The following is a 106,587-nucleotide window of genomic DNA, read 5'->3' as shown; positions in this document are numbered from 1 at the left end:
ATAGTCTCGATCTCCTGACCTCGTGATCCACCCGCCTCGGCCTCCCAAAGTGCTGGGATTACAGGCTTGAGCCACCGCGCCCGGCCAAATCAACTGCTTTCTAGATAACCTATGAGGCCAGTCCATCCAGCCCTGGTCTCCCTGTTTGGCTTCATGTCCTGCCCCTGCTGTCCTGCCCAGTCCACACCTCCTGCACTCTGCTTACACTGTCTTTCCTACAAGATTTCTCTGCTTCCCCCAGGTCTGGCCTGAGTGCCCCTCCTCCTTGTACCCCATCACAGACTGTATCACATTTGTCCATCTCCCTCAGTAGCCTAAGCACCATTCAGGCAAGATTCCTCTTGCTCACCAGTCTGCTCCCAGTGCCCAGAGCAGGGCCTAACCCATAACAGGTGCCCCTTGAATCAATGACGGGATATGCCATTTCCAGGCAGGAAGAGCACACTTCCCTATGCTCTCACAGCCCAGGGCCTCTGCAGAGGGAGTTTCTTCCACCACCCTGTCAGTTCTAGCCTTTTCAATTGTCCAGACCCATGTCAAACATCCACAACAATCAATAGTTCTGTGAAGCATTCTTTCTCAACCTCCATGTCCCCACACTCCACACACAGTAAATCCCTCCTCCTTTTGTTCCATCCTCCCTGCCACCCCATGCCATTTAGGACACTACTGTCCTTGTGGGCAGTGACTTGTATTTTTTATCTGAGTTCCCTGGCACCTACACAGTGAGAGATACTGGTTTAGCTGCCTAGCATTCAGCAGTGAACCTAGCAAAAAAAAAAAATCCCTGTCCTCATGAAGCACACATTGTGATTGTGGGGAGTGGGGAAACAGATTGAAAATAAGTAAAATGTAGAGCATGTTAGTAAGTTACAAGTGTTGGCTATGTGCAGTGGCTCATACCTGTAATCCCAGAACTTCGGGAGGTCGAGGTGGGTGGATCACCTGAGGTCAGGAGTTTGAGACCAGCTTGGCCAACATGGTGAAACCCTGTCTCTACTAAAAATACAAAACATTAGTCGGGCGTGGTGGCAGGCACCTGTAATCACAGCTACTCGGGAGGCTGAGGCAGGAGACTCGCTTGAACCTGGGAGGCGAAGGTTGCAGTCAGCTGCGATCGCACCACTGCACTCCAGCCTGGGTGACAGAATGAGACTCCATCAAAAAAAAAGAAAGGAAGGAAGGAAGGGAGGGAGGGAGGGAGGGACAAGTGTTGGCCAGGCGTGGTGATTCACGCTTGTAATCCCAGCACTTTGGGAGTCCAAGGCAGGTGGATCACTTGAGATCAGGAGTTCAAGACCAGCCTGACCAAATGATGAAACCCCGTCTCTATTAAAAATACAAAAAAGTAGCTGGGTGTGGTGGCGCAGGCCTGTAGTCCTAGCTACTTGAAAGGCTGAGGCCCAAGAATCGCTTGAACCCAGGGGGCAGAGGTTGCAGTGAGCCACTGCCCTCCAGCCTGGGGGACAGAGTAAGGCTTTGTCTCAAAAAAAAAAAAAAAAAGAAAAAAGAAAAAGAAAACAAAACAAAAAAGAAAGTGACAGTTAAAGACAAGAATAGACAGCAGGGAAAGGGGATAGGAAGAGTGCTGGTGGAGTTGTGAGAAAGCGTTTAGGGTATCCAGTATGAGGGAACAGACCTTTAGACTTGCACTGGCCGGACAAAGGTCTTCAGGCTGGAGGGGAGGAGACTGCCTGCGATCAAGTTACAGCAAGGAGGATGGTGTGGCTGGAGAGGTGGTGAGCAGAAGGGGTGGTGTCAAAGGGGAAGTCAGAGAGTAAAACAAGCCTACAGATCAGATAGGCCTTGTGGGTCACAATAAGGACTTTGGCGCTTGCTCTGACATAGGAGCCGCTGGTGGGTTTCTAGCAGAGAAGTGGCATGATCTCATTTTAACAGGATCACTCTGGCTGCTCTATTGAGAAAAACACTCAAGGAAGACAAGGACAGAAAGAGATCAGTGAGGAGTTTACTGCGACAATCCAGGTGAAAGGTGACAGGTCTTGGACTAAGGCCACAGTGAGTAAGTGGAGGGTGAAGGATCTGAACAGGAAGAGTAAGAGATGACTCTACATTTTTAAAAACAGAGATGGGGGTCTCGCTATGCTGGCCAGGTTGGTCTTGAACCCCTGGCCTCAAGCGATCCTCCCACCTCGGCCTCCCAAAGTGCTGGGATTGCAGGCGTAAGCCACCACGCCCAGCCTGTACATTTTTGACCTGGGCAACAGGAAAAGATGGAGCTGCTAGGAACTGAGATGAGGAAGACTGTGGGAGGAGAAAGATGGATAGAAAAGATCAGGATAATTTTGTCTACCAGACAGCTAAAGGAACTGGGGCATAGATGACTGGATACACAAGTCCGGGGTTCAGGAAAGATGGTCTAGGCTGAAAGTATATATTTGGACATCATTAGCATAAAGATGCTCTTTAAAGCCTTGAGGACCAGATGAGATCACCAAGGGAAGCAAGTGTTTCAAGGAAGAGTGAGTGATCCACTAAGTCAAATGCTGCTGATAGGGCAAGTGAAGATGGGGCGTCGCAATGAATGAATAAACGCCAGGCCTGTTAGATATGCAAAGCACCAGAGATTATTCAGGGTTAACTGACAACAGATAGGTGTAGAGACAAGATGGCTCTAAGTCACAGGAACACTTGGAAGGGAAGAACTATGGCATCTTGGAGTTGGAAAGGACCTTAACTAGGTCATGGAAATCTGTACTCTTCCCCACCCTAGCCTGACAATTGAACCCTTGGCTGTAGAACAAGAAATATTTGCGGGATACTGAGGCAAGCAGTTTGGCTAGGTAGGTTAGAGAAACTACCTTTGAAGAATGAGAGAAAGGGTAGTTCAGTAAATACTGGACAGCAGATGCAGGGTGAGGGAGTGGAGATGACCTTCTGAAGTCAGAAAACCAAGGTTCAGGTCCTGCAACTGCTGCTCCCTAGACTCCTGTCCTTGGGCAAGTCACTTCACAGCCTCCAGCCTCAGTTTCCCCATGCGGCGACTTCTGAATATGGTAGTGCTTGAAGGTAGCGTAAAAGTGTCCTGCCTCTGTTGGTTACTGCCAGAGCAAGGGAAGGAGGCCAAGAGAAGCCCTTGGTTTGGGATGGCAGTGGAAATGGGGATGAGGAGGAACTATCATGATCTCCGCGGGTCGGCTTGCGCTGCGTGTGGAGAAGCGAACCAGCATTCAGGCCAGGACCTGTGCTGGAATGGACTGGGCTCGGGTGGCAAGGGGGCCATTCGGACAAAGACCGTGGCCCTGAATCTGCCTCCCCTGAGCCTGGAACGGAGATGGAGGAGACCCCGAGGCAGCAACAGGGAGAAAAAATAGAGACGCCGAGGCAGAGAGACAAGGAGACTCAGAGACAGGGAGACTAAGAGACAGACCCAGCAACAGGCGGCCTCACGGGCATCCGAGGCGACCCGGAGAGGGCGAGGCACCGGGACACAGACCCGGGCCCAGCAGAGCCCCCGCGCGGCGCAGGGCCGTGGCGCCCGGGCGCAGGGTCCCCGGCCGGGCCAGGGCGGCCGCACTCGCCGGGCGCCCCCGCCCGGGCCGCTTGCCCAAGATGGCGATGGAGGGGCGGGCGAGGCGGCAGCGGCCCCGGCCCCCGCGCCGGCCCCAGCTCGGGCCCGGGCCCCCGAGGCCGCGCCCCCGCCCGCGGCGCCGCGCCTCCCCGGGCCACTGACGCCCGGCGCGCCCTCCCCCCGCGGCGGCGGCCGAGGCGCGGGGAGGCGGCGGCGGCGGCGGCCCGAGCCCAGCCCCATGGCGCGGGGGGACGCCGGCCGCGGCCGCGGGCTCCTCGTGCTGACCTTCTGCCTGCTGGCCGCGCGCGGTAAGGGTGGGCGCCCGGAGAGACGGGAGCGGCTGCGGCGTGAGGGTGCGCCCGCGCCCTGGGCTGCATCGAGCTGCGGGGCTGGCGCGAGCCTGGGTCCCGAGCAAGTGCGGGGACTGCGCGTCCCGGTGCCCGCGGTGCCTGCGCGGGGATCTGCGAGCTGCGGCCGGGGGTCGTTTGCGGCGCGTGCTTGTCCGCACTGAGTGTGTGTCTTTGGTTCGCAGAGTCTGGAGTCGTGTGTGTGTGTGTGTGTGTGTGTGTGTGTGTGTGTGTGTGTGTGTGTTGGGAGTGCTCCCGCCGTGTCCGCAGTGCGTGCCACGGTCGCGGCGTGGCATCGGCGGGGCGGGTAGCTGCGGTGTCGGTGGCTTTCGCGGGGCGGGCTCTACCTTGCCTGCGCGTGTCTTGGGTTGAGAGTGTGTGTGAAAGAGGAGGGGACTGGGGTTGTGTCTGCACCTCCATTTGGGTCGGGTGCGTGTGCAATCGTGTTTATGGGGCTGAGCTAATATTTGGCCTTGGCATTTGGGAAGTGTCCTTGCCCGTAGTGGGGGACAGAGCGATGGATGCCGATTGACTGGGGGGGGGGTGATAAAACAACACTCAACTTTGCCCAGTGGGTGTGGTTCCTGGGGTCGGTTAAGGAGGGGTAGGGGGAGGTGTTGCTCCCCAAAACCTGTGGCCCGCAGTGGACTGGGGGAGGGGGCAGGAAACCATTTGCTTTCGTGGACATGTCCAGCGCTCGTTCTCAGGATGGGACGCGTGTCACCCCGGCCCCACCCTCCAGGGGCCGACCCGGGAAGCGTGGACGAGGTCAGCAGGGCCTCATCCAGTCCGCAGCCCAGTGCGGAGTGGGTACGGGGTAAGTCAAGAGTTGTCCAAGCTGGAGAAAGGGCTGGGGAGGGGAGAGCGGAGTTCCCAAGGGTGTGTATCTAGGGTTCCCGCTTCCACCCACAGCTCTGTTGCTTCCTGTCCGGTGTGCGTTTGGGGGTGGCCCATGGAGAGTGTAGGTGGCAGGGCTGGGAGGGGGATGGGCTGGCCGCTTTGTTCGCCTAGTTCTCGCCTTCCCCGCGGAGGGGGGAGCTGAGGATGTGTCCGGGGAGAGTCGGGGAGGGACTTGGAGGTGGGGGTGGGGAGGGGGATTTCTCTCCAGCTGCTGCGGCTTTCCAGAGAGACTCAGCCAGGCCACGTGGGAGGGAGGCGGGGGAAGGAGACTTCGCCTGGCCAGCCCCAGGCCCATCTCCAGGAAAACCAAACAGCGGGTGGGAAAGTGCCGGGAACTGCTCGGACCCCTTCTGTCCCTACAAAGACACGCCCCTTTCCAGTCCCAACCGCGGATTAAGCTGGAGGCCGCTGCGGGGCTGGGTTTCGGCTGCTGGGCCAGGGGAGCCGGGGGCCCTGGCTTGTCAGGTGAAAGGGGCGGAGAAGTGTCAGAGAGGCGTCTGTCCTCCCGGAGCTCAGGGGATTAAGGAATACTTCCCCTGCCCCACCTTCCGCTATTCCGAGGGCTCGTGGAACGAGCTCAGGGTCACACAGCAAAGCCGCATCACGGCTGGGAACCGCACCGGCGCATTATCCAATGCCTTTAGGACCTCCTGCGAGGGACCCAGCTTCCCTGGCCTCTCCCTGCTCCCGAGTGCACAAAGTAGGCGAGGGACCGAGTTGCGACGTCTCTTGGTTGCAGTGTGAGCGGCTACAACAGCTTGCCCTGGTCCTCCAAATCTCAGCAGGCCTGGGGACACTCCAGTCGAGTTATGACTAGCCACCCTGATCTGTACCGAGGTCATTCATTCATTCAACAAATATTTATGGAGCACCTTTTGTAAGCTAGCTTGTGCCTAGTGCCTAGAATATAGTAAATAAGGAGGCAGACCTCGTCCCTGGTGCAAAGCTTTCAGTCCGGTGGAGGGGGAAACTGACAAGTCCCCTGCAGTGCCGGGGAAGAGGCAAGGAGGAGGGGCTCTTACACCGGTCTGGGAAGGTCAGCAAAGGCTTCCTGAAGAAAGTGATGAATAGTAGAGCCCAACATGGAGTTAGCCCCGTAGGAGAATGATGATGGGGACAGTTTTCCAGAGAACAGCATGTGCAAACGTTCAGAGGTGATTTAGTTTAGATCATTGGATTAAACTAAATCTAGCTAGCTGGAGTTTAGGGACAAGGGGTGGGTGTGGGGCAGGTGGGGGAAGCATGGAAGGAGATCAGGGAGTATCAAGACAGGAGGCTGAAGAGGGGAGCTAGATCCAGCTCACAAAGGGCTTTCCAGGGCCCACCAAGGTTTCTGGCCTGAGAGTGCCCGTGAGCCCTTGACAGGATTTAAGATCAGCTTTGCATCATCTCATTGCAGCCAGTGTGGGGATGGATTGGGTGGGGCTGGAGGCAGGAAGCTCCAGCTCCTCAGCTCCTCGGAGGCTGTTGTGGCAATCCAGAAGAGAGGATGGTGGCAACTAGCATAGTGGCAGTTGGGGTTGAGCTGCAGTGGCTGCATTCCAGAGGTTTTCAGGAAATAGAATCAGTAGAACTTGAGGATAGGTTGAATTTGTAGAGGGTGAGAGAGAGGAAAGTAAGAAATAGGCCAGGCGCGGTGGCTCACGCCTGTAATCCCAGCACTTTGGGAGGCTGAGGCAGGCGGATCACATGAAGTCAGAAGTTCAACACCAGCCTGGCCAACATGGTGAAACCTCATATCTACTAACAATACAAAAATTAACCAGGTGTGGTGTGCATGCCTGTAATCTCAGCTACTTGGGAGTCTGAGACATGAGAATCGTTTGAACCTGGGAGGTGGAGGTTGCAGTGAGCTGAGGTCGTGCCACTGCACTCCAGCCTGGGCGACAAAGTGAGACTCTGTCTCAAAAAACAAAACAAAACAAAAACATGAGGCAGAATGAAGGACTGATATTGGGGTTAGGATGATGCCTGTGCCTGCCCATCTCCTCCCAATACTGTTCTTGTGTCAGGGACTGGGACCCGTGTGTGAGCGAGTGGCAAGAAGCCGAGCTCTGTTCTTATCACATGCACAAAGGTGGTGCTCTCGCCTCTCCCTTCTTCTCAAGTCAGAATTCGGAGGGTGGGGAACCTAGAGGTCAGTCATAGGAGGCCTCTAAGAACTTAAGAGCTTTCTCCTCACCTGGGAACTCTCCACCTCCTCTATCCCTTTCTCAGCCCAGAGGCTCAGAGGCCAATCTCAGTTATTTGGGGTGGGTCTCTCTCCCCATCTTGGAGGTTAGGAACCAGGTCAAACAGTGGGAGTTTCTTTTAATAATGAATCTTATCCAGAAGGTATCTCAGCCTCCATTGATCCTCTATGTGCTTTCATTACTCAGTTAAACACACATTTACATGTAAATTAGCATTTCTTTTCTCCTGAAGTTCTCTCTTTCAAGTTAAGCAATTTCACAATTAGCGCATCATTGAATGTCAGCACTGAAAGGAACTTAGAAATAATTTCAGTCCAGGTGCCATGCGTGGCTCATACCTGTATCCCAGCACTTTGTGTGGCTGAGGCAGGAGGATCGCTTGAGCTGAGTTTGAGACCAGTCTGGGAGACATATTGAAACCTCATTTCTACGGGGAAAAAAAAAAAAAAAGCGTGGCAGGCATGGTGGTGTGCACTGTTATCCTTGCTGCTCAGGAGGCCAAAAGTGGGCGGGCTGCTTGAGCCCAGGAGTTCAAGACTGTGGTAAGCTGTGATAGCTCGCACCACTGTACCACTGTTCTCCTCCCTGTGCAACAGAGTGAGACTCTGTCTCAAAAGAAAAAAGAGAAAGAAAAGAAGAAATAATTTTAGCATGAGCCTGTTTTACAGATGAGAAAACTGAGTGACTTCCCAAAGTTACATGATTAGGGACTGAAATGGAACCACCCTTTCTAGGGATACCCAAGTCCACTCTGCACTCCTCTGTACCATATGAGACATTATCAGCTTTAGGCTCTCCCCTCAAGTAGGTCTATCTGGGCTCTGGAATCCACCCTCCTCCACTTACCCCCCACCCACCTCTTTTTTCTCTCCCATGGTACAGCAACCAGACTTGATACAGAATTCCAGATGCAGAACAGATGTCTACCAGGCAGGCTTGGGGGCAGGGGGAGGAGTATGCACGGCTCTGAGGGAGAGGACCCCAGCCTGGTCAGAGTTGGATGACAGGAGCTAGGGGGCCAAGGAAGGAAAACCAGAGAGTATGTTTTGGGGCCCGACATGCAGAGAAATCAAACCCTGTTACCTGTGCCAACTGGGCTGCCAGCTACTACTGCCTCACTGCTGAGGCTGAGGAGGTATCCTCTGGATTTGGGAGCCCATGGGGTCCTTGGGATCAGGGAAGCAAGGACCAGTAAGCTGTCCTTCAGGTGCAGACCCAAGGCTCCTGGATGGTTCTATAAGGGGCTCATTACCTTGTTAGATTGTTTCCAGGACAGAGTTCTGGCCAGTGAGCAGAACATACCGGGAGAGACAGGTGGGCACAAGGGAAATATATTTTTTAACCATATGAGCCATACAGCAAGAGAACAGGCAAGGTAGTGATCTCCCCAGCCTGGTCATGTTTAAATACAGGGTTTCTTTCAGTGTGGACTTGCTGTTCTGTCTCTGCTTTTCAAGCGTATTGTGTCGACTGGTGCCACACAGTGTGCTAGGCAGTTTCCACATGTCTTCCTGACATCTTCTCCCGCCCTGAAGGGAGTTACTATTGTTTTTACAGATAAGGAAACTGATGCTTAGAAAAGCACAGGGGGCTCTGTGTCTTATCTTTTCGAGGATGTTTTCATGGATTCACTCATCCATTCAAGAAATGTTTATTGAGCACCTGCTGTGTGTTAGGCACTGTTCCGGGTACTGAGGATTTAGAAAGCTGACTAAGACATAACCCCAAGACTTTGATGCCTAGTTGAGGAGAAAGGCAAGTCAAAAACCTAGAGTGAAGGCTGGGCGTGATGGCTCACACCTGTAATCTCAGCACTTTGGGAGGCCAAGGTGGGTGGATCACTTGGGGTTAGGAGTTCGAGACCAGCCTGGCCAACATGGTGAAATCCCTTCCTACCAAAAAATACAAAAACTAGGCGGGCGTGGTGGCACACACCTGTAGTCCCAGCTACTTAAGAGGCTGAAGCAGGAGAATCACTTGAACCTGGGTGGCAGAGGTAGCAGTGAGCTGAGATCATGCCACTGCACTCCAACCTGGGTGACAGAGTGAGACTCCCTCTCCCCCACCAAAAAAATATCTGGAGTGACAACTGCGATGATGGGGGTGCCAGCGTTCTACGGGGCAGAAAAAGGAGAGGTGTCTGAAGCAACCAGAGACGTCACAGCTGTTCTAGGGAGTGAGCGCAGCACCAGCAATGCATGGAACAAGATGTGTTTTCAGAGAACTGGCCATGGTTCGCTGTGTGTGGAGGGGCAAAGGGTCTCAGGGGAGCGGGAGGTAGGCAGGTCAAGCTGAGCCTGGCTTTGCTGTCGGACAGGCTGAGGCTAAGCCTCTCCCCTCAGGATTGCAGATGAAGGGAGAGCTGAGGCCTTCCTTGTGTCCCAGGCAACTGTCCCAACTCTCCTTCCAGCTGTTGGGGGGAGGGGCTCAGCATGTGGTAAGGGAGGTGGCCAAGGTGGGGGGCGGGAAGGGAGGTTTCTGGAAGGAACCGACTTGTGTTCCCTGGGAAAGGAGAATGGTGATGGTGTCGTGGGGGAATTTCTCCTGGGCTGAAAACAAGTAGTAAATCTGTTGGGCCCTGAAATTCAGAAGTGAGGAGGCACTGATGTGATGTTTGTGGCAAGTTCCTGGCTTAATGAAGGAGCCATCTTGGCCTCGTTGTTCCCCTCCCCCAGCTACACGCCTCTTCCCTAAGAATTCACTGAAAAATGGAACTCACGCCAGGCCTCCACTAATCCCACGAAACAGCATTGAGCTGGCCCTAGAGCTCAGCAGCGAATCTCCTTTCTGTCTGGGTTCTAATTGGCCTCATAAAATCCAATTTATCCTGTAAGTGGGTAAAATAATCTGTCAGAAAAAGGAGATTGAGAGGTGGCCCTAGGGTTCCCAAATGCAGCAGCTCTGTGTCTCTGGCAGAGTCTCACTGAGGAGATTGAGGAGAAGGGATTATGGGAGGGGCGGCCCCCTCAAGACAGCCGGCGGGCAGCAAGTGTCCACTGGGCACCTGCAATGTGTCCACCCCCGCCCTGAGAGGGAGGGCTAAAAATGTTGGGGGTCAGCCATGACAATGGGTTGGGGTGGCAAGAAAGTGCTGGCCATGAAGCTCCTGGACAAATAGGGTCTCCTCCCCAGAGCATCTTTTGTGAAAAGATTTGGTGGTATGGGAACCACACTTACATTAAAACAAATATTGCTGTGTTATGGAGCAGAGTGCAAAATGTGCTAGAGGTTTAAAAGGCAAAACATTTTAAGCAGGCAGTGAGCCTTGTAAATATGTGTTCCTCTGCTGTTGGGAGAATTTGGATGAAAATGTTTGAGAAGTTTGGAGACTCCTCATTTTAAGATTGGGGAAACTGAGGCCGAAAGGACAAAAGTAGCTCACACGGGGTCATGCAACGAACGACTGGACCTAGAACCCAGGACTCTGAGGCCAGGCTTGTCCCACCACACCCCCTTGTCTGTCTAGGCAAGAGTAAGGGACCTCCAAGTGGCTTCAGTTGGAGACTTAGGAAAAACTTTACCTGGGAAGGCAGGAGCAGCCTCATAGAAGGGCTGGCACCTGAGTCCCTAAGGATACGCTTCCTGGGCACAGAAATCAGGTTGGGCACAGAGACAGAGAGAACGCTCTTATTCAGGAGCAGTTGTCTCCTCAATGCTGGGTTCATCACCAAAAAGTCAAAGAGGGCAGTTTTCCCAGACTGTCTCCCGAGAGATGAGACCCCTCCCCAAGCCTCAGTTTCCCCATCTGTGGAATGAGGCTTCTCAGGCTTTGCAGACGTTTCCACTAAAATGGGCTGTCTTGGGCTGCTGGCACAGCACTGCTGCTCTCTGAGGAGGACCCCCTCTTCTCTCTGTGTCTACGTCCCTGTTGCTTTCCCTGTTCCTGCCTTGCTGAGTTCCTCAGAGGTGGGGAAGCCAGACATCTGCTGATCCATGAATATTCAGGAAGGGAATCGGAGCCTCCTCTGGGCTCCCCAGCCAGCCGCCAGCCCCTCTGGCGGCCGTCCTGCTTGCCAGAGCCCAGGCTGCTGACATACCCAGCAGCTGCTCGGGCCCCAACTGTTCACATTGTTTGTTCATCGCAGCAGGGGATTTTCCAAGCCCGGGACATGCTTTAGGGGGCAGGGAGGCTGCCGGAGGGCTCAGGGATTCGTGTCCTGTGGGAGTTTTCTCCCCTGAAATCCAAACCTACTGCTTAGTGGCTGGAATGGGTATTTGGAAGCCGCTGGGCTGTGAGCCGGGCTTGCCTTCCCCCTACCCTGTAGTTGAATCATGGCATCTAGGGCCTTAGAGATAGAAGGGACTGGATGATAAGAACAGCAAATAGCACTTGTACAGCCCTTTACAGTTACAAAGTGCCTGTAAAGAATAAGCTCCCCACCGGGCATGGTGGCTCATGCCTGTAATTCCAGCACTTTGGGGGGGCCAAGGCAGGCAGATCACTTGAGGTCAGCAGTTCGAGACCAGCCTGGCCAACATGGTGAAACCCTGTCACTACTAAGAATACAAACATTAGTCAGGTGTGGTGGTGCATGCCTGTAATCCCAGCTACATAGGAGGCTGAGGCAGGAGAATCACTTGAACCCGGGAGGTGGAGGTTGCAGTGAGCTCAGATCGTGCCACTGTACTCCAGCCTGGGCAACAGAGCACAACTGTCGAAAGAACAAACAAAGAATGAGCTCCCATTCCTTGAGTGATGTCTATTAGGCTCTGAGCTGTAGCCCTGACATACATTGTCTTGTTTAATTCCTTCACGCTTAGTGGTGTCATCTTCATTTTATGCATGTGGAAACTGAGTCCCAGAAATGTTAAGTGGCTTGTCACAGAGCTGGTAGGTGGAGCAGCAAGGTTGAAACCTTGATCTTCTTCCCCAAGGTCAAAAGCTGTTTCCACCACAGCACGTGGCCCATAGTAGCGTGAATGCCACATTGGTTTCCCCAATTAGAATGGAAACTTGGTGAGGGCAGGGGCCGCTTCTCCCTCCTGAACCCACGAGTACTACTGAGGCCAGTTGTGTAGCCAGAGGTGTCCAGCAGAACCCATCTGATGAATTAAGAAAGGCAGCGGCCCAGGTCAGGTCCTGTCTCTCCGTCCGCCCTTCACACTGCAATCCCGGAGCCCTGGCTTCTGCCCTGGCCTCCTTATTTCACGTAGCCATCACTGCTCTTCTCCCCTCACTCTTGTTCGTCTTTGGAGGTGGTGGGAAGGGAGTCTGGAGACTCACAGGGGTTCTAAATGTTGGCCTGTGTGTCCAGGTGTTGGAGAGTGTGGCAGAGACTGAGGTGCACGTGTTCAGGAGTGCAGAGCTATGTTTACCAATTCGTGTGTGGTCTCAATGGTGTTTTATGTTTGTTCAGAAATAGGTGTGTCCATGTCAGCGAATAATCATAGAATCATAGAATCTCAGAGGTCACCTGCTACATTCCAGTGAGCTGGGGTCCAGAAGGGGAAAAGACTGGGCCAAAACCACATGGCTAGACTGTGATGGAGCTGGACCTAGAACCCAGGGTCTCCTGGTTCCCTCACCATTGTTTTGTGCATGTCCCCATGTGGCTCTGTCAGTCCAGACTTGCCTTGTAATGAATATGGGCCATTGTCCCAACCTCTGTCCCTGGTTCCTCTCAGACATACCATTCTGCCTTGAAGTAAGGAGTCAGACCAGAGCCTAAGAAGGGATCTTGGGCCACTGAGCTTTTATAAGACAAGGAGGCAGCAGGTCAAACTGTTGGGAGACACAACGGGGAGAACCGACCATTTCTCTATGAATAATGGTGGCTGGGTCCTGCTGAATATTGGTTCCAATAATAAACATTGGCCTTTGTGTGTTTTTGCCTTGACCCCGGGATGGCATCCCTTCCTCTACTGTTTCCCTGCTCTCCCCTTTGTGGCAAGGGCAGTGTTGGGGTCTGTAGGCTCTTCTGGGGCCTTGGGAGAAAAAAGAACCCTGGATTGAGTCAGGAGACCTGAATCCTGGCTCTGGCCTCCTGCATGGCCTTGGGTAAATTTTAGCTGCAGGGAGCGTTGAGCTTCTCCAGTCACCAGGACAGACCAGGCTGCAGGCTGCCAGGGCCTGGAATGAGCCATGGGAGCCTCCTCTCATGCTGGCTCTGAATCCGGCTTGAGTCTAGTCCCTACCTGGGGCACTTAATTCCCAGCAGGATCTGCTCACTTAGTTCATTGTCGGGGAAGGGGAAATGTCTGACTTCCCTTCATCCAGGTGGCTCCCCCAACCAGCTGGGACTTATTTTTGTTTTGTTCATTCAAAATATATAGCATACACACACACACACACACACACACACACTTTCTCACACTTATAATACATTTTAAATGTTTCTTGGATACAGTATTTTTCTAGCCTCTGTGTGTGTGTGTATAAAGAGAGACAGAGTGAGAGAGAGATCTACATATGCATATGTATATATTTTAGACAGGATCTCGCTCTGTTACCCAGGCTAGAGTGCAGTGGCACAATCACAGCTCACTTCAGCCTCGACCTTCTGGGCTCAAGGGATCCTCCCACCATGCCTGGCTAATAAAAAAATTTCTTTTTGTAATGATGAAGTCTCCGTATGTTACCCAGACTGGTTTCAAACTCCTGGGTTTAAGCAATCCTCCTGCCTCGGCCCTCAACCTCACAAAGTGTTGGGGTTACAGGAGTGAGCCGCCATGCCTGGCCTCCAGTGGCATATTTTTGATTGGATAATAATGACCAATATCATCTGTTAGGTTCCAGGGTAGGGAATGACATTACTGAACCCCCATTCTGTGTCAGGCACTGTGCTTTTTTTTTTTTTCTTTTTTTGAGACAGAATCTCATTCTGTCACCCAAGCTGGAGTGCAATGGCGCGATCTTGGCTCACTGCAACCTCCACCTCCTGGGTTCAAGTGATTCTCCTGCCTCAGCCTCCTGAGTAGCTGAAAATATAGGTGCGCGCCACCACGCCTGGCTGGTTTTTGTATTTTTAGTAGAGATGGGGTTTCACCATGTTGGTCAGGCTGGTCTCAAACTCCTGACATCGTGATCCACCTGCCTCGGCCTCCCAAAGTGCTGGAATTACAGGCGTGAGCCACCGCGCCCATCCACTATATTCTTTTCTCACACATCATCTCGTTTAATGCTTACAACAGCCCTATGAGAAAGGAATTGCTATGCTTTTTTTTATTTTAGGCAGAGTCTCATTCTGCCACCCAGGCTGGAGTGCAGTGGCGTGATCGTGGCTCACTGTAGCCTTGAACTTCCAGGCTCAGGCGATCCTCCTTGCTTCAGCCTCCTGAGTAGCTGGGACCACAGGTGCATGCCTCCACGTACAGCTAACTTTTTACATTATCTGTACAGATGGGGTCTCTCTGTGTTACCCAGGCTGGTATGCTTTTTCAATTGAGACACAATTTACATACTACAAAATTCACCCTTTATAGTGTTCGACTCAGTGGTTTTTGGTTTATTCATATTCACAACGTTGTGCAACCACAGCCACTATCTAATTCTAGAACATTTTCATCACCCCCAAAAGAAACCCTGTACTCATTAGCAGTGACTCCCTGTCCTTCCTCCCCCAGTCACTGATAATCATTAATCCACTTTCTGTCTTTATGGATTTGCCTTCTCTGGGCATTTCATAGAAATGAGATCATGCAAAATGTGGCATCTTATGACTGGCTTCCTTCACTTAGCGTCAAGTTTTCATGCTACCTTGTAGCATGCATCAGTCCTTCATTCCTTTTGATGGCTGAGTAATCCAGTTATCCATTTATCAGGTGATGGGCTTTTGGGTTGTTTCCACTCTTACTATTATGAATAATGCTGCTATGAGGAAACAGCAGCGGGGAAGACAGGCACAGAGGAGGGCAGCCGTTTGTCCAAAGTCACAGTTAGTAAGGGGAGAACCGGGATCCAGATGCAGGTCTTTCTCCTTGATTTGCCCCCCTGCTCGGGTGACTCAGGAGCAGAGGCTGTGGGAGGTGGGGGGACACACACTGATGGCCCCATGCTCCTCCTCTATGCAGGGGGGCTGCTGTTGCCCCAGGAGACGACTGTGGAGCTGCGCTGTGGAGTGGGGCCGCTACAAGTGATCCTGGGCCCAGAGCAGGCTGCAGTGCTGAACTGTAGCCTGGGGGCTGCTGCCACTGGACCCCCCACCAGGGTGACCTGGAGCAAGGATGGGGACACCCTGCTGGAGCACGACCACCTACACCTGCTGCCCAATGGTTCCCTGTGGCTGTCCCAGCCACTAGCACCCAATGGCAGTGACGAGCCAGTCCCTGAGGCTGTGGGGGTCATTGAAGGCAGCTATTCGTGCCTGGCCCACGGCCCCCTCGGAGTGCTGGCCAGCCAGGCTGCTGTCGTCAAGCTTGCCAGTAAGTGCTTGCATCGGGGGGCTGAGGCTGAAACCTAGACTTGGGGTGTGTGAAGTGGGATCTGCAGTTAGTTACTTGCACAAATGCCTCTCTCTTGAGCCCACTCCCCCTTTCCCTGCCTCCCATCCTGCTCAATAGGTCTCTTCCTGGTATCGTCTATCCTCATTCGTGGGTATTCCATAATCTTCCCACTTCTTCTCCACTCCCCTGTTCCTTCTGCCTTTCTTTCCCTTTGAGTCCTAGAGTCTGGGCTTGTGCTTTCCTCCAGGGAGCCTGCCAGAGTGCCCCCTTTGTGTCAGAGGCACAAAGCTGCCTCCTAAGGGAACTGCACGGCAGGTGGAACATGTGGAGTCAAACCCCACGCTCCAGCCTTACCCCTTAGGGGCCTCTCAGGAGGCACAGATCACCATGAAATAACTTTCAGGCCAGAAGAAATGTGCATCTTACTGTATAGTTTGACCATCACGATGATGTTGGGCAGGGAGGCTTTGGAATTCATTCTGCTGGCAGCATCTGACCACTAATCACCACTTCTTGTTGTTTCTCCCTCGGTCTGAATTGGCTCTGCTTGTGTTTCTATGACTCTGTTTCTGTGTCTCCACGCGGACGTGTTTCACTGTTTGTGCTTGCTCTGGCCTCTCTCTCCTACTCCTCTCCCGTCCCTGCCTGTGTCTCATTGTCCCCAGCACTCGCAGACTTCTCTCTGCACCCGGAGTCTCAGACGGTGGAGGAGAACGGGACAGCTCGCTTTGAGTGCCACATTGAAGGGCTGCCAGCTCCCATCATTTCTTGGGAGAAGGACCAGGTGACATTGCCTGAGGAGCCTCGGTGAGTGCCCTGTAGGGGAGCGGGTCCTGGTAGGCGGGGTAGAGAGGGCTCTGGGGTGCGCTCAGAGCTGAGATTCTTAGAGTCAAGGTAGCTGCATTTACCTAAGCTGACTTGAGTGTCAAGCACCGCCTGACTCCTGGCTCATGTCTGGTCCCAAAGAGAAGTTGGACAAGAAGTTTTTGCTCCCTGGGAGGAAAGCCACCACTGAGCTGTGGAGCCTGGGTGGGTGTCGTAGTAGAGTCCTTCCCAGCACATCTAGTCCAACCACTTGCTTTACTGTGGAGACTGAGGGCCAGAGAGGAGCTGTGGTTTATCCCAAGCCATGCCGTGAGCCATTGGCAGAATGCTGGTTGTCTGTTGAGGGCTCCCGGAGGCTGCTGGGAAGGTTTTCTCTTTTCAGGGTTCCTCCGGAGTTTCCACTCTAGATGCATCACTTCTCTCTCAGTTCCAGCCAGTGGGGTGCAGCCCTCTGAGAAGTGAATTGTAGAGGTCTTTCCTCTTTCCCTCTCCTCTTTCTCTGTAAAGGCAATGGATGGGTAGAGCAATCCCAGGGAAGAGCTTCCAGGGCAGAAGGGAAGCAGAGGCTAGGCCCTGGACTTGGTCCCTCTTGTGGCTTCCTGGGTAGGTCCAGATGTGTATACAGTGTGACCAGAAACCACAAGGCTCATTTGCATCTGTGGTCTCTGAGTTGGTCTCATGACTCAGTCATCACCCGCTAAATTCTTATGTATCTTTGGAAATGTGGCTCCAAGGCCTTTCCCAGTCACCCTGCAGTCCTCCCACTATATCTCCGTAGCCGTAGTTACCAGCTAGATCCTTCTCCCGTCCTGGTGGAAGTGGGGTTCCTCAGGCTCTGAAACACTGCCCTTTCTCCTCTGGAACCAACCTTCTCTTGCCTGTGTCGCATTGTCCCAGCTCCTCTGACTTTTGCCCATGTGTGGATAAAATTGGGGGTTGTAGGAGAAACTTTGGGGTAGAAAAGCCACAAGATAGTTGTGAGGGAGGAAGAGGATGAGCGGTCCATACATAAGAGATCCTGGTTGGGTGTGGTGACTCACGCCTGTCATCCCAACATTTTGGAAGGCAAAGCAGGAGGATCGCTTGAGCCCAGGAGTTCAAGATCAGCCTATGCAAAATATCGAAACCCTGTCTGTATAAAAAATACAAAAATTAACCCAGCATGGCAGTGTGGCGCCTGTGGTCCCTGCTACTTGGGAGGCTGAGAGAGATCACTTGGAGATCGAGGCTACAGTGAGCTGTGATAATGCCACTGCTTTCCAGCCAGCCTGGGTAACACACCGAGACCCTGTCTCAAAAAAAAAAAAAGAGAGAGAGAGATCCTGTTGACTTTGGTGACACTGGTCCTCAGAGAGTCACTTCTCACCCAGCCTATTCTCCTTCCCACCTATGAAATGAAAGGGAAAACAAATGAAAGTTGATTTAGATTGTGGTTTCCCAAAGTGTGGCTTTTATAGAATGTTAGTCCCTTTAAATGTTTCTTGAATGAAGTATTCTATGATCAAATAAGAACAGGAAACTGCCTGTAAAGCTCCCTCCTGGAGTTGGCAAGACCCTGAGAAGGGGTGTAATGAGAATCTGTGGGCCTTGTTTAATCGAGCACTTCCCAGGCTCATTTGCCCAGGAGCCCCTTAACATCCCATGAATGAGCATTCTAGAGAGTGAACCCTGGGAAATGCTGACCCAGCCTTTCTAATGCTGACATTTTCAGTTCTGTGCCTTTCTAAACGTGGAGGCTCTCACCACTGTGTGATGACGGGTGTCTCCTGGGAGTTCCGTGAACCCAGAACAGATGATCTGGGCAAGTGAGAACCAAGCGAGAGCCTACTCCTGATGCCCCCCAGAGAGGGGAGCAGAGGGCAGCAAAATCTCCCCATGTTGAAAGTCACAACATGAACCACTTAATGGGAGTGTACCTTGGGCCAGGCACTGTGCTGTGCCTTTTACATGTTTTCTCACTTAATCCTTCCAATCATCCTTTAACATAGGTATTTCTTATTTTCATATCTTCCTCTATTTACTTTTAATTTATATTTCTAGCAGATGCATTTTTTAAATTCATATCAATGTGGCTGGGCGCAGTGGCTCACGCCTGTACTCCCAACACTTTGGGAGCCAAGACGGGTGGATCGCTTGAGCTCAGGAGTTAGAGACCAACCTGGGCAATATGGTGAAACGTCATCTCTCAAAAAATACAAAACTTAGGCCTGGTGCGGTGGCTCACACCTGTAATCCCAGCACTTTGAGAAGCTGAGGTGGGTTGATCACAAGGTCAGGAGTTTGAGACCAGCCTGACCAACTTGGTGAAACCCTATCTCTACAAAAAAAAAAAAAAAAAAAATTAGCCAGGCGTGGTGTCACATGCCTGTAATCCCAGCTACTCAGGAGACTGAGGCAGGAGAATCACTTGAACCCAGGAGGCAGAAGTCGCAATGACCCAAGATAGCACCACTTCACTCCAGCCTGGGTGACAGAGCGAGACTCTGTCTAAAAAAAAGAAAACAAAGCAAAACATAGGCCTGGTGCAGTGGCTCACGCCTGTAATCCCAGCACTTTGGGAGGCTGAGGCAGGTGGATCATCTGAGGTCAGGAGTTCAAGACCAGCCTGGTCAACATGGTGAAACCCTATCTCTACTAAAATTACCAAAATTAGCTGGGCATGGTGGCCAGCACCTATAAACCCAGCTACTCAGGAGGCTGAGGCAGGAGAATTGCTTAAACCCAGGTGGTAGAGGTTGCAGTGAGCCAAGATGGCGCCATTGCACTCCAGCCTGGGTGATGGAGGAAGACTCCATCTCAAAATAATAATAATAATAATAAATTATATTGTACATACTAAGTTTTTTGTTGAATCATCTTTTCTTTTCAAAAACAAAAATGGGATTATATTGCAACTTTAATTTTTTTTTTTTCTCTTACCACTTCATGAACATTCAGGTCTGTACATATGAATATGGTAGGTATTTTTATCTGGAATTTTTTTTTTTTTTTTTTTTTTTTTGAGATGGAGTCTCGCTCTGTCGCCCAGGCTGGAGTGCAGTGGCACAATCTCGGCTCACTGCAAGCTCCGCCTCCCGGGTTCACGCCATTCTCCTGCCTCAGCCTCCCGAGTAGCTGGGACTACAGGCGCCCGCCACCTCGCCCGGCTAGTTTTTTTGTATTTTTTAGTAGAGACGGGGTTTCACCATGTTAGCCAGGATGGTCTCGATCTCCTGACCTTGTGATCCACCCGTCTCAGCCTCCCAAAGTGCCAGGATTACAGGCTTGAGCCACCGCGCCCGGCCTATCTGGATTGTTAAATGAGGGATTGGAGGATCAGAGACAGAAATAACTTGCCCCAGGTCACACAGCTTAGTACTCAAGAGTGTCAGACTCCAGCACCCTGTGTGGAGGATACACAGGCTTCTGGTAGGTGTCATTTAGTAGTTGGGTGCAGAACCAGAGAGGTCTGAAGGAGTTTGTATCACATTATGACTATAATTTTTTAAAAAATTAAAGTTGGGTTTAGAAATCTGTAGTCCAACTGTGGCTGGGAGCAGATAAGTTACTTCCCCAAAGCTTCTCAGCAAACCAGTGGGTTTCAGACTTCCCCACCATCCCCAACGTCTAGCTCAGGCGTCATCCCCTGAAGCCACAAACCTAACCCAGGAGGCCAGAGCTGCCAGTTTCTGGACTCTGGGAGTGTTTGCCCCCAAGTCCTCTGAAAAGTGATCCTCATCTATAAATAAGCTGGGCTCGCATGTCCCGGCACATTGTGTAGGGGGAATAAAGAAATGTCTAAAACAGCAACTTGATTATGCCCAAGGTATGTATTTTTACACATGCCCAGATATAGTGCATGCACAAATATGCTATTCATAAACTCAGCCCAGTGGTTTGAAGGAGACCATATGCCTTGGTGTAGTGTGTGCACATGTGCAGTTAATAAACACACTGCATCAGGGTGTATGTGCTTCGTTTGGAACTGATGGTAAAGACTAGAGCCCAAGGCAAATCCCTGGTACTTATACTATTTTCTAATAATGGGATAATCTAGGGGATAATTTTTCTTCCATGGGAACCAGTAATCAATGAGAGCAATGTTTCCCAAATCCCAGGCATTCACAAACCACCTTCATAACTGTGACCATACTTATACCATTTACACAATCACTTAATAATTTTCTTTACATCAACTCGCTCTTTTGTAACTTGAACACATTTTAAAAAGGAACATTATCTCACTGCAATAAAATGGAAAACCAGCAACACTTGCCATAAATAGAAGACAGCCATAAAAATAAATAATATAACTTCTAGGATAAAAAGCCGTGTATCTGGATCCACTTGAAATAATTTTATTATCGCCATTCACTCATAAGAAACACGTAACTAAGGGACTTAAATAACATGGGCTCCTGCCCTACCCTCTCCCAGTGGTTGCCATTTCTGTCAATCTCATGTGACTCCCAGCCAGTATCCCCTTGCCCTGGGTGGATCTCAAGGGCTTAGGGTGGGGGCTCCTCGGCCCTTGGGAAATTCAGAGCAGCTTCGTCATTTCTTCCGTGTTCTTTAATCCTAGGGACCCAAGTGGCCTTTTGTGGGTAGGGGCAGCAGACTCAGGTTTGAGGTTGGAAAAAGAATAATCCCTTCCTTTTGATTTGAGATTGTTTTTCATTCTATAAGTAGCTTTTATTTTATATGAAATTTGAATTTCTTTTAAAATGGTAAAGTATACCAACTTTACAGAAAGGGGAAAAAAGTCACCTCCTGACTGAACACAGCTTTCACCAATTTGAGAGTTTCCTTGCAGTCTTTTGAAATATATATATGGGTTACACCATTGTAAACATGTGTTTAGAGCTTGCAATTCATAAATATATATATGTCCATTATCTAATGTGAGCTCAAGACACATTAAGAGGGTCAGAGTTGTGAAGTAGGCAGGACAGGAATTATTTAACCCATTTTTCAAACGAGAAAACTGTGGCCCAGATATGGAATGTCACTTGCTAAAATCACATACATTGAAACTAGTTCTCTCCACCATGTCACAGTGCTTCTGTGTTAGAGCCCAAGTTATAAAGCAAAGTGTACAAGGGCACAGACTATTAGCAATTTACATTTTAAAAATTTATATTTCCTAATGGATACATATTAATTGCAAAAAAAAACCTCTTAACAGCCACAATAAATAAGAATCCCCCGATCCCACTCCTGCAGAAAACCCCCATAAACCACACAAGCTTTGCCACCTTTGACTTTTTCTATGTATATCCTAACATAACTTTTCTCTCTTTTCTAAAAGTAGAATTTCTTCATAAACACTGTTTTTTTACTTTTTCCCCCTACTAACTAATATATCTTGAACATCTTTCCAAGGACAGAGCTTCTAAAAACACATTTTAGCAAAGCAAAAGATTTTTTTGAGTCAGAGACTCACTCTGCCACCCAGGTTGGAGTGCGGTGGTTCACTGCAGCCTCTACCGCCCCGGCTCAAGCGATCTTCCCACTTCAGCCTCCTGAATAGCTGGAACTACAGGTGTGCTCCACCATGCCTTGGCTAATTTTTGTATTTTTTCATAGAGACTGGGTTTCACCATGTTGTTCAGGTTGGTCTCCAACTCCTGGCCTCAAGTAATCCTCCTGCCTCTGCCTCCCAAAAAGCCTGGCCAGAAAAGATTTTAGATGAACACTAAAAGTGGTTCCCCCTTGCTTCTATCGCCTGCAGCAATAGCACCGTATCTGGGGAAAGGAATTCATTCATTCATTCATTTGTTCATTCGTTCATTCACTCAACACACATAATTAAGGGAATGTTATTTTTTCAAAGGAGAGACTAGCTCTTGAGTACTTGAAGCACACTTTTCCCTGGAAAGACCTAGAAACATTGGGGTTAGGAAATGTAGGCAGTTCCCAGCAGCATAGTCAGCTCGCTAGACCGAGGGGAAAAGAGGAGAAAGAAAGATCTTGGAGGAAGAGCACATTAGATGGATGGGGGTGGGGCCTGTTTGCTAGGTGGGTCCTTCTTGTCCTTCCCCAATTCGTCCTTTCCTGTCCGTTCTTCTCTGGCAACAGACTGGGTGCTGGCCCAGGATTTCCCTCTAGCCACATTTGCCTCGCTGTCCCTTTCTCTCGCTCTGCCCCAGCACTTATGTAGACAGCTGTTGGAACTGAGGGTAAGAGGCTGGGGGCAGAGGTGGGTTTGCCTGTGCCATGCAGGAAAGAGCAGGGCACATTTATGGGTTTTTTTCTTTTTTTTTTTTTGAGACAGAGTCTCGCTCTGTCGCCTAGGCTGGAGTGCAGTGGCCGGATCTCAGCTCACTGCAAGCTCCGCCTCCCAGGTTTACGCCATTCTCCTGCCTCAGCCTCCCAAGTAGCTGGGACTACAGGCACCTGCCACCTCGCCCGGCTAGTTTTGTTTTGTTTTGTTTTGTTTTTGTTTTGTTTTGTTTTTTTAGTAGAGACGGGGTTTCACCGTGTTAGCCAGGATGGTCTCGATCTCCTGACCTCATGATCTGCCCGTCTCGGCCTCCCAAAGTGCTGGGATTACAGGCGTGAGCCACCGCGCCCGGCTGTATTTTTTTCTAAGTCCTCTAAGTCTTTGGACCACGGCATGTTTGTAGGGCCCCTATTTAGAACGTTCTTCCTCCCTAGCCTTTGAGCTACTTCTCCTGTCCCATGCTTAGATTTTTTTAGACCCCACTTCCCCAGGAGCTAAGGGATCTCCACCAAGCGCAGAACTGCCCTCTTCCCTCTCTGACCTTGGCCCAGCCTACATCCCAGAGGCCAGTACCGTTTGCTCTGTTGATAAACTAGGACTCTCAACCTGGAGCTGACCCTGTAGGGATCCCAGTTGGAGGATTCTGAGGGACCCATTCACCCCCTCCTTAGTTCACAGCCCACTCTGGTCCCCAATATCCCAACCCCCATGGAGACCTCCCTATCCCAGATTACATCGTTTCTCAAGCAAGGTCTCTGGACCTTTCTATTTCTCTAGCCCAGAGGGCAGGGAACACCCTCATCCATCATGCCCCGTCTAAGTAACATACATGTTGGCTGGTTCTGCTTGGAGACCACGTCCTCTCCAAGGGCATTCTCAGCCATCCAATGACTGCCGAGACAGGCAGGTAGGATGAATATGACATTTGGCACCAGAAGACTTGGGTTTGAGCTTTCACTCTGCTCCACCTATGAGACCTCAGGAAAATACCCTCCTCCCTCCAACCCTATTTTTCACTGGTAAAATGGAGGTCGTGACCCCCTTTACGTCTTGGGCTTGTTTTGAGGGTCACATGAGATAGTGTGAATAAAGAATATTTTATCAAGGGAGGGAGAAGGTAATACGGGCAAGGGGTAAAAAAATTCAAACTGTATAGAAGGATATATAATAAAAAGTCAATCCCTCCCACCCTCAGTCCCCTGGATCCCAGGTCCCCTCTCCAGAGACAACCACCAACACCAGGAACATTCAGTGTATACGCAAGCATAGAAGCCTACATGTCCCCACACACACTGTTTTGTACCAGAACACATTTGGAGATGGCCCTCTATCAGCACACACAGAGCTGCCTCCTTTTTAGCAGCTGCCTAGCATTCCATTGTGCGAATGTACCCAAACCAATTTAGCCAGTTCCCACCCTGCAGATGGACACTTGGGTTGTTTCCAGTCTTTTGCTATCACAGACAATGCTGGAGTTAATATCGTTTAACATGTGCTCTTGTGCACACATCTGAGAATATCTGTGGGATAGAGCCCTAGAAGTTTTGATGTTGAGATATCACCAACTTGCCCTGGAAAGATGGTGTATGGGCAGGGCCACCGTCAAGGCAAGAGTGCCAGCCCCCATTCCCTCATCCACCGTTGAGGCAGGAGTGCCGTCCCCCATTCCCTCATCCACATGGAGTGTTATTAAGCCTTCTGATTTTCACCAATCTAATAGGTGAAAATGGTGTCTTAGAGTTTTTTTTAAGACAGAGTTTCACTCTTGTTGCCCAGACTGGAGCGCGATGGCGCAATCTCAGCTCACCGCAACCCCTACCTCCCAGGTTCAAGCGATTCTCCTGCCTCAGCCTCCCGAGTAGCTGGGATTACAGGCATGAGCCACCACACCTGGCTAATTTTGTATTTTTAGTAGAGACGGGGTTTCTCCACGTTGGTCAGGCTGGTCTTGAACTCTAAACCTCAGGTAATCCACCTACCTCGGCCTCCCAAAGTGCTGGGATTACAGGCATGAGCCACCACGCCCGGCCTGGTATCTTAGAGTTTTAATTTGCATTTATCTTACCATGAGCCACCCTCCCTGTGGCCCCCTGCCCACCTCACAGTTGCCCGCTCCCCTCTTCCCAAGGCTCATCACGCTTCCCAACGGCGTCCTTCAGATCCTGGATGTTCAGGAGAATGATGCAGGCCCCTACCGATGTGTGGCCACCAACTCGGCTAGCCAGCGCTTCAGCCAGGAGGCCCTACTCAGTGTGGCCCACAGAGGTAAGGGGGCTGGCTGGGTGGGGAAACCTGGGGGTTTCTGGAGCCAGCCATCTCAGAGCTGGGAGAGACCTCAAGAGGTCCAGGCGTCGCCTTCAAGTAGGTGATAAATGTTAGTCCCATTGACAGGTGAAGCGATGAAGCCCAGAGGGGGTACTGCCATCCAGCAAACCAGGGAAGAAAGAACTGGGATGGAACACAAGACCCCAGACTCCCAGGGCGGGGCTCCTCTCTTCATGCAGAGCCTCTGTGCCCTCGGGTTGGATGGAGTGTCGAAGGCTGGGGACAGAGGTGGGGAGGCAAGGCATCTGAGGCCATGTCAGCGCCCAGAATCCCTGGTCCCTGCTCCTTTCTCTCCTCCCCTTCTATAGTCACTGAGGAGTTCAGGCACTGGGGGATTCATCCCTCTCTGCTTTCTGTGCCTTGCAAATCTGGCTCCCTGTGGCCTAGTGCTCTTGTCCTTTACTCGTTTCTTTGAAAAGCTCTTGCCCCAGTGTGATGGAGTAGGAAGGGCACAGGCTTTGGGGTTGGAAAGACCTGGTTTGAATCCTGGCTTCTCTGCTCACCATCTGTGTGACCCTGGGCTCCTTATCAAATGTCCAGCTCAGAGAGGCTGGAAGAGTCCTTGAAATAAGAATGGAAAGTGCAGGCCGGGCATGGTGGCTCACGCCTGTAATCCCAGCACTTTGGGAGGCCGAGACGGGCGGATCATGAGGTCAGGAGATCGAGACCATCCTGGCTAACACGGTGAAACCCCATCTCTACTAAAAATATAAAAAAATTAGCCGGGCGTAGTGGCGGGCGCCTGTAGTCCCAGCTACTTGGGAGGCTGAGGCAGGAGAATGGTGTGAACCCGGGAGGCGGAGCTTGCAGTGAGCCGAGATCAAGCCACTGCACTCCAGCCTGGGCGACAGAGCGAGACTCTGTCTCAAAAAAAAAAAAAAAAAAAAAAAAATGGAAAGTGCCTGGCACCTGGCAGGTGCTCAACAGATCTCACTTCAAGCCTCCCTCAGGGGCCCCTCCCCTGCTGCCCTTTGCCATGCATCTCTCCCAGCTCCCACCTCCCACCCACTCTCCACACCCCCACCCTGTCCCCATCCTATTCCTTCTGGGCTTAGCTGGTGCTGGTGGGCTGTTCCCAGGCTGGTGTCTTCTCCGTTCTGTTCTGAGGGTCTCTGCCTCCACCTGCTGGACAATCCAGATATTCACCACTCCACCCAGGGGGCCAGGGTCACAGAGAACTCAGCAGGAAATCAGTGTTTAGGGAGCTGCAGCCCAAGCAGAAACTAAAGTCCACTGTCTGCCTTTTCCACTGGGGAATCCAAGAGCCTTTGGAGAAGGGATTTGCCTAAGGTCACCCAGTGCGTTAATGGCAGTGCTGGAACTAGAAACTATAACTGTTGACTCCAAGTCTGGTGCTTTGCCCATGACCCTGACAGTTCTCTGCCTAGATGGTGGGTTGCATTTGGGAGGGAAGAATGGAGGTAGATGTGGGTCTGTCTAATCATTTCTCTGGTGCTGAGTTGAAGCCCAGGCAATTCTTCTGACTCTAAAAGAAACAGCTCAGGCCGGGCGCGGTGGCTCAAGCCTGTAATCCCAGCACTTTGGGAGGCCGAGACGGGCGGATCACGAGGTCAGGAGATCGAGACCATCCTGGCTAACACGGTGAAAGCCCGTCTCTACTAAAAACACAAAAAACTAGCCGGGCGAGGTGGCGGGCGCCTGTAGTCCCAGCTACTCGGGAGGCTGAGGCAGGAGAATGGCGTGAACCCGGGAGGCAGAGCTTGCAGTGAGCCGAGATCCGGCCACTGCACTACAGCCTGGGCAACAGAACAAGACTCCGTCTCAAAAAAAAAAAAAAAAAAAAAAAAGAAACAGCTCAGAGGTCCCGTCCTAGCCCTGCTGACTTTTCTTGCTACATCTCCCATCTGACAGATGGAATCATTGCTGCTGCCCCCAGTACCACCTCACCAGGTTACTGTGCGACTCAGGTGAGGTATTGAATGGCAAATGCCTAATGGTAAGGCTGCCTTCTGTCTGTCTTCTTGCCAGGGTCCCTGGCGTCCACCAGGGGACAGGACGTGGTCATTGTGGCAGCCCCAGAGAACACCACGGTGGTGTCTGGCCAGAGTGTGGTGATGGAATGTGTGGCCTCAGCTGACCCCACCCCTTTTGTGTCCTGGGTCCGACAAGGTGAGTGGAGGGGGTGGGAGAAGGAGGGCATGGGAAGGGAGGGATGTGGCATCTCACATGCCCCTAAGTCAGGGGGATGTATGGGTGACGACCCAGGGGTCACCAACCTTCTGGTGTGGCAGGAACTCCTCTCCCAGGGCTGGGTGTGGTGGACAAGGTCGGAGCTTCGAGGGGAACTGGACAGACTTCTTCGTCACTCTGTGTAGCATGGGCTTTACAAAAGCACTTCCAGGCTGCCACTTACAGAACAGTTATTGCAGCCCCCCTGAGGCCAGGTGCTGAGCTACATTCTCCACCGTAATTACATATTTCTGTTCCTCACAACAGTGTTACAAGTGAGTACTTGAGAGCTGGGAAGGTGCCACACAGCCAGTGAGTCAGGTGGAACCAGATCCCTCTGCTGGTCTGTGTTTAACTATAAGGCCAGCTCTGGGACCACCCTTTGTGTGACTGGCATCATGCTGGGCACAGTGAACAAAATCCAGAGAGGCAGGGACCCTGCCCTCTGAACTCATCGTCTAGTGAGGAAGAGGAAACACATATCTATGAAGAGAGGTCTGACAGTATCAGGCTACAACTGAGAAGTGCCACTGAGTGACTGGAGATGCCGTCAGGGTAACGCCAGTGCTGGGCCAAATGTCACTGTGCAGTCTCCTGAGCACTTTCACACCTGTTCTCCTGTCAGCCTCCAAGAGCCCTTTGGGGAGAGTAGGGGCCAGAACTATTATTCCCAGTGGGCAGATGAGGAAACTGAGGCTCAGAGAGGCAGGTGGAAGAGCCGGGACCCAAGCTTTTGAGTCTGTTCTCTTTCTGGTACTTTACTTCCTACAGTCCTATAGAAAGAAAGCAAGGGTTATTTTTGTTTCCATTTGCTGTTAAAAAGTGACTTGTAGGCCGGGCGCGGTGGCTCAAGCCTGTAATCCCAGCACTTTGGGAGGCCGAGACGGGCAGATCACGAGGTCAGGAGATCGAGACCATCCTGGCTAACACGGTGAAACCCCGTCTCTATTAAGAAATACAAAAAACTAGCCGGGCGAGGTGGCGGGCGCCTGTAGTCCCAGCTACTCGGGAGGCTGAGGCCGGAGAATGGCGTAAACCCGGGAGGCGGAGCTTGCAGTGAGCTGAGATCCGGCCACTGCACTCCAGCCTGGGTGACAGAGCGAGACTCCGTCTCAAAAAAAAAAAAAAAAAAAAAAGTGACTTGTCCCAAATTGATGGCAGAAGTTTTAAATTCAGTCCTCTTTACCCCGTTCCCCAACTCATTCTATTACTCTATACACTTAAAAAAAAAAAAAACTTTATGTCTCATACTCAAAAGTGTATATCATGAATATATATAGTTTAAAGAAAATAAATTGAACAATTATTAATATGTACCCACCACTGAGCTGATAAAATAGAACAGTGCTGGGATTTTCGCACCTGTCTGACCTGAACTGCCTTGTTGGACCTGTGACACTTGTCTACTTAGGGGGCCAGCAGGACCCTCGTACTACTGGGATAAACTTGTGGTATCACCTAGAAGTTCTAATGTCAATATTTCTTAATTCCTGATTATGCATCAGGGTCACCCAGGGGACTTGTTAAAACTGCAGACTCCTTTCTTCACCCCGGAGAGTCGTGATCCAGGAATCTTTTTTTTTTTTTTTTTTTTTTGCCTGTCACCCAGGCTGGAGTGCAGTGGTACAATCATAGTTCACTGCCGCCTCCACCTTTTGCTGGTTCAGGTGATCTACCTCAGCCTCCTGAGTAGCTGGGACTACAGGCATGTGCCACTATGCTCGTTTTTTTTTTTTTTTTTTGAGAGACAGGGTTTCTAGATGTTGCGCAGGCTGGTCTCAAACTCCTGGGCTCAAGCGACCCGCCCGTTTTGGCCTCCCTAAGTGCTGGGATTACAAGTGTGAGTCACTGCACCCGGTTCTGCACCTGAAAGTGTGCTCTTCAGCTCTACTACCTAGGACTAGTTAGAAATGCAGAGTCTGGGGCCCTGCCTCAGGCCTCTACATCTTTTTTTTTTTTTGAGACGGAGTCTCGCTCTGTCGCCCAGGCTGGAGTGCAGTGGCGTGATCTCGGCTCACTGCAAGCTCCGCCTCCCCATTCAAGCGATTCTCCTGCCTCAGCTTCCCAACTAGCTGGGACTACAGGAGCCTGCCACCATGCCTGGTTAATTTTTTGTATTTTTAGCAGAGACTGGGCTTCACCGTGTTAGCCAGGATGGTCTTGATCTCCTGACCTCGCGATCCGACCTCGTGATCCAGGCATGAGCCACCACACCCGGGCTGTTTCGTTTTCTTTCTTGTTTCTTTTCTTTTCTTTCTTTTTTGATGGAGTTTTGCTCTGTTTCCCAGGCTGGAGTGCAGTAGCATGATCTTGGCTCACTGCAACCTCCGCCTCCTGGGTTCAAGTGATTCTCCTGCCTCAGAGTCCCGAGTAGCTGGGATTACAGTCATACACCACCACATTCGGCTAATTTTTGTGTTTTTAGTAGAGATGGGGTTTTGCCATGTTAGCCAGGCTGGTTTCGAACTCCTTATCTCAAGTGATCCACCTGCCTCGGCCTCCCAAAGTGCTGGGATTACAGGTGTGAGCCACCGCGCCCGGCTGTTTTGTTTTCTGACTGCAAATGTTGTAAATGTTCACCATAGAAAACTAGGAAGAAAAATAGATGCAGAAAACACTCCACCACTCAGATATAAAAATTGTTTATGTACCAGTGTACCTTCTTTCAGTTTTTTCCTATGCATATGTACAGTTTTCTCCCAGAAATTGAGAACATGTGCTGCATTTACAGTTCCGAGTCCTATTTTCATCCAACAGTATATCATAAGCATTTCTCCATCTTTAAAACATTTTCAAAATAATTGTAATGACTATCTAATATTCCGTACTTTGAATATAGCTATGATATAATTCACCAGTTCCTGCTGTTGGATTTTTAAGTCCTTTCCAGTTGTCCACTGTTACAGTTAACACTGCTGTGATCTGCTCTGTTCACAAATACTTGCCTGTAATTCTGATCATCTTCCTAGGACAGGTATGCATAAATGGAATCCTTGGCTTCAAGGCCTAGGTGAAGCTCCTTTATGGCCCTTTCTCCAGCATTGCAATTTAGTATTTTAAAAAATCTTCTCAAGTTGATGGGTGAAAATTAACACCTATGTTTTAGTATCTTTTTTTTTTTTTTTTTTTTTTTCCATAGAGACAGAGTCTCACTAGGTTGCCCAGGGTGGTCTTGAACTCCTGGTCTCAAGTGATCCTCCCACCTCAGCCTCCCAAAGTGCTGAGAGTACAGGCGTGAGCCACCATGCCCAGCCTAACATCTGTTTTGAAGTGCCTTTCTTTGATGACATGAAATTGAACATGTTTGTGTTTCTTGGCTATTTGCATTGCTTCTCTAGATTTTCTGTTCATGTCTACAAGGCAAGGGCTTTTTTTTTTTTTTTTTTTTTTTTTTGAGACGGAGTCTCGCTCTGCCGCCCAGGCTGGAGTGCAGTGGCCGGATCTCAGCTCACTGCAAGCTCCGCCTCCCGAGTTCACGCCATTCTCCTGCCTCAGCCTCCCGAGTAGCTGGGACTACAGGCGCCCGCCACCGCGCCCGGCTAGTTTTTTTTTTTGTATTTTTTAGTAGAGACGGGGTTTCACCGTGTTAGCCAGGATGGTCTCGATCTCCTGACCTCGTGATCCGCCCATCTCGGCCTCCCAAAGTGCTGGGATTACAGGCTTGAGCCACCGCGCCCGGCCGGCAAGGGCTTTTTAAATGGTTTTCATTTCACATTGAGATAAAAATCTGTGCACATTCAAATCGTTGTCTTGGTATGACCTTACCAGCCCTAGCTTCATCATAGTACTGGGCTGGGACCCCAGGGAAGGCGCATGTCCTTCTTGAGAGAAATGAATTTAGTAATGAAAACTGACGAGTGTATGAGCACCTATTATTAATATATGCCTGCACTGTGCCAGGGGTTCTCACATTCTTTCAACCCTCATGGAAACCCTGCCAGTTAAGGGCTAGTTCCCCCTTACAGATGGAGACAGCAGGGCTCAGAGAGTCCCGGCAAGAGGAGGAAATGAGATTCGGACCAGGGACGGTTGTGTTCACTTTACCCGGGTGCAGAGTGTTCCTGAGGTCCGGAGAGTGAATGGAAGGGCAGTCCCTAGCGTCCCCTCCAGCGCGTCTCCCTCTCCTTCCCCAGACGGGAAGCCCATCTCCACAGATGTCATCGTCCTGGGCCGCACCAACCTACTAATTGCCAGCGCGCAGCCCCGGCACTCCGGCGTCTACGTCTGCCGCGCCAACAAGCCCCGCACGCGCGACTTCGCCACTGCCGCCGCAGAGCTCCGCGTGCTGGGTGAGGCGGGCGGAAGGGCGGAGGGAGCGGGTTGTTTGGGGCTGGGGTGAATAAGGCAGGGGGAAGTGGACAGGTGGGTGTGCTGGGGAGACTCAGGCGCACTCCTGGAGGACGAACTCGGGGGAGGAGTCCCTAGTAAGGCAGAGGTGGGGCGAGGGATGGGGACTAGGTAACCGGAGGACGGAGTGCGGGGCGTTGAATCTGGGATGGAAGGAGAAGGGTGATTAGGGCCTGGCGCGAGTAATTAGCGGGGAGGTGGGACTGGGATTGTTGGGGGGATAGTGGAGTGATCTGGGTGGTACTAAGAAAACTGGGGGGCAGAACAGATCTGATAGGTGCGGGAGACATCGGAGGTCAGGGAGGAAGGAGATAGGTAAATTAGGGGTGGGGCTAGATCCGGGAGGAGCGATATTTAGGGGAGGCTGAGGCGGCCTGGGGACAGTTTTGGAAGAGAAAGAGAATGGTCGTTGTGGGGCTGGGGTAAGTGGGGAGAAGAAGGGGTAAGTCTGCGCTGAGCGGAAGTAGTTTGGAAAGAGTGAATCAGGGAGAGGTTAGAGTGATTGGAAGGGGAGCGGGGAAGGGCGGTGGGGGGCAGGGTTGGGGTCCTGGGGGGAGGGGCAGAGACCTTAGTGGCGGGACCCCCGCGCTCAGCGTCGCCCCTCGCGCCCCCAGCGGCTCCCGCCATCACTCAGGCGCCCGAGGCGCTGTCGCGGACGCGGGCGAGCACAGCGCGCTTCGTGTGCCGCGCGTCGGGGGAGCCGCAGCCAGCGCTGCGCTGGCTGCACAACGGGGCGCCGCTGCGGCCAAACGGGCGCGTCAAGGTCCAGGGCGGCGGTGGCAGCCTGGTCATCACACAGATCGGCCTGCAGGACGCGGGCTACTACCAGTGCGTGGCTGAGAACATCGCGGGAATGGCGTGTGCTGCCGCGTCGCTGGCCGTGGTGGTGCGCGAGGGGCTGCCCAGCGCCCCCACAAGGGTCACTGCTACGCCACTGAGCAGCTCCGCTGTGCTGGTGGCCTGGGAGCGGCCCGAGCTGCACAGTGAGCAGATCATCGGCTTCTCTCTCCACTACCAGAAGGCAAGGGGTACGTCGGCCTGGGGCGGGATGCACCAGGGGGCAGGATGCACCTGCGCAGGCCCCGGCGGGGCGCAGCGGGGAGGGTTTCAGGTCGGATGACTGAAGGGTTGCCTGATGGGTACCTCTGCAGCGAGGATGGACTGGGGTAGGAGCCCATATTAGAGACCCGCATAGGTATGGTAGGTATGGATTAGGCAGTTGGCCCTGGAAGGGCCACTGCTTCCCTCAGTCATATTTGTTGAGAGAGGAGGGAGAGGACGTTCCTGGAGCCACCTCCCACCCCAGTTAACTAACTGGAGAGGTAGGTCATTTCCAGAAAGCACTCCCTAACCAGTGGAGGAATTAATAGAGTGAGACAGGAAGCCGAGGGAGTTTATACACTCCTGCTTAGATTATCTGGGATGATTTAGCTATAAATAGACACCAGGACAATATGAAGGATTCCTAGACAAACTGCAGCTAACCAGCACTGGAGTGGCACTATGACAGTCCCCTTGTCCCCTGGGTCACCAGGCATGGATAATGTGGAATACCAGTTTGCAGTGAACAACGACACCACGGAGCTACAGGTTCGGGACCTGGAACCCAACACAGATTATGAGTTCTACGTGGTGGCCTACTCCCAGCTGGGGGCCAGCCGCACCTCCACCCCAGCACTGGTGCACACACTGGATGACGGTAGGGCCTCTGAACCTGCAATGGGCAGCTTGGGGTAAAGAGAATTCCCTGGGGAGGGGAGCTCGCCCTCTCTTTACTAATGTAAAGGCATTTTTACCTGCTCATATCATCTTTGTACCCTATAAGAGAGTGGACAGGGGTTCTTCTCCTCAGTTTACAGTTGGGGAAACTGAGGCCCAGAAAATGAGAATGATTTGCCCAGGTCAGTAGTTCAGCTGGGACTTGAGCCCAGGTCTTGTGATGATTCCCTGTGTCATGCAGTTCTCCCTGACACCTGTGTGCCATCCAGCTAGGGTAGGGGTCAGTGACATTAACCCATTAGATGTGGAAGATTGTGCTCCAAGACTTTTCCAGCTTGGGGCTCCCCTGAGAAGCTCCAAGACTTTTTCCAGCTTGGGGCTCCCCTGAGAAGCTCCCTTTCCTCCCTCAGATCCTGGTCCTGGCCTACTTCTGACTTGCTGTGTGACCCAGGCAAGTCTCTGACCGCTCCTGAGCCTCACCTTCCACGTCGGTGGAGCAGAGCTCACGCTGATGTTCTTCTGTCTCAGTCCCCAGTGCAGCACCCCAGCTCTCCCTGTCCAGCCCCAACCCCTCGGACATCAGGGTGGCATGGCTGCCCCTGCCCCCCAGCCTGAGCAATGGGCAGGTGGTGAAGTACAAGATAGAATACGGTTTGGGAAAGGAAGGTGAGTGGGGCGGGTGGGCTGCAGGCAGGTCTGGGAATGATCAATGTGAAGAGTGGTCAGGGCTGCTGGAGACCTGAGCAGGGTAGCGGAGTCGGAGGAAAGGAAGCAGAGTAGGGAGAGGTTGGGGAAGGGTGAACCTGAAAAACAGGGGTCTGGGCAGGAATGAAAAGGGAAGATAGAGGGGCCTAGCTTAAGGCAGAGGGAGGCCTGGGCTCTCACCCCAACCCCTCTACAGCTGCAGTATGTAATCCTACTGAGTCCCTGCCTCAGTTTCCTTATCTGGGAAATGGGGGGCTGGGGTGGGAGGATCACTTGACCCCAGGATTTCAAGGCTGCAGGGAACTGTGATCATGCCATTGTACTCCCATCTGGGTGACAGAGCAAAGCTCTGTTTCAGAAAAAAATAAAAGGATAAAAGTTAGGAGAAGGAAGGTGGCTGAGGGACCAGGGGAAGGGTGAGGAAGGAGGGAAAGGTGAGGAAGGAGGGAAGGGTGAGGAAGTGGCCATGGTGGCCCTCAGGGCTCTGGAAGCCAGGCAGAGCTTGCTGGCCTTCATGGTCAGCCCCTTGTGTCTGCATCCCGTGTGTGTGTGTTGGCGGGGGATGGTCATTGACAGCTCCTGGGGAAGTGGGGAAAGCCTGCCATCATTCTCTCTGCAGCTGAGCCCAGGCTGATAGCCTGCATCAGCCAGAGGTGGAGGCTCAAGCGTCCACCCTGGAGCCATAGAGTCTGCCCAGGCACTGAGGGGTCAGTGCTGAGAATGCCTCAGGCTCCCATGGGCACGGAGGAACCAGGATGTGAGGTGGAAGACCCGTGTAGGAGAATTTAGGATCCTGGTCCTCAGGTGGCTACCCAACAGCCCACCTTTTCTGTCCCTGCAGATCAGATTTTCTCTACTGAGGTGCGAGGAAATGAGACACAGCTTATGCTGAACTCGCTTCAGCCAAATAAGGTGTATCGAGTACGGATTTCGGCTGGTACAGCAGCCGGCTTCGGGGCCCCTTCCCAGTGGATGCAGCACAGGACGCCCAGTATGCACAACCAGAGCCATGGTACGGGGTTAGAGGAGAGACAGGAGAGTGCGTGTGTGACTGTGTGGGTGTGCGTGTGTCCTTGGGACCCAGTGCCCCACCCCCGCACCCCACCCTCCATCAGAGACCTTCCATGCCTCCCTCTGCTTGACGGGTGAGCGAGGCCCAGGTGCAGAGGTGAAGGGCTGGGATCTGGTGTCCCTTCGATTTGCCGTGTGAGCTTGGACAAACCATTCTGAGGCTTCATTTACTGCCCAGGAGTGGCATGAGGTTGAATAATGTATTGTAACTAAAGTGCTTAAACTCATTGAACTGTAGCTGCTTCGAGGATGATGATGATGTTTTGTTGAGAGGCCCAATAGAAGAGTGATTAAATGCTGACCAAACCGGCCTACGTGCTCTCTGTACGACACTGGGTAAATTACGTAACTCTCTGAGCTTCAGTTTTCTTATCTGTAAAGTGAAGGTTGTAGTATATTTTCACTATTTTAGAGGGCTGCAAGAATAAAGTTATAATACATATACAAAGTGCATATACACAGTGTGTTTGACACATTGTAAGCTCCTCACTCTCAAGTGGGTGTCCCTACTATAATGGTGGCATCCCCCCTTCCTGGCCTCAGCAACCACCACCCCTACTGCCCCCGACATTTGATCCTTCAGAAGACTTCACAGAGGCCGATTCTGTGCCAGGTGCTATCAGCCTGCTCCAGAGGTGCTCCTTGCTGACTCCTTTGCAAATGCCCAGCAGACACCCCTGCATTCCCTGCACTCTGTGCTTGCAGAATAGTGAGTTCACCTCTAGACCGAGCCCAGGCCTGGCACTAAGAATGGTGGCTGAGTGGTGATGTGTTGGGAGAATGCTGGCAAGGCTCTCACTGAATGCCATCTTACTGCCTCTTCCTCATGCCTCTTCCCTGTCTCCTATCCCTGGCCTCCTTCTCCTCATTCCCCATTCTGTTCCTTAATTTTCCCATCCTGCTCCTCTGCCCCCAGTCCCTTTTGCCCCTGCAGAGTTGAAGGTGCAGGCAAGGATGGAGTCCCTGGTCGTGTCATGGCAGCCACCCCCTCACCCCACCCAGATCTCTGGCTACAAACTATATTGGCGGGAGGTGGGGGCTGAGGAGGAGGCCAATGGCGATCGCCCGCCAGGGGGCCGTGGAGACCAGGCTTGGGATGTGGGGCCCATCCGGCTCAAGAAGAAAGTGAAGCAGTACGAGCTGACCCAGCTAGGTGAGGAGGGCTGGGGGAGCGGGAGAGAGGGATGTAGCTTCAGGGGGGACCGGGCAAGCTGTGTGAAGGAGTTAGAGATGGGATGCTTTCTGTGGACGGGAGAGTGACCCCAGATGTCCCCCTAGCTATTAAGCCCTGTAACCTTCCCCAGTCCCTGGCCGGCTGTATGAGGTGAAGCTCGTGGCATTCAACAAACATGAGGACGGCTATGCAGCAGTGTGGAAGGGCAAGACGGAGAAGGCGCCCGCACCAGGTGAGGGCCGTGGGGGAAGAAGGCGGGGAGGGCTCAGGTGAGGGCTCTGCTAGCCACTTCCTCTTCTTTTCCTTTGGGCCAGCCTGGTGAACAGGCACTTTAGTAGCCTCAGCTCATGCTCAAACCCATTCTCCTAGGATTAGGGGTCCTCTTCTAGCTCCAGAGAGCCTCTGTCATGGAGAGAAGCTCGTCTGTTCACGGTCTTAGGCCTGCCACCTTATTTTCATTAGCCATGAATAGTGCTGATTTCCAGAGTTCAAACAGAGGGAAACCCTATGGTTGATCAGTAACTCCTGACCCCAAGTTTGACCTTAAAACAAGTTTTTTTAAAAACACATTTGTCTACATCACACTATCAGACTATCTCTCAAGTCTAAGAAGAGTGAGTATCCCTATGTGACCTAACGGGAAACTGAGGCTCAGAGAGGAAAAGGAACTTGTCCAAGGTCGCACAGAGCCTAGACTAGAACCGGGACTCCTGGTTTCCAGGCAAAACTCTTTCCACTGCACTACACTGCCTTGTGGCCCTGTATTGAACACCTCAGTTACCCATCATGACACTCCCTCACCCCTAACTTCCCAGCCACATGGTTTAGCAGAGGGAGTAATCAACCAGAAGCCATGAAGCCTGGGTTCTTTTTTTTTTTTTTTTTTTGAAACAGAGGAGTCTCATTCTGTTGCCCAGGCTGGAGTGCAATGGCATGATCTCAGCTCACTGCAACCTCTACCTCTTGGTTCAAGCAATTCTTGTGCCTCAGCCTCCTGAGCAGCTGGGATTACAGGTGTGCACCACCACACCCGGCTAATTTTTTTTTTTTTTTTTTTTTTTGAGATGGAGTCTCGCTCTGTCAACCAGGCTGGAGTGCAGTGGCCAGATCTCAGCTCACTGCAAGCTCCGCCTCCCAGGTTCACACCATTCTCCTGCCTCAGCCTCCGGTGTAGCTGGGACTACAGGCACCCGCCACCTTGCCCAGCTAGTTTTTTTGTATTTTTTAGTAGAGACGGGGTTTCACCTTGTTAGCCAGGATGGTCTCGATCGCCTGACCTCGTGATCCGCCCGTCTCGGCCTCCCCAAGTGCTGGGATTACAGGCTTGAGCCACCGCGCCCGGCCTAATTTTTGTATTTTTAGTAGAGACGGGGTTTCACCATGTTGGCCAGGCTAGTCTCGAACTCCCGACCTCAGGTGATCCACCCACCTTGGCCTCCCAGCCTGCTGGGATTACAGGTATGAGCCACCACACCCAGCTGAGTTCTAATTCCAGTTTGTTCATTTCTTCATTCAGCAAATATTTCACTAAGTGTCTACTAAGTGCCAGCTCTGCTTTGGGAATTTAGTGGTGGACAACACAAATAAGGTTCCTGCTCTCATGGGGTTTATTTTATGTTTCTATAATAAACACTTATAAATATAGTGTTTATTATATTTCAGACATTTCCTATCTATTTTTAAAATATTAAATAATTTAATCCTCATAACAACCCCATGAGGTAGGTGCTATCATTAGAATAGTGAATGGAGACACAGAGAGGGTAAGTAATTTCTCCAAGGTCACACAGCTAGTAAGTGTCAGAGCTGGAATTTGAACCAAGGCAGCCTGGTTCCAGAGTCTGGTTCCATGGTTATTCATTGCTGTGATTTGCTGCCTCTCTCTTTATTACGTTCTTACAGACTAGTGTTCCACAGTCAAAAATCAAATTCTTGGAAGCCTCAGTTGCCTTATCTGTGAAGTAGGAATGATGCTACTCAACTCACAGGATCAAAGGAGAGGGTCAAAGAAACAGCCTTGGGAACTGTAAACCACTATGCATATTTAAGGATGAGTATCCTCCCTTCCCTCCTCACACTCTAGTTTTCACCTTTCAGACATGCCCATCCAGAGGGGACCACCCCTGCCCCCAGCCCACGTTCATGCAGAATCAAACAGCTCCACATCCATCTGGCTTCGGTGGAAAAAGCCAGACTTCACCACAGTCAAGATTGTCAACTACACTGTGCGCTTCAGCCCCTGGGGGCTCAGGAATGCCTCCCTGGTCACCTATTACACCAGGTGGGGACTAATGCCTTTACTAATGTAAAGAAGGAAGGAAGAGCAGGTGGGGGTGGGGGAGGGAAGGCAGCAGGTGGTGATCAGGGAAGGGCCCCTGGGATTCAGGAACACGTCATGGCTCACCCGTTACACTGAGGCCACACAGAGGGGCTGCACAGGGTCCACGTCCTTGCCTGCTGACCAGATGGTAGCGAGGAGGCCATCCAATCCCGTCCCCTCACAACACAGCCTTGTTCTCAAACTCTGGAGAATGTGACACAGGACAGACCTGTTTCTCCAGCCTCAGAGGGCTCCCAATCTGATGGTGAAGAGAGCCCTGTCCCTGTCTCAGAGCTGCTCCCTCCACCGCGTCAGATGGGGAAACAGAGCCTGAGGAGCCTGAGGTTTGGCAGAGGAAAGACGCATAAAAAGCAACTGATATATACTATTGCCATGAAGGCAAAATTAAGCCAAAGAAAAGATGCATCAGAGATGATTCCATAGGTGGAGAATAACTTGGATTAATCCAGGAAGGTTTCCTGGAGGAGGGGGCCTGGTTTCAAGATGAGACTTGGAGCAGCATACATCCAGACCTCTCTGTAGGTCCCTGGGTGGTGGCAGTGGCCTCCAGGTCAGGGAGCAGCTTCCCTTCCCACAGTAGAACCTGGGGCTGGGGCTGACAGCAGGGGAGTAGATTTGGAGGGGTCTCTGCCCTGCTGGGAGAGTGTGCCTGAGAGCACTAGTCATGTTTCTTGCCTTAGCAGTTCTGGAGAAGACATCCTCATTGGCGGCTTGAAGCCATTCACCAAATACGAGTTTGCGGTGCAGTCTCACGGCGTGGACGTGGATGGGCCTTTCGGCTCTGTGGTGGAGCGCTCCACCCTGCCTGACCGTGAGTGGCTCCCAGCCGCTTGCCACCAACCCATCTTTTACCCAACTCCTTCTTGCCCCAGCAGCAAGAAACATCCCTCAGAACCCCAAGGTTGGGCAGAGCTGAGGGCAGAAGAGTTTCTGGGAGGGGAGGAATGTTAAGTCCCTCCAGCCACACACACTGTCTTCTAGAATTCCACAACTAGAAACCAGACCTCATCTTTGCTTTGTGGCTTGTTCCATGAAGAAGGAAGAAGGGAGGTCATGTCCTCATGCTCTGTCCCCCAGCTCTGATGTCTCTCCCCATCTCCTCTCCTGCACCCCAGGGCCCTCAACACCCCCATCCGACCTACGACTCAGCCCCCTGACACCGTCCACGGTTCGGCTGCACTGGTGCCCCCCCACAGAGCCCAATGGGGAGATCGTGGAGTATCTGATCCTGTACAGCAACAACCACACGCAGCCTGAGCACCAGTGGACCTTGCTCACCACGGAGGGTGAGGGCTCCTGCCCCAGGGCATCTGCCTAAGAGCTTCCCAGCCTCTCTCGCTTCCAGCAGTGAGAACAGTGCTGGGGTTTGTTCCAGGTGCTTCTGGGAGAAGCAGTAGAAGCTGCTGCCTACATGGAGAGCAGACTTTCCCAGTCCCACCTCCCTGCCCACCTCTGCATCCACCCACTCCGTCCCACCATCCCTGCTCTCCCTGCCTCCCTCACCCCCAGGAAACATCTTCAGTGCTGAGGTCCATGGCCTGGAGAGCGACACTCGGTACTTCTTCAAGATGGGGGCGCGCACAGAGGTGGGGCCTGGGCCTTTCTCCCGCCTGCAGGATGTGATCACGCTCCAGGAGAAGCTGTCAGGTATGACTGCAGGGCAGCCCAGGGTTCCCAGAGGCCCCTGGAGTTGACTTCCAACCCCCTGGCTGTGGACACAACTATCATTTCATTATTTTGCACAGCTGTCCTCCTGGTTTGGTGGGAGCAGAGCAAATGTAAAGGGGAAATAGGTGTGGTTCAGTGATGACTTGGTTCAGATGTCAGGTTCACGGGCAACTGGCTTTTTTTTTTTTTTTTGAGACGGAGTTTCACTCTTGTTGCCCAGGCTAGAGTGCAATGGTGTGATCTCAGCTCACTGCAAGCTCCGCCTCCCGGGTTCACGCCATTCTCCTGCCTCAGCCTCCCGAGTACCTGGGACTACAGGCGCCCGCCACTGCGCCCGGCTAGTTTTTTGTATTTTTTAGTAGAGACGGGGTTTCACCGTGTTAGCCAGGATGGTCTCGATCTCCTGACCTCGTGATCCGCCCGTCTCGGCCTCCCAAAGTGCTGGGATTACAGGCTTGAGCCACCGCGCCCGGCCTAATTTTTGTATTTTTAGTAGAGACGGGGTTTCACCACATTGGCCAGGCTCGTCTCAAACTCCTTACCTCAAGTGATCCACCCACCTTGGCCTCCCAAAGTGCTGGGATTACAGGCATGAGCCACTGCACCCAGCTGGGACTGGCTTTAAAGACCAGTTTCTTTGGGAAATTGCTTTGATTGGAGGATTAACTTGGTGAGGCAATGAGCTTTATGGGGTGGAGGTGGACAGCAGGACTGGCTACATAATTTCCAGGGCCCAGTGCAAAATGAAAAGGTGCTATCCTTTATTTTAAAAATTAGAAGTCGGGCATGGTGGCTCGTGCTTGTAATCCAAAATGCTCATGCACTTTGGAAGGCTGAGGTGGGAGGATCACTTGAGGCCAGGAGTTGGAGACTGGCCTGGACAACATGGTGAGACCCCGTCTCCACAAAAAATTTAAAAATTATCTGGGTGTAGTAGCTTATGCCTGTGGTCACAGCTGCTTGGGAGGCTGAGGTGGGAGGATCACTTGTGCCCAGGAGGTTGAAGCTACAGTGAGCCATGTTCATGCCACTGCAGTCTGGCCTGGGTGACAGAGCAAGACCCTATTTCAAAAAAAAAAAAAAAAGAATTTGAAGGTGGTGACAGCAGAGCATTAACTCAAGCGTGGGGCCCACCCAAGCATGGGGTCTGCGCACCTGCACATGTTGCACACCCATGCAACAGCCCTGGGGGCAGGCAACACATGTTTCACCAAAGGCCAGTTTGAGGAGGAGAGACCATAACTTCTACGTGTGTTCTGGGGAGGACAGTCACAGGGAGTGGTAGTAGTAGTTTCTGTGAGGCCACAGGGACCTCCTGTCCTTGTATCTGAAGATTGTGAGCATCTGAAGGGTGAGGGTCCGGCTGGTGTCTCCTGAAAAAGCCATGGATAGTCCTGATCCATGCCCTGTGCCCTTCTTCTGTCCTGACCTGCTCTGTGCCTCTCTCTCCCCCACCAGACTCGCTGGACATGCACTCAGTCACGGGCATCATAGTGGGTGTCTGCCTGGGCCTCCTCTGCCTCCTGGCCTGCATGTGTGCCGGCCTGCGCCGCAGCCCCCACAGGTGAGCAGGGGAGCCAGTCTGGCTTCAGGGAAGGGAGACTTCCAGGAAGGGCTGCAGAACGGGCCATCGGGGAAAGTGGCCATGACTTGCCCTTGGCACTCCCAGGAGCCCCGTTAAAGTCAGGACTCTGGGATGAAGGAATCAGGAGTGATGTCTTCATGAGAATGGGGAGTGGACTTAGGAGAGCCCCTGGCTACCCCCCTCAGCAAGGCCACCAGAACTGCCTCGCTCCCACTTCCTCTGTAGCTGCCAGCGTCTTGGAAAGAGGGGACCCAAATCTCCAGATGCCACCCTGTTTATAGCATGAAGCTGTTTTGAACAATAGCAGTTTTTCTTACTCATTGCACAGACCAGGAAAGCAAGTCCCAGAGATGGGCAGGAACCTGCCCAAAGACATAGGCTGGACCAGATCCCAGTCCCGCCCGACCCTTTACTCTGACCACTGTGCCTTGTTTTCTGTCTTCCCTTCCAGGGAATCCCTCCCAGGCCTGTCCTCCACGGCCACCCCTGGGAATCCTGCGCTGTACTCCAGAGCTCATCTTGGCCCCCCGAGTCCCCCAGCTGCCCATGAACTGGAGTCCCTTGTGCACCCCCATCCCCAGGACTGGTCCCCGCCACCCTCAGATGTGGAGGACAGGGCTGAAGTGCACAGCCTTATGGGTGGCGGTATTTCTGAAGGCCGGGGTCACTCCAAAAGAAAGGTAGGTCAGAGCCCCATATTGGGGCTCATTTCTAAGTAGGACACCAAGGGGCGCCAGAGCACAGCGCGTGGCTGTGTGAGCACGGCCCTACCTTCCCCTTCGGAGCCGGCTGCAGACGCTAGGGCCTCTCTCCCTCCTCCACGGAATGGTTGGCTGGTCAGGGAAGCACATGGGCCTCCATACGCTGGCAGAATAGGTCGGCCTGGTTCTCACGAAGGAGAGGGCCTCCCAGCAGGTGACCCAGGATAGCCAGAACACCCAGCTCCCTCCTCATCCCTGGAGCTGGGGAGACCTCTATGACCCAGCCATCCCCGTGTGGGGAGAAGAGGCCAGTTGGCTTGACTGTGGCCAAGTGGGGCTGGGACCAGGATAAGGTGAGGCCTTCGCAGGGCTGGTCCCTTTCATGCTGGCAGGGGTGGCACATCCCACCCGACTCCGACCCGTCCTCCCTTACTCTCTCCCCGCCTGGCTCAGACACCGCGGGCTTTGCAGAGCGTCTGGTGTTCTGCTCCTCTGTAGGAGGACTCATCCTCGATTACCCCGCTGACTCTCAGCCCTTTCGGTGCTCCTCCCTGAGCCTTGGGGAGGGAGAGAGCAGCGGGTGACAGGCTGGATCCTGCTCTCCCGGGGCCCGTCCCAATTCCCTCCCCTGGGCTTCCCTCTCCCAGCCAATCCTGGTTGTGCCCCTTAGTGTCCCCTTCTTTCCCCTGTGCAGATCTCTTGGGCTCAACCAAGCGGTCCGAGCTGGGCTGGCTCCTGGGCAGGCTGTGAGCTGCCCCAGGCAGGCCCCCGGCCGGCTCTGACCCGGGCCCTGCTGCCCCCTGCTGGAACTGGGCAGACGCTGTTGCTGCAGGCTCTGGTGTACGACGCCATAAAGGTCAGCGTCCTGGAAGGAAGGGGCAGGAAAGGAGGAAAGGGTCTCTGTGCTAGTGAAGAGGAAGTAATGAGTTCTCTGGAGACCCCTGGGTGGTAACTTCCCCGGGGATAGAAGTCTAGTCAGAAGACCCCTGGAGCCTCCAAAGGTTGAGTAGGGGGAGGGCAGGCCAGTTTGCACGAACCTGTTTCAACCTGGGTTGAAAACAGTCCCTCCTCTACCCAGACCTAAGTGGGCCACAGCAGTTTCGTGGATCTGAGGGTGTGGCTGGCTTGAGCATGCTCAGCCCTTCCTCCTCTCCCCAGAGGCCCTGAGTCCGGTACTCCTGAAACTCCTGGATGAGGGCAAATGGGAAGATTCCATCATTCCCTGCCTTCGCATAGGTTCGAACAGTTCCTGTGTATCCTTTACCAGCTCCCATGTGATACCTACTCTGATGAAGGGTCAGTCTCTCTGCCCCATGTAAGCTGGTCATTCTGATGATTACTCTCAGAAATGGTCACTTGGTGTTCTCTGCTCTGATCAGGGCAATGGGAGGAAGAAGTCACCCCCAGCCTGCAGGAACCAGGTGGAGGCCGAAGTCATTGTCCACTCTGACTTCAGTGCATCTAACGGGAACCCTGACCTCCATCTCCAAGACCTGGAGCCTGAGGACCCCCTGCCTCCGGAGGCTCCTGATCTCATCTCGGGTGTTGGGGATCCAGGGCAGGGGTCAGCCTGGCTGGACAGGGAGCTGGGAGGGTGTGAGCTGGCAGCCCCTGGGCCAGACAGACTTACCTGCTTGCCAGAGGCAGCCAGTGCTTCCGGCTCCTACCCAGACCTCCAGCCAGGCAAAGTGCTGGAGGAGACCACTGGAGACAGCTGCCAGCTCAAAGCCCCCTGCCCTCTAGGAGCCAGCCCAGGCCTGCCCAGATCCCCGGTCTCCTCCTCTGCCTAGCTCCTCCCAGAGGGTGTAGTTTGGGGTAGGCAGGTATGGGTCACACAGGATGCAACACCTGTGGCCATGCATGTCCACATGTGTGCCTGTAGATACATCATCAAGCCCTTTGGAGCTTCCTAAGATGCTTTGGCTGGGGGGAGAGGAAAACATGGATTATTCACTCCCCCCATACTCTTTGTGATACACATGTGACATGTGAAAGACATACGAGACACAGCTACATGTGATGTGCACATGTGTGAAGTGCATGTATGTGTACTGGTTGGTGAGCTGGGAAACCTTGGCCCAGGCAGTGGTCACTACAGCCAGATTGGTCCTCCAGGTCAGGACGGTGCCCCAGAGTGGTCAGTCCCCAGCCCTGTGGGCCCCCACCTCCATCACCCAGCCTTTTATTACACACTCTGAGAGTGTCTCCAATGCCTGTCTGACAAAGACAGTCCCAGCCCATTTTCCTGTCTGGCTGGGTTGAGTGCAAGCAGACTCTGAATGCCTAGCATTTCAGCTGCATCACCTCCCAGCTTCTTATTGCCCAAAAAGAGAGGGTGACCCTGGCTCCCCTCTGAGCAACTCTGCATTTAATTTTGTAATTTGGGAAGTGCCTGGTTTTGAAAATCCGCTTTCTCTCACTCTTGCCCTCCTTCCTTGCCCCTGGCTGCTCTAGTGGTCTGTCGCCCAGTCACCTCACTCTCCCAGCACCAGTGCCCTTCTCTTGCTCCCAGGTACTCTTTCCTTTCCTCTCTCCTATTTTCCTTCCTCTGCTATCTCTCGCACCTCTCCCAGACTGTGTCATCTGGTTCTCCTGCCTGGGTTCAAACTCTGCACCCTTCTCTAACAACGTGACTACCTCATGTGTGCTTCAAGGCCCCCGTGCCCCTCCTGTATCCGCGGCTGCCGTGCGCTCGCCTGCCATCCTCCTGCCTCCTCTTCACTCAGTGCTTCTGCTTGCCCCGCCCCAGGCAGGCCGCCCACGCCCAGTGCCCGGCCGGTGTGGGGAAGACCTGGCTTCCCTGCATCTTGACTTTGGGATTGGGATCCGAGGGTTCTCCATGGATGGATCCAAGTCAGAGGGGAATGTTTGAGACAGGGAAGGGGACTGTGATCCAGAGGCTCAGAATTAAAAGATGCCCTCCCTTCTATGCAGGGGGTCAAGTTTACTGGATGGAGATGATTTGGGGCCTTTCTTCCAGAAGAAGCTAAATGAGGAGAAGGGGAGTGAGAGTTCAGGGAGGCCCTTCCCACCCTGTGAAGCTTGACTTGATCTGGGTTGGGGATGACAGAAATGTCACTCTCTGGGGTGCTGGCAGGGAGGTCTTTGCACAGGAAAAGGATTAGCTCATTTCAGTTTGTTTTTTCTTTAAATTGAATCCTCAAGTCATTTTCTGTTCACCTGCCGCACAGGGACAAGCTTGACTTCTATTTTATGTGTAATGAAAACAATGTCATTGATTTGATTTTTCACCTCAGCCCTCTCGTAGGAGCATAGAAAGTTAGGGTCTTTACTCCCTAATGGTGTCTGATCGGCACATCAAGAGTTAACTCTGGCTTCTGAGCCAAATTCGAAATAACCAATCCATTTTTCCTTTTTTTTTTTTTTTTTTTTTTAATGGTGAAATGTCTCTCAGCACAGTTGCGGCTTCCTCAAACCCTGAAAGCATCTGTGTTTATTACACTCGGGTGTCACTCACTGTTGATGTCTGCACCTACATTTCCACCTCCTCCCCCTCCTTCAGCCAGCCTATGATAACACTAAAGATTATTAATGTTGGTTTTGTATCTCGTTAAAGACAGAATTGTCACTTGTACTATTTCTGTAGCATTCAGCGCTGCTGTGGCTAACACCACTGTGTATGTTTCATCATTGCTCTGAAGGTCAAAAGCCTCATTTTATTTTGCTGGTTTGATTTTTTTTTTTTTTAAGAAGGAAAAAAAAAAAACTGCCCTGAATTAAATGGCTGTTTTAACAGTAGGCTCTTAGCATTACACCACATAGTCATTTTTCATGTTCTTGTTTAACAGGCACTGAGGTTCTGGTTTAAATTAAATAGCTGCAAATGAGACAATTTATAACCCATTAGGTTGGGTGGAAAATTGTTTCTCAAAAGCAAATAAGTAATAAATCTGGTATCTGCCTATAACTCACAGTTGATAAGAAAGTGGCCATTTCTCACTAGCATTATATATGATTTGGGCTCTGGGTAATTTGGAAGTGTTAGGTTTGTGTCTTTGTAGCAGTATTTTTATTAGAAAAGAATCTATTGGCCTTTTACAGGGTATTAATCCCTTTGTCACCTACCATTGATGCCTTAAGTTTTTTGAGTCTCAATTAAAAATCTTCCTTTTCTTGATGCATGACAAGTGTAATCAGTACTTGCTCATTTATTCATCTGTATTTAGTTTATGCTGTACTATTTAATTATCCTTCCAGCGTTTTTCTTCTCCTTACAAATATGATATTCTTTAGTGTTAAGCTAAGGCATTGATTCATGTATCTGTCCTTATAATGAATTAATAAACTATTTTCCAGAAATGTGGAATTCTCTTCTGGAACCATTGACTATGACTAGAATTTCCTCAGCCTTTCTGCCCTACGGAGTTTATTTCTTACTGGGATGGGAAATGTTGTTGTTGTTGTTGTTGTTGTTGTTTTTGAGACAGGATCTCTCTCTGTCGCCCATGCTGGAGTGTGGTGGCACAATCATAGCTCGTTACAGACTCAATCTCCTGGGCTCAAGCAGTCTTGTCACTGCAGTCTCCCTAGTAGCTGGGACTACAGGCACATGCCACCATGCCTGGCTAATATTAAAAAAAATTTTTTTATAGAGATGTGGTCTCGTTATCTTACCCAGACTGGTCTCGAACTCCTGGGCTAAAGCCATCCTCCTGCCTCAGCTTCGAAAAGTGCTCGGATTATAGGCATGAGCCTATGCCCCTTGGCCCAAAATAGTGTTTTGTTTGTTTTTTCAGACTAATCTCACTCTGTCACCTAGGCTAGAGTGCAGTGGCATGATCTCGGCTCACTGCAACCTGTGCCTCCTGGGTTCAAGTGATTCTCTTGCCTCAGCCTCCCGAGTAGCTGGGATTTCAGGTGTGCACCACCACGCCCGGCTAATTTTTGTATTTTTAGTAGAGACAGGGTTTCATGTTAACCAGGCTGGTCTCAAACTCCTGACCTCACGTAATCTGCCCACCTCGGCCTCCCAAAGTGCTAGAATTACAGGCATGAGCCCCTGCACCCAGCTCAAAATGGTGGTTTTTGAAGGTAAAGAGCAGGTGGTCATGGGAAAGAACTAAACCATCTTCCTCCCTCAACAGGCACTTAGGAAAAAGATGTAAACTTAGGAAAGATGCGTTCTTTGATGGCACTTCCTTAGACTCTCTGGGGATCTCTTTCCATCTGGGCACACATTTCTCTGAACTTTTTTGGGTGCAGGAAAGAGGGAACAACTCCAGAGATTTGGGCTCCACAACTATTCTTTTTTTTTTTTTTTTTTTTTTTTTTTTTTTTTTTTTTTTTTTTTTTTTTTGAGACGGAGTCTCGCTCTGTCGCCCAGGCTGGAGTGCAGTGGCTGGATCTCAGCTCACTGCAAGCTCCGCCTCCCGGGTTCACGCCATTCTCCGGCCTCAGCCTCCCGAGTAGCTGGGACTGCAGGCGCCCGCCACCGCGCCCGGCTAGTTTTTTGTATTTTTTAGTAGAGACGGGGTTTCACCGTGTTAGCCAGGATGGTCTCGATCTCCTGACCTCGTGATCCGCCCGTCTCGGCCTCCCAAAGTGCTGGGATTACAGGCTTGAGCCACCGCGCCCGGCCTCCACAACTATTCTTTATAACTCTGGTCACCAACATTATTCATGGCCACACAATCACACACACGTGCACTGTGTGTACAAGCTCAGAGACCCGTAGACGCATACTTGCCTTCACAAACACCCTTGTGTCTGTCCGTTAATGCAAATGTACACACAATCTTACGCACAAAACTCCACACTCACACCCCACACACATCTTGGCATCACAGTTGGCAGCTGCTGTCTGCTAAGATCTTTACAGAGTCCAGAACATGCTTTCTATTGGAGGGAATCAAGAGCTGGAGGCTGCTTTGCTTGGGACCACCCCCAAAGTGGCTGGTGGGCCAGACCCAGAGTTAATTGACAGATCAGACAGAGAGATACTGCACATTTTGCACTTGGCAGAATAGCCATTATTTGCATATCACTCTCAGACCAAGGGTTGTGATAAAGAAGAATTAAACACTTGTCAAAATGAATTTAAAATGACAGCAATTCAAGACACCAATTTGACCTCTTCAGAGTCCAGGACAAGCCAAGAAGGGGTTGTTGAGAATTCAAGCCCTGCAGGAGGGAGTTCCAGGATTTTAGGCCCAGGGAGGGCTCTTCCCCTCCCTTTCCTAAGGCCAGTAGACCGCCACTCCCACCCTTTCTCACAATGAAATCCAATAGGGCTTTGGCGCATTGGGATCCTCGACCTAGAATTTTTCCATTGCTTCCTGCTGCTCACATGCCTCATGTCCTGCTTCTCAGGCTCATCTTCCAGTAGCTACCCAGAGTGAATATTCCTGAGCTATGCCAACCCCATCATTAGTAAACCTGTCCATCTGCAGGCACTCTGATTTCTGGAGGCCTGTACTTCCTTACTTACTGTATCAAAGTTAGTTTTTTGTTTGTTTGTTTTGAGACAGAGTCTTGCTCTGTCGCCCAGGCTGGAGTGCAATGGTGCAATCTCAGCTCACTGCAACCTCTGCCTCCCGGGTTCAAGCTATTTTCCTGCCTCAGCCTCCCGAGTAGCTGGGATTATAGGCGCCTGCCACCATACCCGGCTAATTTTTTTGTATTTTTAATAGAGACGGTGTTTCACCATGTTGGTCAGGCTGGTCTCGAACTCCTGACATCAGGTAATCCACCCACCTCGGCTTCCCAAAGTGCTGGGATTACTAGGCATGAGCCACTGTGCCCGGCCCAAAGTTAATTTTGTACATGGTCCCAAAGTTCCAGAGGTGGTATCAAAAGAGAGACTTAGTTTTTCCTCTGCCATCTCAGTCCAGTGCCAAAGGAGCAAATAGATACATTAGGCCAACACTGATCGATTGATTGATTGATTGAGACAGGGTCTCTATTGCCCAGGCTGGAACACAGAGGGACTACAGGCATGCACCACCATGCCTGGCTAAGGTTTGTATTTTTCATAGAGACAAGTTTTCACCATGTTGCCCTGGCTGGTCTTGAACTCCTGGGCTCAAGTGATCTGCCCACCTCGGCCTCCCAAAGTGCTAGGATCACAGGTGTGAGCCACCAAGCCTAGCCTGCCACCTTTAAATCTCTAGCTCCTAGAACTTAGTAGCTGCTCAATAATTTTGATGGACTAGTCCCTCATGCTGGACTCAACAGAAGACCATTTAATAGCGAGTGACTGAGATTCAAGATCTCTGAGGGCTAGTATGGGTATGTCTCTGCTAAAAGACTTGCTTATCTTCTCTAACATTCTCACATGGAACCTATGTTGTCTCCTTATACGTTCTCTGACATGAACGATTGAGGGCCTTCTTTGTGGCGCAGAAACATTACTGGGAATTTTAAGTTTCTATGTGCTTTTCCAGTTACCAGGTCATTTGTCAGGACCTCTGCGGTTTAAAGGTCTCTAGGGATGAACAGGAGAGATAAGATTATTTTCATCCTTCAGATGAGCTCAGTGAGAGTGACTGGGCTAGGCAGCAGGCAGAACCCAGGTCGGAAGCCAGGCCCGTTTAGAGCTCTCATTGTCCTGCTGGGTCCGCTCTCTCCAGGCAATCCTCCCCAGCGGAGCGCCAGGACTCCTCGGCCCTGAGAAGCCAGTCTTGCAGCTACAGGATCTATCCTTTGAGTGGAAGGACCAGAAATCCATGGAAAACTTAATCTTTGACAACTTTACGCAGCTTTTTAGAGAATTATCTCTAAAATATGGACTTGGAGGAGGGCGCAGCAGAAAGAGTGGGTCAGAGCAAATCCCGCAGCTGTGAGTGTCTTTCCGCAGCCTGGACCCACTCCCCAGTCCGCTGGGTGTCCACTTCCTCAGCCCCCCAGGTCCCAGGCTAGCCCGCGGGGAGGGGATACCCGGCTGCAGCCCGGGACGGCGCCGGCCGCTCCAGCCACAGTTCAAAGCGCAGGGGGCGCGTCCGCCGCACAGCCGGGAATGTCCGGCCGCTTAAAGCGCTCGCCGGCTCTTTTGTTCCCCAGACCGGGCCTCCGGGGAGAGGGGGCTGGGGGAGGGGACCGGGAGCGGAGAGGAGAGAGGAGGGGGGCGGCGGGCTGGGGAGGAGGGCGGGGCGGCCGCGAGCGGTGCGAGTGTGCAGCGCGCACCCCGGGCGAGGCTGACAGATCGCCCGGGTGGGTGCAAGATGGCGCAAGCGGCGCTCCCCCTGCGCCCCCCGCGCTCCTGAGCAGGCATGCGGCTCCAGTCCCCCACCGCCCGGGCTCGGCCCCGGCCGGAGCCCCAGCCCCGGCCCCGGCGCCGGCCCCGCGGGACGCTGTGAGCGGCGAGAGGCCCGGGAGCCGCGCGTCGCCGAGCCGAGCGGACCGAGAGCCCCATGGCTGTGCAGCGCGCCGCGTCTCCGCGCCGCCCGCCCGCCCCGCGCTGGCCCCGGCTCCTGCTGCCGCTGCTGCTGCCGCTGCTGTTGCTGCTGCTGCCCGCGCCGAGCGAGGGTGAGCGAAAGCGTCCGGCCCAGGCGGCTGCGGATGGAGCCAGGGGAAGGGCGAGCAGGGAGGGAGCGGGCGCGAGGGGCGGACCCGGGGAGAGCGGCGCGGACCCCGCGCGGGAGGGACCCAGCGGATCGGGACGGGGAGAGGGCACCAAGGCCGGACTGTCGGGGGCCCTAGGGGCGTGCTGAGGACGGAGCCCCCCGGAAGAAGACTGGGGCAGGACCCGGAGCCCAGACTGAGGGGCAAGGAGTGCAGCGAAGCGGGAGCAAGCGGAGCGGGCTGGCGTGGAGACAGAGGGAAACGAGCCAGGGGAGACCGCACGGCTAAGCGCCGACCGAGGCGGACGAGCTGGGGTGCTCGGTGCCCGGCCGTGGATATAGCCCGAGGCAGCCGAGGCAGGGGACAGCAGTCTGGGGGGCGGACAGCGGGACCCTGCCAGCTGCACTGGGCGGAGATGGCACGTCCCGCATTTGGAGCTGGTACTGGGCTGAGGAGTGCGCGGGAGAGCCGGAGAAGAGGAGGAGGGAGATTCCTGGAGGGCGGCGCGTGGCTAGGAAGCGACCCGGGACAGAGCCCGTGAGCCAAGGAGAGGAGAAGCCACCAAGAGCGAGAGCGAGCGAGCCGCGGGGATGCTCACGTGCCCCTGCCCTTCCCCGAAGCGTGCACACGCGAAGACCCTACCCCTGGCTCACGCGGTCCGCCAGCTCCGCTGCCTGGAGCTCGGTCACCACCACGCTCTTCCCTTTAGTGGCTGCAGTGGTCCCATCTCCCGGGAGGGGAGTGCAAATCTAGTCCCTTACCCTCCCACATCAAGTTCCCCACAGACACTCATCTGGGCTATTCTGTCTCCACTCATCTCCCAAGAAGTAGAAGATCGCGTCCGCATCAAGGAAAAACTTTATCCCCCGACAGCTATGCCGGGGTTGGATTGGGGGCTAAGACGGGTGAACTCATGACATGGGGAAGATGCGCAGGGGTTTGAATAAGTGCGATCCTAAAAAGTCTTAAAACATTACATCTCCCTGGGCCGGGGGCGCGGGGCGGGGGCAGGGGGCGCGGGGCGGGGAATGCCTATAACCCAAACGCCCCTCCTTTCTCCCCTCCCACTTCCCCATCTCCCCCAGCCAGGGAGGGCCCTAGTCTGCTGGGGAGGGGCCAGCTCCAGGATCGCTAGTTATCTGGAAATGTGAGGAGGGGTCTGTGACTGCCCTTTCAGACCATGTGGGTTCATTCCTCCTGGAGTGGAGTTATAACTGGTCTGGTACGTTGCTTGCTGGAGAAGTTGGTGACTTGGCATCATGCCTGGAACTGGAGTGCTTGTCCCTCCAGCTGGGCTTCTGATTCCCTGATCGGCCTTAGCCCCATCTATTCTTTGGCCTCCTCCTTTTTCTGCTCATTTCTCTTCTCCTGCAGGAGCAGAGAGGTTGGCTGGAAGTAAAGGTTCTAGGAGCACCCTCTTCCTTGGTTTTGGAAAACCATACTTGGTGTTTGCTACCTTCATCTCTCCTTATGACAAAGGCAAAAGGACAGAGTGCCAGAGGGGAGGGGCAATGGGGCCACAACCTAGTCTGTACCCTGGGTACTGGGACTACACACCCTGCTCCCTGCCAGGCATTGGACCAGGCCTTTGTTGGGTTTTGGCCAGCAAAAAGCAGCATGATTTATTACTATGTCCCTCTGTATTTCTTTAGAACTTTAAATTTTTCATAGTGCCTTTGAGTCAGTTAATCATGTCGTAGAACCCTATGACCCAAGCCCCATTGTTCTTCCTTGATCTAAACAGATGAGGAATGAGAAGCCAGAACATGTTGAATACTTTACCTAAGGTCACACCCTGAAGGTCTGTGAGGTTTCAGTGCTTACCCAGGGTGACCACTGAAGTAGCAGCAGCTGTATTGGAGTCAGTCTTGCTTTTGGGTCTCAGTTTTGCAGCTACTGACTGTGAGACCCTGGGCAAGTCACTTGACGTCTCTGGGCTTCAGTTTTCTTACCTGTGAAAGAGGAAATGGTACAAATAATATCCATCTCTGAGATGGTCTGATGATTAAGTAAAGTACTGCTTTGGATGACACTTTGTAATGCATAAAGTACTATATATAATAGGAATTCCTATTAACATTACAGAAACATGGGAATGGGGTGCATAGACCCAAGGAACTTGGAACCATGTGGGTAGAGTTCTTCCTGGATGCTCATTTCACACTAACATCCCTATTTCCTTCCATCTCCCCTTCCCCAATGCAGGTCTTGGCCACTCTGCCGAACTGGCATTTGCTGTGGAGCCAAGTGATGATGTTGCCGTTCCTGGGCAGCCTATAGTGCTGGACTGCAAAGTGGAGGGGACCCCTCCAGTGCGAATCACCTGGAGGAAGAATGGGGTAGAGCTGCCAGAGAGTACCCACTCCACCTTGCTGGCCAATGGGTCCTTGATGATCCATCACTTCAGGCTGGAGAGGGGAGGCAGCCCTTCAGATGAAGGTGACTATGAGTGTGTGGCCCAGAACCGCTTTGGGCTGGTGGTCAGCCGGAAGGCTCGCATTCAGGCTGCAAGTAAGTGGATATCCCTTGTTTTCCCTTGCTGAGGAAGCCAGCTGGTGATCCAGGGTCAGCCTAGGGCACGAGGGCAGCGGGTGCGGTCCCATCTCATGCAGCCTTCTGGAGGACTAATTTCTCAGCACGGGTCGGTTTTGAGGTGCATGGCAGTGATTTGTGGTGGTGGAATTATATCACATGCTTGTTTAACTGACTGGAATGTGAATTGGCAAGATTGTAGCCAAACACCCACAGGGCAGTCAGGGAGAAAGCTTTACCCAGTTCTTGGGTCGGCATGTCTTAGTTTCCATATGTCTGTCATACTTTGAGCATCCCAGTTCACTGAGTTTGATTCTTGTGTATAAAGATAAATCATTCCCATACTTTAAGGGTGATTAAAGACATTTTTGAACGGTAATTTTGGCTACATTCAATTTTAAATTATGTGCTTAAATTAATGTAAACCCTTGGGTAGGATAAGACCTCTATATACCAGTAATGAAATTCTGGAGCTTGTTAACAGTTTGCATTAAAAAAATATGGTAGGATAATTTCAGAATTATCTCAGTGATGACATCACTCCTACTCACCTTCATGCTAATGTGTGTTTTTGAAGGGGAGAGAAAAGGCGAGGCAAGATGTTTCAGCTCTGGAATTGTGCTTTGCTTGTGCTGCTTAATCGTCAGTTGTGGTGATGAAATGATGACTGTGGTTTAACTGCCCTGTCCTGCAAAAATTATGTTATTGTTGAATCTGTGCACACTGGGAGTGTGTTGCATAAATCAAAATTCTCCATGTATCCCAGGGAGGTAGCAAGCTGTGTGCAGTGAGGTCATGGTTGAAAAAGGACAGAAGTTTTGGCAAGTAGAAAATGTTCTCCATCTCATATCTCTGGATCTCTGGAAGGGGGTGTTCCTTTAAAGAGGCTGCTTTGACTATTGGTAACAATTCTAGTTAACACTTTTTTCTTTTTTCTTTTTTTTTTTTTTTGAGACGGAGTCTTGTTCTATCACCCAGGCCGGAGTGCAGTGGTATGATCTTGATTCACTGCAACCTGTCTCCCAGGTTCAAGCGATTAGTGTGCCTCAGCTTCCCCAGTAACTGGGATTACAGGCGTGCACCATTACGCCCGGCTACTTTTTGAGTTTTTTGGTAAAGATGGGATTTCGCCATGTTGACTGGGCTGGTCTCGAACTCTTGGCCTCAAGTGATCCTCCCGCCTCAGCCTCCCAAAGTGCTAGGATTACCGGCATGAGCTCCTGCACCCAGGTCCAGCTAACACTTTTTAAGCACTTGCTGCATGCTGGGCAACCTGCCCAAGTGCTTTACATGAATTACTTCATTTTGTCGTAACAACAGCCCTGGAAGAAGGGAAGATAGGTCATTATCATCCCCCTTTTACAGAAGAGAAAACTGAGCCTTAGGGGGACTCAATGGCATTCTGGTAGCAGAAGAGCCAGGACTGTCATCTGGGCAGCCTGAACCCACACCCTCCCACTTAGCTCCTGTGGCACGCCGCCTCTTTCCTGTCTGATCGCTGACAAGTTTCTTCCTGGCTCTGAGGGCATTTGCACAGTTGCTCTGAACGGCTGGTGAGTGATGAATCAGTTTGAGGCAGGAGCCCTCTCGCTGGGTTTAAGATACCCCTTTGTTCTGAGGAAGGCTGATCCAGGCCCCCATATGGAGCTCGCTGGGAGGCAGCCCTGGACTTTGAGACCAAATCACTTCTGGCTCAGCCACCCTCATCTCGTGGCCCTCCCGGCAGTGCAGGGGAAGGCTGGTGCAGCCTCTGAGCAGATGGCTGGGTGTGAGGAAGGGAAGCGTGGACAGAGGGTGGGGACCCCAGTAAGATTTGCAGACCGGAGAGATGAGACTCCTCAGGGAGATGCTCCCCATACCCTCCCTGGCCTGTGTCAATGCTGAGATATGGATGGCCCCTGCTGAGGCCTTTGTATCACCAGCCTAGAATCCCGGGAGATAAATCCCCAGGGGCTTATATATATAGCTAATTGTAAATGTGCTTTTTTATAAATGGTAACACCTTCAAGATGTTTGGTTTCTTTAAACTCCTAACAATATAGTACAAGAAATTAAGCTGTGGGTGGGGTCAGCTTGGTTAATCCTTTGGGGTCCTGGAGACAGCTGGGGGGTTTGCCTCTAAGCTCTGGCAGTCTGACATGGCCCCTCTCTCCCCTGCAAGGCTGTGGTCCCATGGGAGAATGCTCAGATGCCAAGCAACGGTGCGGCTGGATCCCCTTTTCTCACTTCACAGGCTGATGTCCCTAGAAACCTCCAAAGCTGATTAGCTGCCTGGGTTTCCTCCTTCGTAATAACTCCCTGCCTGTGTGCCTGCCGGCACTGCAGATGTTGTGTGACACAGGAGGGTGCCTTTCTGAAAAGGTGTGAGATGGCCTCTGGAGGCCCCTGCTTCTCCTGCCTGCTCCACAGGGGCCCGTGGGGAGGGGGCATGCTAAGCACCCCTTGTAGACTCACAGTTCACCCAGCAGACTAACCCAGGGAGGCAGATGGGTGTTCAGGTCTATGTGGGTGGGTCTGCTGGGCATCTGAGCTCTGGGCCAGAGGCCGATGGTTGGAAATGCACGCCCTTCCATCCCAGGGGGTTCAGATGCTGTCCTCAAAAGACAGCCTGGCCAGAGTGGCTACACCGCAGGCTGATTCCTTTGGGGCTTCAGTTTCAAGTGTTTCCCCTTTAGAATGGAACAGCTCAAGATCCTAAGAGTGTTCATGCTTGGGAGCCCTAGACTCTGCCTTGCAGCTCCATGTGCTTGTAGTTTGGGGGCTGAAAATTGAGACTTGTTAAGGATGAGACCCTGGACAAGTTAATGCTCCCTCATCCCAGTTTCCTTGCCTGTGAAACGTGCATGTGATCCTGCCTGGTAGGGCGGCTGTGAGGACCAGCACACCCCACACTTTGCCTGGCATGCAGGAGGCACTCAGTAACGGGAGCCGGCACTGCACTCCTCATTTAAAGGCAGTTTCACTGACATGGTCTTTAAATGTAATCTTGGCTGCCCATGGAGGTTAATCTCCAGCAAAAGCAAACTGCCTGACTCTGCTCCCGGCCCCTGCTTTCTCCCTCGCTGGGATTCATTTAGGGAGTTCTCCAGGGAAATCTATCAGGGAGTGGAATTATTGGAGCCAGAGTGCATCTTGTTTTGTTTTAACCCCTTCCTGGGAGGACTGAGGGTTCTCCCAAGCCTCAGGGTGTGGGCTGAACCTGGCCTGGCCAGTGAGACCCTCCTCGATCCCTCTAAAGGGGCTGACCCTGGGGAATGTGTTCATTGACTCATACCTGAGGCCTGTGTGCCTGAATGACTCCAAAAAGGGATGGACTAGCTACAAGGAGGAGGATGGGGGACCCACCCCGAGTCCCTGCCACCCTCAATCCCTGCCCCTCTTTCCTAGCCTTAATTCTTGATCTCAGGCCTCTTGGGGAACCGGGGTATTCAGCTCTGTGATATAGTGCAGGACTTCCTAAACCTTACTGAGCCCGTGAATCCCCATGAATCTTGATAACATTCAGATTTTGAATTCATAATCTAGGCCAAGGACTGACAAGAGCCCAGGTATTGCCAATACAGCTGGTCCACAGGCCGTATTCTGAGTAGCAAGGGATTAGCAGAGACCACTCCCACGTCATAACCTCCACTGTGGGGGTCTTCAGGCAGCATAGTGAAGCCTCTGGAACAAGGGCTTCAGGGCCAGACTTCCATGGGTCTGAACCCCAGCTCTGCCACTCAATGGTCAATGCTCTTGGCAGGAGTTACTTAGCCCTGTTGAGACTCTGTACCTTCATCTGAAAACAATGTGCACCATTCCATCCGTCTGTCAGGGCTATTGGAGGAGTAAATGAGGTGATGGGTCTAAAGTACCTGGCACAGGGCTTGGCATCTAGGAAATGCCAAGTATTACTGTTGGTGCTCAGTATTGCCCACTAATTTAGGATGAGGTCCCAGGTGTCTCAATCCTGGCTGGGTTCTCCAAGAGCCAGGACTACCCTCACTCCCAGCCTGGGGCCATCTTGCTTGGGGAGGCCCAACAGTGGTTTAAGTGTGGGTTGTGGTGGCAAACAGACCTGGGCTTGGTGGGCTTGGGCCTTGGCCCCACCACCTGCTAGCTGTGAGATCTTGGGCAAGTCACTTCACCTCTCTGAGCCTTGGCTTCCTCATCTTTAAAATGGGGGAACGTAATGGCTCATGCCTGTAAATCCCAGCACTTTGAGAGGCTGAGGCAGGAAGATCGCTTGAAGTGGAGTTTGAGACCAACCTGAGCAACAGAGCAAGACCATGTCTCTACTAAATAAATAAATATATAACATGGGGGGAAATAATATAAAATAATAAAAAATACCAAGGAGAAATGTTGTGAAGATTATCTATGATAATGTGCAGGAAGAGCTTAGCACAGGGCACAAAGGCAGCATTCCCTATTATTAAGGTACTAATTTTATATATACATACATATATATATATATTTTGAGACTGAGTCTCGCTCTGTCACCCAATGCAGGGTGCAATCTCAGCTCACTGCAACCTCTGCCTCCCGGGTTCAAGCGATTCTCCTTCAAGCTCCTGACTAGCTGGGATTACAGGTGCCTGGCACCACGCCTGGCTAATTTTTGTATTTTTAGTAGAGACAGGGTTTCATCATGTTGGCCAGGCTGGTCTCAAACTCCTGACCTCAAGTGATCTGCGCACCTCCTCCCACAGTGCTGGGATTACAGGTGTGAGCCACTGTGTCCAGCCAGGTCCAGCCAGGTACTAATAATGTTAACTATTATTATTTTGAGGAGCTACCAGAGGTGAAAACATGTTAAGTTCTGAGCTCCTTTAGTTGTGATATGATTCCCAAAAAGGTCCCTGGTGACCCCAGACTCCTAGAAAGAGGCAGTGGGGCATGGGGAGAGGAGAGAAAGTCCAATTCTAGTCCCCTGCTCTCTCCGCCTCAATAAGTCACCTAGCCTCTCAGGCCCTCAGTTCCTACTTCCGAAGTTTGAATCATTCTAGCTTGTCATAGGGAGGGAAGTTTCACCAGTATTCTAGAGTCCCTTTTCAGCAACAAGGCCCGTGGTGTTTGGCTCTGGGGGCAGGGTCTGGGGGGAGGTCTGTGGAACCAGGTTGGAGTGGGGGTTAGGAGAACTGCGGGCAGGAGCTGCTGGGGAGTACGGCCTGGTATTTAGGATGCCCTGTGTAGGGAGGTGGGTCCTGGAGGGTGGTAGTTCCTGGCGCAGTGGCTGGTAACCCTGGAGGCCTCTATCACCTGGAGGTTAGTTGCTCAGGCCTGGTGTGTGGAATGCAAGTTCTTTTCTCCTTCTTGAAAGGCCGCTCAACTGAGGGAGGCCTGAGGAAGTCTCCCCTGCAGCTCCTCAAACACACACATCTGTCTGTCCATTAGGGCAGGAAGCTGCTGTCCCCAGCGATGAGTGAGTGCCCGTACCTAGGCCTGCCCTCATGCCAGGGCTTCACCTGTACCCAGCCACAGCTCAGAAGTAGGTGCAAATGGGGCTGGGCGCGGTGGCTCACGCCTGTAATCCCAGCACTTTGGGAGGCCGAGGTGGGCGGATCACAAGGTCAGGAGATCGAGACCACGGTGAAACCCCGTCTCTACTAAAAATACAAAAAATTAGCCGGGCGCGGTGGCGGGCGCCTGTAGTCCCAGCTACTCAGGAGGCTGAGGCAGGAGAATGGCGTAAACCCAGGAGGCGGAGCTTGCAGTGAGCCGAGATCGCGCCACTGCACTCCAGCCTGGGCGACAGAGCGAGACTCCGTCTCAAAAAACAAAACAAAACAAAACAAAAACAGAAGTAGGTGCAAATGGATGGAGTTCAGACACTTTAACCTGCCAGTCAGCACTGCACAAACCGACCCTTTCTGACACCGCTGAGAAGGTGTGTGGTAGAAAAGCCCTTGTCTGAACACCAGGGGTCCTGTGTGGCTGTGGACAAGTTGCCCACCCTCTCTGGGCCTTGCTTTTCTCATTATAAGGTTGGGGAGTTGGACTCAGGCTCACCTCTGCTCTGGGGTACGAAGGCTTCCTTTCATCCATCCATCCTCAGGACGCGCCTGCCTCCCCTGGGCCTCGTCCAAGTCTATTTCTGCCTGGTTCTTCCCATACCTGATCCCTCCCCAAAGACCATCCTGCTTACAGTCATGTCTTCCTCCCCTTCCTAAGGAAGGAGCATTTGTGGTCTGTGGCATTCAGGCTAAACCCTCTCGGTGATGGCTGCTTGCATTGTTAAGTAACTGTTTTGTGGCTGGATATTCCATCTGTCTCCTCAACTAGATTTTAAGCTCCTAAAGGGCTTCTTTCTTTTGTATTTCTCATGTCCCCTGCCTGTGGAGCCTGGTAAAAACTAAATGAACATGTGGCCTTCTGGGACAAAGCTGTCTCTCTGTCTGTCTTCTGTTTCTCTCTCTGCTTCTCTTTTGCTCCCCACCCCACCCCCCTTGTAATTGATAGCACAGCTCAAAGGAACAGAAGCTTGTGAACGGGGAGGATGGGCAGGGGAATATAATGCACGCGGGGCAGGATCCTGGGGTGCTGCTGCCGCGTGTTTATCTCTAGAGGAACTGAGATTCTCTCTTCCTCACCAGATGGGGTGTGAATCAGAGACTAAATTGCTTGGTACCCCCTCCATGCCGGGGTCTTGGGTCTCCTGCCTTGGGCTTTACTCTCTAGCTAGACAAGGCCTATGTCCCCAGGCTCATTGGCCCCCAACTGTAGGGGGAGGGCCCCCTTACTCTGTGTGCAGGGCCTCCCCTCACCCCCCCACCCGCAGGACTTGAGTGTGGAAGTCGAATGCTTCTGGTTCCCACACCTTGGCTCCACTGTCACAGGCAGCCAGCTGGCCCCTTCAACACAATGTGCAAATCTTCTCTGTTCCTGTTCCTGGCATTGTCAGCGGCCAGGCGCCTTGGCTGGGAATGCGGGCCGGTGAATAGGAGAGGCATTTGCAGCCTGCAAATGAAACAGGCCCCCAGCCCCCCTTAACCCTCTGCCCCCTCCCCACCCCCAGGGAGAAAGGACTTTTTCACTCCTGGCCTTCTTGTATTGCCTTTCCCTCTCCCCTCTTCTCTCCAGAGTGCCTGCAGGCTGGGTGTGTGTGTGTGTGTGTGTGTGTGTGTGTGTGTGTGTGTGTGTGTGTGTGTGTGAAAAAGAGAGAGAGAGAGAGTTTTCCACAGCAGCTTGAAGGCTGTTCTCCATAGCCTTCAATAAACGTAGAATGCAACAGAAGAGCACCCAGGATGAAAAACCAAACAGTTCACTGCTGTCTTTGTTTAAACTGGACTGAGTGATTCCACCAAAAATGTCTGCCTGTGTAACTAACCTATGACACCTTTATTTTCTCTGGCCATAGCCTGGTTGCAAACAAGGAATGTAGAGATCAGTAGTGAGTGAGTGTGTGTGTGTGTGTGTGTGTGTGTTGCCAGGTGGGTCTGAGCATACAGGTGTGTGCCTGAAGGATGTCATTGGGCCTAGGGTTGGGGTCTGTCTTTCCTCAAAGGGCTCTCCTGTGGAATCCCTCTTCCTTTGAGCAGTAGTCAGGCTAGAAAGCTGGAGTGGACAGACCCCACCTGGGGCAAGAGGAGGCGATTGATAATTTTATTAGGTCTTGTAAGGGACTGACTGTTACCCAGCCAGCTGAAGTGAGAGAGGAGTGGGGCAAGCCCAGGGGCACTGGGTGGAGGTGGCGGGGGGCTTACATTTGGGGTGTTTGGGTGTGGCCATAGCACCTCTAGGAGTCTGGGCCATGGTTTTCCTTTTTCTTTTCTTTTCCTTTTTTTTTTCTTTTTTTTTTTGAGACGAAGTCTCACTCTGTCTCCCAGGCTGTAGTGCAGTGGGGTGATCCTGGCTCACTGCAACCTCCACCTCCTGGGTTCAAGTGATTTTCCTGCCTCAGCCTCTCTAATAGCTGAGATTACAGGCATGTACCACCACACCTGGCTAATTTTCTTGTAGTTTTAGTAGAGACGGGGTTTCACTATGTTGGCCAGGCGGGTCTTGAACTTCTGGCCTCAAGGGATCCACCCACCTCGGCCTCCCAAAGTTCGAGGATTACAGGCATGAGCCACCGCACCTGGCCTGGGCCATGGTTTTCTTATTCACTGGGTGGCTGCCCAAAATCTAGCTGCACTCTGGCGAGCCTGCTGGCCTGTGCTGCACCATCCCCCCAAAAGAACCTCTCCCTGATTTCTGAGCTTGCTCTCCCTGCCCGCAACTTTGTTCACCTGTTTTAAGAAATGCCTCTGTGGCTGCCCTCAGATGTAAGGAGAGCAGAAGAGAGGGCTTTCTGAGGAGGGGCTCCCTGAGGAGGGACTCACGATAGATGTTGGGACCCAGTGAAGGTGGGAAGCTGGGGGCTGAGCAGAGAGGCCTAAAGAGCGGCAAGCTGGGAGAGCTGCTGGCAGACCCCAGACTGCAGGGAGATGCACGGGCCGGGTTGGCTTAATGCAGGCAAGCCAGTGGGGGCCAGGACTGGCTCACCTGACTCAGGCGGGAAGGAAATGTGACACAGAGGGCTGGTGTCCCAGGGGCTCCACCCGCCCTTCTCTCTCTCTTCTCTGGGTCTTGATGTCCATGCTCCTTGGTCTTTGACGCTCCTCACCCCCTGCCGCCCCCTCTGCCTTCCTGTGAGGCCACATTTCGTATACTGGTCTTTCATATCCCTCAGTCCTAGTTTCTCCTGCCTTGTCCTCCCAACCGTCTTCCTTTCTCCAGCTCCTCCTCCCTCCTTCTCTTTCTTTATTGTTCTATCCTTCTTCCTGCCCCTTTTTTTTTCTTTTTCTTTAGGGATAGGATCTCACTCTGCTGCCCAGGCTGGAATGCAGTGGAGTGATCTTGGCCTTGAACTCCTGGGCTCAAGAGACCCTCCTACCTCAGCCTCCTGAGTAGCTGGGACTACAGGCATGTGTCACCTCATCCAGCTAGTTTTTTAATTTTTTTTTTTTTTTTTTTTTTTTTGAGACAATGTCTCACTCTTTCGCCCAGGCTGGAGTGCAGTGGCGCAATCTCAGCTCACTGCAACCTCCACCTCCCGGGTTTAAATGAGTCTCCTGCCACAGCCCCCTGAGTAGCTGGGACTACAGGCCCCTGCCACCATGCCCAGCTAATTTTTGTATTTTTAGTAGAGATGGGGTTTCACCATGTTGGTTAGGCTGGTCTCGAACTCCAGACTTCAAGTGGTCCACCCGCCTCAGCCTCCCAAAGTGCTGGGATTACAGGCATGAGCCACCACGCCTGGCCAAGTTTTTAAAATTTTTTGTAGAGATGGGGTCTCACTATGCTGCCAAGGCTGGTCCAAATTCCTGGCCTCAAGCCATCCTCCCACCTTGACCTCCCAAAGTGTTGGGATTACAGGTGTGAACCACTGTGCCCGGCCTGCCTCTTTCTTCAGTTGTGAGAGTTCGTGTGTTTACCATCTTCTGCTGTGTTTAAAGTGGGATTTCTGTTTCAGAAGCAGAAGTAGGTGAGCTCAGGCCTCTGCAGAGACTAAGGAGAGAGACTAGGAAGATGAGGTTCAAAGAGGACGACAAAGGATGGGGTCCATAGCCCCCCAGCAAGTCAGGAGCTCTCTGGGGGCAGACCTTTCTTGAGAGGAATCTGAGAACCCTGGCCCGGGTTGGGGCCTGTCTCTGAGCCTGGCCACTGACACTGACACTGACCACAGTGGGTGGTGGGGACAGCCCTGGGCTGCTCTCTGGAATGCTGGTGTTAGGTTGCAGTGCAGATGCAGGCAGTGATAATGGGCAGGAACTGGACTTTCTGGTCTGGCTGCTGCCCCCAAGGCCATTGGAATGTGAGGGTGGGGGTACTATCAAGAGGCCACAGGGACTTGGGGTGGGCAGATGGAGACCAGACCACCTAAATGGAGAGGAGGGGACAGACCACCAGGAGAGAGACCCAAGTTCTAACCCTTTCATTGAGTCACAGGCTGCAGCAACAGAATCCTAAAATTCCCAGCCCCCTTATGTCCTTAGGGGTCTTCCCGGTCTCCTGGTAGGATGAGAGCTCCGGGAAAAAACTTGGTGCTCATCTAGTCCAGCTTTCTCACTTTACAGACTTGAAAACTGAAGCCCCAGGGGAGTGACCTGCCCAAGGACACGGCTGGTCTTCCAGCCTGGGCAGGTAAGGGAGTGTCTGGTTTATCAGGCTTCTGAACCCTGGCCTTCCCCAGTGCCTCACTCTTCACTGCCCTCTGGTTTAGAAAGGAGGAGTCTTATATGGTCCTCCCCTAGGACACACTGGTGTGCATGTTTCTGTTTTTCTTTTTCTTTTCTTTTTTGAGACAGGATCTCACTCTGTCACCCAGGCTGGAGTTCAGAGGTGCAATCTTGGCTCAGTGCAGCCTCAACTTCCTGGGCTCAAGCAGTCTTCCCATCTCAGCCTCCCAAAAAGCTGGGACTATAGGCACACAATACCACGCCCGGCTAATTTTTGTATTTTTGGTAGAGATTAGGTTCCACCACATTTTTCAGGCTGGCCTCAAACTCCTCAAGCAATCCTCCCACCTCAACCTCCCAAAGTGCTGGGATTACAGGTGTGAGCCACTGTACCTGGCCCCTCTGTTTTTCTTTCGTCCTGCCCTGGTTTGTGGATGTGGGCTTGTTAAGCCTTGGATGTGGGCTCCTGACCTCCATGGCAGATTGCAGAGGGTCTCTGAGTTTCCAAAGCACCCTGGAGGCCGAGCTGAGCAGGTGTGAGGGCTACCTATGTGCTAGTTCTTGTAGAGAACTAGTTAGTAACAGTAAATGTAGTCAGAGTGATATGGGGCTGCATTGTTCTAGGCCCTTTCTGTGCTTATTTAATTCCCACAATTCCATTAATAGGAATTACTAGTCTTGTTTTACAGATGAGTAAACGAAATCCCAGAATGATTAATTAACTTGGCCAAAGGTACACAGTAAGTGGGGAAGCTGGGATTTCAACCCAGTTCTGCCTGACCCAAAAAGTTCACTGGCCTGAATGTCTCTATCAGGGGCTCAACCCCCTGGAGAACCTATCAGTATTTATGCCTCAGAAATAAAAGCAGATACCTGGGGGCATGTAATGTGAGAGTAGGGGAGTGTAGAGAACAGAGGACAGCTTAGAACCCTGGCCAAGGCGGGAGCCACTTCTGGGTGGGCCAGGCAGGGTTACATACTCCATGGCCCAGCTGCTGCTGGGACATCCCAGTTACAGGAGGCTCTGTGTAGAGAAGTCTTGCTCTACCTGTGAGGCAGGCAAGAGCCGGCTGGGAATGGGTTCCTGAGTGAAGAGGAAGCTGGGAGGTGGCTGGGGCTGCTGGAGGTAGAGGTGGGAGTTGCTTCTTCCTGCGGAGGAAAGACAAATTCCCCCTCCTCTTCACTCCCTTTCCCTTTCTTGTTTCCACATAATGATGCTGATTGCTCCACATCTGTCATAATTACTCTTTGTTTGAAAATTCAGAACAAATCACAGGAGAGGAACGGGAATGGCTTGAGAAGGCTCCTTCTCCCCAGGGGTCCTGGCAGGAGGCGGGGGTGGGGAGGGTGGGCGGCAGGGAAAAGCCATAATCATCCTGGAGGAGCTGAGACAGCTGATTGTCCTTGTCCTGTCCCCTTGCCTGGGCAATAGCCACAGCCCCCAGGGAAGGTGGCCTAGCCTACGGCCTCATGGAATTATATGTCCATGGGGCAGACCCTGGGGCCGGGCAACCACTGGGTCTCTGGAGTGAGAGCCAAGAATGGGGGACCACTGCTTCCAGGGAGCACCAAACCATACCCTCTTGGGGGTCCAGCAGGCGGCCCTGGATGCTCAGTGCTGCACACTTGCTCCCCAGCCTGACTTCTGGTGAGGGTTCTGGTTCCCATCCCTAGCCTAAAGGCCCTTGGTTTTGGGGGCTCATCATTCCCGGAGTATGAGCCCACGTTTGTGACCCTGTCTGCCATGAGCATCCTTTTATGTTTCCCTCCCAACCTAACCCCTTTCCACCCGTGGGCTTTTGTGGGGAGAAATCAAAGACAACCTAGAATTTACCCCCAAACCAGCTGGGGGTGGTGGGTCACACCTGTAATCCCAGCTCTTTGGGAGGCCGAGGCGGGCAGATCACCTGAGGTCAGGAGTTCCAGACCAGACCAGCCAACATGGTGAAACCCCGTCTCTACTAAAAATACAAAAATTATCCGAGTGTGGTGGCTTGGCGAGCGCCTGTAATCCTAGCTACTCGGGAGGCTGAGACAGGAGAATTGCTGGATCCCGGGAGATGGAGGTTGCAGTGAGCATTCTCCCCCTTTTACTAACCCCACTCTGAGATCGGGCCACTGCACTCCAGCCTGGGTGACAGAGTAAGACTCCATCTAAAAAAAAAAATTATCCCCAAACCTCACTGGTAATAAAACCCCACGTGTTCTCACCCTGCAGTACACCCCGACAGGACCGTGTTGGGGTCTGACACTTCATGTTGTTGGAGCCAGTGCAAGATGCAGACAGTCTTGCACTGATGACTGGCTCTGGGTTCAAGTTTCCTCCCTGAACACTGCTGAGCCTCAGTTTGTCTTTGTGGAAAGTGGGAGGGAGCACCGCCCTGTCATCAATCATTCTGAAGGGGAGAGGATGAGTAAGGCCCAGGCATTTCTGGAGTGTAGAGTCCTGCGCACCCCCCCATCCCACCCTCACCCCCCGCCAGTGGGGGCACCCTTTGTTCAGGTTTTGTGTCAGCAGGTCAGAGAAGCCAGGGGAGTCCTGGAGACAGGAGGTGCCCGGCTTGGAGGGGACACCTCCTCTGGGCCCACCATTATAGACTGAAGGTCATGGGAGGAGCTTGGACTTGACTCCGACACCATGATGCTTACCTCTCACCCTCCCTGGCTCCCACTTCCAGCAGAAGCTGCTTTTAATATGTAAAATTTCAGCTCACCTTTGTGTGACTTTGGGCCCATCCGCTCACCTTACTGGGCCTCTAGTTTCCTCCTAGGTGGAAGGTGGTGTGCACAGGGAGACCAGATTAAAAGATTCCTAAAATCCTTTCCCAATTCTAAAGTTCTCGGACACTACCCCATTTTCATCCTGAACATGGCTCTCCACTTCCTCCTCTGCCTCCCTCCAGGCCCCCCAGCTCCCTTTGTGGAGCACGGAGTTTTGCCTCCTCTTTTTTTTTAATGTCAGGATGAAAGTTTTGAGAATAGCGCTCTAGTCATTCTCCCCCTTTTACTAACCCCACTCTGTCGCCGCCCTCCTGGCTCCTGCCCGCGCACGTGTCCAAAGCAGCCCAGGCTGCGGAGTTTCGGGACGCGGTCTCAGATCCCTGGTCGCAGGGCGCCTGGCTCCGCCCTGGGCGGGGCGCGATGGGCAGAGTCGCAGAAGCAGCCCTGCAGCAGGCACCGAAAATGATGCCTCGTCCTCGCGGCAGGAGAAGCGACGCCCCTACCCCAGCACGGCGGTATAATCCTGTGCCATTAGCGCCGCGCTGCACGGTTGCTCGGCTGTCAAGTCACCGAACTGCGTGCCCGAGTGTGTCTGTGGATGTGAATGAGTGTGCGTGTGTGCGGGGCCTTTCAGTCACTGCTCTTAGAGGCTGCTGTGGTCAGCGTGGGAAGGGATATTTTCATCTGGAAACTCGGGAACTCACCCTTATCAACCGGGAGCCTGGAATGGGTCTGAGAGGGGGAACATTGGAGAGCTGAAGTTGGGGTACTTGGGGTGTAGGCCAGGGATTTCTTTTCCGTTTCTTCTATTTTCTTTCTTTTTTTCTTTTTTCTTTTCTTTTCTTTTCTTTTTTTTAGACAGAGTCTTGCTCTGGCATCCTGGCTGGAGTGCAGCCCCACGACCATGGCTTGCTGCAGCCTCAACCTCTGGGGCCCAAACAATCCTCCCACCTCAGCCTCCCAAGTACCTGGGACTACAGGCCTGCACCACCACACCTAGCTAATGTATTTTTTTACTATTATTATTTCTAGTAGAGACTAGACCTTACTATGTTGCCCAGGATGGTCTTGAACTCCTGGGCTCAGGCAATGCTCCTGACTCGGCCAAAGTACTGGGATTACAGGCTTGAGCCACTGTGCCGGTAGCCCAGGGATTTCTGACAAGGAGCTAGAGCTAGACAAAAGTTTATGGGCAATTCTTGAAATGGGCCAGGTCGCCTGGGCACTGTGGCTCATGCCTGTAATCTCAGCACTTTGGGAGACTGAGGCAGGTGGATCACTTGAGTCAGGAGTTCAAGACCAGCCTGGCCAACATAGTGAAACCCCATTTCTACTAAAAATGCACAAAATTAGCCGGGCATAGTGGTATGTTCCTATAATCCCAGCTGCTCTGGAGACTGAGACAGGAGAATCACTTGAGCCTTGGAGGCAGAGGTTGCAGTGAGCTGAGATTGCAACACTGTACTCCAGCCTCGGTGACAGAGCAAGACTCTGTCTCAGAAAAAAAGAAAAAGAAAAGAAAGAAAGGGCCCAGATGCTCTTTCCAGCATGCTGATTGGTCAAATGGGATTTGGGCTCTAGCTTCAGAGCCAGAGCTGAATAGGACCTTAGAGAATTGAAACCCAGTATTTGGCTTGCAACAAACAACACTTCTCAGATCTTTTTCTGCCATCTTCAGATTTGGTTTCTTTTCCCCTCCCCCCACTTGGGTTATTTTTGTTTTGCCTCTTATATCCCAGTTTATACGGAGTGTCCTCCCCTTTCTGCAACAATTCCCTTCATCCTCATTTTTTGAGGTGTCTTAAAATTGTATTCCAATTCTCCTGTACCTTAGAGAAGCCCTGTCTAATTTAGTCCCACTTGCAGATTGGATTAGAATATTCTTGACTCCATTATCTCAGATAACCCATAATGATATTACATAGAAAGATCCTCAGCCTTGAGGCTGTTTGATATTCGTGCCCTCCTCTGTTTCTGATTTTTGCTTCTCAAGTCAAACCATAACAAAATCAGGATCATTACAGGCAGGCTGGTATGATGTTGAGAGGATCAAGGCTTTCCTGAAATAAAGTGATATTGCTTTTATCACATCACTTTGAGAACGATTCATTGGGCTGTATGTCCAGCTCTGCTTTTCGGGAGATGGAGGGAATCAGAAGACAGGGTTCATGCTGGAACAGCAAATATATATCTTACCCCTTCCACTTGTCTGCAAACATTGTGGGGAAGGGCTAGCTCCTCTGCACCCTCAGGGCTTGGCCTGGAGTTGGTATCTAATGAGGGTGAGAGAATGGGGAGCTGTGGGTATGATGTGGGAGGATAGGAACACCTCCTACCTGCTGTGGTTCACTCATCCCCAGAACTCAGCAGCTGGGATTGGGGGAGGGCAGATGAAGCTGAATCAGATATTACTCCTAAAAGGCCTATAGGAGCATTTTACCTAAGCCCTTCTCAGCAGGCTTCCGAGTCCCTGCTGTCAGGAGCTGAGAGTGACCATGTCTGACTGCTCTTGGCTCAAAGATGAAAGGGTCTCATCCATTTCTCTGCATCTAACTATACCCTAAATCCCCTGTTTCAGTCTTTTCTAGTATTAAAGGGCACCCGCATATCCCTGTTCTATTATCTTCCCTGAAACACCCTTCTTTCAAGGTCTGGCCATTGGCCGCTTGAGAGAGGATGGAGAAAAGGCCAAGTCACAGGTGCCACTACTAAGTACTGAGTGGGAACGGCTTGGCCTGGTGAGTTCAGACCTCAGTCTGCCATCCCAGGAGAGGTGGCTACTGGTACTTAGTCATCTCAGGATGGGACACCCTCCCAGGAAAGCTGGAGGAACTTGTAGGATTCCAGACCACCGGCCTTACGCTCAGAAGAGCTGACAGGCCAGGCTCCATGCTAAGAAGCATGCCTCTTCCCTGCAGTGTCCTGTGCATTCCCCTCGGAAGGCCTGTCCCTGCACAGACATGCCTGCCTTCCTGTTATAACCATAATGACAATAAAGCATTCTGTGAACCCAAGTTGCTGTGGAAATGGGGGGGGGGGAAAGACACATACTCTCATTATTATGCTCATTATATTCCTATCAGAATACTCACCCATGGAGCATTATTTTTTTTTTTTGAGACAGAGTCTTGCTCTGTCGCCCAGGCTGGGGTGCAGTGGCCGGATCTCAGCTCACTGCAAGCTCCGCCTCCCGGGTTTAGACCATTCTCCTGCCTCAGCCTCCCGAGTAGCTGGGACTACAGGCGCCCGCCACCTCGCCCGGCTAGTTTTTTGTATTTTTTAGTAGAGATGGGGTTTCACCGTGTTAGCCAGGATGGTCTCGATCTCCTGACCTCGTGATCCGCCCGTCTCGGCCTCCCAAAGTGCTGGGATTACAGGCTTGAGCCACCGCGCCCGGCCTGGAGCATTATTTTTAAAGTTACTCCTGGTCTTGGGTTTGGGAAAGGAAGAGATCATTTAAAAGCACTTTCTCAGGCCGGGTGCAGTGGCTCACACCTGTAGTCCCAGCACTTGGGGTAGATGCATCACTTGAAGTTAGGACTTTGAAACCAGCCTGACCAACATGGTGAAAACCTGTCTCTACTAAAAATACAAAAATTAGCCAGACATGGTGGTACCCACCTGTAATACAAGCTACTCGGGAGGCTGAGGCACAAGAATTGTTTGAACCAGGGAGACAGAGGTTGCAGTGAGCCAAGATCGCGCCACTGCACTCCAGCCTGGGCGACAGAGTGAGACTTCATCTAAAAAAAATAATTAACTAATTAATTAGATAAAATAAATCAAAGCACTTTTTCAGTTACTTAAAAGGTTGAGGGCCGGGCGCGGTGCTCACGCCTGTAATCCCAGCACTTTGGGAGGCCGAGGCGGGCGGATCACAAGGTCAGGAGATCGAGACCACGGTGAAACCCCGTCTCTACTAAAAATACAAAAAATTAGCCAGGCATGGTCGTGGGCGCCTGTAGTCCCAGCTACTCAGGAGGCTGAGGCAGGAGAATGGCGGGAACCCGGAGGCAGAGCTTGCAGTGAGCCGAGATCGCGCCACTGCACTCCAGCCTGGGCGACAGAGTGAGACTCCGTCTCAAAAAAAAAAAAAAAAAAAAAAAAAGGTTGAGGTGGGAAGATCGGTTGAGCCCAGGGGTTCAAGGCTGCAGTGACCCAGTGCACTCCAGCCTGGGTGACAGAGAGAGACCATGTCTCAAAAATTAAAATAAAACATAAAGGCACTTTTTCAGTTAAAAGTATTGAGTCTCTAATTTAGGCCTGGAGGCTCCCCTTGCTTTTTGAGTGTACCATTTCTCAAAATGTAATTTATCTGACGATTGGCCATTCAGGCACCCTTGTTGAAATCTGGGCAATCCATAAAGGCATACATATAGAGATAAATAGTAAAAAATGTATTTGTAGTTATGGTTTGAACGGCCATTTTAGTCTTGCAGAATGAAGCTAGTGGCCTGTATAGCATTAAAATTGTTTTGGGGCTCCGTGCAGTAGCTCATGTCTCTAATCCCAGCACTTTGGAAGGCGGAGGCAGACAGATCACTTGAGCCCAGGAGTTAGAGACCAACCTGGGCAACATGGCAAAACTCCATCTCTACCAAAAATGCAAAAAATTAGCCAGGCATGGTGGTGGGTGCCTGTAGTCCCAGGTACTTGGGGGGCTGAGGCCAGGGGATCACTTTAGCCTGGGAGGTCGAGGCTGCAGTGAGCTGAAATCACGCCACTGTACTCCAGCCTGGGTGACAAAGTGAGACCCTGTCTTGGAAAAAAAATTTAAAAAAGGTCTTGGATCTGCTACTAATTAGCTGTTGTTTCCTTGGATCTTTTTTCTCTCTAGAAATGGGGGCTTTAAGCCTCTCCCTAGAATCCCGAAGGTGGAGGGGAAAAGGGAGGTCAAATTGGGGTTCCAGGCCTCCCACATCTACCCCATCCATGGCAGCTCAGCTTTTTATCTTTTTGTTTTATTTTGTTTTGGAGTTCTCTAAACTGACTAACTAGGCAGATAGGCCTAACGGGGAGTAGTTCGGCAGCTGCAGGTGCTGTAATGCCAAGAGGGCTTTAAGGGCCTAGAGCTTTAGGTAGAAGAAATGTAACTCTAAGATGAACATTTAGGAGAGTTATAAAGAAAAACATTTTTATCACATCTGTGGTTCTGACCAAGGTTAGATTAAGCCTTAATTCAGGAAAACAATGAGTTATACTTAAATTTTGGAAAGCTTTTCATGTATCGCTGTCACCACTAGTGCTTGGTGGTGTTAAATATAGGTAGTTGGTCAGAGCAAGGAACAATTTGGCTGTTGCTTGTTTGTTCCCTCAATAAGTGTTGTCCATTCTTCATTTTATTCTCAAATAAATGGATGGATAGATGGATGCTTCTGTGCAAGGGTTTGGCTATGGGCAGTCTACAAAATGCTTATAATCGAATTATGGTGACATGGACATTAGAAAATGCTGCAGCCTCAGAAAGGGCTCTGTGATATGTGTCAAATAAGGGGTGCTAACCAAGGGCTATTGGTTTAGCCCGACAGCCTTCTGTTGATCTGGGCAACACTAATTATTTAACAGATAAAGAATTTATTAATCATTTAATAAATCTGATAGAACACTGGAACATAAGCATATCATTCTTCCTTTAGGTGGAATTAGTCAAAGAGCCCATCAGAAGAGATTAGGAAGTCCATATTTCCAGAAAAAGAATATGCAGAATTGAGGGGTATTAAAGCAGGTCCAGGCCAGGCATGGTGGCTCACAACTGTAATCCCAGCACTTTGGGAGGCTGAGGTGGGCGGATTGCCTAAGGTCAGGAGTTCGAGACCAGCCTGGAGCATCTCTACTAAAAACACAAAAAAATTAGCCAGGCGTAGTGGTGCGTGCCTGTAATCCCAGCTACTTAGGAGGCAGAGGCAAGGGAATAGCTTGAATCCAGGAGGCAGAAGTTGCAGTGAGCCGAGATCAGGCACCGCACTCCAGCCTGATGACAGAGCAAAACTCTGTCTCGAAAAACAAAAGCAAACAAAAAAAACACGTCCATTCTCAAATCTCAAATCAGCAAATCTCCAAGAGTATCCATCCTGTACCTACCTGCCTCTGTGCCACGTACTCTGTGAGGGATAGCACAGAAAGATAAGACACTTCCTGATCTTGAAGGATGTAATCTCCCCACCCACTCCCCAACCCCCAACCCCCGCCTTTAGAAAAAACCCACTTTGTTTGGTGGTGATGGTGAAAAAGCAGCCTGATGTAGCACAAAGAATCTCTTGAATGCATAAATAGTGTGACCATCGGCTTGTCCATCTGCACCGTGGTTTCCTTTAGTTCTGATTGATTTCTAAGTTGAGCCACCTCATATCCTCACCTGTGAAAAAAGAAATACCTCAGACTCACCAGACTGCTCATGGTGCCTTGGCTTCCAGGGGCATGTGGCTGGAATTCTGCTCTTACTGTCAGCTCCACCACTCTCCTCAGGACCCACCTCAGTCAAAACAGTGGTCTTCGTGCTTGGGACATTAAATCCAAATTCTGAGGCCTTGCTTTGCAGACCTCCCCTTTCTGACCATTTCCCTCTTCCCGACTCCTCTAGTCCCTTCATCAGTTCAGGCTCCCCACAGTGCCCCATCTTCCCTCTTCTTTTCCCAGTCTTTCTCTCCTGCCTTCTCTACCCGCATCACTCCCAGCCATTGCTTAAACCTCTGCAGTCCTTTCAGGTTGGTGGTACACAGCTGGGCACTAAGGTATGTAAATTCCCCACTCTTTCCCCAAGTGTTTGGTGTGTCTAGGCGAAATGGGATTAGGTCTTTGAATGCAGAGCCGTGCCTGTTTTTCCTGAATTAAGGACAACCGGGCGCCCAGTTAGGGCGCCCTTGAGAATCTGCAGGTGGAGAAGGCTCTGTGAGGGGCCAGGAGGGAGGGACGAGGGCGAGTCCGGGGGCCGCGCGTGTCCGCCCAGCTTCCATGGAAGGTGAAGGGCCTCTTTCCTCGGCGAGACAGGCACCGCTTCCTCAGTTTCCCTCCGCCGCCGCCGAGTGCTCCGGGGCCGGGCCCAGCTGGGGAATCCGAGGCTCTGGGGGAGGGGGTGGCGGGAAATGGTGCCTCGCTCGCCCCAGCGACATCAAACCCTCGTTTGGCGTGCGAGGACAATGGCTGTCTTATTTTCTCCATTCGCCGCGCACAATGCCGGATTCTCTCATTCACCCGCGGTGGTGCGAGCGAGGTAATTAGCCAGCGCCATTCAGTGCGGACACTATTGCTATGCGGGGGGGGCGGGACGCCCGCGTCGGCGGAGATTAGCCGCGGGCCGGGGCGCAGCTGCGGCCACTTCAAAGGCAGCGCGCGGCCCGGTCGGCTGTGGGAACCGGCCCCCGCCTCGGGCCCGGCCGCCGGGAAGGGGCCCGCCGCGTCCTCCCGGCTCGCGCCCTCGCCCGCAGCCCCTGCCGCGCCCTGGGCCGGGGAGCCTGGGGCCGCTCGGGCCGGGGCTCTGGCGGCTGTTGTCGCTCCCCATCACGCTCCTACTTTCATCAGGACCTCCAGTGCTTTTCTCCTTTGAGGCCCGGAGTCAAAGGGCAGAGCGGGGAAGGAGGGAGAAGAGCGGGGGGGATGGGAGCCTGACACAAAGCGCTGACCTCCGAGGAGTGGAGCAGATGGTCCCACTTACTCCTGCCGCCCAGCCAGCACGGCTCTCGGGGCCCCAGGCTTGGGCCTGACCCCGCCCGCCAGCTGAATGCCTGCACTGGGGCCCCGCGGGGCCCGGGCTCCCCAGGCTCCCCCACCCGCCCCACTCCGCTGCCCACTCTGCCCTCGCCTCCTGGCGTTGGAGTCAGGCTGCCCGGAGCTGGAAGCAAGGGTTGGGGGCCTGGGCTGAGATTCTGCCCTGGTCCAGATTCCCAAGAACCTACCAGGCCGGGGTGTCCCAATCCTGGGGTCACTTCCAGAGCTTTAGTAGACACACCGATTCCTGAGCACTACACCAGACCAATTAATCTCAAGCTCCAGCAGCAGGGTCCAGAAATCTGCAATGGCTAGGCGACAGCCTAGGTTATTCCGATCTGCAGCCAAGTTTGAGAGCCAGGGGCCTAGCCTAATTCACCTTCCTTTTCATTGAAGAGGCTGAAACTCAAGTAGAGGAATTATTATAACTTGTTGGAGGAGAGCCATTGAATTGTGGCAGGCTGGGGACTTGCATGGAAGACAAGATGATGGGGAGTGATCCTCAAGACCATATGACCCTTTAAGTCAGCATTCAGGGAACAGTTTATGAGGACTTAGTGTTTACCTAGTATTTGTTCTAGGTGCTGGAGGTAGAAAGATAAATATGTCTGTTCCCTGCCCTTAAGGGACTCATAGGTCTTCTATGGGTAGGTAGATAGACGCATGAACAGCTGACTCTAGTCTGAAAAGGGGTAGGAGAGGTGCAAGCAACAGGTTAGAGTCAGGAATGAATTCTGCTTCCTTTGGCGGATGTGGAAGATGGGGGCAGTGGTAGAGAAAGGGGCAACAGAGTTGCAGGCAGAGGGGGCAGTGGAAGCAAAGAATACAAGGGTGAATGTCTGCAAGGTGACATAGCATGAGAAGAGAATGTCCCTTTATGGATATGTTACAGGATAGGGGTCCTGGGGATTCAGACCCCAAGAGAGGGTTCTTCAATCTCTCTCAAGAAAAAAATCAGGGTGAGTCTGCAGTGCAAAGTGAAAGAATGTTTATTAAGAAAATAAAGAAATAAGACTAGGTACAGTGGCTCACGGCTGTAATCCCAGCACTTTGGGAGGGCGAGGTGGGCAGATCACCTGAGGTCAGGAGTTTGAGACCAGCCTGGCCAACGTGGTAAAACCCTGTCTCTACTCAAAATACAAAAATTTGCCAGGCGTGGTGGTGCGTGCCTGTAATCCCAGCTACTTGGGAGGCTGAGACAGAAGAATCACTTGAACCTGGGAGGTGGAGGTTGCAGTGAACCGAGATCGCACCATCGCACTCTAACCTGGGTAACAAGAGTGCAACTCTGTCTCAGATAAAAAAGAAGTGGAGGAATAAAAGAATGGCTACTCCATAGAGTGGCCCTGAGGGCTACAGGTTGCCCATTTTTATGGTTATTTCTTGATGATACGATAAACAAGGGGTGGATTATGCATTCGTCCCCTTTTTAGGCTATATAGGGTAACTTTCTGATGTTGCCATGGCATTTGTAAACTGTCCTGGCACTGGTGGGAGTGTAGCAGTGAGGACAACCAGAGGTCACTCTCATGGCCATTTTGGTTTTGGTGGGTTTGGGCTGGCTCCTTTACTGCAAACTGTTTCATCAGCAAAGTCTTTATGACCTATATTTTGTGTTGACCTTTTATCTCATCCTGTGATTTAGAATGCCTTACCCATCTGAGGCTGGGCATGGTGGCTCACGCCTGTAATCCCAGCACTTTGGGAGGCTGAGGTGGGTGGATCACGAGGTCAGGAGATCGAGACCATCCTGGCTAACACGGTGAAACCCCATCTCTACTAAAAATACAAAAATTAGCCAGGCATGATGGCGGGCACCTGAAGTCCCAGCTACACTGGAGTCTGAGGCAGGAGAATTGCTTGAACCCGGGAGGCAGAGGTTGTAGTGAGTCAAGATTGCGCCACTGCACTCCAGCTTGGGTAACAGAGCAAGACTCCGTATTAAAAAAAAAAAAGAAAGAAAGAAACAGTAAGCTTGTCCTGTATTCCTACAAAGATATTCCACAATATATTCCACAAGAGTAAAAGCAAAATAAGTAAAGTTCTTCCAAGTAAACTGAATTAGAAGGCTTTCCATTAACTGGGCAACTGTTGGAACCAAGCTGATATGGGGTTGTTAGTTGATTGTAATGTGCCCAAAATTGGAATACTGATCCAGATTTTTACATTACCCATCCCTCTTATTTCTTATGAACGGCAGTCAGAGATTACTGGTTGGTTCACAGGAATAAGCAGAGTTAGCCTAAATTGCAGAAATAAACTTAAAAACAACTAATGAGACTAGACTTTAATAACAAGTGTACCATGGTTCTTGAAACATAATATTTCTCTGTCCAGTTTCCCATTTTTACTAAAGACAAATCATGGTAAGACCGATTTGCTTTATTATACTTGGTCTAATTATTTGTATAAAGTACAGCAAGAATAATTATTTTTCACATAGGATCTTTTAAAATTGGCTTTGATGGAACTCTCTTCCATAGAAGGAAACTTAGATGAGATTTTTTTAAAGCCAAGCCCTGCCATGGGCTTGTACCCTTAAATACCTATGAATTGGGTAAATTCCTCTCTTTTTGAGGTCCCAAGATAACTTGGGGCTCCTGGACCTGTGAGAAAATGACATTCTTTACTTGTCATAGGTCAGAAACCCTGTACAGGGACTGTGTAGGCAAGGTGTGAGACCAGTTCCCCAAAGGGCTTCTATTGGCTCTACAAGTTAAGTTTGATTCCTTAAAGGACAGCACATCATTCCAGTCAAAGCCTTGGTAAAATAATCAGTTTCTCCAACTATGTCCTGTTACAAAAGAGAACAGACTCTTATATGCAAATAATTATATTGCCATAAGTTAAGAATACTCACGACTAGTTTCCAAATTCTGGAGAAATCAGGTAGAAAGAAACAAATATGTTCCAAATTTTGTTCACAGCAGTATACTTTACTCAATTGCTACAAGCTGCAAATAGCTCAAAAGAAAAATGTCCTTGACTCTGAAAAACAGAAATAAAGGATCAGCAACGTTTTAAGCAAAATTTAAAAAATTACTTCAGTTTTCTATTGGTTCAGTTAATTCAGTTGACTTCTATTCTATCTGATATTCATGAAGTTTCCAGCTCTTCATGGGAGTTCTGCAAGTTGTTTCCTCTATTCTAATGTTACAATTTCCAAAGTTATTAGAAACCTGCATTTAAGAACACCTGCTAGAGTTTTATAGTTGATTATAAAACACCTTTTAAAGAGGATTAAAACAAGACAACAATTGTCTGGATGATAAAAAGTTTTAGGACAGCCACTATTAAAGCCACAATTGATAAGGAAATTTGGTTACTTCTGTGGCACACAAAATTTTACATAACAATTATAATTATTAATAACATACATTAAGTTATATTACAATTATAGGAGTTTCCCATAACTTTGGACCTTATACCAATAACACATTTATGCAAATATAGTCCAAAGAAAGCAAAACACCATTTCATATTTGACAATGCTTCCTGTATGATTTTTGTACCAAATAAGCCAAATTTCACCTTTACATTAATGTACTATTAAACCCAATTTTAAATAAAACTTTATAGACATATTTACCCAATGTTAATGTTTAACCATAAGGTAAGATTCTTTTTTTTTTGAGATGGAGTCTTGCTCTGTCGCCCAGGCTGGAGTGCAGGGGCGCAATCTCAGCTCACTGCAAGCTCCGCCTCCTGGGTTCATGCCATTCTCCTGCCTCGGCCTCCCGAGTAGCTGGGACTACAGGCGCCTGCCACCACACCTGGCTAATTTTTTGTATTTTTAGTAGAGACGGGGTTTCACTGTCTTAGCCAGGATGGTCTCAATCTCCTGACCTCATGATGTGCCCGCCTTGGCCTCCCAAAGTGTTGTGATTACAGGCGTGAGCCACTGCGCCTGGCCAGTAAGATTCTTATAAACCTTTTATAACCCTTTACATTTTTTTGTGAAAGAACAGATTAGTGCTCTAAGAAATACCTGTTGTGCTTCTATTCCAATGTTTAATTTACGGAAAAACTGAATAATACGGCTTTAACTTTAGCCAATATGTTCACACACAGAATATCTTACAATTAATTTTTATGAACCTTCCACACCTTGTTTAAACTTTAGATTTTTTTTCTTACTAAAAACAATCCTTTAATACTTTAGGCAGAAAAAAATCCATATTCTCATGACTTCTTATAATCTTTCACTAAAACACATTTTACTTTCTTTACACACCTTGCATGTTAAATTGTTTCTTTAGTAGTTTCAATTACATGTTATAATGTTAATTCTTAGCAACTTTTATTTTTGGTGAAAACCTTGGTAAATTCGAGATTTTAATTATGCACTAAGTATACAGCCTAGCCTAGGACATATCAGGCAGAAGTGCAGGTAAGAGCTGACTCTTGGCCGGGCACCATAGCTCATGCCTGTAATCCCAACATTTTGGGAGGCTGAGGCGGGCAGATCACCTGAACTCAGGAGTTTGACACCAGCCTGGGCAACACGGTTAAACCCCATCTCTACTAAAAATACAAAAATTAGCCGGGCATGGTGGCACACGCCTATAATCCCAGCTACTCGGGAGGCTGAGGCAGGAGAATTGCTTGAACCTGGAAGGCGGAGGTTGCAGTGAGCCGAGATCATGCTATCGCACTCCAGCCTGGGCAACAGAGCAAGACTCTGTCTCAAAAGAAAAAAAAAAAAAAAAAGCTGAGTCTCAGGCTGGACATGGTGGCTCATGCCTATAATCCCAGCACTTTGGGAGGTTGAGGCAGGTGGATCACTTGGGAGGCTGAGGCAGCCTGAGGTCAGAAGTTCCGAGACCAGCCTGGCCAATATGGTGAAACCCTATCTCTACTAAAAATACAAAAATTAGCCAGGCGTGGTGGCAGGTGCCTGTAGTGCCAGCTACTCAGGAGGCTGTGGCAGGCGCCTGTAGTCCCAGCTACTCAGGAGGCTGAGGCAGGAGAATACCTTGAATCTGGGAGGTGGAGGGTGCAGTGAGCCACGATCGAGCCACTGCACTCCAGACTGGACAACAGAGCGAGACTCCATCTCCAAAAAAAAAATTAAATAAATAAATAAATAAATAATCCTTTCAGATCTCTTATTACCCAACTTTAGCCCTGCCAAGCGGCCAATATTTCTAACTTCTGATCTTTACCAAAGGTAACCTCCTAGGTGCTTAGAGAAAGGAAAATTTAAGACTGTCCACAGAGAAGAGAATAGACAAGGTCACGCAGACATTTAAACCAGAAACAACTTACTTCCTAGGTGGGGAACTGAACCCGGACCACCACTGTGAAAGTGCAAAACCCTTAGCTGCTGAGCTACAGGATGGGGCCATCTCTAGTTTCTTTCTCGGAAGAAATCTAGAGTAGTTAATTTTGAGCTTGCAAAAGATTTTAACTATTTAATAACATTTTTTGAGTTAATTATGACACAAACCCTAAAATTCCTGTTCCCTGAAGGCAGAGACCAAAAGAAAGTACCACCACATGGTTAAAAGGTGAAGCTCCCAAGAACATAGCGCAAAGTGGAGACTTCATCCAGTTTATTGTTTGTTTCAGGGACCTGCAGCCAAGTTTGTTACCGAGCAGCTTGCTGAGTCATCTTGAAAAGTGGACTTACAGGTGTTCTAAGCCCATGTTTTATCCTGAAATACCCCCTCGACACAGAAAATGAATTCATAGCACAAAATACACCAGCGTAAGACTAGCCTTAGAATTATTTTTCGCATTAATCAAAACTTTACAAAGGAGATAACAGATTTTTTTCCCATTCATTCAACCATTTGCACAGAGAGAGAGAAACCCCAAATCTGACTGGTAAGGAATTATTTCCCTTTTGCTGGCATGTCAGGCTTCTGGGTTCCCTTTCCCTGAGCGACCCTACTGATCTGGCTTATGGCACCATCGCCCCTTTATGATGAGGGGCCAAGCCGCATCATAAAGGGAAATTATTTTTTTTCATTCTGGCCAGAGCAAAATACGTGTGATAATAAAACATAGACATTAGCTACTCTGCTTAGCACCCAATAGCAAACTGGCAAGGCTTAAATTTGCCCCCAGATGAGCCTGTCATCTTTAATCCAACCTCCAACTAGGAATTTCAACACATGGTCTCTGGGCAAGATGGTCGCCCTGAGTAATAGAAAAGATAAGAAAGAGAAAGGAGAGAAAGAAAAGCATTGCCTGTGGCAGGGTGGGGAAAGCGAAATGATCAGGAGGCCAGAGAAAGACCCACGCATTGCAGTGACACTGAAAAGTTCAGATGGCTGCTGTCGGTCAAGCAGGGATTTTTTCTAGCAACCCTAGCAGCTCTTGAGTTTCCCGTTTTAGGGAGGAAAAAGCTCCCCATGTCCCAAGATCCTGTACATGCCTAATCCCATAACCCACAGCCATCAGCAAAGAGTGCAAAGCAGCTTAATCCAAAGAGATAGCAGTTAACATCCCATAGTGCCAAAACTGTTCTTAGACAAGAGGGACTTTACCAAGAGGGGCCTCTAACCCCCTAAATCTTAGAAGGGACTCTAACCCTCCTAAGTCAGGCCTCTAACCCAGGGTTGCTCAAACGTCCTTGCCTGTTATTAAGAGGGGCCTTTAACCCACTCTGTCTTGAAGAGACTCTAACTCCCTGAAGTTGGGCCATTAACCCAATCCCATTCTTTACCTGGATACCGCATCACTTACCCAAAGTCTTCCAATCAGCCCTGCAGTCTATTTCCTTTGGGTTGGGGTGTCTCCTCAGTATCGTCCCTTCCACTGTTTGCCAGAAATATGTTACAGGACCCCAACACTTACCCAAAGGTAGCCGCTGGGTAAACGTTTCTGCACTATAGTCCTTCTGTGATGGCCAGAAATATGTTACAGGACAGAGGTCCCAATCCAGACCCCAAGAGAGGGTTGTCAGATCTTGCGAAGAAAGAATTCAGGGCAAGTCTGCAGTACAAAGTGAAAGCAAGTTTATAAAAAAAAGTAAAGGAATAAAAGAATGGCTGCTCCATAGACAGAGCAGCCCCAAGGGCTGGTGGTTACTCATTTTTATGGTTATTTCATGATGATATGTTAAACAAAGGGTGGATTATTCATGTCTCCCCTTTTTAGACTGTATAGAGTAACTTCCTGACGTTGCTATGGCATTTGTAAAGTGTCATGGCGCTGGTAGGAGTGTGTAGCAGTGAGGATGATTAGAGGTCACTCTCGTGTCCATTTTGGTTTTATTGGGCTTGGACCAGCTCCTTTACTGCAACCTGGTTTGTTGTTGTTGTTGTTGTTGTTGTTTGAGATGAAGTTTCGCTCTTGTCACCCACGCTAGAGTGCAATGGCGTGACCTCAGCTCACTGCAACCTCCACCTCCTAGGTTCAAGCAATTCTCCTGCTTTGCCTCAGCCTTCCAAGTAGCTGGGATTAGAGGCACACGCCACCATGCCCAGCTAGTTTTTGTATTTTTAGTAGGGTCAGGGTTTCACCGTGTTGGTCAGGCTGGTCTCGAACTCCTGACCTCAGGTGATCCACCTGCCTCGGCCTCCCAAGGTGCTGGGATTACAGGCTTCAGCCACCACGCCCAGCCTGTCACCTGTTTTATCAGAAAGGTCTTTATGACCTGTATTTTGTGCTGACAAAATCTCATCCTTTGACTTAGAATGCCTTACCCATCTGGGAATGCAGCCCAGTAGATTTCAGCCTTCTTTCACCCAGCTCCTGTTTAAGATGGAGTTACTCTGGTTCACAGGCCTCTGACAGATGGAAAGGGGCCACTTTACCCAGTGTTATCCTAGCATCTTAATGTTAGTATGGACCTTAGAGATTATTTGTCTATCCTGCCCCACTCCCATTTTACAGATGAGAAAATCAAGGTTGGAACCGAAAGGTCACAGAGGGAATCTGTGACAGAGCCAGGAGCTGATCTCAACCTGCCTCTCTGTTACCTAAACCCCAACTATATTAGTTCCTACAAATCCTAATATATGGTTCTGGAAATTCGGGGGAAGTATCTGTTTTTGTTGAGTTGTCCTTGTGGTCATGTGAAAGCAATTTACTTAATAGCTGCAGCCTGGGCCCCTCTAACCAGACACCCTTCCGGGAGGTGAGGGAGATCCGGTGTCCTGACCAGAACGATGGAAGTTAGGGATATTGTGGGACTGGGCAGGTTTACATAAGGAAGATTGGTGACCCTGACACCGGTGTCCTGACCAGAACGATGGAAGTTAGGGATATTGTGGGACTGGGCAGGTTTACATAAGGAAGATTGGTAACCCTGACACCGGTAGAGACGCACAGTCTGTGGAGAGGGGCTCTGCTGGGCCTGGACATTTTCAAGTCCAAGGCAGAGAAGAATTCCAAGTCATCTCCCAGCCCCTGACCCTGCACCATTGGCTGGTATTTGGAAGCAGATGTGCCTCAAAGGTTGCAGCTGGATGAGACCCAGTAACTGAGCTGTCCAACTTGCATTTCTCCATTTTACAGAGGAGGGAAAAGAGGCTCAAAGAGGGGCTTTGCCTTTGCCAAGATCACATATCTAGTTGTTAAAAGAGCTGAGTCTCAGCCGGGCATGATGACTCACGCCTGTAATCCTAGCACTTTGGGCGGTCAAGGTAGGCAGATCACCTGAGGTCAGGAGTTCAAGACCAGCCTGGCCAACATGGCGAAACCCCATCGCTCCTAAAAATACAAAAAAAGTAGCCAGGCATGACGGTGGGCACCTGTAATCCCAGCTACTCGGGAGGCTGAGGTGGGAGAATCACTTGAATCTGGGAGGTGGAGGCTGCAGGCTGTAGTGAGCTGAGATCATGCCATTGCACTCCAGCCTGGACGACAGAGCAAGACTCTGTCTCAAGAAAAAAAAAAAAAAAGGGCCGGGCGCGGTAGCTCAAGCCTGTAATCCCAGCACTTTGGGAGGCCGAGACGGGCGGATCACGAGATCAGGAGATCGAGACCATCCTGGCTAACACGGTGAAACCCCGTCTCTACTAAAAAAAAATACAAAAAACTAGCTGGGCGAGGTGGCGGGCCTGTAGTCCCAGCTACACGGGAGGCTGAGGCAGGAGAATGGCCTAAACCTGGGAGGCGGAGCTTGCAGTGAGCTGAGATCCGGCCACTGCACTCCAGCCTAGGTGACAGAGCAAGACTCCGTCTCAAAAAAAAAAAAAAAAAAAAAAAAGAGCTGAGTCTCGTGGCCACCCTTTTACTCCATGGAAGCCACTAGCATTTCACAGTGCTTCCCCCCCGAGCCCCCCAAAACAGAAGAATAAATTCTGTATTTTTTACAACCCAACGGGCTAGACTACAGGCACAGACCTGCAGGCCCACCCTCGCAAGGCTTCACAGCTCAGATCTGCTGGAGGGCAGAGTTGGAAGTGCTCAAGGAAGAGCCATCTTGGTTGTTTATATGCCTGTATTAATAGAAATTAGGAGCCATGTGGCGGCACAGTGCCCATTAGTGGGGGTGATAATACCACCTTATCATGGTGCTTATTTGCATTAGTTACTCTCTGTAAAACCTACCACCAAACCCTGGGGGAGTTGAAGTGAAGCCTGCTGTGTCATGGGTGACTCTGAGTATGAGTAGGAAGGGTGGCAGTAAGGGTCTAGCAACATAGAGGTTGTGTGCCTCTGTGTTTTTCTGGGTGAGTCTAGGCCTCATCAGTTATGTTTAAGGGTCATTTGAATGTGTATTTCCCCACTGAGGACAGCTTTGTGATGAAGGCAAAGACCCTTGGATTTTGAGTCAGACCATTGTAAGTCCAAATGTTTGCCTTAACATCACTGACTGGCTGTGTGACCATGGGCAAGTTACCTAACTTAGAAGGGCTAGTAATCCCTACCTCTCAGAGTTATACAGATGGAAGTAATATCTAACCTTTGCCTATTGATGGCCTTTGCAGGTCTTTGTTTTTCAGAACCATATTACTGTGACAGTGACCTTCCTGGCTCTGGTGCTTTCATCCTTCTGATGTTTCTTTTTTCTTTTCTTTTCTTTTTCTTTCTTTCTTTTCTTATTTATTTTGTATTTGTGTGTGCGTGTGTGTGTGCGTGTGTGTGTGTGAGACAGGGTCTCACTCTGTTACCTGGGCAGTGGCGCAGTCACAGCTCACTGCAGCCTCAACCTATTGGACTCAAGCGATTCTTCTGCCTCAGCCTCCTGAGTAGCTGGGACTATAGGCACTCACCACCATGCCTGGCTAATTTGTATATTTTTTGTAGAGACAGGATTTCACCATGTTGCCCAAGCTGATCTCAAACTCCTGGGCTCAGGCGATCTGCCCACCTGGGCCTCCCAAAGTTCTGGGGATTACAGGCGTGAGCCACTGCACCTGGCCCTCAACCTTCTGATGTTTCTTAGGAGCTTGGGTGTGCACACCTAAGGACGGATTTGTGGGATGGAGAGAGTTTGCTCCTGGGGTGCCAGAACGTCCTGTCTGAGACATTAGCATTCAGTAAGTATCTGTTGAATGAATGCTTACAGTTGACTCAGTGGGTCTGCTGTGTAAATAGGACAGATGACTATATTTCCCAAACCAAAAACCAGGACACATCCTGATTCATTGCCTGATATGTAGGATGAAAACACGGCAAAATACTTGAAACTGGGACTGCTTTTGAAAACCTGGCCGTGGGGTTGGTGGGGCGGTCACGTGGCGCAGGAGATGCTTTTCTCCCTTTCCCTCCTCCCTCAATGTGAGACACTACCATGAAATGCAGGGCAGTGCACCCGCTAGTCCCTGGGCTGTCTAAGGCAGGTCCCCTGCCTGCATCCCACAGCACACACCCCCAGGCACACTTCACACCCTCCACTGAGGGAGGAGTTGCTCATGGCTTGATCTGGAGGAAGAACTGGAGCCTCCAAATTATGGGACTGAGTAATTAAAAGCAGGACTTTAAGCGGTTTTATTCCCCTTGGCTTGTAAAAGTCTAGCCTGGAGGCTGCTGAGAGCCCTTTTGCCTCCCCTGCAGCCACGCCTTTGGCCTTGTAGTCCATTTCACCCAGTCCGCCAGCCAGGGGACCAACAGCTAGATGTGGGGACATTCCCAAAGCGGAATCCAACCTCCCACTGCCCCCCACCTCTCCTTCATCCAGGCCCCTGTTTGTCAGAGGTGGCTGTGAGAGGGGAGAGATGTGGATTTATGGCTGCTGACTTGAAAGACAAAGTTGCCTTTTGTGTTAGAATTGGGTGTGGGGGAGTGGTGAGCTGGTGGTAACAAGGGAGGGAGGAGGGAGGGGCTGGGGTTCAGGGGCCCAAGGCAGGGGGTAAAGGACGTGAGGAGACCAAGAAGGCAGACAAAGGCATCCAGAGGCTCCTCAGAGCAGGGTCACTAGGCAAAGTCCCAGATGGGTCAGTCACCCCCAGCGAAGCCACCACAGTCCCCTGAGGCTATTTGTAAATGCCAGACACCCATCTTCCGATACCCACTCCCACCCACTCCAACACCCAGATGCCACACAGCCTTCCCCTCTCTCAGAACATACTCTTTGGGTTCAGAGCCTTCATTCAACTCTCAGACGCTCCTTTGGAAGCCCAGGGAAGTAAGTCATGCTTCCCCCACCCCAGATGATCACAGCCAGTCAGTGTGGGGGTTCTTCCCTAGCAGAGCCAAAGTCAGGGGCTAAGTGGGGACCCAAATGATGGGTACATGGGACAGAGGGTTGGGAAGGGTGAGCCTGGGCCAGAGAACCCTGCTGACAAGACCACTACCCCGCCAGGGACCCTGAGCAAGTGGCCAGCCTCTCCCAGATTCAGGGTTCTCTCCACCACCTTTCTCCTCATAGACTTTTAGAGATGGGACATTTGCCTTGAGGAGTTTAAAGAGCATTCGACATGGCTGGCCTCCTTGCCCTCCAGGGGCCGTCTTGCCCCAGCTGTGCCCCACTAGCACTCTTCCTGGTGGCTCCGGTGGGTCCGTGTGGAGGCCAGAGTAGCCATCGGGTGCCTGAGTTCAGCAGGTGTTTTAACTATACCTCAGAGAGCCACATCCAACCCCCGGAATGAGCCTGGCCAATAAAGGGCTGGGTTTATAGGCTTCATAAACATTTTACTAGAGAAATTAAGGCCTCAATTACCCAGTGGCCTCTTCCAACTGACAGCTTGTCTATTGGGACCCCTGTGAAGCCCCCAGGCAGAAGTAAGGTAGAAGAGGCTCTGGTTTATACCCTGCTGCTCGCCCCCCCCATATCCTGCTCCCACACTATTCAGGCCCTGCAAATCCAGTTTTTACTCCCTTCTCCAGACAGCTTGAGCTCCATCACGGACTCCCCGAGCCTCATCCCCTCTGAGGAAAGAGGCTGCCCTTTAAAGGGAGAAGAGAGCCACCACCATTTCTTCCTGACCCCCCGCCCTGCTCTTCCACAACCTCTCAGTTCCCTTTTAACTCAAGATTATACCATCTTCCCTCAAGAATAGATAGCCAGCCAGTATTTGCTCTCTGCCAAGGCCTGCGCTAAGCAGTTTACCAACATAGCTCGTTGAATCCCCCTATTGCAGTGGCTCTAGCAACGTGAGCTGTGATCATCCCTGTTTTATAAGTGAGACAATAGAGATTTCCAGAGATTCTGTCACTCGCCCAAGATCCCACAGCTCATAATAGTGGTGCTGAGATTTGAACTCAGTTCTGTACGATTCCAGAACCTTTACCATTAATCTCCTCCCTGTACCACTACCTCAAACAGTTCTGAGCCCAAGAGGTCGAGGTGAACCCGGGCGATAGAGCAAGACCCTGTCTCAAAAATAAATAAATAAATAAATAAAAACACAAAAGTAAAAAAAGTTTTTAGCAAGTATTTCCTCACTGGAAACAGAAATCTTTCCGTGTGAGGCCTTTCTTGCCCTGCAGTGTGACAGCCTTAGCGTGGGATCCGGTGTGGGCCTCGTCATCAGCCTCTGAGTCCACGTGTCTAAGAGGGGAGGGTGCGGGCAGGGGCAAGGCTGGCCAGTGATGAGGATGGAGAGGTGGGGTGCTTTCTGGTGGGACCACCAGAGAGACCATGAGCAGGAGAGAAGGCAGTAGGGGAGGTAGGGGAGTCCACGGCCTTGCCTCAGGTCTGGACCAGCGTGCTATCCAATAGACTTCTCTGTGATGACTGAAGCTCTCTATTGGTGCTGACCCATAGTGTAGCCAGTAACCACTTGTGGCTGCTGAGCACTTGAAATGGAGCTAGTGAGAGGAAGGAACTAAAATTTTTAATTGTATGTAATTCTAATTTTTTTTTTTTTTTTTTTGAGACGGAGTGTCGCTCTTGTTACCCAGGCACTATCTCGGCTTGCGGCAACCTCCGCCTCCTGGGTTCAAGTGATTCTCCTGCCTCAGCCTCCTGAGTAGCTAGGATTACAGGCATGTGCCACCACACCTGGCTAATTTTGTATTTTCAGTAGAGATGGGGTTTCTCCATGTTGGTCAGGCTAGTCTTGAACTCCCAACCTCATGTGAACTACCCACCTTGGCCTCCCAAAGTGCTGGGATTACAGGCATGAGCCACTGCGACTGGCTGTAATTCTAATTTAAAGGGCCACATGTGAGGCTGGGCATGGTGGCTGATGCCTGTTAATCCCAACATTTTGGGAGGCCCAGGTGGGAGGATCACTTGAGGCCAGGAGTTCAAGACCAGCCTGGCCAACAGGGAAAACCCCATCTCTACTAAAAATACAAAAAATTATCCAGGCGTGGTAGCAGGTGCCTGTAACCCCAGCTACTTGGCTGAGGCATGAGAATCGCTTGAACCTGGGAGGCAGAGGTTGCAGTGAGCTGAGATCGCACCACTGCACTCCAGCCCAGGTGACAGAACAAGACCCTGTCTCAAAAAATAAATAAATGGCCACATGTGGCTTGTAGCTACCACACTGGACATCACAGACATGGGATGTTGATGACTGAAACTTACTCAAAGTCCTCTGATGATGTAAGGCCCTATGGGCTATGAATTTGACTGCTCTAGGTACCTCATATATGTAGAATTATGCAGTATCTTATTGTGACTGGCTTATCTCACCTAGCAGTGTCCTCCTCAAGGTTCATCCCTGTTGTAGCATGTGTCAGGATTTCCTCCTTTTTAAGGCTGAATAATATTCCACTCTATGGATATAGCATATCTGGTTTATCCATCTGTCAATAGACACAAGTTTCTTTCACCTTTTAGCTATTGTGAATAATGCTGCTATAGACATTATCAAATATCTCTTTGAGACCCTGCTTTCAGTTCTTTGAGGTATATACCCAGACGTGGGATTGCTGGATCACATGCTAATTCTATTTTTAATCTTTGGAGGAGTTATCATACTGTGTTCCACAGCAGCGGCACCGTTTTACATCCCAACCAACAGTGCACAAGGGTTTTGATTTCTCCACATCCTCATCAACAGTTGCTATTTTCTGTATTTTTGATAGTACACATCCCATTGTAGTTTTGATCTGCATTTCCCTAAGATTAGGGTCTTTTCTCTCTCTCTTTTTTTAATACTAGGTCTTCAAAATCCAATGTGTATTTGATGCTTACAGCCCATCTCAATTTGGACTGGCCACATTTCAAGTGCTTAATAGCTGGCCACTATATTGGAAAATGTGGGCTGGGCGTGGTGGCTCATGCCTGTAATCCCAGCACTTTGGGAGACTGAGGCAGGTGGATCACTTGAGGTCAGGAGTTCGAGACCAGCCTGGCCAACATGGCAAAACCCTGTCTCTACTGAAATTGCAAAAATTAGCCGGGCATGGTGGTACACGCCTGTAGTCCCAGCTACTGGGGAGGCTGAGGCAGGAGAATTCCTTGAACCCAGGAGGCAGAGGTTGCAGTGAGCTGAGATCACACCCCTGCACTGCAGCCTGGGTGATAGAGTGAGTCTCTATCTCAAAAAAGAAAAATTATGGTTCTAAAGGGAAAAGTTGGGGGCAGTGGGTAGAACTGTATGGGATTCAGGCATGTGTCTGGAGTAAGCAAAAACATGATCATCATCCCACCTGTCTGAGGAGGGGCTGGACATCCAGAAGGCTGCGTGTCCCTGGTCTTTGGCAGGGATGGATACAAGGAGGGAATAGGCCTTGGTGGCCTTCAGAAGAGTCTGTGGTTCACAACTGCCCCTCTTGAATGGCTGTATGAGGTGGGGACAGCCAGCACTTCAGAGCCCCAGGGCCCCTCGCTTTTGCAAAGGTTATGTTTTGGATTCTTCATCCAAACATGCCCCCAGATTTGTTTACCATCACACACCGGATAGGAGTCTGGCTATGGCCAAAGGGTGGGGGGCCTGAGCTTCCTTCCCAGCACTCTACCTCGACCCTTTGCTGCCCCCCACCTCCCCCTGGAGCCTGTCTAATCAGATCCAGGCCTGACCTCACCAGAGGTCCTGGACCAGGAAGAGAGTCCCCCTCCCCTCCCTGAGCGGCCCTAGATCTGGCTCTCAGGAGGCCCCTCCCCTTGGGTGATTTATAGAGGTCTCCAGCAACTGTTTCCTGCCTGTGTTCTGTTCCCTTCCAGTCCTGTGAATTGCTAAGCTCACTTTCTGCCCTCTGTCTCTCCCCACAACCTGGTCGCACCTCTGGTGGGGGCAGGGCGGGGCTGGGAGATTCCTTCCCAGATCGCTGTAGACAAAGGTGCCTTCTTCCTTTCTCCCCACTACTGCCAAGCAGGACTTTGTCCTCCCTGTCGCTTTCTCTGGCCCTCACACCTGGAAGACCATTGCCCATCACCCACCTCCCATCACCCAGCTTGAAGTGAGAGACCCAAAACTGTCCCCACCAGGCCAACAGATATCCACAGGAGTGTAAAGCATCAAGAGCCAAAGTGACAGCACCACTGTCAGGTGTACCAGCCACAGACACAATACCACCAGCACCAGACATAAATACTCAGTGCTAACACACTAGCTGATCTGTACTGTCATCAGCAACACAGTGGCCTGCAGGGTGACTCGTTCAGATCTCAGGGTGCCCTGACATCCGGCCCTCAGCCCTACTTCCTCATGTTTGCCCAGGGACCCTCTCCCTAGAGAGACATAATGAGGGACAGTCCACCCAGCTCTGTGGCTTCCTGGCACAAGCCAGGGCATAAACACACTTGTGAATCAAACATGTTCCACCCTGAGGGGGCTGAAGTGGCCCCAACATCCCTTTTCCTCAAACTTCCTAAAGAAAAAAGTTGTGTGCCAGCCCGGGCAACATAGGGAGACCCTATCTCTATAAGAAATACAAAAATTGGCCAGGCGCAGTAGCTCATGCCTGAAATCCCAGCACTTTGGGAGGCCAAGGCGGGCGGATCACGAGGTCAGGAGTTTGAGACCAGCCTGACTAACATGATGAAAGCCCGTCTCTACTAAAAATACAAAAATTAGCTGGGCATGATGGTGTGCACCTGTAGTACCAGCTACTCGGGAGGCTGAGGCAGGAGAGTCGCTTGAGCCTGGGAGGCGGAGTTTGCGGTGAGCCAAGATCATGCCATTGCACTCCAGCCTGGGTAACAGAGCAAGATTCCATCTTAAAAAGAAAAAAAAATTTTTTTTAATTAGCTGGGCGTGGTGGTATGCACCTGTGGTCCCAGCTCCTCAGGAGGCTGAGGTGGGAGGATTACCTGAGCCTGGGAGGTCAAGGCTGCAGTGAGCTAGGATCACACCACTGCACATCAGCTTGGGTGACAGTGTGAGATCCTGTCTCAAAAGGAAAAAACAGAAAAAAGACTATTGCTTATGAACCAGATGTACGTGGAAGATTTTAGGAGACTCTGGCTAAGCTGAGTTTGCTGGCCCAGAGATTGTGGATCCTGTTCATGAAGACAGATGGGGAGGCAGGGCTGGAGGGGCCCTGAAGAGTGGCTCGTCCACTCCCTTCATTTGTGGCTGAGAGGACGCTGCCTGCCCAGGGTCTCACAGAAATCTTGGGACGCCTAAGGAATATGCAGGACTGACCAAAAAGCTGAGAGAGGGTATAAGGAAGGGAGGGAAGGAGGAGCCTCAGATGAAGAGGACCACACCCTCCTCTTGCACCTGCCCTTCCTGGACCACACCTATGCAGCCAGCTGGACTCCCAGGGGTGGGGGTAAAGAGCCTTCCCTAGAGCTCATTACTTTTCCACCACACAGTGAGAAGAAGCTAGTCCAACATGCAGTCCACTCTGCGGTTACCTGGCTTTGGAGAGTGAGAAACTTGTTGCAGAACTAAGGGACATCCCAGCAGAGAGCCTAGGCCTCAGTTTCCCCTTCCTAAAATAAAGAGATTAGCTTCAGATTCATGATTTTCAATTACTCTTAAAGGCAAAAACGACCCTTCTTTTTTTTTTTTTTTTTTTTTTTTTTTGAGACAGAGTCTCACTCTGTCGCCCAGGCTGGAGTGCAGTGGCCGGATCTCAGCTCACTGCAAGCTCTGCCTCCCGGGTTTACGGCGGAGAGGTTTACTGCCTCAGCCTCCCGAGTAGCTGGGACTGCAGGCACCTGCCACCTCGCCCGGCTAGTTTTTTGTACTTTTTAGTAGAGACAGGTTTCACTTTTTAGTAGAGACAGTGTTAGCCAGGATGGTCTTGATCTCCTGACCTCGTGATCCGCCCGTCTCGGCCTCCCAAAGTGCTGGGATTGCAGGCTTGAGCCACTGCGCCCAGCCTAAAGCTACCCTTCAAATTAAATGTTTAGCAGAACTGTAACCAAGTAAAGCTGATGGAAAGGTACAGCAAGGTGCTGCTGTGATGGATGGGAAATGTGAGCAGGAGGTGGACTTAACTGCATCCAGGCGGCCTCAGGGGACCCGTAGGAGTCAGTCGCACTGTACACATGAAGGATATCAGACTGGCTCCATACCTGTGACCCTTCCAGCTCTAGCGCCATGTCCAACTGTGCTGTGGCTGCTTAGTGCTGGGGGGAGGAGGAGGGAGCCAGGCAGTGGAAGCCAGACTTTCTCCATCCCCAGCACCCTGATAAGAAGCAGCCCTTGCCCTTGTATATTTCCTCAGGCCAGCTTCTAGCACTGGGTGCCTCCAGGGAGCCCAGAATGGGGCTAGAAGCACAAAAGGATTCGTTCCTTAATGAGGAGGCATCTGTAGTCAGCAGAGCCATTAGTCCCCACCCCAGGTCCCTGGGGGACTTCGAGCGCCTCTCCAGCTGGAGTGAAGAGGAGGCAGGCAGCTCCCCATCTTCGAAGGAGCAGGGCCTGGGGGACGTAGACAGATGACCTGGGAGCCTGGATGCCCTCTCCACTCCCTGGGCTCATGGCACCCAGTTGCCTTCCTGGAGGTGGAGGGCTAGAGGCAGTAGAGGGGCTCCAGCAGCACCTCGGCCCCCTCCCCCAAGACCCTGGGCTGACCTCCCTTGGCCAAACACAGCCTTTGGCCTGAGACCAGGAAGGCCGACCTCCCAGTGCTCCCTGGGGATCCTCTCACCAAGCCTGATGGGAGCACCAGCTGGGACACTTACCCCCCACCTCCCACCCCCAGGGCCCCAAGGTACTGTTTATAAGGGCTGCACCTATGTGGGGATGTGTGTGATTGATTACCTGCACCGAACCAGAGGTACACACCCGCCGCAGCAGTGGACGGATTCCTGTCCAGACGTGGACACTCAGACCACATACACGGAGACACAGCCCTGCACACATGTACAAAGAGGCGCACATACCCATCAGCCACACTCCCAGGAGGCCCTCAAAGACGAGGAAGCAGGGCGGGGGATTTTTTATGCATGTTTATATTTAATGAACCACATGCAAATGAGATGGAGAACACGCCACAAAGGAGCCAGCCCCCAGAGACTCTGGGTGGAAGGGCACAAAGGCTCGCCTTTTGGGCCACCCTGGAGGCCAGATCAGGCTGGTGGATTGAGGGGGCCTGAGATGGGGCATGGGGGCCACGGGGAGGGTGGCCTTCCCCCACCAGGGAGCCAGGAGCAGGAGCCAGGATGAGCTCCAGTGTCCCTGCTGCTGTGGGGGAGGGCTTCCTCTGGGAGGGGAGCAACTGTCCCAGTTGATGGAGTGCCTGAGACGAGGGGCTGCCTGCCTGGACAGATGGTGTACCGCCTTCCCGCACTTGAAGCAAAGTGGATTTTAATGAAATCGCAGCCCTGGTGCTGAAGCTGGGAACCCAAGTGGGAGGGGCTCCTTCCCCAGGCATTACAGGGTGGGGTCTGGGCATGGGTGGAAATGGGGGTGGGCAGGAACACTTAACCAGCCTGTCACTGGGAGGGGAGGGTGCACCGCAGCCCCTCTGCACTGATGATCTCTGCAGACCAGAGTTCAAGCGGTTAGTTCAGATCCCCAAAAGGTGGGGAGGGGTCCCTGAATATTTATGACACATTGAAATGTAGATTGGTAGGTCTGACAGTCTTCTGAGAGGCTTGTCACCTTGGATGGATGCAACACCCTCTTGAGGTGCATCAAGAGACTGCAGATGAACTGGGGGGTGGGAGGAGTAGGAGGAGGAGGAGGGACCAAAAAAAAGCTCCCGGGCCTGGTAACCAGGGCCTGATGACCAGTGTCCTTGCTGGGCAACATTGGACCAGTTGCTTCCCTTGTCTGAGCCTCAGCTTCCAATTCTATAAAATGTGAAGCACTGAGGATCTGAGCCCTTTCCTGCCTTAGGGAGAGTTTATGAAAATGAATCTGAAAGCTGAAAAAGTGGTGTGTGGGGCTTAGGAGCAGGGCTTTGATTGGCCTTCATGGGTCAGTTTTGGGGGACCAAGGTCTCCAAGGGAAGTCCGAACAGCCCAGGATTTCCTTATTAGAGGTTTGTTACCCAGAAGTTTGTCCAGACTTTTTACAAAGTATCCCAGCCCAGCCTATACCACCTGTTAGGGGAGATGTTTCCTAGCTATTGGAGGCTGGAGTAAGTGCTGATGGGCCCCCCAAGCTATCGCTCTTGCAGGAAAACTCCTGCCCCTCGATGGAGTGGGCTCCAGGTCTCCGTGCCTGTGACTCCACTGCAGCCCATTCTCCCCTCCCCTCTGCCCTCAGCAGCGCGCCGCACTCATACACTTCTCTTCCCCCAGCCATGTCGGACTTCCACGTGCATCCCCAGGCCACCGTGGGCGAGGAGGGTGGTGTGGCCCGCTTCCAGTGCCAAATCCATGGGCTTCCCGAACCTCTGATCACGTGGGAGAAGAACAGAGTCCCAATTGACACGGACAATGAGAGGTGAGTCACGTGTGGGAAAGACAGAGGGAGGACAAAGAGTTGGCCAGTGACTCTGGCCTTAGAGAAGGACTGCCCGCGGCTCTGGGAGCTGCAGTTGGTGCCCACAGGTGCCTGAGACAGTGGTGTTTCTGCAACCACAGTTTAGACTGCGTATCCACATGATTTGCTGGGCCGAGATTCTAGGCTCATGGATGTGTCTGAGGATTGTGTGTGATCGTTGTCAAGGCTGGAATTGAGGGTATATCCACCTTTGAAAGTCCCAGTGTGAGTCTGATGATGTTGGGACGGTGCAGTGCTTGGGGCCTGGGCTGTGTCTTGGATGCCCAGAGTCTTTGTGGCTGATTATATCAATGGCTGTGCTGGTGGCCAACTGTGTCCCTCCCCTCAACAGGTACACATTGCTGCCCAAGGGGGTCCTGCAGATCACAGGACTTCGAGCTGAGGACAGTGGCATTTTCCACTGCGTGGCCTCAAACATCGCCAGTATCCGGATCAGCCACGGGGCCAGGCTCACCGTGTCAGGTGAGGGTCCTTCGGCCCTTTCCCCCAACCTTAGATCAACCCGCTTCAACTGGCCTCTGCAGCCTTCTCGGCCACATGTGTGCAGAGCGCCGGGCTCTGTGCTGCCTGGCGTGAGGGTGCACAGGAATCTGAGGCTGGATCTCTGGCTCATTTCCCCCTGGGAATCCCATCCTATGCTGATGTCCAGGACTCCCCCATTGCTGGCAGTCCTGCAGGGCCAGCAGGAGAGGGACGGATGTCCAGAATGTCCTGGTCCCCTGGTATCTCTCTACCCACAGGACCTGGTTTCTGGGCTGGTGTTTGTTTCGCACCCGCTGTGTCCTGGGCTGTGGGTGGGGTGAAGAAGCAGGAAAGTACCCAGCTGAAGTGAGGAAATGTGGCATCTTCCTCCCAGGCTCGGGCTCTGGGGCCTACAAGGAGCCAGCCATCCTCGTGGGGCCTGAGAACCTCACCCTGACGGTGCACCAGACCGCGGTGCTTGAGTGTGTCGCCACGGGCAACCCGCGCCCCATTGTGTCCTGGAGCCGCCTGGGTGAGCCTCATCCCCACAGCCCCTGCCCCTCCCAGCCTGTCCCACCCCCTGGGAGGGCCAGTCTCAAACTCCTCACCCAGCTCCCGGGGAATTTGGAATCCTGTTTGTTCTCTCTGGGGGTCCATTCTATCCCTGTGATCTGGGAAGAGGGTAAGTTTCCCTCTCTTGGAAGGACCAGGGAGGCCCCCTTGTCCACCCCATTCTCCCTCCCCCTGCAGGGATGGCTTAGCTCCCTGGGTTACCTTGTCCAATCCTGGTAGTCCTCCCCTCACCCTGGCCTTGGGGACCCCAGCACCCTTCAGCAGCCCTCAGCACCCCAGAATCTGTCCCCTCCTGCTCATTCCTGTCCTCTATACCCTGGCCGTGTTCCTCAGCTGTACAGTCCCAAGCCCCTCAAAATCCCAGCCAGTTGTTAGATCCTCACTCTGGGCCCCCCAATCTCTAGCCTGGCCCCCTAAGTCCCCCAGCCTAAATCCCCAGGCAGCTGAAGGAGAGAAATGAAAGGGTGCAGATGGGCCCACATTGTCTGAGCGGAAAGGTCACTCGGGAAGGAAACTCTGGAGGGGGTGGGGTGGGGCCGCATTCACAGGGAGACTGTGCCACATTGTAGCAGCTGAGTGATGGGGAGGGAGGGGGCAGCAGGCAGGATAATGGAGTAGATTTCACCACTTCAGGGCCTGAATGGGGAGCTGTCTCCTTGTATTCTGACTGTGCTAATCTGATCCTGGTAGGGGTGGGGGAAGGGCTCGGGTCCCTGGGAGAGACTGGGAAGAGTGGCCTCACCATTAGGAGGAACCTCTAGGCACTCCAGGGACCATCTGGTCCAACATTTCCCAAAGCATGATCTGTCAAGCGAGAAGGAATGGCCTGCTGGTCTAACAAGTTTGGGAAACAAAGTTAACCGGGTCCCCCCTGTACCAGGTCACAGGAGTACCGTGATGTGACTTACCATCCAGGCATAGAATGGATATGTGACCGTGGATCCAGAGAGAAAAACCAGGCTGGGAAACGTCAATCTAATCCAGACTCCTTACTTTACAGATTGTGAAACAGAAGGGAAGGGCCTTGCAGGTGGCCCGTGAGTCAGTGGTGATGCTAGGTTCAGGACAGGGCGTCCGCTGCTAGGCGCGAGGGTTCTGTGCTGCACTCTGCTGCCTTTTCCAGTTAAGGTGCCTGGGAGGGAAGAGGCAGAGTCAAAGACTGAGGCTCCTTGGAAGACGGGAGGAAGGGCGAGCCCTCTGGAAGTTTCCTTTACTTTCCTTCTTACACATCTATATCTGACCCTCAGCCATCCCCCCTCCCCTTCCTCCCCAGATGGTCGCCCTATTGGGGTGGAGGGCATCCAGGTGCTGGGCACGGGAAACCTCATCATCTCAGACGTGACGGTCCAGCACTCCGGCGTCTACGTCTGTGCGGCCAACAGACCTGGCACCCGGGTGAGGAGAACAGCACAGGGCCGGCTGGTGGTGCAAGGTATGGATCAGCCAACCCTGGGGAGGAGGGCAGGGATCTCCGCATAGTCCCTTCCTTCCAGCCTATGCCCAACCCCAGGGCCCTGTCTCACCCCAGTCTCCTGGACTCGCCCTCGCCCTGCCCCTCGCCCCTCACCAGCCCCCAGGCCAGGACAAAGGTGGTGTGTTCTCCAGTCAAATGCTTGCATTGGGAATGGGTGGACCATCTTGGTCATGCAGCAGCCCCTCCGTGCCCTCGGGGGGCCGTCAGCGCCCCGATACCCGGGGAGTCATTTCCACTTTCTCATCTCAGCTGGTGTCCCCACCTGTGTCGCTCACACGTGTCTCCCCACGTGCTGTTTTCATTCACACGTGTGGCACGTCCATGCTCACACCTGCCTGCCTGTGCGCTCCTGGCCTGCTTGTCATTTTCACGCTGTCGCCAGCAGCCTCACTGTGCACTCAAAGCTGCCTCCCCTCCTGCAGGGCGGAGCCCTGCCACTACCAGGTCCTTTAGTTGGCCTCTGGCCATAGGGCTTAACTGTCCCCATGCACTGGGCTTGGATGAACATTTTCAGGGTTTTCCTGTGGTTGTTCCCTGCCGGAGATGAGGCGGGGGAAAGGGTGGGAAGTGGGAGAATTAGGAACTTAAATGCCCGTTTGTTTAGCATTCCATGTGCCGTTAATCTGTCCAAATGAAAGTGATGGAGCATTTCATTTCCCGTTTTTAATAGAGGCTTGAGGCCTGGGATTGGAGGAGAGCGGAATTGAATGTGGGGACGAGGGGGCCCCCGGTACTGAGGCTCATACATCTCCCCGTCATTACTGCTTTCTGGAGGTGCAGCCAAACCTATTAGCACATTTATTTATTTAACAATTTCCTGAACAGGGAGCTCAGCTTGATTGCTTTCGGATACAAATGTCAGTCTTTTAAATAGTCATTATAAAGGAGTCCTCTTGGGTCTGCCTGGAGCGGAGGGAAGAGGGAGGTGGGCCATCTCCTGAGCTGGGCAGGAGTAGAGGCTGGGCCCCACCTGGAGGAGTCTTCAGGGGGCAGATGTGTGTTTGGAGCCCAGCTCTCGCCCTGTGTATCTCTGGTCCCATCCCCTGTTCCCTTCCTCATGCCGTCACTCACAGCTGTCTCTGTCTGTACCCACCCCACCATCCTGACCCCACTCGCAGCCCCAGCTGAGTTTGTGCAGCATCCCCAGTCCATCTCCAGGCCAGCTGGGACCACAGCCATGTTCACCTGCCAAGCCCAGGGTGAGCCACCGCCTCACGTCACATGGCTGAAGAACGGACAGGTGCTGGGGCCGGGAGGCCACGTCAGGCTCAAGAACAACAACAGGTACGTATGTGGTGTGTGCTGGGGTGAGGACCTGGGAGAGCAAGGAAAGGGGGTCCTGGAGTGAGTGGCCTGAGTAGACTGTGCACCTCCTGCCAGGGAGAGCACAGAATTGGGAGTCTGGAGATTGGGTTGGAGTCCCAGTTCCACCACCAACTTGCTGGGAGACTTCACACAAGTCATTAGTCTCCTGGAAAGACTCAGTTTCTCCATCTCTCAAATGGGGAGATTTGGTCAACCTCCAGGGAGAAGGAGGGAACCTGAGGCTCTCTCTCCCCTGCAGCACACTGACCATTTCTGGAATCGGTCCTGAAGATGAGGCCATCTACCAGTGTGTGGCTGAGAACAGTGCGGGCTCATCACAGGCCAGTGCCAGGCTGACCGTACTGTGGGCTGAGGGGCTCCCTGGGCCTCCCCGCAATGTGCAGGCGGTTTCTGTGTCTTCCACTGAGGTGCGTGTGTCCTGGAGTGAGCCGCTGGCCAACACCAAGGAGATCATCGGCTACGTCCTGCACATCAGGAAGGCTGCTGGTGCGCGCGGCCAGCTCTGCTCCCCATTCCTCTAATTCACTATTTCTCATCCCTTCCAATCCTGCACGTCCTGACCCGATGCCTTCCTTTCCTTCTCCCCGCTGTCCCCCCTGGGCACCCTGGCTGCCCTCATTTCACCAATGCTGGCAGGACTCCCCCAGTCCTTCACACTCCCCTGCCCACCCTGTGCCTCTCCAGACCCACCGGAGCTGGAGTATCAGGAAGCAGTCAGCAAGAGCACCTTTCAGCACCTGGTCAGCGACCTGGAGCCCTCCACGGCCTACAGTTTCTACATCAAGGCCTACACACCAAGGGGGGCCAGCTCAGCCTCTGTGCCCACCCTAGCCAGCACCCTGGGTGAAGGTGAGGCCTGGATGTGGAGCACAAACCCACAGGCACTCAGGGTATCAGAGCAGAACCACCACGCACACTTGTTCAGGTTGTGCATTGTGCTGGATGCCCGGCCCTGAGCCTGTCAGGGCTGAGTCTACTTGGAGGAAAGGGCTTCTTTTTCTAATTCATAGGAAGGTGCTGCTTTCGTAAGCACATGCCCTGGGTCAGAAGCCAGAGGGCTGTCAGGCTTTTGGGGGTCAGGGTCACAGGTGGAAAGTAGAAAGGTAGAGCTTCCGCTGGGTCCTCACATCATGGCCTCTTTCTGTACGTGCAGCCCCTGCCCCACCCCCGCTGTCAGTGCGGGTCCTGGGCAGCTCCTCCCTGCAGCTGCTGTGGGAGCCTTGGCCCCGGCTGGCCCAGCACGAGGGCGGCTTCAAGCTGTTTTACCGCCCAGCAAGCAAGACCTCCTTCACCGGCCCCATCCTGCTGCCTGGAACTGTCTCCTCCTACAACCTCAGCCAGCTTGGTGAGGCAGAAACAACCCGGGGCCTAGTGGGCTGGGCAGGGTGTGGCGCTGAGGGCCAGGAGGTGGTGTACAGGGGTCACCTCCCTTTCCTGGCTAGGACAGAGCACGTGGTGGGGCAGGGGCAGTCACTCAGCCGCCCTGCCTTGCCCCAGACCCCACTGCAGTGTACGAGGTGAAGCTGCTCGCCTACAACCAGCATGGAGACGGCAACGCCACAGTCCGCTTTGTGTCTTTGAGGGGAGCATCTGAGAGGACAGGTGAGGGCTGGGGATGGAGTGCAGGGCTGAGTGGGTGAGAAGCAGGGAAAGTAACGGGGTGAGATAGCATGTGCCACGCTTGAGAGCACAGGCTTAGACTGCAGTTTGAAGCTTGGCCATGCACATGCTGGCTGTGTGACCTTGGTCAAGTTATTTAACCTCTCTGATCCCAGTTTTCTCTATAATACAGAGATAATAGTACCTACTTTACAAAGCTGTGGCAAGGATGAAATGGTCCATGCTATTCCTAGTATCTGGTAAAAAGAACCAAAAAGATTGGGCTGGAGTCCTGTAGGCAAAGTCAAAGGGTATTCCCACTCCCACTTGGGGGTGGGAGCAGCTGAAGGAAGAGGAGCCCCCAGAGGCTGGGTGTTTAGGAGTGCTTCAGACCTGGAGAGCCAAAGCCTCCAACCCATCCCTGTCCCCAGCCTTGAGCCCACCATGTGACTGCCGGAAGGAGGAGGCCGCCAACCAGACGTCCACCACAGGCATCGTCATCGGCATCCACATCGGGGTCACCTGCATCATCTTCTGTGTCCTCTTCCTCCTGTTCGGCCAAAGGGGCAGGTGGGTCCTGGGCCAGGGAGAGGGGCTGGGCTGGTGTGTGGCGGACTAGGCCTAGAGAAGGTGAGTGTGGGCTCACTGCCTCTGGCTCTCGTCTCTCTCCCTCCCCTCAACTCTTGGCTCACCCCTAGGGTCCTCTTGTGTAAGGATGTGGAAAACCAGCTGTCCCCTCCTCAGGGTCCCCGGAGCCAAAGGGACCCTGGCATTCTGGCCCTAAATGGGGCGAGACGGGGAGAGCGGGGCCAGCTGGGCCGAGATGAGAAACATGTGGATATGAAGGAGCTGGAGCAGCTGTTCCCCCCGGCCGGGGCAGCAGGGCAGCCAGACCCCAGACCCACAGTGAGTGTCCATGTCTTGAACAAGCCCCCGCCTCAGGCTCTGACACTGTCACCCTCTGATCCTGCACCCCTTCACCTTGGCCACGGGCCTCAATCATTGGCCTTAGTCAAGCTGCAGGTCTTCTCTCTGTGCCCCTGAGTCAGGCAGGGAGACCTGGAGACCCTAAGCCCCAAGTGGGGTTGAGCTGGAGCCTGGCGCCCTGGCCCTCAAGCTCACACCTGTGTGACGGGCTCTTTCCCCAGCAGGATCCTGCAGCCCCTGCCCCGTGTGAGGAGACCCAGCTCTCCACGCTGCCACTTCAGGGGTGCGGCCTGATGGAGGGGAAGACAGCGGAGGCCACGGCCCCCTGCGCAGGCCTGGCGGCTGCCCCACCACCCCCAGATAGAGGCCCCGGCCTCCTCGGTGAAGGCCAGACTGCCAGGCCTGCAGAGGCCCGGGTTACCCAGCCAGCTCACTCTGAACAGTAGCCAGTGTCTGGCAGGCTCCAGAGGGTGGCCGGAGAGGGGGCCCATTCTCAGGTCAAAAGCAAGATTTCTACTGTCGTGTGGGATTTGGATGGTCCTGGGGGCTCCCCAGCATTTCTGTCCTGACTGCCTCTTGGGTTGTCAAAACCCAAGGCAGCCTTGGCAGGGACCCCCCCTCGCAACACCCGTCAGGAGCTGGAGCAGTTCCTGCAGGAGCCCGTTCCCTCCCTGGGCTGACGCCCCCTCGCCTCTGCCTGGCACCCACATGACTTGGAACTGAACTAACATCTTCCTTTAAAAAGCAAAACTTAAAATCAAAAAAAAACAAAAGGGAGAGAGATAGAGGAAGGTGAATTCGACTCCAAAAGATGACCCTGCTGTAGCTGGGCCCTGACACTGTCACCCTCCACCGACCTTGTTTTCTCAGGATGGATTTTTGCTGTTTTGGCTCTCAGCACCTACCTCAGCCGGAATGAATGTCCTGGGGGCAGTGAGGCGGTGGCCTCAGCCCCTTTTCCCCACAGAGCCCGAATGCACTCCTACCTCAAGCCCCCTTGGTGGGGACCCCCTCTCCCTTCCCACACTGTTGTCCAGAGTAAAAAAAAAAAAAAAAAAAAAAAAAAAAAAGCACTTCCCCATTTCCAGGTGTGAAAGAAAATGTCTACCTCAAGGCTCGCTGGCTCTGTGGGCTGTGTTGTCACTGGACCTGCCTCCCCGCCCCTCCTGCCCACAGCCCACCTGCCTCTCCCGCAGAGGGGAGGCCAGAGGTTAGGCCACCAAGGGGAACTCTTGTGGCCTACGGAAATAGAAATGGTTTGGGCAGAGAGAAAATGTGAAAGAAGCCAAAAATGAGAGGAAATTTGTTCCTTGAAGTATAAATTGTCCAAACGAGCCACCTCCCAGCACGCCGCCTGTCCCCGTCTTGTCTGTCCACTCCCGTTTGAGCCAGCCCATCCTTGATGGGGATGCTCATGAGGAACCTGGGCTTGGGAGGGTGGCATCACCTGGCCGCCTGCCTCCTGTCCTGCAGGCCTGGCCCCTGGAATGTACCATGCGTGGGATGGGTGTGTGTGAGGGTGAGGGGGTGTGGGTGTCCCCCACAGAGACGCCCCAGCCTCAGGCACCCAGCCAGCCTGATCCACCCCTCGACAGGGGAGCACCCACTGTCAGCAGCCACGGCCGGAAGCTATTTTTATACAAGGTGTGTTAAGGGTTGTGTTCTTGTGACTTTTTGTTTCTCTTTTCTGTTGTATTGTTCTTTGAACTACTTAGTTAAAGAAGAAGAAAAGAAAACCAAGGAAACAAATACCTATTTTTGGTTACACTCAGAAACATTTTTTTAAATAGCAGAAGAAAAACTTTTTTTTAAAGAAAAAAAAAATAAGTGTATTCCTTAAGAATGAGATTAGACCATAAAAGTCCCTGACCCCCAACCCTCTAGGGACACCCCCACCCTGAACTTTAGTTAATTAGCTGAAGAAGATAGAATTTGTGGTGTTTTCCTAGAAAACTAGAGCTGTGTCTGTGTGGACTTGGGGAAGGGTAGTCCCTTCCCTTCTCCCAAATGATGTGTGGATGCCCAGGGCTCCACAAAACTCCAAGGCAGTGCCCCCTCTGTTCCCAAAGCAGCTTCTCTCGGGAGCCTCCCTCTTTCCCTTGGGAAGGGTGGGGCTGGGGGTCACCTGGCCTAACTTGGGTTTTGTCACACTCTGCTCATTTTGACTGAATAAAAGTCCTGTTGCCAAAGTGAACCTGGAGTTTTTTGGTGGCTGTGTCAGGCCCTGGGGGAGGGGCTGGAGTGCTGGGTGGGCCAGGGCCCTCATAGGCCCAGAACCTGGGATAGTAGCAGCAGACCCCACACACCACAGACCTCTGCCACACGAGGTGCAGTTCCCGAGCCCTCACCCCTCCCTGTGAGGAAGACATGCTAGTGACCGTCATCTCCATTTTATTTACTTAATGTATTTTTTTGAGACAGAGTTTTTTACTCTGTCGCCAAGGCTGGAGTGCAGTGGCACAATCTCAGCTCGCCACGACCTCTGCCTCCCGGGTTCAGTAATTCTCCTGCCTCAGCCTCCTGAGTAGCTGGGATTACAGGAATGCGCCACCACACCCAGCTAATTTTTTTATTTTTGGTAGAGACGAGGTTTCGCTGTGTTGGCCAGGCTGGTCTCGAACTCCCGACCTCAAGCAATCCACCCATCTCAGCCTCCCAAAGTGCTGCGATTACAGGCATGAGCCACTGTGCCTGACCGGTCATCTCCATTTTATAGTTGATGAAACCAAGAAAAGAGAGGTGAAGGAAATGTCCAAAATCCCACACAACCAGTTGGTCAGTCTGATCCTCACACAGGATCCGAGTTTGTATCCAGGCCAGGCCGCCAGGTTCCAGGCTCTGCATTCTGACCACCGCTCCACGCCTCCTTGGCCAGCAGCGAGGAGACTGCCTGCTCAGCCCACCAAGGTTGAGCGCTCTCCAGGTGCTGGCCAGGCCGGGCTGTGTGCTTTTCATGCACTGTCTATGAGGAAGGACTGGTTTCCTCCCAGTTCTGAAGTTGAGGAAACAGGCTGTGACTGAGTGATTCTCTCCAGGGCACTCAGCCAGGACTCCGACCAGGCCTCTCTGTTCTGCCATTGTGTCTCAGTCCAGGCTCCTGAAGCCAGGTGACTGGGGCTGCTACGGCTTAGACAGGTGCGAGAGAGGCTGGGCTTAATGGCAGTTATGCTGACAAAGATCTGGAGGTCTCAGCTGGCCTCAACTTAGTAAGAGGCAGCGGTATAATGCAGCTGCTGCTGAATTTCAAAGCCTGGGTTCACACCCAAGAGGCTCGGCAGACCTGGAGAGCCAGGTTCTAAACCCAGGGGCACCTTTCGAGAGGAACATACCAGGAGAGCAGTTGGTAAATTGGGTTCCCTGGCTATGGCTGGGATGAGGGGGAGCTCTCTGGAGGGCCTCACTCTCTCTGCCCACCCTCACCCAGACCAGCTCGATATTTTTTCCCATATTTTTTTCTGTCTTATTACATGTTGGACTTTTTTTTTTTTTTTTGAGACAGAGTCTCATTTTGTCACCCAGCCTGGAGTGCAGTGGCATGATCTCGGCTCACTGCAACCTCCGCCTCCCAAGTTCAAGCAATTCTCCTGCCTCAGCCTCCCAAGTAGCTGGGATTACAGGCGCCTGCCACCACACACAGGCCTCTTCTGGAAGTGCCTGGCCAGGTGCCTTCAGATGTTCTTTTAGGATCAGAACCCTACTTTCAAGTGAAATTTCATCAAGATTCCAACATGGGCTCGGCACAGTGGCTCACGCCTGTAATCCCAGCACTTTGGGAGGCCGCGGCAGGTGGATCACCTGAGGTCAGGAGTTCAAGACCAGCCTGGCCAACATGGCAAAACCTCATCTCTACCAAAAATACAAAAATTACCCAGGCGTGGTGGCGTAGGCCTGTAACCCCAGCTACTTGGGAGGCTGAGGTGGGAGAATTGCTTGAACCCGGGAGGTGGAGGTTGCAGTGAGCCGAGATTACAACACTGCACTTCAGCCTGGGCAACAGAGCAAGACTCTGTCAAAAAAAAAAAAAAATCCACCAAAGTATGATCATGCAGATATATGCAAATTGTGTACAAAACCCACGGAAATATAGGCAGGGCCTGCCCTAACTATCACGAGTCTCAGCCAGGCTAGGGTAGATGACAGAGCAGGGTTCCAGTGAGGAAGGTTAGCAGAAATAGGTGTCAAAGCTGAGTGGCCTGACTGGAATCCGGGTCCTGAGATCTCAAATAGCCCAGAGGCCTCAGGCTGAAGAACCCCCTCAAATCTCACCACCCCCCACAAACTATCTTTGCACAGAAATCTGCCGCAACCAAGGCTGCAACCTGTTCCAATCATCTAATGCTCTGCAACAAACAACCCCAAACCTTTTTTTTCTTTGAGACAGAGTCTTACTCTGTCACCCAGGCTGTAGTGCAGTGGCATGATTTCTGCTCATTGCAACCTCTGCCTCCCGGGTTCAAGCAATTCTCGTGCCTCAGCCTCCCGAGTAACTGGGATTACAGGCCCATGCCACCATACCAGGCTAATTTTTTGTATTTTTAGTAGAGATGGGCTTTTGCTATGTTGCCCAGGCTGGTCTCAAACTTCTGAGCTCAGACGATCTGCCCGCCTCGGCCTTCCAAAATGCTGGGATTACAGGCATAAGCCACTGCGCCCGGCTTTTTTTTTTTTTTTGACCAAGTCTCACCCTGTCGCCCAGGTTGGAGTGCAGTGGCATGATCTCCACTCATTGCAAGCTCCGCCTCCCGGGTTCACGCCATTCTCCTGCCTCAGTCTCCTGAGCAGCTGGGACTACGGGTGCCCGCCACCACGCCTGGCTAATTTTTTTGTATTTTTAGTAGAGACGGGGTTTCACTGTGTTAGCTAGGATGGTCTTGATCTCCTGACCTCGTGATCTGCCCACCTCGGCCTCCCAAGGTGCTGGAATTACAGGCGTGAGCCACCGTGCCCAACCTTTTTCTTTTCTTTTTTTTTTTTTTTTTTTATAAGAGACAGGGTCTCACTCTGTTGCCCAGACTGGAGTGCAAACCTCAGTGGTTTCACATCACATTTATTTGACTTACAAATCTGCAGCCTGGGCAGGGCTCGGGGCAGCTGTCTCTGCTACACTCTGCATCAGCGTGGGCAGCTTGAAGCCTGGGGGCTGCGATCCTCTGAAGGCTCCCTCCCTCCTGAGTCTGGTGGCTGATGCTGGCTGTGAGCCCAGCATCTCCACGTGGCCTCTCCGTGTGGCCTGGGCTTCCTCACAGCATGGTGGCTGCGTTCCAAGGACAAGCGTCCTGAGAGAGAGAGCCAGGTGGAAACTGCAACATCATTTCTACGCTGGCCCGAGTGACACATCATCACTTCTGGTATATTCAGTTCTTTAGAACAAGTCGCTAAGGCAAGCCACATTCAGGGAATTTGAGGGGAATTAGAGTCTTCTTTTCAATGGAGGGTCAAAGAATGTATGGACTGTTTTAAAATGACCACAGGGGCAGGGAGCAGTGGCTCACCCGCTGGGGAGAATTGCTTGAGCTCAGGAGGCGGAGGTAGCAGTGAGCCGAGATCATGCCACTGCACTCCAGCTTGGACTACAGAGTGAGCCTCCGCCTCAAATAAATAGGTAGGTAAATAAATAAAATGACCACAGGGCCACTCCGGAGGGACAGGTGGGGAACAAATATGAGCCAGGAGGCAGGGAGGGGAGGAAAGCTCTACCCCATGGCCCTGGGACTGTGCGTGAGGTTGGTGGGGACACAGCTGGGGGCGGCAGGAGACAGAGGGTGCCCCCAACTCCTGTGGGGACGCTGGGGCTGGACACGGAATGAGTGAGTGGGAGCAGCTAAGGCTGGGGGCCTGCCTTGAATTGAGTTAAGGCTCAAGTCAGGGAGAGGAACAGCTAAACCCAAGGCCTTCCCTCAAAGAGGTATTAGAGGGCTGGGCACAGTAGCTCACTGTGTAATCGCAGCACTTTGGGAAGCCAAGGTGGGAGACAGCTTGAGGCCAGGAATTCGAGACCAGCTGGACAACATGGCAAAATCGTCTCTACACAAAATTTGAAAATTAGCCAGGCATGGTGGCACATGCCTGTAATCCCAGCTACTCAGGAGGATGAGGTGTGAGGATTGCTGGAGCCTGGGAGATCCAGGGTATGAAGGGACTTAAGGGACTGATCTGAGGGCTTTGTTGCTCCCCTGGGCCCCCCCTGTAGCTACCTTGGAACAGGGAGGGAATGGGGAGAATAAGGGGCTAAGAGGAGACCGAGGAGGAGCCTG

The 106,587-nt window shown here is 52.0% G+C and overlaps 2 protein-coding genes across 7 annotated transcripts; both read left to right on the top strand.

Annotated features, from left to right (window-relative positions):
- The first annotated feature begins 3,687 nt into the window (after positions 1-3,687).
- Positions 3,688-46,526, top strand: IGDCC4 (immunoglobulin superfamily DCC subclass member 4). Of its 4 annotated transcripts, none has more exons than XM_028851048.2 (20): positions 3,688-3,840; positions 14,982-15,332; positions 16,019-16,160; positions 24,509-24,645; positions 26,695-26,835; positions 31,029-31,184; positions 31,857-32,270; positions 32,777-32,941; positions 33,490-33,627; positions 34,508-34,678; positions 35,654-35,890; positions 36,042-36,143; positions 38,009-38,192; positions 38,936-39,063; positions 39,368-39,538; positions 39,762-39,899; positions 41,379-41,484; positions 41,957-42,185; positions 42,901-43,062; positions 43,586-46,526. In XM_028851048.2, exons 1-20 carry the CDS (start codon positions 3,771-3,773, stop codon positions 43,994-43,996), a joined length of 3,753 nt encoding a protein of 1,250 aa, XP_028706881.2. In that variant the 5' UTR covers positions 3,688-3,770; the 3' UTR covers positions 43,997-46,526. The 4 variants fall into 4 exon arrangements, with proteins under 4 accessions (XP_028706881.2, XP_028706880.2, XP_028706879.2 ...); XM_028851047.2 differs by having other exon boundaries at positions 3,697-3,840; positions 38,933-39,063; XM_028851046.2 differs by lacking the exon at positions 3,688-3,840 and adding an exon at positions 4,170-4,696.
- A 3,784-nt stretch (positions 46,527-50,310) lies between these two features.
- Positions 50,311-102,524, top strand: IGDCC3 (immunoglobulin superfamily DCC subclass member 3). Of its 3 annotated transcripts, XM_015142491.3 has the most exons (14): positions 50,311-50,690; positions 52,932-53,237; positions 93,768-93,912; positions 94,304-94,434; positions 94,829-94,966; positions 96,281-96,439; positions 97,600-97,765; positions 98,046-98,293; positions 98,492-98,656; positions 98,961-99,152; positions 99,305-99,409; positions 99,838-99,976; positions 100,105-100,312; positions 100,555-102,134. In XM_015142491.3, the coding sequence occupies exons 1-14, from the start codon at positions 50,576-50,578 to the stop codon at positions 100,777-100,779; spliced, it is 2,442 nt and encodes an 813-aa protein (XP_014997977.2). In that variant the 5' UTR covers positions 50,311-50,575; the 3' UTR covers positions 100,780-102,134. The 3 variants fall into 3 exon arrangements, with proteins under 3 accessions (XP_014997977.2, XP_014997979.2, XP_077795719.1); XM_015142493.3 differs by lacking the exon at positions 50,311-50,690 and having other exon boundaries at positions 52,922-53,237; positions 100,558-102,524; XM_077939593.1 differs by lacking the exon at positions 50,311-50,690 and having other exon boundaries at positions 52,922-53,237; positions 100,555-102,524.
- Positions 102,525-106,587: the final 4,063 nt, after the last annotated feature.

The sequence above is a fragment of the Macaca mulatta genome, chromosome 7, assembly GCF_049350105.2.
Source record: "Macaca mulatta isolate MMU2019108-1 chromosome 7, T2T-MMU8v2.0, whole genome shotgun sequence".
Taxonomy (NCBI): domain Eukaryota; kingdom Metazoa; phylum Chordata; class Mammalia; order Primates; family Cercopithecidae; genus Macaca; species Macaca mulatta.
This window is presented reverse-complemented; position numbering and strand designations above follow the sequence as displayed.

Bases quoted from the DNA above. Each gene is read 5' to 3' on its own strand.
- IGDCC4 (XM_077939592.1), top strand. From the start codon at position 4,588: ATGGGACGCGTGTCACCCCGGCCCCACCCTCCAGGGGCCGACCCGGGA. The intron at 15,333-16,018 runs GTAAGTGCTTGC...CATTGTCCCCAG, and splicing joins TGCTGTCGTCAAGCTTGCCA to CACTCGCAGACTTCTCTCTG. The intron at 35,891-36,041 runs GTGAGGAGGGCT...AACCTTCCCCAG, and splicing joins GTACGAGCTGACCCAGCTAG to TCCCTGGCCGGCTGTATGAG.
- IGDCC3 (XM_015142491.3), top strand. From the start codon at position 50,576: ATGGCTGTGCAGCGCGCCGCGTCTCCGCGCCGCCCGCCCGCCCCGCGC. The intron at 94,967-96,280 runs GTGAGCCTCATC...CTTCCTCCCCAG, and splicing joins TGTGTCCTGGAGCCGCCTGG to ATGGTCGCCCTATTGGGGTG. The intron at 96,440-97,599 runs GTATGGATCAGC...CCCCACTCGCAG, and splicing joins GGGCCGGCTGGTGGTGCAAG to CCCCAGCTGAGTTTGTGCAG.